The 143420-nt window shown below is 40.8% G+C and overlaps 4 protein-coding genes, 4 long non-coding RNA genes and 3 pseudogenes across 20 annotated transcripts; 3 read left to right on the top strand and 8 right to left on the bottom strand.

Moving 5' to 3' along the window:
* The first annotated feature begins 3312 nt into the window (after window positions 1–3312).
* On the top strand, window positions 3313–4982 carry LOC103704346 (geranylgeranyl pyrophosphate synthase 7, chloroplastic-like). The gene has a single exon (XM_008787596.4). It carries the CDS (start codon window positions 3585–3587, stop codon window positions 4632–4634), a length of 1050 nt encoding a protein of 349 aa, XP_008785818.2. The 5' UTR covers window positions 3313–3584; the 3' UTR covers window positions 4635–4982.
* Window positions 4983–11448: 6466 nt separating this feature from the next.
* Window positions 11449–13937, bottom strand: LOC103704410 (MDIS1-interacting receptor like kinase 1-like). The gene has a single exon (XM_039128989.1). The coding sequence runs from the start codon at window positions 13431–13433 to the stop codon at window positions 12147–12149; it is 1287 nt and encodes a 428-aa protein (XP_038984917.1). The 5' UTR covers window positions 13434–13937; the 3' UTR covers window positions 11449–12146.
* Window positions 13938–34562: 20625 nt separating this feature from the next.
* Window positions 34563–58109, top strand: LOC103704411 (MADS-box transcription factor 23-like). Of its 2 annotated transcripts, XM_039128988.1 has the most exons (9): window positions 34563–34621; window positions 34727–34981; window positions 45716–45791; window positions 54808–54869; window positions 56729–56828; window positions 56916–56957; window positions 57033–57116; window positions 57630–57787; window positions 57869–58109. In XM_039128988.1, the coding sequence occupies exons 2-9, from the start codon at window positions 34800–34802 to the stop codon at window positions 57882–57884; spliced, it is 720 nt and encodes a 239-aa protein (XP_038984916.1). In that variant the 5' UTR covers window positions 34563–34621; window positions 34727–34799; the 3' UTR covers window positions 57885–58109. The 2 variants fall into 2 exon arrangements, with proteins under 2 accessions (XP_038984916.1, XP_017697581.1); XM_017842092.3 differs by lacking the exon at window positions 34563–34621 and having other exon boundaries at window positions 34659–34981.
* Window positions 45957–62384, bottom strand: LOC108511190. Of its 4 annotated transcripts, none has more exons than XR_005512820.1 (5): window positions 61997–62384; window positions 58538–58597; window positions 58116–58187; window positions 47586–54428; window positions 45957–46039 (listed from the first exon to the last, which is right to left on the bottom strand). It is a non-coding gene; the product is annotated as an uncharacterized LOC108511190 (long non-coding RNA). The 4 variants fall into 4 exon arrangements; XR_005512819.1 differs by having other exon boundaries at window positions 58116–58184; XR_001879281.3 differs by having other exon boundaries at window positions 54278–54428; window positions 61997–62372.
* Window positions 62385–65335: 2951 nt separating this feature from the next.
* On the bottom strand, window positions 65336–73312 carry LOC120111586 (annotated as a pseudogene).
* A 5648-nt stretch (window positions 73313–78960) lies between these two features.
* LOC103696533 lies at window positions 78961–89674 on the bottom strand (annotated as a pseudogene).
* A 5877-nt stretch (window positions 89675–95551) lies between these two features.
* LOC103696534 (MADS-box transcription factor 23-like) lies at window positions 95552–121192 on the top strand. The gene is made up of 9 exons (XM_026800934.2): window positions 95552–95694; window positions 95799–96053; window positions 102183–102258; window positions 118080–118141; window positions 119970–120069; window positions 120158–120199; window positions 120275–120358; window positions 120850–121007; window positions 121089–121192. Exons 2-9 carry the CDS (start codon window positions 95872–95874, stop codon window positions 121102–121104), a joined length of 720 nt encoding a protein of 239 aa, XP_026656735.1. The 5' UTR covers window positions 95552–95694; window positions 95799–95871; the 3' UTR covers window positions 121105–121192.
* On the bottom strand, window positions 121065–125709 carry LOC103696530. The gene is made up of 3 exons (XR_602420.4): window positions 125259–125709; window positions 121753–121812; window positions 121065–121404 (listed from the first exon to the last, which is right to left on the bottom strand). It is a non-coding gene; the product is annotated as an uncharacterized LOC103696530 (long non-coding RNA).
* Window positions 125710–128115: 2406 nt separating this feature from the next.
* On the bottom strand, window positions 128116–130128 carry LOC120111584 (annotated as a pseudogene).
* Window positions 130129–136541: 6413 nt separating this feature from the next.
* LOC120111585 lies at window positions 136542–138583 on the bottom strand. The gene is made up of 2 exons (XR_005512818.1): window positions 137088–138583; window positions 136542–137006 (listed from the first exon to the last, which is right to left on the bottom strand). It is a non-coding gene; the product is annotated as an uncharacterized LOC120111585 (long non-coding RNA).
* A 23-nt stretch (window positions 138584–138606) lies between these two features.
* Window positions 138607–141898, bottom strand: LOC113461219. 9 transcript variants are annotated; one of them, XR_005512813.1, is made up of 4 exons: window positions 141538–141898; window positions 140180–140248; window positions 139781–139939; window positions 138607–139650 (listed from the first exon to the last, which is right to left on the bottom strand). It is a non-coding gene; the product is annotated as an uncharacterized LOC113461219 (long non-coding RNA). The 9 variants fall into 9 exon arrangements; XR_003383348.2 differs by having other exon boundaries at window positions 141528–141897; XR_005512814.1 differs by having other exon boundaries at window positions 140180–140233; window positions 141528–141897.
* Window positions 141899–143420: the final 1522 nt, after the last annotated feature.

Genomic DNA, 143420 nt, shown 5'->3' with positions numbered 1-143420 from the left:
GCTTTCATAAACATTGCAGCCATTATGTTGAGTAACTTAGGGCTGTGGTTAGACTGCACCGGTCCTGAATGTGCTCTCCGCGGGCTGCCCCTCCCACCACACCGTTACCTTCTCTCCATCTTCCGCCTCCTCTCCGGTGGTTCCGATGGCCAGCGGCGAGAATGGTGAGTTCTCTACTGGCCGGTGGAACCCTCATCCTTCCTTTACCACAGCCTATGTAACCCGCCCGCTGCTGCTGATGTCCTCACCGATCGGCAAGAATATTATTCCGGCGGCACCCTTGTCAATCCCACGTTTCACGTCTTGACCAAATTCGCATGGAAGTAATATTCAATAAACTTGCTTACCACGGGGCTATCTCTTTAATAGGGATCAGCCCTTAAAATTTGTTTGTTCGTTCGTTTGTCGCCTCCTCGCCAAGGGTGTCAGATGGATCCAGCTTCAACTAACACCAATGGATCACCTATAGATTTGATCCGACACTCAAGCGGACGGGGATTGAGCGCAACTTCACTAAACAAAATCTTTTGTTCCAGCTTCGATCGCTTCACCCTAACCTGCCTAATCCAGGCCTACTCACGTTAAATAAGGATCTGATTTGACTAGACACGACAAGTAAGTAGACAAAATGAGCATTCCTAGTTTCCACATGCTTGCCAAAATTTGAAAATCTGACCTTGCCTACGGGGCTCCTTCCCCAATTCATGGTGGATGAACAGGTCTTCGCTCGCAGGTCCCGACTCAGACCAGTATACTACGGAACCCAGACCTGCTTTCTGTTGATATTTCAAAGTTAGCGGCTTCACGTGGCCATTAATTTCCACCATAATACCAATTATATTTAGTGCCTTTCATGCTAAAATTTCTTCCTGGTCAAAGTGCAGCATGCTGTTGAAGTTTGAACTTTTTCATCCAGCCTACACGCAAGGCAGAAAATTAATATCCATACATTTGTTTTTTGATCTCTGAGTTAGACCAAGACGATGGAGACTTTTACCCTTTCTAAGTTGTCTAGGGAAAATGCTAAACTCACATCAACCATTGAAAGTCAAAACAAGGTAGCATCTGTACTCAGGAGCAATAGGGCAATGTGCCTGGGCGTCAATTCCCCAGATAGTTCCTAAGATACCGGTTGAATTGTGAGCTAGTCAGAAAACCCAGTATTAATTACTTTTATATTTGTGGCTGCCCTTGAGGAGGCAAACATCAATGAAGGGAAGGAGAGGAAGATCTACCTGTTCTTATGTTTCTTTCTTCACTGAGGATTCTACCTAACAATTATCACTGATTTCTCAAGGATCTCGCCTGGATCTTTTCTAGATTATTTTTATGTGCTATTGTGTTCTAATCTCTTACATATTGTTCATGAAAAATTCCATAATATCCCGAGCCAAAAAAATCTCTCACATGCATTGCATTTGTTAAATGCTAGTTGTTTACGCTAAAACAGCTTTTGTAAAGCATAAGAACAGGCCCTAACTTCATCTTACTAGTGGTAAAATTCAAGTGCTTTTTATAGTAAAAACGAGGTGCAGTAGGGGCGAGCTGGGCAAAAGTAACAAGAAAAAAAAAGAAGATATTGCCAGACTCCTATATGGCAGTATGCTCGTAAGACCCCTTTAGTTTTCTGAAGACTTCGCTCGTGGAATTGGGCTCTGCGTGGCCAACTCCAAGGGTTTCTTCATATATATAGAAGAGATTAAAGTAGAATACATGAAGGATAGGGTTCTAATTAAGCACTCATGCAAATGTATATATACATGTAAAAAAGCATCTCCAAAGTATAGTGGGCTTTCAAAATAATGTAGCCGGTACTTTACAATACAATGTTAACTTTTACCAATTCATCATTTAGTTATCCTTCAAATCCTGACCCTTTTTTTTATATAGTATTACCAACTACAAAATTTACCATTCATTTTTAAAATGTTAATATAAAAAAAAAACGTGTCCCTTGCTTTTTGGAAGTATTGGAAGTATTTTGAGTATATTAGAAAAGTATTTGGAGTTTTTTTTGAGAAACCAATATTTTTCTAATTTTGAAAACATGATACTTTATACAAGCATTAAACATGCATCTGAGAAATATTTGATAAATCTCAGTAATTAATGCATATTCAATAAAGACATGACATACAATATTAAATCTATACAGTTCCTAGCTTTTAGTCACATATTAATTCAAATATCATCTTCCTTGCTTCAAAGCATCACATATATGGTGGAGCTGATCAACCTACAGATCGGCTAGCAGGGTGATACTTGAGACACAATTTCAGTCCAACCGATCTTTATGTCCACCTCTTTCTTTTAGACTTGTGGCCATGCGTGATTTCATAAAAGGATGGCGCGCGCCTTACGCATGCTGCACGCGGGCGTCGTCCGCATGCTGCTATGGCTGCGAACTAAAGCCACCAAAAGTGGAGCTCCCTCGGTGGGGCACTTTGAATTTCATCATACAACTTCAAAAATGATTCAGAAGAATGATTAGTTTATCAACAGGACATAAAAACACTTCTCCTTGATATTTATACTAGGCAGGTCCGTTATTTTTGAAAAAAAAATATTTTACCAAAAAGAAAATATATTTTAGATTTTAGTAGCTCTGCGGGAGGTCCTTGGTGCGAGACATGTAGTCAGATTTTTGTTGGAGTTTGACAGTATGTGGTCTTTACTGGTGAAAGCCAAGTATGAGGCTATTCTGGTGGTGGAAAGCATCAGAGCGCGGCGCCACTATTCACCGATATGGAGGAAGATTTGTGCTAGAGCCCCGCGGGTGCTCTCGACGATCACATGGGCCATAGGTGACGGACAGTCTAGGATTGATTTTTTTGAACTAGTGCCTCCGAGATTTTTTTTTTATTATTTTATTATATTTTTTTACTTGGCTTACTGTATCGTGTAAGAGTCATTTTTTATAAATATATATATATATATTTTAGATTTTAGGTGCACCTGATTGTCCTCGTGTGCAATATATATATATTTTTGCTGTTAAAATATCTCCGTATCCCCGATCCCCGTGTTCCAACTAGTCCACGAGCACGTCTTTTTATTTATTTATTTATGATAGAAATGACCTTATTTTGTTGAAGAAACCAGCATATTACATTTATTTATCTTTTGTCTGGTCTAAGTAATCTTGTTGTGCCGATGACCAGGACAGCCATTGGAGGTGTCATTGACCTGATGTCCCTTGTTAAAAAAAAAAATCTTTTTGCCGTAGTCATTTCAAGTAGCCAAGGAACCGTGATATAGACACAGAACAGCAACGTAATGCTAATTAATGACGGAATGGAAATTCCAGCCAAATGGGGCGACGCTGAAATCAAACCACTTGGCTCCAAAAGCCGCCTCAATGGAATAAACACGCCCCATGAAATTCCATTAGAAACGGCATCTTACCTTGCTCCTTTTTTTAAGTCTTTGACCTACCATGTGCTGTCCTATCGCCAATCCCCAAAGGTTACTCTTTATAAGTCCACGTACCTCCCTCCCCATTGCCCAGAACAGCAAACTCAAAACCCCCTCAAAACCCGTTCTCTGATCCCCCTCCTCCCCCAACTCCTCTCTAGATCTCTCTCATGGCCTACGTTGCAGTTAGCTTCCATGGAAGCCCACTTCCAAGGCCCATACTTGGCAGAAAAAGGATTCCGGTGGCGCGCAGGTCTTCCTTGAGGTGCACGATGAACCAGGCGGCAGCCGGATTCAAAGATCTCGAGTCCAAGAACACCGGACTCGGACTGGTAGAGTTCAACTTGAACGAGTACATGATCGCCAAGGCCCGGCGGGTGAACGAGGCCCTGGACCAGGCCGTCTCCCTCCGCCACCCGGTCAAGATCCACGAGTCCATGCGCTACTCCCTCCTCGCCGGCGGCAAGCGCGTCCGCCCCGTCCTCGCCCTCGCCTCCTGCGAGCTCGTGGGCGGCGACGAGGCCGCCGCCATGCCCGTCGCCTGCGCCACCGAGATGATCCATACCATGTCCCTCATCCACGACGACCTCCCCTGCATGGACAACGACGACCTCCGCCGCGGCCAGCCCACCAACCACCGCGCCTTCGGGGAGGACACCGCCATCCTCGCCGGCGACGCCCTCCTCTCCCTCGCCTTCGAGCACGTCGCGGTCCGCACCGCCGGCGTGGCGGCCGAGCGGGTGGTCCGGGCGCTGGCCGAGCTCGGCTCGGCCGTGGGGTCGGACGGGCTGGTGGCCGGCCAGATCGTCGACATCGCCAGCGAGGGGCAGGCGGTGGACCTCAACGACCTGGAATACATCCACATACACAAGACGGCAAGATTGCTGGAGGCGGCGGCGGTGTGTGGAGCGATCGTCGGGGGAGGAGAAGATGGCGAGGTGGAGAGAGTGAGGAGGTATGCCAGATGTGTTGGGCTGCTGTTCCAGGTGGTCGACGATATACTCGACGTGACGAAGACGTCGGACGAGCTCGGGAAGACGGCGGGGAAGGACCTGGCGAGCGACAAGGCCACGTATCCTAAGCTCATGGGACTCGACAAGGCCCGGGAGCTCGCGCGGACGCTGGTGTTAAAGGCCGAGGAGGAGCTGTCGGGGTTCGACGGAGCGAGGGCGGCGCCGCTCCACCATCTAGCGCACTACATCGCCTACCGGCAGAATTAAGCTAACTGGCGAAGTAATCTATGGGTTATGCGTAGTCGGGGAAGACCAGGAATATAATTTGTATGGATATAATTTGATTTTCTTTGATACAACACATACACTGACTGATCCAGAAATGGGCCTCATGCGAATCCCAGCACTCATTAGATGTATGACCCGAGCCTTATACATCCATGTTGCCTATTCTTCACAATTTCTCGGCACTCTTCCTGAGCTCATTGTGCCGTTTCAGTTAGAAAGAAGCAATATCTGATTAAATCCATATTTCCTTCTTGTGATAGTCTTTGCTTCGGTATTTTGTATTTGACAGGTGACCAGTTCATTAGAATTCTGCCCCTCTGGTTTGCACCGCTGTCGCATTTATATCTATATTCTTTCTAGTTTTTGTGTTTATTTATATAACTCAGCATTTATTTCTCAGCGCTCCTTCAACGCATAAGTTGGACTCTGACTAGCGTATACAAACGCGATGCTTGCGGTGCGCCTGTTCTCATTCATTTTTCCAAGCCGTTCGTAAAATGCAATAAAAAATATAATACAATACAATAGATATAAGAATCTAATAAATATAAAAAAATAGATGATAAAATAAAATATAATACAATAGATATAAGAATCTAATTAATTTTAAAATAAAATAAAATTTTAATATTAATATTATGATATACTGTCACCATATTAACTATTACTAATCTATTTATATATATTAATATAGAAAAATATATTATTATAAAATAATAAGAACATGATTCAATTTACATGTAATAAGAAATAAAAAATATTATATTTAGAAGATATTTAAATAATTATTAGTGGTTGTACTTTCATTTTTAAGTAAGATCATAATTATAAAAATATAATAAAAAATTATAAAATATTGATTTAATCTATTAATCTAGTTGTGATATTTTCGTAATCAATGCGCGGTCAACACATGCCCAGCAATTGTCAAGCTGTAATAGGAGGCAATCATAGCATTATTGCTATTTATTCTTAGATGGACAATATATATAGTGGGAAACAAGCTTGATCACTTTCCAATCGTGGCATCCCATTCTTGGAAAATCTCTATGGTTGAAACAACTTCAATTACGTACCTATCATGTCTGGGATTACCTTCCATATATAGGAATCATATAATGACAATATGGAATCACATAATGACAATCCAAGAAAATAATTATAGCCATGATGTGAAGGTAATCAAATTTGTTTCAACCATAGTTATTTACCAAAAATGGGATGCCATATTTGAAAGGCAATCAAGCTTGTTTCCGGCAATATTGTCTTTCTAACAATAAACAGCAATAATGCCATGCCTATGTGTAATATCCAAGTTTTGTAAAGCCTGAAACCGAATTGGGTCAAGTCCATCTGACTGGCCTAGAAGTATCCCCCCCCTCGGGAAAAAAGGGGCCGCATGTGTTCAGCACGTGCGACATGGGAGGCTTTTTCCTTTCGACCTCATCGGAAGGAATCCGACCAAGGGCCGGATTCCAGTACTCCTCGACCGTATTTAGAGCCCTCCGATCCTCTCTTTGATCTCACCAGAGAGCCCGGGTTCCTCGATCGGAGTTGTTGCTGGAATTTCCATTCTTTTTTCTCTTTGATCCCCAGCTGCCTTTTGCAGTGTTGCGACAACCAATGTCGCCGGAAACCATGTTAAGATCTGGTCCCCCTTTAACCATCTTCTCTCTCTTTCTTTTGGATTCTTTGGAGCCTTGATGCCAGTTGGTGATCACCGGATTTTGGGCAAAAAGGGGTGCTTTGCTTTCCATATTTTCGAAAACCGACCCTGTTTTCTTCCGAGTTCGGTTGCCTCCGCCGTCGGCGCTTGTTGCTGGGGCCTTCTTCAGTTCCTTGTAGTGGTTGAAAGCCATGGCCGGAGTCCCTGCCGTTGGGATGCCTCTATTCCATGGGTTAAGGGGGCCGAACCTTTGTTTTAGGAACGTTTTTCATCGTCGGCCGCTGTCCACAGTAGATGGCCGTGGGTCCCTGACCCCAGGCATCACTTGCAGCCACTCCTTTTCTTCCTTCCTTGGTTAGAGAGAGAAGAAAACTTTCTCTTCCCTCTCTCTTCTCAATCTTTTTCTCTCTTGTTTCTCTCTCTGCAAAATTTTTCTCTCTTGACTCATGCTAGACATGTTGATTGATCCAAGTTGACCTATGCCATTGATAACCAAACCTAGACTCTTGATTAAATCGGACTAAGAGTCTCTCTCTTTTCCATTCTTTCTCTCTCTTATTTCTTTCTCCACCTAGACTTTCTCTCTTTACGCTCTCTAAAGTAATTGGATTTAGTAGGGATACTTTACAGTGATTTTGGATTGACCATGATGAATGGCATTGATCCATAGTTGTCGAGTGGTATGTCAGCCCCCACCCTAGTTCCTACCAAATACTGTTAAATTTGTTCACCTCTAATCTCTGTTGAACTATATGTGCTTTAGTTCGAATATGATTTGATGAAATCATCTTGATTGGAACGACCCGGATGTTGGGCACTCCTGCTTGGTCAGCCTTATGAGAGTGCTGAAATTTAGAATTTTTGTTTTTATAATATTACGATGAAATTCTAATGAAAAGTATAATTTTGGAATATTAGGCTTTGAGAAAGATTTTTGGGATTAATTGGACCTATTAGTTGAATTGCATTTGCAAGGTAAGTAATATAACATTTTTTTAGATTTATCGACAAATTATAAATTTTTTTTGAGTCGAATTTTTATTGATTTATGAATTTGATGCATTGTGTTATATGCCTTTTCCTAAAATATTGTATGATTCTTAATTGAACATATTGGTTGTGCTATGAATTATATTTGATTGATTTCGATATCGCATTTTCCGATTTGGAATACTAAACATGTCTTGAGAAATTTTTTTTTGAATTGAAACAGATTTGGACTCGTAGTTGGACTATATTGAGGACCCCGCTAATGGGGCTAATACATTGGCACATGATTTGTCTTAAAAGTTGTGTCCAATATGTTTAGTGACATATCGCCAGCAGACTAGTGGTCTTGAATGATTTTGTTACAAGTTAATGTGCAGCTCACCGTAAGAAAATTAGTCGGTGCTATGACCCTGCCACAAAAAAGATGTGGTCATAGTTCTTGGCGGTCGAGTAGAATCTGATGATTTGAAAAAAATTATTTTATGAACGACATTTGAATGTTTAGAAAAATTGAATTTAACTTAAATAGTGTTTCACTTTTTCTAAATTTATCAGCAATTAAAAAATTATTCATGATGCATAAATTTGATGGATAGTATATTATTACGAAAAATATTATTTTAGAATATTATGATGATATATGATCTTATTATGGATATGATTGATTGATTTTGACACCGCATGATTTTAAAACTGAAAAAAAAACCTAGAACTATTTGAATTTTGACTTGGTTATGTTAAGAACCTCGCCAATGGAGGCTAATATGTTGGCACATGATTTATCTTGAAAGTTGTATCCAAGATGATTAGTGATATACCGCCAGCAGACCAGCGGTCCTGAAAGACTTTGCTGTAAGATGATGTGTAGCTCATCGCAATAAGATTAGTCGGTGTTATGACCCTGCTAGATGATGTGGTTATAACTGAGGATCGATAAGATGAATTAAATTTCTGAAAGAGTTTGAATCCAAGCCTACGGAGTATGTTTAAGCCCATGTAGAGAGGTCGGAGACAATAAACATAATGCGGATGATCTGGGTTAGAAAAACCTAGGGACTATTACATGAAGACTTCTTCACCAAGGTATCTATAAAGGAAAGCATTTTTAACATCCAATTAGCAGATCAATCATCCCTCATAAACTAGAAAAGGGAGTAATGTATGGACATTGACTGGTTTTACCATAGGCTAAAGGTTTCGTTGTAATCAACACCTTTTTCTTGGCTGAAGCATTTGGCCACAAGTCAGGCCTTGTAACAATCAATCGAATCGTAGGATTTGCATTTGATTTTATAGACCCATTTGAGGCCTATTGTATGTCGATGTAGTGAAGGGGGAACAATTCCGAAATGCCATTAGCATTAAAGCATTATACTCTTTAGCCATAGCTTTACGCCAAGTGGCATCTTTATGGGCCTGTGTATATCAACTGGGCTCAACCAAACCAGCATGTGCAATAAAAGCAACAGGATGTTTAATGCTGCACCTAGGAGGTTTTAGTGTGCCATCCGAGTCACAATTGAATAACTGTTGTGAGAGATCGAGCCTTGAATAGTGAATGTGGGCATGTTATGGTCTGGCATCTTGCAGGTGGGCGGAGTGAAAGGGCTTCATGTGCATCTTTGCAGTGTGCAGATTGGTGTCCCCAAATGTTATATGTTGCTGGGCTTGATTAAAAGCCAGCGGCAAAGTTTGAGTTAACAGGAATAGATGGGCCATGCAACTGGGCAACATGGCCCAACTGTACGGTTGTCCTGAATGAATGAGGGATTGCAGAAATTGCCATTAGAATTACGATTTCTATCATCTTGGAATGGGGTTGAGGAGTAGACCAGGTGTTGGGATGGGGGCGGATGGATGGGGATTAAGATGGTGGAAAAAGATGGAAAATTGGATAGAGTTGGATCGGATAAATGAAATAAAGCCAATAAGCCTGCAATGGACGGTGAAGAAAAGCCATTAACTGCGCAAAAATTGGAATGCCCGCTGGCTGCTTGATATGGAAAGTGTTCTTCCTTGAAAATAAATTTCTGGGATAGGTAGGTAGGGCCAGTAGATGGAGATTAGCATTTTTATCCATGATAAAAAGACAGATAGCCAAGAAAAGTATAGGGTGTGGGACGAAAGTCGAGCAACTGAGCATTGTAAGGCGGAGACTGGGATAGCACAATCAAATAATATTGTGGATAAAAAAATAGATAGGTTCTTTTCCAAATAATATTTCCCAATCAAATTTATTTTGAAGCAATCGTGTGTGTGGGTAGCCTATTGATAAGAAAAACACAAGTTTTGAAAGCAACATCACAAAAAAAGAGAGAGGAACATTTGATCCAGCAAGCAAGGCTAAACCCATCACAACTATATGTCGATATTTGCGAAACGTACGTTTCGCTGCCCCATTTTATACGAGAGAAATTTCAGCTATAATCTCTCACCATATTATTTGAAATGCTGTGTTTATATACAAGTTGTCAAAAAAATCAAATCTCAATAACAAGAAAAAGTTATAACAATTACGGAAAAAATCATATAATGACAATATAGAATCATTATAATAGGAAGGTAATTGCAACCATGATAGGAAGGTAAAGTGGCAAACCCAGCCTCAACCATACCCGCATAAAACAATATCCGCGGACGTCCACAAGGAAGGTCCGCATAGAGAAGCCTATGTGGGAAATGGTGTCAACGCATGCGTAAAATTTCTGTGCGGAAGTGAACCCGCATAGAAAGTAAATGCGGACGCAAGTATTTGCATTTGCAACTATCTCACAAAATATTTACGCGAATGTAGATTGCATAGAAATATGCGGGTATTCTCATACGGTACGGATGAACGTACATAATATCTATGCAGAAGTAAATCCGCATACAAAGAACTATGCGGACTATCGTGTTTGAGACTATCAGGTCCGGATGCTTGCCTCGTGCGAGAAATTGAATCTCGGTTCTCTAGAATTAAAGCAATCATCTTGAATTATAAGCAGCATCTGGGAGAGCACATAAATGACCATGGTGGAGCGTCTCAGATGGTTGTGGTTTCAACATCAACATGTAGGCATGCATAAAAGGTAGCAGACTGTAGTTACGTAGCTCATCTTTGAATTAAATTTTTTCGTCATATGTACGTAACATGATAGGAACTAGACCTTTTCTTACAACCTTTTAGAGCAAGAAATAGTCACAGGAAGTGCTGGAACGTTAGAAGAGAATAGATTTTGATTTTTTTTTGGGATAAAAATCGAGATATTAAACAGGCCGTCTTCCTCTCTCAAAGCCAAGTGGCGCAGCCAGCTTAATATCTGTCTGGGGCAAGCGATGTCAGCCCATGGGCTGTGGTTACGTAGTTTGGGCATAGACCATGCAAGATTCAATATATTCATAAAACCACTATTACTATAATTATTAATAATTTGTTACTATTTCGAGGTTTGTTTTTTTGGTTATGATGACTATGATATCATCATTTTGTTACATTTTAGGTTGATTTAACAATTACTTATATGCTAAAATTTACCCAATTTTGTAGGATAGAATAATCTTTTGTCCAGGTAAAGGGCGATTCAATCAGTGGGAGCTGGTCTAGGCAGAGCCAATGTGACAAAGGGTAAGCCAAACTTGGACATAACATAGGCTTGTCATGGGCCTGATTCAGGTTTTGGCTCTAAGACTGGCCTTCCATATGTGATATGGGACACTTATAATAGTTGTGTGATAGACCCCAATACTCATGTTGTCCCCCTTCCTCCCAGGGGCTACTTCCCATCCGTTGTCCTATACTTCACCCAGATCAGAGCCCAGCTCTTGGGCAAAGTGGCAAACCCAGCCTCAACTCGTTAAACCAGGGTTTAGTATAACCAGGGCTTAAAGCGAGGGTTGATGCCCTCAGGAGTCAAACTCTCCCTTATTTAAACTGACAAAGTTGGTAATACTCATACAGAGCTCTTGCTTAAAAGAGAACTTTATTTATAATCTTGAATCTTGACCAACTTTGTTCTGATGCCGCTGGAAGGTTGTTGAAATCGATAATTCCAACTACCAACACCCAATGTTCTCCATCATTGCTGAATTTACCATCACATTTTTGGGAACTCATTACAAACCTGGCAGTGGAGCCCCAGGTTTTCATTACAATGCTAAAGAGAACACATTTTTATCTGTTTCGGAATTACATTTATACTTTTTACACAGTCAAATACAACTTAAAAGAGCCTCGCTGTGATCAATGCCAACTCTCCAGCGGGAGTTTCCAGCAAAATGAGAACGCCGACAAGGCTGGCTTCGGCAATGTCAGGCGAAAGCGAGACAAGAAAACAACTCCGTTGAAACAGCTCGAGTGTTGGGAGCTAGAAGATCTCATGCATTGTTTTCCGAGGGCTTTTCCCACCGCAGGCATGAAGATGTCACTCACTCCGGTTTTGCTACCGGCGGACCAATCATCAACGCTCTCAGACGGCGAACAGAGTATGGCTCCACGAGAGTACTTGCCGACTACGATACTCCTTCATCATAATTATTTCGCGGCACGCAAGACGAAAAAAAAGTCCAATAGATTGATCTGAAAAATATAAGGCAGCATGAATGAGCACGGAAAGGCAGAATTAGGCTTTCTGGTTTCTGCCGCCCACCCTGCTGTGTTGTATTATATACCAATCACCCAATCCCCTTCAATCCAATCCAATCCAATCCAATCCGACCGTTTGCTTACAAAAAAAAAAAAACAAAAAACAAACAAAGCACAAAAAAAGGATCCCAAATTCAAATCGGATCTGAACAAACAAATAACGGAGGAAACTAAAATCAATGTTTTGAATTGATTCTGCTGGTCCCCTCTCTCAGCCGTCGCGGCCGTCGGTCGCGGCGGCGGTGTTGTTGGAGCACTGGTACGGCGGTCGGGACGGCTGGGGGCCGGCGCTGGTGGGGCACCCGGCGGCGGCGGCGGTGGAGGGGAGGGACATGCAGTTGTAGGAGAGGCAGAGAGCGACGGAGTCCGGCAGGGGAAGGGACGGCGCCGGGAAGGAGGTGAGGTAGTTGTGCTGGGCGTAGAGGGTGGTCATGCTCCCCAGGTACACGCTCCTCGCTACCTCCTTCGGCACCGGCCCCGTCAGCCGGTTGTTGTTCAGGTACAGGCTCCCCGCCGCCGCGAGTGCCGCCGGCACTTCCCCAGTTAACATGTTGTGGCTCAGATCCACCACCGACCAGGACGGCGGCGCCTCCCCGCCTGGCGGAGGGACGGCGAGCGGGCCGGAGAGGTTGTTGCGCTGGAGGAGGAGCGAGGATAGGCGGGGCAGAGCGAAGAGCGCCGGGGGGACCGAGCTGGTGAAGGCGTTCATGGAGAGGTCGAGGAAGGCGAGGTCCGGGAGTGGGGCGGCGAAGGCGTCGTCGAGCTTTCCGGACAAAGCGTTGTCGGAGGCGGAGAAGTAGCGGAGTGTGGAAGGGAGCCGGGGGAGGGAGCCGGTGAGTGAGTTGCCACGGAGGTCGAGGTGGAGGAGCTGGGCGGCGGAGATCCCCCTCGGGAGCTCGCCGGAAAGCCCGCCATTGGAGGCGAGGATCAGCACTTTGAGGCTTGGAGAGGAGGGGAGGAGAAGAAGAGTTGGGATTGGGCCCTGGAGCTCGTTGTGGCCGAGGTCGAGGGTGTGGAGGTCGGGGAGGCCGGCGAGGGAGACCGGAATTGGACCGGAAATGAGATTGTTGGAGATGGAGACGAGGCGGAGGCGGCGAAGGCGGATGCCGATATCCCGGGGAATCGGGCCGGAAATGCGGCCGGCATAGACGACGAGGTCGGTGAGGGCGGTGAGGTTGGCGAGGGAGGGAGAGAGGGTGCCGGCGAGGCCGGGGGAGTCGGCGAGGCCGGTGCCGAGAGTGAGGACCGAGACCCGGAGGAATTGGGTGCCCTGCTCGTCGTCAGGGGAGCAAATGACGCCAGCGAAGGTAGCGCAGGGGTCGCCGGCGAAGTCCCAAGTGGAGAAGAAGTTGGAGCCGTGGAGGTCTCGGAGGTCGCTTCTAACGTCAAAGAGCGCAGCCTTGTCTAAGGGACTGAGAGAACGGGTCTGTTGCTGCTCGGATGGATGGCTTAGGAGGAGGAGGAGGAGGAGGAGGAGAGAGGAGGTTGTTGAAGCCATGAGTACTCACTGCTATTTGAGTGAATGGAATGGATATAGCTAAAATGTAGTGAATGAATTATGATAATGGAGTAAGGAGAAGGAAGGAGGGAAACTTTTCCTTCTTTTCCACTACCTGAGGGTGGAATTATGGTCGGCGGAAGCAAAGGGAGGGCTAACTGGCAAAGGAGTCAGAGGAAGGGATGAAAGCGTGCGTGGTGTTTCAAACTCTTAATTTATTGATTCTTTTTCACATTCGTGCGTACAAGCGAGCGGTGAAAGCGGAAACACCAGTGGGACAGACTATAGTTAGGAAGCAGCAAGGAAGGGTGAGGGGATCTGTGAGTCGATAATTTCCGGTCGGTTGGTGGGCTGGGGTTTTAGTTATAGAGTGACTCGGCAGAAGGCTACAAGTACTGTGTTTGGTAGAGGAAGGAGAGGGGATATGAATAAATATTAATCCCTTCTTTTTTTTTCTCATTTAATATTTACAAGCAATAGTTAAGATAACTTTCCGTGGTTGCTGAGTTTCACAGTGCTAGAGAGGGATGGAGAGGAGGAAGGACATGTTACACGTGAAGGTTATTGGAATTTTCAAGGCATCCATAGCTACAAACGGAGAAGTCGGTTGTTTTTGCTTCTAAGAAGTGTTACTGTGACGATCTATTTGTAACAACCCTAAATTAAGATACTTAAATAATAGTTTTCAAATAATCTTTCTAGATGAGATTTTTGATTATTACATTTATAGAAATACCTTTGTGCAGTGGACGAGAATGGCCTGAAAGTTTTTTTTTTTCTCTCTTTCACCACCTGAAGCTTCTTTTATCAATGAAAATTTGGGAGACAAACAGGTGTTGGCTGTTAGTATAATGAGTTGGCTGTAGTACGTACCGTAGAGAGTGTCAACTTCCACATGTCTTCACCCACTCCAGCGCCAGAAGATAAAGCTTCGCAGTTGGGCTCCCTCGTTGCTCCTATTCATAAATTAGGAAGACCTCAATTCACCCTGCCGATTGCACGGACGAGCCACAAGTAAACAGATTGCCGAATACTTAGAAACAGATCCAATTAATTATGCTTTTAAAAAAGAGTATTATGGCTAAGAGCAATTTATGCAGTGGTTCCCATTATGCGCGAGGAGTCTCAATTCTCTAAACATATAACTAGAGGAGATTAGCGCAACTTGTGGATTGGGTGCTAACCATGGGGCTGGTTGATTATGGAGTTGCCAAGTTGGTGATTGTGGACCCGATGAACCATTCATCTGCATATAATGGGCACCCCGAAACATTTTATATGGGTAACAAGATGCTAACACAAAATGGTATGATAATTTTTCTAAATCCTCGCATTGGCCCATGCTTGCTTAAGTTGGGAAAATGACCATTGCAAGTAGAGCTGAAAGCGGATCGGATAATATCTATATGCAACCGTTTTCGTATCTGAATTTATCCAAATATAGATAAAAATTAGAGCATCCGACTAATATCTTTATCTATATCTATATCCATTAAAAAAAATAGATATCCAAATAACTATTCGATCCGTATCCAAATATCCAATTTCATTTATAACTCTATTTAGTGCTCATAAAATTTTAAGAAAAATAAAATTTACCACAGTAGCATGTTGTTAGCTTGATTGATCATCCACTTAATAATATCTTTGACTCTATGGTCATAAAGTTTAATTATCCTATTTATATCTATACTCGTTTAAAACAAATATAGATATAAATTTTTATATTCGAATAATATCCGTATCCTTATCTATATTCGTCAAACAAAATAAATATAGATATGGATATGTTAGTATCCGATCTGTATTCGATTTAATTTCAGCTCTAATTGTAAAATAATCCTCGGTTGGGTTGTTATGGCTTAGCTAAATTGTTGTGTTTCTTACGTAGAAAAACTCTTTGAACCTGAAGCAGCTGAAACACTTAAAAAAACAAGATGAAAGATCAGAGTTGACTCTTAGTAATGCAAAGTTCTGAAGTAAAGGTCCCTGAGATTAAGATTCCTATTGTGTCAAGCATGAATCTCACAGAACTGGATGCAACTCAATCTTACCTGTAATGCAGGAGCAATTTCACCTCAAGAAGAATCAGTTTAAAAATTTGGGACTGGCTCAAAAATAGACCTAGACCCACCGAATACCTGCATAAATTTTAGACGCAGTGTCGGTCGTCTTGGGTTCATATCAAAACGTACCTAAGCCTAAGTTGACCCTCGCTTGCAGACCTAGGCGACCAATCCCAGCTCTCCGCTCATATCGGAAAGCACATGGCATCATGCAAGAGACAGAGGAGGAGGAGGCCAGTCGAACGTTAGCTGATAAATGATGTCCTTTATGGCCGTTTGAAGTCGAGGGTGACGAGCGGTTTCATCATAACTTTTTGGGCTTTTATTTTGGGCTTAGATGTGACAGCAGCATATGAAGTTTCACTGGGCCCACTGCTCTCATTTTCACCCTAGTAAGTGAATGAAGACAACCATTGGTTCTCCCATCACATGCATGCAGTCCCACATGACTGCATGTGGGGTGCAGGCAGGATTCATCATGATGTGGAGGTCATGATGTCCCCCTCGCGTATCCCTTCTGCCCTCCATTAATAGAGCAGGGATAGAGGAGGACCAGAAGATTTCCCTACTCATTCGTAAGGCACCCATCCATCCACGGTGTCCCTTGGCCCAATTGAGGAGATCGCATTTATGCTCCCAGTTGGCACCTTGTCCGTGCCACCGTTTCAATCAGCCCATATCCCTCGAACTTATTGGACATCATCACTGAAAAAAGTGAGACCAAGTGATTCTAAGCTCTTACGACCAATTCCGGTTCGCCAGTTCCACTTTTGACCGTTGAAGCCATCGGCTGCACTAAATCAGTCAAACGCATCCTTAACGTTTCTTCTTTTAATAAAAAGGAGATCCTACCGATATGGTTAATTAAAATCTTGACAAAGTAAAAAGCTAGGTTAAAGAAATTTCTGTAATAAAAAAAAGTTAGGTGTATGATGGAAAAAAAAAAGCTTCATTAACTACAGAGATTGCGAATAACTGGAACAACATATTACACACTCGATTTAGTTTTTCTGAGAAAAATTATGGAATCAAAATTCTAAGCCATATTAAAAAGATAGAAAAGGAAACGAATAGAAGGTTCAAATAAAGAGAAATCAATAAGGTCCAAGAAAGTACCTGAATAACAAAAATGCCAACTATATGACAGATTAGAAAACCTGAAGAAACCATAATAAAATCTACCACAAATAGTGGAACATTTATATAGTTAGAGGAGAGAAACTAGTTTAGGACAGGTGGTGGGATCAATATTTTCACTCGGTAAACATAGACCAGTCAAATTATGAAAATGTGAGTCCTATCTTTTATTTTTTCATGGTAGATGAAGGAGCAAGTCATAGTGCAGTCTGTTGAGAAGTACAAGTAAGCAGGAATTGTATTTGTTTCTAAGGACATGCTTGCTGTGCTAGCCTTCGCAGAAGAACTAGTTGTAAGCAGAAAGAAACTCGCACTTTCCTTCTGAATTTACTGTTCAATGGAAAACAACCTTCAGGAAAAAAAAAAAAAATTTTGCAGCATAACATATGTATTCATTCCAAGGAAGCATTCAGAATGAAGGAGAAGGAAAACCCAAGTACAATTACACTCGCAAATTTTTGAGAATCCATCAGGCAAATTACAGAGAAGAATTTCCAAATGGACTCAAGGAAAATAGATTCCTCAGGTCGCTTATGTCCTTGAGAATTTCAATATACTTTGAATTCCTATTTCATAATTCAACCTCTAAGACTGAATTTATCAAGAATTTCTTAAATGAAAGAAAGAAACATTGCCACCGAAAGTCATGGTTTATTATAGTAATATCAGTGTATTAACAAAACGTCATGGGTGGCGAAACATATTTAATTATCACTATAGAAAGTAGAAACTACGACATAATTTGATCACAGAAATAAATGAAAAAACTCTGCAGACAAATGTAGAAAGTTAACATCAACTTCTAAAATATGCTCCTGCGGACAATTATTGTCCTATCATGCTTACATCAATGAAGATTCCCGAACCGGTTGCAAGAGATCAATTTTGTTTTGAGCAGAACCAGAAGAAGAATCAACTTAGATGAAGCATAATGAATTCCTTCAGTTGATGTGCATTATTACACAAACTAAGATCTTTGGCATTCTTAAATTACAACGACACCTTTTGTTTCATTAGGCGTTACAAAATACACTAAAATCACCTGTACTAACAAAGCATGAAGCAGTTTCATTCTTTTTGTTCCACTACAATATCGAACAAACCTAACAACATAATGATATCATAAAAATAAGCTATATTTGAATTAGTAATAAGAGATACCAGCTAAGTAAGCCCAGTGCTACCTTTTGGAACTTTTACAGGTGGATCTCGGCTGAAAATATATAAAAAGTCACAGGGCCAACATTTTAGACAATGTATGCCAACATGACACTTAACTGGCCAGCATGCATGCTAACTTGATGAAGAATCTGCAGATACATGAATATGTTATTTTACAGTTCAAGTCCTTCTAACAGCTGCAACTCATGCAGGTTAGGTCAGGTTATGCACAGTATTTGCTGTTAGCTTCATAGTCTCTGTTACTTTAATTATGCAGAGAGCTCAAGGCTTCGGAGCAAAGTGTTTCAGTACCACAACTGTCCCATATTTTCTTAAATAGCTAAGTCTCTTTATCATGGAGAAAATTAAATTAGAAGCCCTTTTAGCAAGATATCGATCGCTCACATCCAGCTAAACATCTGTCCAGATGATTCCATCCTAGGCTGATCGATCCATATGTCTCAAACATGCAAATTGAGCTTGCCCCATCATTAAAAAAAGGAAAAACTCCTTGTTTGATGAATTAGACAAGATTTCATGCAAAAAGCAAGATCAAATTGCACCATCAAGTGAAAACCTGAGCACCATTGTTGGCATCAAGATTGATGTGAGGCCAAGTGTATATATTGAAGGAGTCTTGACTACAGAACAGATCCATACAACCCTCAAGAAGCTTACACTTGTAGGCTAAAATGATATCAAATTAAATATGAGAAGATTCTTTTACAAGAAGGTATGGAAGTTTCAAACTTTTTCTTTCCTAAATTTCTTGTGTTTCATCTAGGGACTCTTTGCTGAGAATCATTGCTTGTCCTACTTATGCTAGGATTCTATTCCTAGTTATATTCTAAGTTATTTTTTCTAAAATAGTTTTCTTTTTCTTTAAGTGATTATCAAGTTTTATCATTTAGTCGGTATTAGTTTTTGAATTTGGGTAGGAATCAAACATCCCACCCATATGATACTCTATTTAAAAGGATCTTTGGTATGTCCTTTAGTGTGGTATGAGAAAAGAGAGAGTGTGTGTGTGAGAGTTGTCCTTCTTGGTGAGGAATGAGAGAGAGCCTTTTTTTTTTGTGTGGCTCAATTTTAATAGTAAAATATATTTTTCTCTCCTAATTATTTTTTTCCAGCATCTCTTTTCTATTTTTTGTTTGATGTTTGTCTTAGATCTTGGGTCGCACGGTCGATCTACTCCGCGTAGCATTCCATTCTATATGGTATCAGAGCTATACGCTTGGAGATCTGTTGTTTATGTGTTTGTAGTTGGCATGATTGAAGAGTTCTCAGTAATTCGCTGTGCAGTGGGGCAAGCATGTGCACTCTAATTTGGTGATTCAAGCTACTACCATCTCTAGCATTACAATTAAAAAATTGAACAACACTAATTATGCGTATTGGAAGGCTTGTATCAAATCTTATTTGATCAGGCAAGATTTATGGGAGATGTGAATGAGGCAAATACGGTGAAACCACTAGAAATTCCTGACAATGCAAAAGTGAGGAAAAATATGAGATCAAAGTTGGAAACATTTGTATATTCTCATGACTAATATGGATGAAAAAAATCATCAACACATTCAAGATATAGAGGAGTTGAAAATAGCATATGATATTTTTGCTGCTCTCCACTCGAAGTCTAATAAGGCTTTACTTCAATTTTTAGAGAATGAGATTGGTGCTCTCAAACAAGGTAATTTTGCAATCTCCTAATATTTTCTTAAGAGAAAGAAATTATTTGATGAACTTGGTATGCTTGATACAAATTTTTATTGTGATGAAAATAAACGATGTGGCCTATTAGTTCGTGGTTTGAATAAGGATTATAGTGCTTATATGCTTGCTATTTCTGGATGGGCTTAACAACCTATATTAGTAGAGTTAGAAAATATACTTGTTAATTAAGAAGCACTTAATACTTAGATGCGTAGTTTGACTATATCCCCTCAAAAAGAAGAAGTCTTATTTTTTGGTAGTAAAAATAAAAATAAGAAGTGGAATAACAAATTTAAAAATTTAGAAAAAAGGCTGCCGGAGAATTTGAGAAGGATAAAAATTCTAATTAGAAAAAAAATTACAAATTCAAGAGGAGTTTTCATAAGTGTGGAAAATTTGGTCATAAAATTCAAAATTGTAGGGCGAAGCTCAAATAATCTTATGTGGCATGCTCTACTTCAGAGTATGAGGAAGAGGAAGAAACTAGTAGTTAGGCTCACACCACTACTTTATTGATTCTAGTTGTCTTGATAGTTCGAATGCTATATTGGCTCATGTGAATCATAACAGACTTCAAGATTTGAACCAGAGGAAGCTTGATCAGTTAGACATTGGTTCATGTTTGGAAGACTCAGGGCATAGAAAAATTGATTGGTACAAAAATCAACTAGATCCAAAAAAAATCTAAAGCAAACAGAGCTTGATCAAGTGGATATTATATCAAGTTTTAAAAAAATAATGATTGAAGAAACAATTGATTCTAAAGTTGCTCAAGAAGAGTCAAAGGTTGTTACAATTGATCCGTCCGTAGAGATCCATACCAAGGAATCAAATAATGCAAAAGGGTCTTAAAAATCTAATTAATTTTGAAGTAGTTTTAGGGAGATTTTTAATGGAGTTTTAGTTAGCCATAAGGTTGAAAATCTGATTAATTTTGAAGTAGTTTCAGAGATTAAGCAGAAAGAAAACATGCTTGGTGGAGATAATTGATGTTATATCTTGGTATTCGACAAGATTTTTGGTATATTAATTAATTTTGAAGCTACTCCAAAGTTTAAGTTGTTAGAAGACTCTATGTTTGAGGATTTGATTCTGCATGTAGGAATAAACTATGTACAGATACTTCAAGCTGCTCAAATAGAAGTGATGATCGATGCTCACATTGATTGCAACTGGCAACTTGATGTTCGTTGATGTAAGCTGGACATTCTATGGAATCTCAATATTATGATGTTAGAGTCAATGCTAAGAAAAAGTGTTGCAGAATATCGTCGATTTCGATATATGCATAAAATTGGACGAGCTAGCAAAGGAGTTATCGCTCGAGCTAATGAAGAAGTTTTACAATTTAATTATTGGTTCGACAAGTTATTATATATTGTTATTACTATGGCAATATTAGTAATAGCTGTTGTGGCATTTCACGACATCGACAGGTCCAACGTTGTCAGCATGGACTTCCCAATGAGGGAGAGTATTGATAATCATTGCTTGTTTTACTTATGCTAGAATTCTATTCCTAGTTTTATTCTATTTAATTATTCTTTCTAAAATAGTTATCTTTTTTAGTGATTATCAAGTCTTATCTTTTAGCGGGTATTAGTTTTGAGTTTAAGTAGGAATCAAACATCCTACCCATATCATGTTCTATTTAAGGGATGTTTGGTGTCTCCTTTATTGTGGCATAAGAAAAGAAAGAGAGAGGAAGAGAGTGAGAGTTGTCCTTTTTGGTGAGGAGTGAGAGAGAGCTTTTTTTTTGTGTGGCTCAATTTTTTTGTAATATATATATATTTTTCCTAATTATTTTTCTTTTAGCATCTTTTTTCTGTTTTTGTTTGGTGTTTATTCTGCATCTTAGGCTGACAAAGTCAATCTACTCCATGTAGCATGCTGTTCTATATTCTATCCAAATTTAAACTGTTTGGGTTATAAATTGTATGATGCAGCACCAGTGCGGGGAAGAGAAGAAGAAGGAAGAACAAGAGAGGAAGAAGGAAGAAGAGGTTCTAGAGATACAGGAAGAAGAGAAGGGGAGGAGGAGGAGGAAGAATAAGATCTGGGGAAAAAGAAATTCTTAATCATTCATTAAACCCTAATCATGAAAATAGTTCCCTATATATAGGGCCCAAATACACAACTTGCATAAACCCCCCTTACACAGAAATAAATCCTAATGAACCCACAAATAACACAAATAAGCCCTAAAATGCAAATAAGCCCAGAAATAAAATAAACCACAAATAAACCCTAGAATGCAAATAAGCCCAAAAATAAAATAATAAAATAAATATGCAAATAAACGAGTCTGGCTCAATCCGGGGGCTCAGGATCATCTGGATGAAGGGCTCTGATGTCCCCATCAACTCCTCCCGGGTGAGAAAAACTCGACCCCGTCGAGTACAGGTCTGGCCGGCTGTCGTACTGCTCCAGAAGATCGGGGTCAATGCGCTGCAACTGTGCTTTGGAAATCCACGTCACATCAGACTTTGGTCGACCTTTCCACCGAACAAGGTAACGTTGGTAACCACCGTTCCTGCTTGAAATAACCTGCTCATCCAATATATGTTCTATTTGTTCTCTGCGTGCATGAAATTTGGGAGGTGGTGGCTCAACAGCAGGTAATAGGGCAGGGTATCCAACATAGGCAGGTATATCAATAAAGGGGTCAGAAGGCAGGAATATTATCTTTTTGTATGGGACTAAATCTTCAATATTAAATGTCGCACTAATTCCATAGTCATCAGGAAGATCCACAACATATGCATTCGAACTGGTTTTCTTTAAGATTTTGAACTGTTCTGCACTACAAATTTGCAATTTCTTAAACGTTTCCGAAGAAAGTCGTTCAAACCTAATTCTTATCATGATGTAATCTCTTTCACTTAACTCATTATAACGTCTGTGTAAATCAGCAAAGGATTTATATTTTAAGTTATTAAAGTGACTATAATTGCTGATTTCTCGATGCAATGAATGTGGATGTGATACAATTGATTGTGCAGACTCAAAGACTCTATACTGATGAGACATGAAAAACAGGTCTATGGGTTGCCTAAGTTTGTAATCATGCACTACTTCGAATGGACTCATACCTATGGACTTGTTAACCGAACTATTACATGCAAACTCAACTGTCGGTAACATTAAATTCTAGGTCCTAGCATATGCATTCGGTCTGAGCCTATGATGTAGAAGGTTGGACAGAGATGCTCCGAGAACTAGATCGATTGCGCGTTGGATATCATGCATTGGAGAAAGTGCATCCGGAAGATCATCAGGGAGTGCATCATGAAACTCCTCTAGAAGGGAAACTACTACCGGGGAATGTTCAAGGTTGGACTCCGCATGGGTAACTTTAGCTACAAGTGCCAATTCAGATGATTGGCTCTCAATATCTGTCACTACCTCTTCCACAGTTGTGATGTGAAGTGGCTTGGTTGTACTTAGATCACTAGTCTCCCTTTGGGAATCATTTTGGACAAAGTCTAATTCTGTAGGTTCGTCTTCAAAGTCTTCTTCATAGTCTTCTATATTTGGTTCATAGACTTCTTCGACATATTCGGCCTCTTGGTTCCTAACTTCTGGTTCAGTAATCGGGTAGGTCTTAGTGGAACATTGGGGCGCTATATAGCCGAATTGTTGACACCTAGAGTATTGGGTTTGGTGCCTAGGAGAGTAGGGAAGGACTACAGGTGGTGCGACCAAACCGATTTTAGGTTGGGCTGTAACAGGGGTTGGCGATTTAGGGGTCCTAGAATGTTGCACGAGCTCACGGATCTCTTGTCTGAATTCTTTGTATCCAGCCCGTATGGCAACGATCTGTTCTAAGATAGACCTCAAAATGTCGGAATTCATGGTAGCTACAGGGGTTTTAGGTTGATTGAGATAGTACTCCATATCACTACAGGTTGGCATGCAATGATGACACTGGGTGATGATGTGAAATGCAGTGTCACTAATGAAACCCTAATAACTATGATGTAGGACCAAATTTGATGCAGGACAACCTACTAATGCAATCTATTATGATTTCAGAAATCAGCAAGTCTTCACAATAATAGCTTAAATTTAAATGTTGCTGATTTTTACTTCGGTTATTCAGAATTAAGGATTAAGATTATTCAATTTAAGAAATTAGATTGCAATCAAGTAGTACAGTTGTTCTGATCCTAAATCAATATGATCGAATAATGTTGAGAAACGTCCTGTTACTAGGGTGTGCTAATTTAATGTCAAGATTTAAAGGGTAATAGGACGGGTTCGGAAGTGAGAGGTTCAATGTTCTGAATTATAACAGCAATATAAGTTTTCAAAATGTGACTATCATGCAAGAGAACTAGAACATAATTAAATGAACAAGCCAGAAAAAGTAGAAACCTATCACCTGTGGCGGATGCAGCCAACCAGAATCGTCTGCTCGTGGAGTCTCGGACACGAAGTTGGCGCCGGGCAGAGCTAGCTGGAGTTATGGACCTGCATCTACAGCACAAGGCTTCCGGGGCTGTTGAAATGGGCTGAAGAACAATCTGGTTTGGGCCTGAGATCGGACCTGCAGCCGCTTGGGCTTGGGCCGCGCTCAATTGATGGCGCACGGGCTTGGGCCAGTACAGAAGCAAGAGCGGCTGGGGCCTTGGTTCGTGCGGGAAAGATGGATGGCCAAGGGGGAGAGCAGATGAGGGAGGCGACGGTTGGGATGGCGGCCGAAGTCCGGGAGGTGCTGTGGTGGTGCTCGGGGTGGCGGTGGCGAGGATGGCGTGGGTCCGGTGTCGTTCACGGGAGACGTCCTCGGGTCGCAGTGAAGGCGGACACGGCGGCGGCGGCGGACGAGGCTCGGTGGAGACGGAGCCCGGCGGAGGTGGCGCAACAGAGATGGAGCGGCAGAGAGAAGGCTGCCGCGAAAGATGAGCGGCGGCAGACTCGGCGAGGCGGCGGAAATGGGGTTGGCACGACGGCGGCGAGGAGGAAAGGCGGAGCGGCTGGTGGTGGCGCTTCAGGCGGAGCTCGGCGACGGCGGCGAAGGGGTGGCACGACGGCGGCGAGGAGGAAAGGCGGAGCGGCCAGAGGCAGCGCTGCAGGCGGAGCTCGGCGACGGCAGCGAAGGGGACGGTGGAAACCCTAGGGTTTCCTTTTCGGCAGAACAGAGGTTGGTTTTTTTTTTTTTTTTTTTTTTTGGGGGGAAACACGTGCGGGTCACGGGTTCCGCCTTCTTTTTTTTTTTTTTTTTTTTTTTTTTTTTTTTAGAGACACGTGAGATCACGTGTGTTGTTATAACCTTGGATCCGGTCGGATTCGGTTGTCGGGCGTGAACCGCTCCGATAACCCGTTAGTTCCTCACGTGCAAGGCACGTGTATTTTTTTTTTTTTTTGGAATGGATCCGGGCTAGCAGAGAAACGGGTAACGGGTTTGGATCTTACCCGTTAGGTTTGTTTTCTTCAACCTCCCGATGGTTTCGGGAGAAGGCTCCGATCTTCACGGCGATGGCGGTAGCCGGGGCTCTGGGACCTATGGCGGCGGGCGGGGCCGGTCACGGGCTCCGGCCGGCGGCGCTTCCGGTGACGCGTCGGCAGTCACGGCTGCGGCTCCGTGACCTGCAGCGGGGGATGGCTGGTGTTCCCGGGTTTGCCACGCGTCGGCCGTGGGCGGCGCGGGCGAGCTGGTGGCGCTGCTGACGTTGTGCGCGGGGTGAAGGCGGCCGTGGGCGCGACGGGTGGTGGGATTTGGCTCCTCCGACGGTGGGCTCGGGCCTTCACTGGGCAGCGGCGGTGACTGATGGATCAAGTCAGAGAGACGCGAAGGAGAGTCTGGTGCAGGGGCTGTGGCTCTTTCTTCTCTCTCGGCTGCAGAACTTTTTTTTTTTTTTTTTTTGCTCTGGTGAAGACACAGACCGAGAGAGAGGGGGGGTCGGATGCGGATGGCTGTCGATCTGGGCCTTCACAGACTCGGCAGTGATCCTTTTTTTTTTTTTTTGGTGAGCGGACTGACAGAGGGAAGGGGTCTGTTCTTGTTGTTGATGGTCACCGAGGGAAAGAAAAACTGTTGACGGATCGGGGCTTTGGCAATAGAAGCAAAACCGGTTGCTCTGATACCAAGTTGATGCAGCACCAGTGCGGGGAAGAGAAGAAGAAGGAAGAACAAGAGAGGAAGAAGGAAGAAGAGGTTCTAGAGACACAGGAAGAAGAGAAGGGGAGGAGGAGGAGGAAGAATAAGATCTGGGGAAAAAGAAATTCTTAATCATTCATTAAACCCTAATCATGAAAATAGTTCCCTATATATAGGGCCCAAATACACAACTTGCATAAACCCCCCTTACACAGAAATAAATCCTAATGAACCCACAAATAACACAAATAAGCCCTAAAATGCAAATAAGCCCAGAAATAAAATAAACCACAAATAAACCCTAGAATGCAAATAAGCCCAAAAATAAAATAATAAAATAAATATGCAAATAAACGAGTCTGGCTCAATCCGGGGGCTCAGGATCATCTGGATGAAGGGCTCTGATGTCCCCATCATTGTACCTCAAGGTACAAAAGATAAATCTAATTTCTATACTAAAACTTGTAATCTTCCCTCTTCATTCAGATTTTTTCCGAGAATGGCGGAATTTTTCAGGGTTGCTCCCCAGTTTTGTGGCAGCACCCTCACTTGGTTACAGTTGCTTTAGCCCAGTATTGATCTTAAGAGATAGACATCAGGTTGACAGCTGGTCATAAAATCTGCTGAATTCCACCGAGTCTTGCTCTGCAACTGTCCCAGTTTTGATGTGAGAAGTGCCCCGGCGACACGATAATTATGATTTCATTGATGTGATAGCACAAATGATGTTCCATCAACTAAAAATTTTGGTTGTACTAAATAACAATCTATTGCATGAAGGAATTAAGAATTTTTGAAGTTCAAATATCAGAAAGCTAAAAAGCCAAAAAAGAAATGTATAAATAAGTGCAAAGGAACAACAGAGCAGATATTCTGATGTTGCCAAGGAATTCTTGCGTAGAGTGATAGCATAGAGCATTCAAAATGAAGTGGAATCATAAAGAGACGTAACTATCAACAACAGTAAACACAAAACAGCAAAACAAATCAAAGGATGACATTAAATGACTTTCAAAGTATAGTTTTTTAACATGAAGAAAGCAATATAATTGTGTTACCAGCAATGGAATTATGGAATTCTTCCGGAATCTTTTCAATAAAATCTTTTGTAGAGTTTTTGTGAAGCATTGATCTTCATATTCAGATTATGTTTTTCATTTTCAGTGGCTTCTTTCTCCAATGATGGTAGATGTAATTCCTCATTTTCCCCTTCTATGATATCACCTTGAAACTGACCACACTGAACAATTGAGTTTTTCCCTATTCACAACATACGTATTATTCGATTGCCAACTTCCAAGCATGCTTACGTCGTCAGGTTTATCAGAAATCAGAAAAAGACTGCACGATTCTGAATACTACGTACAAAAATATAGAGATGTTCAGCAGCAATTCTGTTTTGTGATGGCAGACATGTTAGGAAATCAGGTGCTCATCAACTACTAGAAGAAAGAAAAAATTAAGATTCTGATGCCTATGTTCCAAAGAATCTAATGCATATTTTAGATGCCACCATGAATATATTTTTAAATGTGCGAGTAAACATATATAATTAGTTGCACCAAATCCGAAGTACATCAGTATGTTTTGGTGCATATCTGAATTTGATTTGAAAGAAAAAAAAAAAAAATTGGATAGTGCAACAGTGCATACTATATCGAGTATCAACCATTGTGAGGAGCATTAGTCCAGTATGTGAAAAAATGCATCTATGATATAAAATGGCATACACACACACACACACACAGAGCCAAGAATCCTAGTTTCCTCTCCCAATCTTCTTGAAACTCATGATGGGTCACACAGCTGTCGACGACAAAAAGAAATTGTCTAGAAGTTTAGCACCTAAAGAAGAAGCCAACAAGTTGCGTCATTGTCGAGATGCAGACAAAGAGATCATCACAATAAGATGCTTATGCTGCTTATCAAGTTAAAAAAATTATAAGCAGGGTACATTGCATTCCTGTTACACTATAGAAGGGGCCATAGTAATTCATAGGTCAGTATGCTAGTGTCAAATGCAAAAAGCCTCAGATGTTTCCTCAAGCATAGAGGACTACCTCATTTCAATACCCAAACATGAAACTGCATACTATTCTCAACCACTAAGGAAACTACAGAATTTTCAGTACAAATAAGCAATGATAAATCATTAAAGAGTACATGCACAATGATAGTGTGCAATGGCCAGGCGATAAGCTTCAAGACAAACCATGGGAGAATGATATACTCCTGCACCTAAAATAGTATTCAAAGCTACAAGAGAGGTTAAGCATCGCAATCATATGGATTCCACAGAGTATAGTCTAGGAAAACTTCAGTCTAATATTCTTCTAAGCATCAAAAAGGAAGCTAGCTTTGACATCTATTTTTCATGTTGGATGATCAACGAAAGGAGTACTTGAACCTCAGAAAACGTTAGCACCGGGTCATGAACAACCTAAACATGACGACTCAGTGGATACTTGTCTCCCATTGTTGTTAAATGCTGTGAGATTATATATATATATATATATATATATATATATATATATATATATATATATATTGTAACCAAAGTTCTTCATCAGACCTTTATCCAAGAGAACTAATATATAGGTGAAATGAGAGATACTGATGGGTCTTTAGATGATCATCTGTCCTCGTTCTTCCTTTTGAGCAGAACGTATGGCGCCGACGTTCGATGTCTTGGAGAGCAAAGAGAGGCCCAAATATTTTGGTCAAAACCAGACTACATAGAATAAGCAAGCCAAATCTTTAGGTGTTCTTCAAGAAAGATCTTGCGCGAAGCTCCGTATACAGGTTTGCAGCGGGAGTTGCTTTGGAGTTTGAACCAAACGATGAGATTCCGTAAGCATCACCTTCAAAGCAACTACACATTATTAGGTCGCGTGGACCCCCGTTATGGAGGTTTTAGCTCCAGTAGGTCTATTTACCCGAACAATCTTGAGTTGTCCATTGGTGAGGTTGGCATCAAATTTGTATTTATTAGAGGTCTATGACCCCAACCTGCAGCCGGCTTCCTTTAAGCAAATCTGGATTCGGTTGTAAACAATTCCACAAGTCATAAATGGATCAACTCGGTTTAACCCTTTTTTTCAAATAGGTTAGATTCAAGTTTAAAGTTTGGATCTATTTAACTTGACTTGTTTAATTAATAGTTAAGGTACACCGTGAACCAACTTAATTGAGCTGTTTAAGATTTGCTTAACTTGTTTCAAAAACAATTTAACTTATTTAGGACCTGCATAGCCCGTTTAACGTAATTTGACACCGGTTATGCAGCTTAAGGTACCCACATAACAAAATGTCAGGTTCAGGCCTTTATTTTTTACCATTCAATAAATAAATTAGATTTAGGTTGATAGAATTTTAACCTCGATCTAACCCGATGCCAACCCTATTGCTTATAAGTGATTGGATTTGGATCAACATTTGACCCAAGTGTTTTTCTGGTAAAAGAATTGGACCCAAGTGTTTGGGCTGTCTAGGCCGGTCTTTGTAAATCTGTAACTTATTAAAAAAAGTGACTCAGGCTTTTGAATTTTGACACTATCAAAACAATCCACATTGAAAGAGTACAAATTTATTTAATAAATGTTTGTATGATATTGATTATATCCAACGATGCAGTTGAAATAAACTTGACGAAGAATAATCCAGTCAAATTTAAAAATTACCTTATTTTAATTCAAAGAAAATCAGATCTCTCCCTGAGTACAAGCGTGCCCATCTCTAGCTGCCTCTTTCTTGACGTATAGATATCTCTGAACTGATATAAAAATCCCTCTCTCTATGTGGCTTAATATGTTTTCTCGCCGCGATAGTGTTTAATCCTTCTCACCAAACTTTATCTTCTTGAATTATTATCCTTCTCTAAGATGTAAGTTGGGACTGGATACATCGATCTCTCCCCATGCTCATTACACCCGTGCATCAATCCTAAACTGAGCCACCTAAACATCTTTTTCTTTTTTTTTCCTTAATTTGCTATTGGTAAAAGAGATGAGACTTTATTTTCACCCAATGAACAATAAGCCAACAACTGCTATATATTCGAGTTGGGTGACATCTCAAACCCAAGGGCTTGCTGTTCGATAGAAGGATTCTAACTTTGGATATTGCTATAAAAAATTACCATGCTGAGAAAAAGAGAAAAGCAGGAATATATAAATTGTTAAACTAAGATTGAATAGAGGGTATGATGCTTAGGACCAAAACATCCCATGCTGTCCTTGGGAGATGTTTATTGATATGTTATTTTTTGCTATAAACTAATTTTTAGTTCATAAAAAAATTTCAAGTATCTTTTAGCCTTAATTTTTTTCTCTATATTTTTGTTTGGGTTTTCCTAGTTTAAGTGAAGCTATTTTGATAAATATTTAATATATGTATGCATATTTAAATACCTGAGTTTACGTTTGCTTTCCAAATAGAGATTCAGGACTGTTTTTCACCTTTCCAAAGTGTTGTTAAATTAGCACTCAAGATCAAAGCTGAAAAAATGGTTCTCATCCTTATGCTTTTATTTGTATTAATTTTCATATACCTATATTTTTAAATGCACTCATGCACAACCTTTCACCAACTATATTCCAATAATTAAACGAGGGTTCATTTATTTTTCCTTCATATTTCATGATTATATATCACTGGATTTTAGTTGCCGAACATATCTCAAAATATCTAATTTACCTATGAAGCTAATAACCTTTTCATATATACATGCCCACTTTAAAACAAATATGGGTATGACTAAATTTACGACTAATATGGTAATAACTAGCATATACTTCCTTTTAGCATTCATCTAGAGCAAATATAAACATAAAGTTTATTATTGTTGCACTATTTTGTGTTTCTATTTATAGCCGCTAATAAAAATAGACATGTCAATATTCAACCCAAATATAATCTATTTCCAGCTGTTCCTAAAGCCAAGGAAGGTTTGGTGATGTGAGAAATTGATACCTAAAATACTTTTCCTTTAAAGCTAGCGTAGTCTGTTTGACGCTATAAATAGAACCACATCACTTAGTTTTTAAGAAGATCCACAACTTGGTTATTCTTCAGATAGACATGAGAAGTATGAAAGGTTGAGACATGAGTCTTTCGCATACTTAGCACGGATATCCTCATATTTTCTCTTGTTTAGGTTTTGATTGGATCTATTTTAATACTAGATTTTATCCAAAAATACTAGCTTTATGGTATTACTCAAGTCTCTTTTTGTCTAAAAAAGTCAGTATGTAATTGGTCGACAGCTATAGGCAAACATCATGGACAAAAAATTGCAAAAACTGACATAAAAATTTAATATAATAAAGCTAAGTGGATGCTGTGCAACTTTCAAGTGTGAGAGTTTTGGCAACGAATGAAGCCCCATGGCTTCCACGACGACCGTGTAACTTTTTCTGGTACGGGAATCCTGCGTTACCTAGCTTTACTTCTCATGTATCACATTTATTCATGCAAATTGTATCAAAATATTTATGCCATGTCAGCACCATTTGGATGTCACGTCCACGAGAAATTATTGCCTACAGCGTGCACCACGTCGGCCGTGGATGCCACCAATGAGCGAGGCGTATTCGGGTGGGTCCGCCGTTTGGATGGCTCACATGAGGAAAAGCTCCCGGCCTTTGCAGCACCATTCTTTGGTGGACGACAGGCTTGGGTCTCCTACGCGGGTGGGCAGAGCGTTGTCACTTTTTAACAACAAAAACACCTTTCCCCACCAGAAAAATATAACAAAGGCCACCATTCTTCCAGGGCCGAGGTGTTGAATGATACGTCGATGATTGACACTTGGCCAAACTCCTAATTCGGGGCACCAAGCATGCAGTATATATAATTTTATCGGCAACCACTTTGGAATAGAGATCCGAGCTCTTGGCTTTGCCCGAGGGGTCTGAAGGAACTCATTCAGGCGACGAGCCACCTAGTTAGTGACATAAGGAATCGTGCCCACGTGGGATGGGACCAATATCGTACTCCGGATATAATATCTCTCTTAAGAGATTTGGACAGTTCTCAAGCACTTCAAGTTTCGAGGGAACTTGATACGATTATTAGTACAGATGGAGAGCTCTCCACCTGGTTTTTTATGTGCCATGATCTTTTGAACATCCCTAGTGGGAGCCATCTGTCTCAGGGGACAATGTAATACTGTGCTGAGCTCGATGTACGCGTGCGAGGACTGGCCTGGAATGCCGGATCAAGGCTGAGGCCGGAGAGGAAACCTTTGGGGGGGCGAATTTCCTGCTTCTAAGAAGTTGTGCTTCCTGAGGGCAAATACCCGAATTTCTTGCTATCCTCGGGTGATTTGGACAGCAATTTCTTTTCGGAGACAATAAGGATATGTAGTTCCATCGAGAAAGCAGACCGCTTTCAGCACCATCCATAATAATAAGCTTTTGGCCATGTACTACTACTTGTCTAAGGGGAGAGAGAAACAAAATGAAAAGACTTATTTCTCCTGCTTCTCATGTTGGGCCAATCCCAAGCGTTGGCTTTTTCCAGCGTTAATGGTCAAATAATTCCCTAGCGTTGGCTCTCTTATGGCTTATCATTTCTTTCTAAACAAGGCGTATATCATGGCCTGAAGTAGATTCTAATCTCTCTCTCTCTCTCTCTCTCTCTCTCTCTCTCTCTCTCTCTTGAAGGGGAGGCTAAGCCACCCAATGAACACCAATATAATGGAAGGCAGCAAAGATACACTTTACAAGGATTACACCAAATACACTTGCGTGTTTTGGTAATTACCACTTTTGTTTGTTTAACATGCAGCTCTCAAATGCAGCAATTGGACCTTTTAATTTGTTTGACAATTTTCCTCTTATTTTTTTTTCTATTTTTCTTTGACAAGAGAAAGGAGGAGAGATCAAACTCCACCATTACATGTGCTCGAATAAAATTTACACTCGAATAAGGAAGAGGGTTAATTCTTATGTACGAAACTCTCTAGTTGGCTAGAAAAAAATTATTTTATTAAATAGTTTTGTTTAAAAAATATGGCTAGAATGCCATCATCTAAGTTCAAATCTTGAATAAGGTGCAGATTAACTAATTTGAGCCCCATTGGCTAGTTTTTTTAAGAATTTAAATGGATGACTTATTCATTTAAAATAAAGTCCAAATTAATTAAACTAGAACTCTATCCTCTCATAGGTATAATGCGATTATGTGAATCTGTCTTCAAATATTTTCTTAAAATGATCATAGAAACTTCAAAAAACTATGTAAGTATTATTTTTTTCATGTGGATTTCTTTCCATTGCTTAGATGGTGCTAATTTAAGGTAGAACCAGAATATGCTCACAAAATCAACCTCAGAGAAATTCTCTAATAGATCTAAAGATCTACAATTTTTAGACTTAAACCTTCATTATAAGATTTGGGTAGAGATGCTAATAACTTAATATGGTAAAGTAGAACTAATGAATTATAGATTATTCGAAGGTTGAGTAGTTTTACAAGCAAATTTTAGCCTCTTATATTCAAACATGCTCCATTCACCTATGGTAATGGTTGTTATACATATTACTTTCCTAAAGATACCTCGACTACTATACGTGTAGGCACAAAAGAAGAAATCTAATGACAAAATCACTAATGATGCCAACAATGAGAGGGATGAAGCTTTTCCAATATTAACTGCAGGACTTTTAAAAGCCTAACACCATAGAGGAGCCTCCTCCATGTAGTTCTCTAGGAGGCAAATTTGACAAGTTCTGACATTAAGGCTACTGTATTAAGCAGCAACAAGAACACTATATAGAAAAAAATAGAGGTAGGATATGTTGAAAAATAAATTGAAGCAAATTTTAAACCTAGCAATGATTGGGCTAGATAAAATCATTTAAATGCAAACTATCCTATATTAGGGTTTTTTATGCTATAGTAGTTAGCATATAATGCTAGATGTCACCCATACATCAGCTAGAGATTATTAGTCAATATGAAATATGCAATATGATAGCTTTGTGTCGTTGGAACTAATGCCACAATTAATTGTTCTCTCCATTCTTCATCTTTATTCCGTCAAAAATTAAAAACAAAGACAAATCATTGCTATAACAAAATATATGATACATTACCGCTAAAGTTGAAAAAAAAGATGTCTGCCAATGTTATCATATTTATAAACAATTCTTATGGATCATGCTCTTGTCTAGTGTGTGCCAGCTAAGAAGCGCACAATTTATGGGGGATCATCAAATTTCGTACAGCACGCATTCGCACCATGATGTGCATCCATGCTTGCCATAGTTGATTCATCCATCACAAAGCCAAAAGAAAATATTGTCGCTTTTTATAAATAATTCTTATAGATCATATTTTTGTTTAGCATGTGCCAGCTAAGAAATGCACATTTTACGAAAAATCATCAAATTTTTCTTAACATACATCCGTACCACGATGTGCATCCAAACCAGCAGGTGCCATGGTTGGTCCATCCATTGCACACCCCAAATTTGAATGGGGCAGGTTGATGGAAAGGAGGGCAAAATGGTCAACTTGGCATAGGCCCTCGGCAGCTCAATCAAATGATCAATCCCGGACAGGGGCCGACAGCGATATCTCGCCTCACGGAAGTCCGACGGGGATCGTCGGATGTACGGAACAGACTCGTCGTACCACGTGTTGGCGATCCATACAACAGACGGCCGAAAGGGATTTGATTTGAGTAAACCAACGCCGAGCGGTCTACTTGACTGCCCAATCCTCGTACCCCACAGTAATGCAACAAATTGCGTCCGGACCAAAAAAATATAAATTTGTAGAGCCTACGCCACACCCTCTCATCTTTAGGCTTGGTCCAGACGGCATAATTCCGCGTGCACTGAAGGGTGCAAGATTGGGTGTTCTGTGGAATTAGGTGCATCTAGTTCTTTGCAGAAAATGGAAGGCCTCCAGCCATTGCAGACCGGAAACCTCCTGCCCTTATAGACGCGTCCTAAACAGACTGGTGTCCTTAGCGGAGATCCATTTCCGACCACTGTTTGGTAGGTCATCCACTCTATTCCCTTCCTTCCTTCCCAGATCACTATCATCTTAGCTTCTTCCTCTTGTTTCCTTGTTCTCCATCCGGTTTTATTTCCCTTCACAAGCCTTGTGTGCATTCTATTATCAGATCGGTAGAGGATCCACCGAATTATCGGCTGCTGCGAGGGGAAGGGAGAGATGGGGAGAGGGAAGATCGCGATCCGAAGGATTGATAGCTCGACCAGCCGGCAGGTGACCTTCTGCAAGCGGCGAAGCGGTCTGTTAAAGAAGGCCAAGGAGCTCTCCATCCTCTGCGATGCTGAGATCGCCCTTTTCATCTTCTCCAGCACCGGCAGGCTCTATGATTTCGCCAGCTCCAGGTCACTCCCCTCTCTCTCTCTCTCTCCACCTCCCTCTCTCTCTCTCTACAAGACGCTTTCTCTTCGCATCCTATATATATATGCAAAATTTTTTATTATTGCATGGTATATATAACATTTATGTGCAATCTTAGAAGCTCACAAGTTCGGTAGTTTTAATGGTATGGACAAAGAAGAATGAAACAAGGGAAGCTGAACGAGTCCTTTAAAAATTACTTAAAGAAGAAATCCATTTTGAAGGCGAACGAAGGAAGTGGGATATTTTTATTGATCCCCTTTATCCCCCTTCTGGGTTAATTACCATCATTCTCTTCCCTCGCTTGGTTTCTCGGATTTTTCTTCTATCAAGTGTGGTGATAAGGGAAAACATCCCCTCACAGGCGCAGAAGTAATTCTTTAATTGAAAAGTCTTGTGAAGCAATAACGACATTAAAGGTTTGGCGGAGGCTCCCTTCGTTGTTTCATCTTGTTTGTTCTGAAGAAGGTGTGACAGAAGTCTCGTGAGAGACTTGTATTGTAGATTTTAATTTTACGCCTAAGGATGGAAAAGTAATTTTGTGATTGGTTAGTTTGTGCTTCTTTTTTTTTTTTGTGTTCCAAAAGGGGAGAAAAATTAAGGTGGGCTTCTTATAATCTTTGGTAGGGCTTTAGCGGGCTAAGGGATTATTCTGAGCCTGAAGTTGATGACGGCTTCTGAGAGTAACGTATAAGGGATTCAATGAAGCTTATCTTGAATATCAGAATTAAATCATGATGAAGAGCTATAACACTTGGTTCATCAGTCATATGTCTGGTTTATCCTCCATTCCTTGGGACCAGCCGATGGGAGTGCTATGATGTGGCGATGATGATTTTGACAAGAATCAATATCAGTCAAACTCATGAATCAGAAAGAAAGGGATGCAAGAATATATACGCATGCCTGAAAAAATAAAGCATATATAGTTCGCACTGGCTGAGTCGATAATTGAAGATTTTAAGATCATTACGATCGACTCGTCGAACTTGATCAGATTTGGAGCATTTCAAAAGCTTCTTCACACAGTTATCTAGATGGATATATGTTTTAGTAAGTGGTATCATCATAATTTCACTGATATGAAATGTACAAGAGAAAGGGCAGACACATGCTACCACTATTAATTGCTGTGACATCCAGGAGTTTAGTGAGAATATAATCTTGTGCATCAAGATTTTTTAAACTTCATCCCCTTTATTTTCCAACATGATGACCGTTGGTACGTCGTGATCTATATCTAGCCCAACCCCGTAGTGAATCAACATGTTTTCTTGTTGAATAATTGATGATTTGAATCAACATTTATGGTGTAGAACTACCAGTAGATCCTTTCTTAATTTGTAGGAATTTCCTACATCTTGAGTACATGATTGATAGTTCTAATTGGTTGAAGGAATGGCATTGGATGTTCTTTTCATTATATTTACCTTCTTTAACCTTCACATACCTAGGAAATATTAGAATTTCCGACAACTACGTCGAGTTTTAAATTGCTTATATATATATATATATTATTCTCCATCTTTATTCTTTTATGATAACAAAGAAGTTTGGCTCTACACAGGAAAGGAGAGAGTTCTGCAAAAGTACATGTGGCAACTGTATATACCGCTGTCTTTGATGTTACTTGCAGAAGTATAAAGGAAATCAAGCTAAATTTTGAGTTTTGAATGACAATATGTGAATTACATTTCATGCATTGATATGCATATATTACACTGAAGTGCATATATTTTCTAACAAAAAAAAAATATATAGAGCTTGAATTGTTTTAAAATAACTGTGATTGTTTCCATATTTCTTCTTATGGAGACATGAAGTTCAATTATATTATATCTTCATCATCATTGGTGAAAGAAAACAACCATAAAAGATGTGTTGTTTAGAATCAATTAATGTTGATATGTCCAACATATGTCTTCTCTTTCTTATTTGAGTATTTGAGTCTTCGGTCTTTAAGTTGTCTTGCTAGCTTTTCATGTGATTATCCTTATATAACTTACACTTGCCCATTGCATTGTAGTTATAATTTCCTACATTCTACGTGATTCATGTGATTCTTGTTTCCAAACCTTGAAAGTAATATCTAAAGCATACAAGGAGGATAATGAATGGATGGACAAGAAACATACAACATTTGGTTGGAAAAGGATTTTTTTGAATTACTAATACACTTAAGGTCTATTTGGATATTTCCTGCAGGATTAGGCTGAAAATCCTATAATCTGGCCTAGCCAGTACATATCTTCTAAACTATGTGTATGAATTATGTTTAGTATTACAGAGAAATAGGCTTGACCCAACCCATATCAATTACATCTCTTCTAATCTATTTCTGCAGGATGAAAAAAGGCCCGATAATTTCATTTTTTTCTCTTTATGGAATTTGCGTTGGCTTACTTTGAAAAAAATCCTTTAAATATTGTGAATATGGATCTATACTGGCTTGTGTTCTTGTTAATCCTATTGAATTAAACAAGACTTTATACTATATAACATCTCTAGACTTTGAGTCGTAGGACATCTTTGCTGGCGTGTACTCGTTACTTTTCTTTAAATAGGTTGGCTTCTAAAAAATTCATAGTCTAGAGACTTACTAAAAAGTTATAAGGAGGCAAAGAAGCATAGTTTGAGGTACTGAATGAGTAAATAGTCATTTGAGTAGGATGGAATCAACAATTCTTGGTGAAAGAGTACTTCTTTGGAGAAAAAGTGAAAGGTGAATTCCTATCTACTTCATTTGGATAAGGAAGTACAAGATAAATACAAACAACTTAAGAATGAATGTTTCCCATGGATGACAATTATAACTATATGAGGGCAATAGTTTGCACTTGATAAGATTCTTGCTTGGGTATCCATTGTTGTTTAACAAAATAAGTCAAATAATAAAGGAAATAATATTGAACACTTATTTAAGAATGGTTTTGATTATTTACTTAAATTTGCATTTCTACTTTAATGTAATGGCAAAATTCTTATCTTCCAAGAAAATTGGGGATGCTTGGCAAAAGGTTCATAATCGGATGCATATTATATACACCTTAAATTAATGATGTTGCATATATTGTTCATATAATTGGAATAGATGGCCACTAATTTGTTTGCTATATCTTAGTTGCTTTAGTGTCAAACTCTATAATCTGGAAATTTCATGATTTGATGTTTACAATATATTATTGGTATTTTGTAAATTTAAAAGCCAAAATTTAATGGGAAATAAATTTTCAATAGAAGTTTAGCTCTGCATAGGAAAGGAGAAAGTTTCGCAAAAATACATGTGGCAACTGTATATATCGCTATCTTTGATGTTACTTGCAGAAGTATAAAGGAAATCAAGCTAAATTTTGAGTATTGAATGACAACATGTGAATTATGTTTCATGCATTGATATGCATATATTACACCGAAGTGCAGATATTTTCTAACAAAAAATATATAGAGCTTGAATTATTTTAAAATAACTGTGATTTTTTCTATGTTTCTTCTTATGCGGACATGAAGTTCAGTTATATTATATCTTCGTGAAAGAAAACAATCATAAAAGATGTGTTGTTTAGAATCAATGTTGATATGTCCAACATATGTCTTCTCTTTCTTATTTGGGTCTTCTGTCTTTAAGTTGTCTTGCTAGATTTTTACAAGATAACCAGATTTATTTTATTTAGATTACATTTTTTCATGTGATTATCCTTATATAACTCACACTTGCCCATTGTGTTGTAGTTATAATTTCCTACATTTTACGTGATTCATGTGATTCTTATTTCCAAGCCTTGAAAGTAGTATCTAAAGCATGCAAGGAGGATAATGAATGGATGGACAAGAAATATACAACTTTAGGTTGGAAAAGGTTTTTTTTTGAATTACTAATACACTTAAGGTCTATTTGGATATTCCTGCAGAATTAGGCTGAAAATCCTACAAGAATTAGACCTGGTCCGGCCAGCACATATCTTCTAAACTATGTGCAAGTATTATGTTAGTATTATAGAATATGAGGCTTGATCCAACCCATATCAATTACATCTCTTCTAATCCATTTCTGCATGATGGAAAAATGGCCTGGTAATTTCATTTTTTTTTTCTCCTCATGGAATTTGGGTTGGCTTACTCTGAAAAAAATCCTTTGAATACTGTGAATATGGATCTATCCTTGCTTGTGTTCTTGTTAATCCTGTTGAATTAAACAAAATTATCCAAATAAGCCCTTAGGATGGAGTTTATACTATATAACATCTCTAGACTTTGAGTCGTAGGACATCTTTGCTGGCGTGTACTGGTTACTTTTGTTTAAATAGGCTGGCTTCTGAAAATTTATAGTCCAAAGACTTACTAAAAAGTTTATAAGGAGGCAAAGAAGCATAGTTTGAGGTACTGAATAAGTAAATAGTCATTTGAGCAAGATGGAATCAACAATTCTTGGTGAAAGAGTACTCCTTTTGGAGAAAGCGAAAGGTGAATTCCTATCTACTTCATTTGGATAAGGAAGTATAAGATAAATGCAAACAACTTAAGAATGAATGTTTTCCATGGATGACAATTATAAGTATATGAGGGCAATAGTTGGCACTTGATAAGATTCTGGCTTGGGTATCCTTTGATGTTTAACAAAATAAATCAAATAATAAAGGAAATAATATTGAACACTTATTTAAGTATGGTTTTGATTATTTACTTAAATTTGCATTACTAATTTAATGTGCTAAATAAGCAATATGCATGGCAAAATTCTTATCTTCCAAGAAAATTGTGGATGCTTGACAAAAGCTTCACAATCAGATGCATACTATATACACCTTAAATTAATGATGTTGCATATATTGTTCATATAATTAGAATAGATGGCCACTAAATTGTTTGCTATATCTTAGTTGCTTGAGTGTCAAACTCTGTAGTCTGAAAATTTCATGATTTGATGTTTACAATAGATTATTGATATTTTCTAAATTTAAAAGCTAAAATTTAATGGAAAATAACTAACTAATGTTTCTTGCACTCTGTTCTTGGTCATGTAAATGTTTTGCATACTATAGGATTTCATAAAGTACTTCGTGCATGTTCATATAATCAGTTGTCTATATTCTTATATAAAGTTTCTCATTATGAGTTAGGATTAACTTTGCTCTATAAAATCTAAATTCAAGCCATATGACATCGATAATTTGAATATTATGACATTTTCATAAAGTAGTAAAACAAAAATTATGCAATTGGAAAAGGGCAGCGCTTGTATCGTACACCATCTAGATGTTGATGTAAATAGGACATGGATGCTATTTTTTTTTTTTACACTGGCAGTCACACATGTGTAATATATGCTTAAGGAAAAGAATAAAAAAAAATTCAAATTATATTTCTATAAATTATTAAAAATATGTAAATAAAAATATTATTATATTTAAAAGAAATATTAATAGTAGAATATGATTTGAATAAATATTTTTCTATTTATCCAATTACATTTTCAGAAGCAATTCAGAATTAATTTGTCATATTTTTGTTGGACCATTTTTCCAAGTTAGTTTTAAGCTAGTTATACCCAAATCTGATTTGATTCGAAAGAATATCATTATTAGATTGCATTTCAAAAGTAATTCAAAATATTTTTATATTTTTTAACAACTAGAATTAATAAGAGGGAATAAGTTATATATTATATATGAAAAATGATAAACGGAATCAAAATTCTTGATTTCAAAATTGTCATTTTATATAATATGGATAAGATTGATATATCTTTCATTATCCTGTTTGATTTATTTTCTTTTTTGGGAAAAAATACTTGTAGTTGGATCAACTAGGACTGCCACTTTTCTAAGGTTTTGTTTTGGATACCTAATATCCAACCATCCCAGAATAGATTTAACCATGGGCATCTATCCCCTGACCAGCCAACTAGTAAATAAGGTTATTGGGTGTTTGGTTGGCGTTCCCATGATTAGTGGATAAAGCTGTAGAAAAGTGAAAAAATAGATAGAAAGCTATGGATAGTTAGTTCTATTTCACTCCGGTCCCTGAATAAAATTATTTAGGTTAAGTACCTTGAGTCCTCGATTGGATAGAGACATTCACAACTTTTTTGGTGGTGTTTGGCTAGTTAAGCGAATAACTCTCCCTTACCCACCACTAAACCAGTATCTAAATAGCCTAATTGGTTTTGCTCCCCATCCCCACCCCCAACCAACAAGCGGGGATCGGGAATTCAAGTCTCGAGTGATGTTATACCTCAACTTTTCAATCCTAGTTAATTCCTTTTAGAGACTTTGTCCACAGAAAATTTTGGGTTCATGTCCAAGACCTAGGTAACTTTCATGGATGGGACCTGGTCCATCTTAATCTGAAGAAAAGAAAGAAAAAAAAAAACACGAAGCACCAAGTCTATCATTCAAGCTTTGCTTTAACTCCTACGCTACCTAGATTAGAGAACTTTAGTCCAAAATTAGATTCGTAAAAGATTTTGGATCAAAGTCCACTAGTAGCAAAAACATATTTCACCATCTTTGTATTTCTTGTCAGTGTTAAAAAAGAAATGTCTTCCACCATCTTGTCTTCGTCCCTTGCGCAGCCAACATATATTAGCATCAGCTTTTCTTTTCCTCGTTCCCTCTGCTCTGTCATAACATTTCTATCCAGTTTATGAGCTTGCACGCTTCTCATGACCAGTCCATGGACTTAAACAAGTCTTCCACTTTCAAACCAGCCTCTACACTACCTAACCTGATTCTTGGACAGGTAGAATTGGAGAAAATATAGGCCTGATCCATAGCGTCTAGGCTGCATGGTTACTTGTCCTAACCTGATCCAATGGCACCCGTAGAAATGCTTAAGCAACTCAAATAAATCACTCAAAAAGTCACCAAGTTGGTCTGGTGTAATCTCATCGCTCCCTCTGAATTGGTACCATGAAGTGTGCCATTGAATGAAACGAAGTGATTGGTGCAAGACACCTGAGTGACTTTTTTTAAGTGATTTTTTGGAGTTACCGTAGCATTGCTCTTGTACAAGTCTTTCGATGTGAATATGATGGACATGGTGGGATATTGGAGCCAAACTCTTACCAGTAAGTTCAACTCTAGCTTGCTTTCCTCGTCTCAAGATTTGAGTCGGCATAATGTACTGAAACAAGTCGCCAATAGCCTCCCTATTCCATGACCCGAGAATGCCTTTCATTTCAGCTTTTTCAAAAAGATGAAACGAAAGAGGATGAGACAAGATTCACTCAAGGATTGCACGGACAGATCTACTACACATTAAGGCAAACATGGTGATTCCATGTTGGCATTTCGGTTTATTGAAATCTATCGCTTGAGGTATAGCCTGTCCGAGAATCTTTGGATCTCCCAGACATGAAAAAGATGGCATTCCTATAACACTTAGGCTAACAATTTAAGCATGATAATATCGAATCCATCAGTTCGCTGTTATTTTTTGCCTTCCTGATAAGTTCCCTCTCTTTTACCATTATCATCTTCTGGATGCTTTTGAAAGAAAACAACGTACAGTTGAATCTTCAGTCAACAAACCAAGCCTCCATGACATACTATCAAGCTTGTCACTGTTAACTCTTCCTCCATTGGACGGGCATGGCAAACAAACGATAGGCATATCCTTCATCAGAAACCTATTTTAGGTTTTTCCCTTTTTCTAATTATTTCACTTTATATACTTGTCATACTTTTATCTATGCAATAAAATGGGCTGGGTTATAACAAAAAAGAATAAGATTAAATTCAGGTCTATATTACAATCACCCAAAAACCCTTACTAGGAAGCTAATCCACACCTCAAACAATGTTTCTCTTAGAAACGGTCTTGAGCCCCTTAAGAATGCTTAAAACCTAGGAAGGTAGTATGGAAACATATATAAAAATCAAGTTGATGTGTTACCTGAAGGCATTCAAAGTACTTGTGTGGGACCCGTCTCACATTCGTTATTCGTTGAAAAGATTTTGAATAGTTATACAGAACTAAAAAAGCCAAAAAATACTTTTCGGCTAGCCATTTTTGGTGAGGTAGTGGGTTGTTACAAATGGTATTAAAACGAACTCGGCCCATAGCCTATGTGAACTAGGCGATACTGCAACATAGGTTCATGAATGCTGACCATGAGCTGATCGTGGTGGTTGTGATCAGATTTAAATAGATTTGAACGACATTAGGGCTTGAACTGGAGGAGTATGTAATGACTCGTGCGAACGTGTGTTTAGTCTCACATCGGTTATTCACCGAGGAGAACTTGGGTGCTTATACAGACTAAGGAACTCAAAAAATATCTTTCGGCTAGCTATTTTGAGTGAGGTCCTGGGTTGTTACAATATGGTTGCATTACGGGTGTTGAAACCATGACACTATATTTAAACTAAAATATTGTAATACAATTAGTTTATGGGTGGCAATGTGTTGGGTTTGGGTTTGGGTCGGATCAAATATGAGTTGCTGGTCTAAGGATCGTTGATGCAAACTTGATCCATTTTATAATAGGCCGATCAATATCTAATTCATTTATTTTACATGGACACATAATGAACTAAGAGTCCAATTAAAACTTTATTTTCTAGTTATATTTATTGATAAATAAAAGCAAAATAGGGCCAAAAAGAGAACCTATAGTTAGACCAGGGGAGAGAGACTGTGTGTGAGAGCAACAGTTGATGTTTTTGGCTCTCGTAAGTCTTTCTATCATCTAAACCAATTCTAAACTAGCTCATGGTTAATATACTATTGCCACCATTTTAAGGTACTGGATTCCCATAATATATACCCAACTAGATTATTTTTGAGAAAAAGAAAAGAAGAACTACCCCCATTATAATTACCCAGGATCGGTCAATTGGAGATGCACCGCAAGACTGGAACCTAGAAGCACTGACTATGGCCACTAGGATAATCCCTGACTGGACGTATTAAAATCTCTTATCCAAACTGATTTATTTTAGAATGAATAAAAAGGTTGAAGGGCCCGGGCTGAGAATTGTCACATCTTTATTGAACTAGGGCATGCACGTATAGAAAACTTAGAACAATAGAGCATTAAAAGCAATAATTATATTAAATAGAATATAAATATAAAAAAAGATATTGATAATTTGATTGTGAAAAATCAAAGTTCGGGGAAGTTGAGAGACATGGACTGGATGGAGTGGTAGGAGAGCGTATTTTCAAGACATTAAAATTTGAAAATTAATGGAGAGGATGAGTTAAGGTTGGAGATGGAGAACTCACTAACAGTTCTAGTCTGAAATTAATGGAGGATCAGTCATCTTGAAGAGAAAATAATTAGTCTAGCTGACAAGCAGAACGATAAAACTAAAATATATTACTTCAAGTATTTAATAAAATGACATTAGTAATATATTTTGGTTAGTAAATTTGATAGATTGGAACTATTCAATATTTTTTTCTTTTTCTTTTTTTTCCAATGAAATATAGTGCTACCTTGATTAGGAACGCATGAAATTAGTAGAACACTAGAACTGGCATCACCTTTGACGGAAGCTGTGGATCCAGCTTATGGTTGCCCTCTCTAAATTAATATATGATAGAATAATCATTCAAGACAGCTAGTGGACATTTAATCTTCCTGGGATGCCCAAATTCCTAGCCTCCCTAGACATTGATCCAGCTTATAGCTGTGATTTAATTGTAATATAGTATAGATGAGGACAAGAACTTTATTGTTTTAAGCTCTTGATAGAAGATAATTTGTGGGGATAAACTCCCCGTCATCAACATTAATGCAATGCTATTACACCGGGAGAAGCATAGACAAGGACAAAGAAACAAAAGAAAAATCCTCTCATTTACTTGGATCCTGCCCTACACAAGCTTGTGATGCTCCTTGCGTTGATAGGAGTGCATTTTTACATGAAAGAGCATGGTCAAGGATGATTCAGTTTTGACAAAATCTATGGGTTTCTAGCAAGAAACTAAGGGTAAAGCTGTAGAAAAGAAGCGAAGTAATTGCTAACGTTTTGAGAAACTATTGCTAACTTCCTGCTCTATATTTACTGCATGGTATTCTATAAACCTATTGTTGCTAGCCTTAGAATGCAAGCTGAGCTAGAGAGAGTCCTTATGCCCTTGTACATTTGAATATCTAGTACCCTTGCTATGAGATGCAATGAATCCACTAAGCATGTTCAACATTTTATTTAGGCTAATCCAGCTTAATATCTCTGAGTAAAGAAAATACACTATTTTCTGAACCCCATCATCTTTCGAGCAAATAAGTGAAACAAAAATATTTTGGATGGAAACAACTGACGATGCTAAACAATTTGGAACAAAGTCATGAGAGAATCTGAAGAAATTTACACTTGGAAACAAAACTAGTAGAAAGAAATCATGAAGCAATGCCACACAGTTGGGAGAAGCATCGTTAATTCTAGTTCATATTCTAGGTAACAGGGGGGAAACGTTTGATCAATTAGATGTTAGATGGTAGAATAGCAATGGATGGACAAATGCTACATAACAAGACCAGATTGAGACCATGTGCGTGGCGACTTAAATATTTAGGTCGCCACTTTGTATAAGAGGATACAAGAAACTCAAGCTATGTATTACTTATTAGAGAGGCAGCACTCATATTTATTCATGTTCATTATCTTATTTATTTATCAATTTCTGCTCCTATAAGCCATAACATGTATCAACATCTACTCCGATAGTGCAATGAAGAAAAACTAACATAAAGTCCCTCCTCATATCAGCATGAAATCAATAATTGAGCGCTACGACAGGACAAAGGAGGAGCATCATCAGGTTTTAAATGCAACTTCAGTTAAGGTATGTTCATTTCTTATGCAGCATTACCATACAGATGTACAATTTACTAAACTTAAATAAGTTTTGCCATCTCTTCTTGGGTAAAAGTCAACCTTTTTAATTCAAATGTATGGTAACCACAAATTACTGAGTAGGAAAAGAACACCCTTCTTTTTGCTGAACATATGCAAATTACCAAGATGCTGCATACTCTTATTGTACCTTAACATACGAATAATTTGTGACACTTCTTTTCCAGCATAGATTCCCTGTACCAGAAAAGTAGGGAAAAAAATTAGAAACTGCACAGGAATAGATCAGGCATATCCCAGTTCAATTTGAAGTAACATAACTATAAAAGCTTTAAAATGTACAGTAGTACATAGTTGGTAAAAGGTGGATTACCAATAAATGATGGAATACATGTAGAATAAAAGGGGTAGACTCGTTACAAACATATGATTATCGGTGTTAGACATCCGGAAAAGCATAGCATCATAGAAGTGCTAGAGAAAAGTTGGCTGATTAAATTGTTTTGATGACGAGATTCGAAGGTGAATGCATGCCATAGTGACATCAGTGAGGCTAACGAATAAAGTCAGCGGGAAATCATTTACATATGGTTTATGTTGGCTTACAAATACACAGTGAAGGATTAAGATTCATGTGAAAGTGAATAGCGAAAGAAGATAATTTTTGACAAAGGTATTTACGATGGAATCGACAGTGGTGCTGAGGCGTAGATGCTATACTGTGGCAGGCCAGCAATCAGGGGCATCTTAAAATCTGTCGATCAAAAACATTTGCTAGAAGGACTGCAGCAGATACTAGTTGTGGCAGGGCCAATCATGGTCATCCTAGTCTGTCATCACTTGCAAACAAGTGCTAAGAAGTCCTGATTCTTTCTGCTTAGGTGGAGAATCAACTATCTAGATCATCTGCAAATAAAAACATCATGACTGTCTGATGAAAACAAGGAGAAATGCTATATTGGCATTATGGAAGAAGCTTGAGTCGTGGTGACAAGCCTAGTTACTAGAAAGAGGAGTGGAGCAGATTCGGATGCGGGTGTGGGGAAGGCGGGAAGCACTTCTCTTAAAACTTTTTTGATGAGAAAAAAAAAACGGGAGCAGAAACAAGTTTCCACGGAGATTGCGAAGGAAGATTGCAAAGCGGATGCAGCACCCCAAGTAGAAGCGCAGCTGCTGTCGGCTGAATAATGATGATGCTTTGGTGGTTGATGGCAAAAGGATACAAAAGATTACTTAAGTTCAGCTCTATTACGTCGAACAAACTTGAAGAAGAAAATGACACAAGGATGTCTTTCTGGGGTCTTGCACGATTGCTGTGTTATAGAGGAGACATGATATGAATTGTTTCAAACAGAAAGAAAGCCCATAGCGCATGAGATGAATATTGCAAGAATAAGCATGCTAGGTTGGGACGTGGTAAAACAGAGAGAGTCAGAAATGGACACAATCACAGGAAGCTAAATACAGCTGCAATTAGTAATTGTTGTTCTGTTGGCATGGCAAGGACATGCCAAGACTAAAAGGGGCAATATACAATTAGAAAGTGCCGGCTTTCACTAATGGTAATGGGTCCAAAAGAGGATGAGAAGGCCTAAAAACACGGTTCAAAGTCAATAGAATGAATTTAATAAGTATTTGACTGGAGGAAGTAGCCACATATTTATAAGAAGGTTTTGCTACTATAGTTTTTTTATTTATTTTAGAAAAGTCAGAATAGATTGTGGCCATTGGTTTGCAAGGGGTTTTAAAGTGAAATAATAGGCAAATGGTTGGCATCCATTACCCCTTTTCGTTCCTTTTTTTAATCCGGAAACTCATCTTCGTCCCAAAAACCCTCTCGTCCTCTTAGGTTCATTAGTTGCCGGCTCCCATAACAGTCCACTCCGATCCCACCCCAACCACCTCCCCATCTCCCTCCCCTTGCCGAAAACCCCAAACACCACATCGTGGACCTTGATCGCCTCTTGGACTTCCCCTACCGCCGCCACCTCGCCGCCATCGCCAATCGGAATTGCATTGATCTCTGTCGGCGGCGAGCACCCAGAAATCCATGGCCTCCCTATCAGCAAGGACCACCACCAGGTCCACCTCCAGTAGGGCCTTGACGGGGGCACTTGTCAGAAAGCGGGACTCCGATAGGGTGAGGTCGAGGATTTTGGGGGAGCTCTCGAGGTACTTAGCAAGGATCCAGTCGTCCGCGACCCCTTCTCCATTGCAATCGGCATCACTGGCGGCATTCAAAACCGGTCGCCTGCATTGCTGCTATCACCATCCCGAACTGGCACGAGAAAGATAACGGTAATCACTCCATTCGAAAAAAAAAAGAAAAAGCGTTAAGCAAAAAAAAAAGAGATGACGAGGTGTTACACATGTTATATGACAGCCAATGGGGTGGAGCTTAGAAGGGTATGAAGTATATTCTAGGGGTTGACATGATTCTGGAAGGAGACTCAGCGGCGATGGTCGAGTGGATTCGGAATGAGGAGCAGAGGGGCAATGTCTACCCACTGCTCAAAAATATCCACAGGACAGCGAGAGACCGTGACTCATTTTAGATTGCTCATGTGTATCGGAAGGCAAACAGAGCTGCAGACTGGGTTGCCTCCATCGTTGCTCACTATATGGGAGAGGTTCTTTGGATATGTTTTGTCGCCGCCCCTCCACCTTTATGTCATCTTCTTTTCCTCGACTTTGTGGGTTACACTTAATTAAAAAAAAAAAAAAAACATAAATAAGCAAAGCAGCTCTTGAGCTGCTCGTGCTCGACTCGAATTCGAGCTTAATTCATATTTGAGCTCGACTCGATTGGACTATTAACGAGCTTGAGTTGAGCTCGAGGAATTTGAATAGTTTTTCGAATTGAGCTCGAGTAGCAAAATACTCGACTCGAAGGATTGCAATCTTAATCGAATATATATATTTTCAATAATATTATATTTTATTTATAATATACTCTTAATTTAATATTTTAAATATAATATTTAATTTTTTAATCTGATCTAACTCTTAGCTTTTAATTATATTTTTTAATTATGACTAAAGCTCGAACTCGAACTCGAGTATAACTCGGTTGATATTCGAGTCAAGTTGAGTCGATCTCGAGTATTGTTTTTTTTAATCGAATTGAGTTCAGGCTAGGACATTAAAGCTTGATTAATCTCAAGTCGACTTTTGAGCTTGAGTATTTTGAATCGAGTCGAGCCCGAGCCTCCAGCCACTCGACTCAGCTCGGCTCGATTGCACCCGTAAAAAAATAACCAATGAAGATTAAGAATTTATGGTACTTACCATTCATACTTTGGGTTGGGAATTTATGGTACTTACAATTCACACTTTGAGTTGGTGCAACCAGTGGTATCAGGTTAAAGATTGAGCTATCTTGGCAATTTACTTTAGAGTGGATAGCTAGGGTTGCTCAGGTAAAACTAAGAGTATGGAATTTGAGAAGCACCGAAACAAAATCTTTGTAAGAATCAATAGCAAGTATGATTCATAAATCTATCAGAAATGCAGTGTTAATTTTTTGCAATTATGGTTATTGTTGCAAAAATTTTCGTATTCAAGTAGCAAACTGAATTCCAAAAGAGATAGTCTCCTTTAACTGGTATTTTTTGTTTTCTCTTTTCAAAACAAACGCAATCACAAAGATGGCCTCCAAAACCGTCAAAATGGTTTACAAGTAGACGCAGAGCAAGCAAACCATTCATGAACGACTTTGCTAGGCTAGCTAATAAGCTCTACGGATCTTGTTCAACTAAATGAGTTAAGCTTAAACATCATTTAAAACTTAACTCATAAAAAAGCCGAGCCTCAACATTGGGCTTGGAAGTTCGGGCTTGGCTCAAGAACAAGCAAACAGGGCAAGCTTGAGTACAGATTGTTCGAGCTTCAATAGCCTTTCATAAATTAGCTGCATCTGAGCAGCTTAGTACTTGGCTTGTTTGCAGGCCTATTTGTAAGAATACACGCCAAAGCATGGCCAACATGTTTTGTAGAACTGGGAGTAATCATCATGTGTGAATAGACTAATTGCAAAAACTGAGTTAGTACAGAATAGAAATAGGTTAAGTAAGTTTTAACCAGGCTAAATAGGTCTTAAACGGGCTAGATGTGTTAAATAGATTACTTGATCTAACTCGATCAGAATATTAAATGGGTTAAATGGGTCAGATGTCTGAAATCTGAACCCAATTCGAATGTTAAACATGTTAAACAAATTGATCTATTTATGACCCGAACTTATTTAGCCTAAATCCAAATATATTTATGGCAGATCGAATACGGGATGAGTTGACAGGCACGGTCATATTTTGCCAACCTAGAATCGAACCCTTCATCTCTTGTCTAAGAGGTGGGAGGTGGGAGGTGATACCATCCATGCTACCACCTGTTGGTGCATTAAATAAAGATCTCATGTAAATGAATCCTAAACCCAAAATAAATTACCGATTGATTGGTTCATTGAATAGTCCTACCAATGTCATAGGATGCACGCACCGGAAGGGGTCGTTACATTCTCTTGTATTCATTAAAATTAGGTGCATACATCATACATGTCAATTGTCAAATGCTAATTCTTAATATGTTGCAATGCTGAATCAAATTTCATGTATTAAAGCATCATCTATTATGCTTGTGTTGCTGAGGGGTTATCATGATACCATGCTTGTTGAGTACCAGCATGGAAAGGTACCATGTCCTTCAAAAGATCAATGAAAAAGATACTAAAGTGTGCTTTTTTAATTAAATGCTTTTCACAGCTAATCATTTTCGATTGATTTTTGATATTGTTCAAATAAATGTAATAACTAATATATAATTATCCTTCATCATTGTGCTTTGTGTTTCGGGACACTTGTGTCTGTCTATAGAAAATTGTGTTGGAAACATATCTGAGTCAATACTTATCAGGCATTTGTATACTTATGAAGTTTTATGGTTGCAACTTTTAAGACTTGACAAAGAGTTGAACTCTTTCAGTAATGAATTTGACCCTCCATATACGTGTTGGAAGTGACTATTCTTTCCTTTCAATGATTGGCCAAGGATGTAGATATCGAAATAATTTTATAAAATGTTATATTTCTTATATTCTTATAGGTTAATTGGGAGGTTCGAATGACAAACATGTACTAAAGGATCTTAACAAATAATATATTTTTAAAATTTATTTTTAATATTTAAACGAAGAATATTGGATATATATATTTCAGTCAAATATATAATTTATACTATGTATGTTTGCACCTTCTTTTTCTCTCTTGCTATTTTAGACACTTGGATGTACGCTCGAATCCGATTCTCATATTCGTTTCCATGCATCACTTGCTTTACGTTTTTTTTCAAGTAGTTCATCATACAAGCTAATGTTCGAAGCTTAGAACTAAGTACATATTAAAAATTAAGATCATAATTCATGGTGATGGTTGTGGCTGGACATAAATATTTTCATGCATTGATATTATGTTTCAAGTGTTGTATACGTACCATTGATATATAAGAAACTCATGAATTGATGGTGCAACTGCATGTCCATCATACGTACTCCATACATAATTGTCATGGATATGATGCACCATGGTGGACCCCTACTGTTACTAGCAACAAATTTGGTATTCGAGTCAATGTGCTTTTGATATTCATTTTGGCTGGAACATCCCTATTCCTAGATCTTGCATCTGGATTAGTTAGAGGCCTTGATGGATCTAGTGCTTCTCATTGAGGCTAGCAACCTAAATTGTCCATCACTTCCATTCTCCCTATACTCATTCCACTTTCCTTTGACCTAAAACAAAAAAATGACTTTTGGCTAGCATCATGATGATATCATCCAAGATTTCCTGTAGTGATGCTGGGTGCCATACTAGTCAAAAGTCAGATCGGTATGGTATGGTATGATACGGATACTACATACAAAAGCATCCTGAATTGGTGATATTTCAGAGTTTTATTTTTTTATCTTCATTATTTTTTGTTTTTAGTGTTGATTAGAGGTTTGAAAACTTGGAATTGGGGTTTTATTTTTTCTTCATTTTCTATGTTTTTCAAAAAAAATTGTTTTATAGTGGTCCTGGAGCACGATAAGTCATGTGCTTTGTGAGAAGTTTATAAATTAAAAAATAGATAATCTATAAAATTTAGCTTGAAAATGCATATTACTAGTCCATTCTGGAGTATTTGGAGCTTGCAAACATCGAGATCTCCTTCATAATTTGGGCTGGGACTTTGACTCCAACATGGTTGCTGTGCCTACACTTACGTCCGCTAATCGCTCTAACCTGGATAGCTACCCAAATACACATCCTCTGTTGATATTAGGCTGGCCATCCTACCTTAGGGAAGATCGAGGTAACAAACTCGCAAATGGCTGCAAATCCCCCCTCTCAATGCTTTCCCAGACTCCCCACCTCTCCCATGTCCTCACTGTATTCAATCAAGAGGAGAAAGAGTCAGGAAGGCTCTTCCTTGGCTCTCTCCTCTTTTGACTCAATTTTTGACCCAGGACCAGTATGTACTGGTTATAATTTAGCTGAACCTAGCTGAACCAAGCTGAACCAGGTAGCTCCATTTGGTTCGGACCAATTCTACACTTGCCTCAAATCAATAGCAGGAACCATCTTGGTTCCGCTCTGGTTTGATTCTATACGTCCCAAACCTTCTAGTTCGAGATGTTTCTACAGTCATTAAAGTAGTACACTACTGAAAAATCCTAAAAGCAGGTCCTAACATTGAATGCAAAAAAGCTCCCATATGCTTGTTTGCATGATTCATGTCAATATTGGTTTGTATTGATATGACAATTGGGGTACTTGATAAGCAGTCCTTTGTTAGGATGTCATCTTACAATCTGTTCCTGTTGACTGAAAGTTTTATTTCTAGCCCTTGATTTTTCCATGGTCATTTAATGTTTAATCCATGGCCCTTTAAACATAATGGCGTGCAAAATAGTTATAGCCATGCACAGAAATTGGTGGATGCAAAAGAGGTGTTTGTGCATAACATTGTGCGCAAGACCAAACATATAACACTATGCAAGGGCTAAACAAAAAATGGTAGTCAACCAAATGACCTAATATTAAGTAGACTCATGAAAATTATCTTTATCTTCAATTATGACATTTGGGCCTCTTTTTGGACATTGGAGCATTCTCCTAACTTCATTCTAGCATGGAATAGTAGCATGTAAAGACCGTTCACCCACATCTTACCCCCTAGCTTCAAAATTCATCTCTTAATGAATTACAGTGGAATAGGATATCACAGTCTTCAAATATGCTAACCTAACTTGACCCAACCTATTTAATGAATGAACGTTTAAATTTAAATTTTTGATTTATTTAATAAATAAGCCAGTTTCAAGATGATGATAAATTTTTTACCTGATCCACATCTAACACGAGCCATATCCAACCTGACCCACTTGCCACCCATCAAGCAGCACTTATAGTCATTGTAGCCCCCATCTAAAAGTCCTAATTCTACGAGCACAATCTCGATGTGCCCAAAAGCCTAGTTTTCATCATAGGTGAGATAGGTTGGGATTAGGGATGAGGTGGCACTAAGCCTCAAAAGAGCTTTATTTAATGCAGCAAGAAACTTTATGCACAAGACTTGGGAGTATTTGATGGATGGTTACCATTCCATCAGCTAATGAAATATTTTAGATTAGCCATTCTACCATCAAATTTTATATTTGTGAATTGATAAATATATTTCACATTTATTGCGTCTCTTAAAAGTATTAGTCAAAAAGAGGGATAGAATCAAGAGAGGTTATTTACAAAAAAGGGAGTGATTTATAGAGCATGTGACAATTTCAGGCATAGCATTTATACATAGTAGATAAAAAGAATTAGTAGCATTCATTAATTGAAGCAAGTTGATGCTTATGCAAATAAATAAAGCAAAATCTTTCTTATGTATAAAGTAGTCACAAGCATTTTCCTCATTTTCTAATACATCAGCATGCTTAGTGGATCAAGCCAATAAAATTGCCAAACCTTTTTAACAGATATGGATGGTTGAATTTAAGAAATGAATGCATGTGTTTATTAAGACACTTATTGATTGGCATATATCATCCAATCTGTAAAGAACGTTCCTACCAGCAAGGACCATTCAGTCATTTCCAAAAAAGGATCATAAATGTCTCAATACTTGATGCAACACATCACATTTACAAAGTCCAAGCTTGTGAACATATGGCTTGATTCATGAGATTGAACTTGTCTCTACCTAAATAATCATATATAGATGGACTTAAGTCATTGAAATCAAATGATAATACTTATGTCAATAAGTTGTAAAATCATTATTGATGATTTTAATTTTGGCTCTAAATCAATTTTATTATGCAATACTCCACATAATACATATGATAGCTAAAAATTAACAAAGCAAGTAGAAGAGCAGAAAAGAACATCACATCTAAATTAACTTCTCCAAGATTTTCAGCCTCGGCACCGGATAACATACTTAGTAGCTTGCCGTGGTATATGTCGGCATATGATACATTGTTGGAGGCTAGATAGCAGTCGTACCATGTGTCAGGATACTAACATCTCGAGCCCCATTATTGTAATGGTACCTTATCGGGTCAGCATAGTACACCCAATACCAAAATGTACTGGTCCATAGAAAAGAGCTATTAATTTTTTTGTTAACAAATGATTATTAGATTCTAATATATAAGCATGCAAGGGCATGAGACTTTTGACCAGTAAAAAAATATAAATGATGCATAATAATAGATATGTAGAATATTCAAAAGATTGAGAAAGCATCTCATCATAAAATAGCAACTCTAATTTATATACTCCAAAACATTAATAAATTCATTGGAGATTTTCTTCAAAGAACTATGCATTGTTCATACTACATTTGTAAGCTGGCTTGAAGGAATATTTCTCATAAATTTTAGCTTTGCTCTTTTTCTACATTGTTACTACTTACCATTATCTAAAAAGATATTGTATGAACTAAATTATGTTCTTTGTCCTTGCTAGTTTTGGCAATGGGAGGCAGCAAGCTTGAGGCAACAATTGCAGAACTTACAAGAAAATCATCGGTACCATCTCTTAACTTGTTTACATCTAAAGATTGTTCCTACGCCCAACTAGCCATTGGAAATATTCCATTATATGTTATACCACAAAGAAGATTTAACTAAATAACCATATATTTTTGTCGTAAAAAAGGTTTGCGTTATTCAACATGTCTAAAAATTTAAAGCCCGTTCACATATAACAAATCCCCTCATGGTAACATTTTACGAATATTCACTTATTTCCCAGGAATCTAGAGTGTCAAGATCACTATAAGGAAAATAATATATAAACTAGCAAAAACATCAAATTTCTACAATTGATTAGAAATGAACCGTAAAATCATTAGTTCCCTAGCTGCCCATATCCTGAAAGTAAAATATATTTCTTAAGATTAATCATATAAACCAGGATTTTCTTGCTGATACAGCACCTTGTTTTTGCAGTTTACCTTATTGCAATGCATTGACCAAATTATTAATGATGCCATTTGACAAAAGAGCAGGTTACAGAACTTCTAATAGTCTGTCAATAATTAGATAGCATAAAACTAACGCCAGTGCATCTAAAGACTAGGTCTCTCACTTTAATACCTAGCCAGGCTTGGGAAGAAAAAATGTCAAATTTTAATAGGCTTGGCCCAAAGCCTAACTAAAAATGAATATAGTTTAAGCTCAAGACCCGGCCCATGATCAACTCTAGTCACGGGTTAACCCGACCCAATTATAGCATTAATCACAAGCTTCGCATCACATTTTCAAATCTCAATACTGGACCCCATATCGAAATATTATCGGTATGGTTAGATCAGTACGGTACATCCGTGCATCAACAAATTGTATGATATTGGAGTTAGCACAAAATTGTACCATGTAACTACATAGGGGCATATCAAGCATTTGAACCGTACCAATATTGTTAGGAAATTCATACTATACACAACTAGTGTTAGTCAATACTCAAAATCGTTACGCCCCATGCCAACTAGTGTTAGTCAATACTCAAAATCGTTGCAGAGTGGGAAGGTTGGGGGAAGCGGCAAGAAATCAAAGTGAGAGAGAGAGGGGATGATGAAAAGACTGCTAAGGGAATGCAAGATGGCCATAAAAGAGATGGGAGTAAGAGAAGCATGATAGAATAAAGAAGAAATAAGATATCAAAGCTTGAGGGTTTTGCATATTTTAATATCATGTGGCCAGTGGCTAGCCATTGGACTAGAACAAATTTAGCAGTTTTGATGGTTTTTAAACAACTAAAAATGAGAAATCCCAATCCTACCATGAAACTGACCTATATACATGTATGGGTAAAACAAAGATTTGCTATACAAGTGCAAACTGCCCCATACTGGACCCCATACTGGATGTATCATATTGTATTCGTATCAGATTGACGCTTAGTACTAGAAGTGTATCGAGTATCAGTACAGCGGATCAACACCCATACCGTGTGTACCAATATTGTACCAACATGGTACCGGTACATGCTCTGATACTAATATTGCAGACCTTAGTGTGAAACATGTTTTAGAACAATAGCATCATTTATTATCTTAGCCACGAAACCATTAAACTTCTACCTTAGCTAAAAAAAAACAAAATAAGTGCCTAGACTATGCATAATTATAGTTACTATAGACAAACTAACTAGTCCGGCGGTCATACAAGTAAACAAAATTTTTATAATTTTTCATAATAGATCTTTAGCCTACATTTGCTCAATGCCATCAAACTAGCTCTTATGCTATTTCGAAATCCATTTGAAAGTCCACAAAAAAAAAGAATAAATCATACTGGTGAACAAGGGCGCAACAATGTTGATTATTACACTATTAAATAAATTGAAGATATAGCATATTCAAAATTTTAATCAATGGTTGCAGGCACTTGATGGGAGAAGAGTTGTCTGGCTTAAGTGTCAAAGATCTACAAAATCTAGAGAACCAGCTTGAAATGAGTCTACGTTCTGTCCGAAAGAAAAAGGTTTTAAGAACCTTTCCCTCACCAAATGTTGTTCATTAATCCTTATCCACTCTTCCCTATTTGATGTGTTTCTTTTCTCTGTTGTAGGAACAAATTCTGACCAATGAAATTCAAGAATTGAACCGAAAGGTTTATTAATGAATAATAGTTATTAAATCATTTTTTAATGTTAACAAGTGCCTAAATTTCCAGAATTTGTTACAGGGTCACCTCATTCACAATGAAAACATTGAACTCTACAAGCAGGTAAACCTCACACATCAAGAAAACATGGAGTTACGTGAGAAGGTATTGAGTTTGAGACAAAAGATATCTACTTTGCTCTATAATCCAACCTCCAAAGTAGAGCACTCATGAAACTTATAATCTCCATGTTTCCACAACTTATAATCTCCATAAATCCACAGCCACATGCTTCGCATATGCCATGCTCTATATAAAATATGTACTGATTTGGTATAAAACTAGATTAATTCAATCACAAGATTTTTAGTGCTAGCCTATGTTGGTTTGGTCACCATACCGAGCCAATATCAACACTAGCACTAGGTGAAAACAAGACCCATTGGATCCTTTTTCAATACTTTTGTTTTGACATGTTTAGAAAAGGAGTTTTTGATTTTTAAGTCCTTTCTTAATATTTTTTTTGTTCTGGCACATGACATGTGGATCAACAAAGCATGTAATATGCTAGCCACTAGCCAGCACGCCCCAGGCGAATGACATTTAAGATCCTGTTCAATCCTTGAAAAAATAATAGATTATTATTATAACATGCTATGCATGGAATTTGCATCGCAGGTGTGTGCAACAAATGAGTTAAATGGAGGAGCTAGTAAGGATACAATTATTCCATATGGTCTTACTATGACTGAGAACTCAAATGCACCGATTCATCTTGAGTTATGCCAACCTCAACAGCAAACGGATGGGACGCAAGCAAGGGTTCTGAAGCTAGGGTAATTATTTTGAAATATCAAACCTTTACATATTTTCAATATTGATTACTTTGATTTGAACATAATCAATGCTTGCAACAGATTTCAACTGCATTAAGAAGATGACAAGTGATCAATATGCATCATCTTTAGAGACCATCAGCCTAGTTGCCAAGGCTTCTATGGCTTGTTATCAGCAATAACATCAATGTATGAGCAAGAGAGAGAACAATATTCAGCAGTCGCTTATGTGTGGTGTGACATGATCCAAAGAACAGTTACTTTGTAAAGCAAACTTCCAACTAGGACTAATAATAATATGACAGATATGTCTGTTTAAGAACATTACTTGCATATGTAGAGACATGTCTCCTCATAGCATCCGAGTAGTTGCTGATGACAGCTACAGGAAACTCACCTACTAAATTAAAGTTACAAGGGGTTAACAGAAACTGAAGTGGGAAAAAAACTGCACAAAGCATGACTCACTATCTTCTGACTACTGCTCAGTAACTAGCAGCAAAAGATATATAAAAATGTGACAGATTTGTTCCCCAAAAACCACTGTAGAATGGTAATGACAGCATGTAGCTTAAGCTAGCTTACTAAACTAGAATGAACCAACTATTTTGAGTTTTACATAGGAACACTGCAACACTATAAATTGTGTGCTAGCACATAATTGGACAAGGGAAGTTTGCCTACAAAGAAATAACAAAGAGGCAAGGCAGATCCCATTCTATTAACTATATAATGGATAAAAATACGGACCTGATCTTTCAAGCAACATGAAAGCGTCAGTAACATGCATTCAGATCCATTCAGCCACACCTATAACCATCATAATTCTCTTTAGAAATGTAAAGGAAAAGCAATAAAAATGTGCAATCGAAATTCACTTTTACAAAGACAAATTTAAGAACTGAAAGACTATTTGATTCATGAGCAAAGATAGGACATACTTTAAACTGAAACCTCCTTCTTGCAGGTATTTGTCTTAAAAAAAACATGGTCTTTCATATACACATAGTTCACATAGATCCAAGAGATATAATCGAAAGCGGTAAACGGATACAAATTCCTTCTATGGGCAGTTCTCTTTATTTGTAAACAGTTACTGTCACTTCCATAAACAGCTGAAAGAGTATGCTGAATAATATATTGACTATAGGATTAAACAGTGACTGAATCAAGATACAAAATCATGAATATTAACTGCAAACTCAGATTATAGAGAAGACAAAAGCTATAACATATCGAATGAGGAGAGAATTCCTATATTTTTAAAAGTAGCAGGCTTGAGGCAATGAAATATTTTTAAAAAAAAAATCTTGATCTACCTCTAGATCTGAAAGTACTTGATCTTCTTGCCTCAAGGTTTATGGAAGTCTCATAACTCCAGTACTGAATGAGGATAAAAAATCAAAAGGAAATGCCAACAGCAGATTCAAATCGAGGTGCAATGACATCTTTAGAATGTGGTAACCCAAGGAAGAAGTCTTTGCAACATGTTGAACAGTTGACAACCCTATATTCCCAAAGGTGACAATCATAACTTGAAGAGTTCAAGGTGAAAACCAAGTCTTCTACATGCTAGTAAGGATGATTAAACAAAATAGGTTGCTGATGATAAAATAATGTCTTCTCTTTTTTCATCAAGAAGTATAAAGATCTCATGATATGCAAAGTCGTTCCAATGAAAGCAACACATGAGAAACATTGAGGTTGCTAAACATTAATCTTGATCTTAGCCACGATGTCATGAACCAATTCTTTTACTCCTTTAAACATAAAGAACGAAGGATCATTCTTAAACCATTTAAAGAGTATGCTACTGAAAATGCCTTAAGGACAACAATTTAGATTCAAGAAACCTTTTTTCGATAGAAGGGTCTGTAGGCAATGAGCTACACAATGGGGGCAGCCCTCTCCAAAATACTCCTAACCCCCAAAATACTTAGGATGGCAACAAGCCGGGTATGAGTTGGGTAGGCCATTACCCATACCCACCCTACACTTGCCTCAGGGCGAGGTGCGGCGGAACTAGGTGAGTAGAGTGAGACAAGAGTGGATCAGGTAAAACTACAAAAATCATTTTTTTTTTTTTGCATACAATTTTTTTTTTTTTTGCCTCAACGAGGGAATTTGTGAAGAGTTATATATATACGGGTGGGGTTTACCATTGTCCATACCCATTCTAGATCCGCTGTAGGTTAGATTGGGTTGGGTCGGGTATTCGATTGGACAAAGTAAATTGCCGTCCCATACAAAACCCTGATGAAGGCAGTATTCCATCCCAAGTTACTTGATCCAACGGCCAAGAACACTACCAACTTGATAAGCTAAGCAAGCACATTCAAATTCAAAAAAAGCACGGACTATCACTAAAAAAATTCAAACCACATCTAGTATGCTTTAGGAAAGCAAAAGTATTTTTTTTTTGAACTTTTTTCCAAGAAAATCAAAGGCGAGTTGTTCTCATATTGCAAAGTCTAGCATATGATGCATCCAAGATTCTTAGATCAAAAGGTTCAGATTAATACACACACACACACATATATACAAAATTGAAAGGTTCAAATTTTATATATACCACCAACACACAGAGGCTTTTCTAAAAAATAAACATCCAAACATCAAATTTTTGCTCTTAAATTCATTGAAAGCATCTTTGTTGGGATCTATAAATGTCAACTCTATGACTGTAGTCAAAATCAAAGGTTTGCAAGCTAAAAAGTGACCATAAGTTTAAGGTATAGCTTATGAATAAAATGGTCCAAATTTAGGTTTATTCTCATTAGGCATACGTTATTTTTAAACTCATTATTATTTTAAAATCCTTTTAGTAGATTTACAGTTCTTATAAAGAAGCATTTAGGTTTTACTAATATATGAAGACAGAATATGTAGTTACACTTTGTACTGCACAGGACATTCATTACTAGAATTCTATTTGCAGAAACCATCATAAGAAGTTATCAGAAAGCATGTTGCTTCAAACACAATATAAAACAACTCCATTTGACGGATGTTCCAAAACAATGGCTGCATTATCAACAAAAAGCAAGAAAAAATGAAAACTTGGTATAAAGCAACCAGGAGAGCCCCAATATCAAGTTGCATATTCTGTGTTCCAAGATAGTAATGCAACCTCAGCAACCATCCTATGGATTGTATTGAATAACTTGCAACATTTGCGTCAAAGTTGAGAATCTAAACATGCAGATACATACATACATACTATGGATTGCATTGAATAACATGCAACATTTGTGTCAAAGCTGAGAATCTAGACATGCATATACACATTAGTATGCCATTAGATATCATTATAAAAATTGGTAAACAAAGATATGGATTCTTGCATAAATTAAGATCTGACATGATATAACACTTCAGATGCATGAAATCCTAGTAGTGACATCTGCATCCACTAAGCTGGAGACAACCTGTTATGAAAAATGTAGGGATTTCAATCTTAAGAGTGTAGAACTTATAGAACAAAAACCAAAAAAAAAAAGAGGGTACCTTGATGCTATCAGGAAATACTCAAACCTCAGATAGGGGAACTCAAACATTCTACAAATGCATGTAACAACCACAAGAAATAAGTGCTACTGGAGTGACAATAAATGCAGAAGTTTCATCCAGTGGAGTGACAAGAACACATGTCCCGCAGTTAACAACCGAAAAAAACATTTCCCCTATCACATCTCCAAAGGTGAGGCAGCCTTGAAGCATGTGCAGGGAAGAATCAATGATAAAAGACAAGTAAATCATCGAGAGTATTAAATTAACAACAGCCTTGAATTATACTAGCACATCTTGAACTGACAAAAGGCGCCTATCATGCATGCAGGATCTTTATTCTTTATACGTCATGGAACTTGCAATTAAACTGCTACAAATCTTGTGACGCGGTTAGCAGTTCTAAGAGTAAAATTGTCGCACGGAGACTAAGAGCTAAAAACAACAAACATTGTACAATATCAAGGCATATCAGATTTCCTTTGTTTTGCTACCAGATCCAGTTAACTCGGTCGTCATCTTATCAGGCCGGTCTTATTTTAAAGATATGACAAAACTTTAGCCAAATCTTTTTCTTTTTTATTTATTTTTCCCTTTCTACAGTATTTCTACAGTACTAAGCCATGACGAAAGAGAAAAACATAATAGATTCGAGATTAATGATTCAAGAAAATTAGGGTTCTAGGGTTCTCAAGGAAAGACCTTTCTCTACCTCAAAATCCGCACGTCCCAAACCACCTGCACGCAACTGCCTCTCTCTCTTTCCTCTGACATTTTCTTTTCGCCTTCCGTCCCCTTCGCTTCTTATTCCATCAACCGTTCGGTGCTCGAGATCGAGATATACGAACGTCCGGATGCACGTTGGAGTCGTCTGCACCCGTTCGATGTTTCTAGGCGTCGATCTCCGCCATCGAACCCCCCCCCCCCCCCCCCCAACACACACACACACCGGGCGGAGACGGGCGGCGGAGATCGGCGGAGCCAACAATCGCGACCGCCATAGGGTGATGGGGCGGGGAAGAAACGAGGAGTCCGAGGAGGAGAGATTTCCAGACGACGGGGATGGAAGTTCCAGAGAAATCTTGTGTTCTTTTAAAGCGAGCCGTTTGGGGGTAAGCGTAGGTCCCACGCACAGATAAAGGCGGTAATATATTTACTGACTTTAAATCGGGGCGATTGGGGATCCGGTATCAAAGTGGGTGTCATAACGGCGATGCAGCGCCGGATGTCTCTTTTTTCGTCTTTCCCGGAGGGCTGGGATCATGGGCCGGGCCCGGGCCCGGGCCTATATTACATTCATCTTGACGATGATTTTAGCCCAGACTTATTTAAATTTAATACTTTTTTTGTGTGCAAGCCAACCGACGGTCAACTCTAGTTGGGGTGATAAGAAGTCAGGATAATGTGGCTTGTCGGATAAGGAAGCCTACTCCTACCAAACTAAATCCTCAAATATCAGTCCGAGGTATCATCCCACATCCTGATGGACATAATCTCCGGCATAGTTGGCCATCGAAATGCGAAAGCCTATTCCTAAATGAACTTATACGCATGATTGGGAATTAGCATTAAATGGCCATCGAAATCAAGAATGGAAAATAAAAATTTTGGATGATAAAAATTGAATATCAATGTTGATCTATCTAGAGGATAGACCTCAACCATCCCCACAGATAATGAGTTTAGCTTAAGATTGAGCTTGACTTGATGACAAACTTGACTGGACTTTGTTTGATTAGGAAATGAGCCGAGTTCAAGTATCGCTTTAGGCTCAACTTGTAAACAAGCGGAACTCAAAATTCTTTTGACCTTCAAAATTAAGTAGAATACCAATTCAACTTGATAACAAGTTCATTCGATCAAGAAAGGAGCCAAGCTTGAACAATAAATTTAAAAAAGTTTACCTTTAGCTCGGATCTCTCTCTCATATAGTAAGTGAACCTTTATGTTGAGAAAAATATGAACGAACATTGAACATCGATTTGCACCCTGCTGAAGGTAAACCAATTTCCAATGTTACCCAATCGGAAAAAAAGAAAACAAAATTCTAATTTATCTTCTTTCTTAGCTTTATGCCTATTTGTCGAGCAATGCAGAACGTTAGAATAGAGCTCTCAACAAAGGCTGGAAGGGCTACAAGTTCACCCTCATCAAATCTAATCACCAATTGCTATTACCATTTACCAAACTCGGCCAACTTAAAGGCAATACCTTGACAGCAACCAGATGCCCTCGCCCTTGCTATTGTTATCTCCGTCCCCTTCCCCATATTAAGGCCACCAGAGCCAGCTTAAAGTCATTCATTCACTAAGGGCTGGATTGGACCTCCTCAATAAGGCCACAGCCAATATTAGCCTCGGAGCACGGCTTTCCATTGTTATTTCTATCTACATCTGGTCCTCTAATCATCAAAACCACACTATTTCTCATCCGATGGAATCTATATGTAAACTAATATCTTATAACATGCGGACTACGCGTATACAAATAGTGGAAGGATCCTACCACTTTAATTTTGACTTGTTTTTCTGTCGAGCACAACACGAGCCTTATGAAGGGCAAGGAGAGGAACATAGGAGATGGGGGAGTCAATAAAGAGTCAGCGGGAACTAAGAAGAGTTTTTGTGCTGTTAAATTATGGCATAAATGATGCATATGGCCGTGAACATAGAGATGCAGAGCTTCATGAGAGTGCACCTCAGGCCAAAGTTTGTAGCGTAAAATGGATATTATTTTCTGTTATATCAATATCAAGGCGACTTCTGTCACAAATGAAATGGCTCAACAAATATATGTAACTTTTGCAGTACGCTTGCAGCTGCCGCCATCTGGCCACAGGGAAAAAATAATTGGAATAATAAAACAAATAAGTAGATGCTGGATTAAACAATCTCCTGGACCTTCCCTCTGTGTCCCTTAATTTCCGATGGTTTTTCGGCTGCTAACGTCGAATGACTCCCAAGAAACCGGGTCGGCGTAAGCAGGAGAAAAGACAGAGAGAGACTTGGGCGCACCAGGCGGCGGAGTCGACCTTGTCGTTGGCTGAGGTGAAGCATGATGCAACAAGAGATCTTGCTTCAGCTAGCTTATCTTTGGATTCCATTCATCAGCTTATGAGCGAATGCGCTGGACGCACTAATGTGGCTTTAAGAGATGGCATCATTCATTCAGGAATTGGGTTGCGAGGGACTTCACATGTGCTTTTTGCCTACTTGCATCTATTCCATCATATTAGCATGGCTTTCTTAGCCCGTTCTCTTTTTTTTTTCTTTTTTTTTTCTTTCTTTTTTTTTTCGGGTTCTTCATGCTGTTCTGTATAAATACACCCAATAAAATTAAAAAATACAAGCTCGCGGAGTGTCCGTGACAGTTCCTCTTTTCTGACCACAGAATGTACCCTGAGTGATAAGCCGTGTAGGCAGCCACCAAGTCGGCCGTCCCGTTAGCCTCTCTAAATGCATGCTTGGCCTGGAAGATCACCTCATCCCGTGCCATCATCCATATATCCCGGATCAAGAGGTGGTCTGTGCTCTCGCCCCTCGGATCCTCTTGCATCTACCTGATCACCGTGGCCGAATCGCTCTCCAAGATAACCGAACTGGCTTGCAGCACCTGCCGCGCATGCCGAAGACCCGCCTAGGCAACTCGTAACTCTGCCTCGGAAACCGATATGTCAAACAACTGGCAGCCGCCCGCTACTACCACTTTGGAGTGCGGGTTCCGTCGAAATTGATCTTGAGAAAACTCGGAGATGGAAGCTCTTAGGTGAAAAATATCATATGAGAAGTTGCCAAAATAGAGAGGGAATACCGTCCTTGTTCAAGGAACAGAAATACATACAGCCTCTAGATTCCCAACAAGTACGGCCTATATAGCCACCTAAAACGTATGTCTACCATGCGACATTATAATTTTTTTTATTAGGTTTGAAAGTTTAAAGAAATCGTTCGCTCAGCAATGATCAATCGCCGATAGTAAAGCTAAATTTTATACTTATCACGCCATCACTGACAGATACATAGCGAGTACTAAAGACCAGAGCAAGGGAGCGACACGAAAAAGTGACTCCAAATATCAAACGCCCCCACCGAGGACCGACCATCAGAAGCTAACGAGATAAAACAGAAAGGAACCTCAGTTAACTGTAGTCACTACACGATCCATGATCTCTGCCACGACCTCCTTGGATTCCTTCATCAGCTCAATACTCTTCCGAAGTCGTTCCCGCTTCGCTGCAGTTGCTGGAGATTCTTCAAGCATCCTCTCCAAGCTGGTCACTCGTGGCCCCACCAGATCGCCTACAATTTCCTTCTCCATTTGTCTCTCCACCAAGCAATTTACGCTGTATATGATGTGCAGGGCCAGGGTGTCCACAAGCCGAAGCACCACGATCTTCCAATACGCTAGGATCCTCATTCTCATGTCGAACGCCTGCTCCGCCATGGCCGCGTACTGTCTCAGATGCCCAACTTCTACTACTCCAAGACCTTTCAATTCAATGCTGCTTGCTCCAAAGTAATTCTCGATGGTTACTATGAAGTCATCGCGACCGTCCATCAGCTCACTCCATTTTTTCATGTAGTCCGGACTGGAAGTGTAATCGGCTACCATTTCCATCTCGATGGTCTCTCTCATAAAATGGCAAGACTGGTTTCTCAAATTCCCTACGAGATTTTGTGCTGCCCTTCGAACCAAATGTTGAATCTGGGGATAATTCTCGGAGTGGTGCAGCAGCACCCTGATTACAACTTCCTCAATGTAGGCCCAAACCTTACGAACAAACTCACCGTGAGCGTGAGATATACCCCTCACCTTCCTCCTGAGGAGGGCGAGGAAAGCGTGTCGAGGTAGGAAATTGGGGAGTCCATTAATCCCCTTAGCCTCCTCCAGAACAGCAATCTCTTCCATCAGAAATCTTTCATCGGCGCTCGGGCAATCGGAGGGCAGCTCCTCTGAGAATTCGGTGAGCATCTCGGCCATCCGAGCAGTGGCATGCATGCTGGCATCATCTGGGAACTCATCAAACTCCCCTCTGATGAGCAGTCTCCTCAGGGACTCCTTCGACCTGCTCAGCATGTGGAGCAAAACCCTCATGGCATCCGCTATGCTGCGGAGATTCTCGGGCATTTCATCGAGCTCCGAGATGTGCTGGCTGAGCTTCTCGTTGATCTTCTTCACTATGTCGGGCAGGCTCTTTGCAATGCTGGCTGCCTGGATCTGCATCAGCCTCTGAGCCAGAACAGGGATCCCCACGATGGACTTGTCGATCCTCGAAAGATGTTAGAATAAATGGCTCATATTAAGTGGTATTCTTATTTGAGTGGTACACTGGTATTCTAACGGAGCGGAGCGAAGCGACGGGATATATTTATCTTTGGGATAATTATGTAATATTTTATTTTACCAGAGATGCTGATAGGGATTGGGACTCTAGGGTTAGGGTTTAGCTATAAATATCTTGTAACCCTTGTTATTTGGTGACAGAAGAAAAGTTACGGCCGTTTCGCTCCCGTGGACGTAGGCACATTGCCGAACCACGTAAATCCCTGTGTTCAATTTCTTCTTCCTCTTCCTCTCTCAATTCTGTGCATTGTTCTGTTCGCCGTTTGGATCCTGTATTTCCCGCAACAATTGGTATCAGAGCCTCAGGTGATATTTCCTGCGGCCGTGGGCAGTGTTCTTCCCGTGGGGAGATTAGAGGCGTCTTCTCCCAAGCCGAGAAAACGCAAAGAAATTTTCCTCCCGTGGGTGGTCTTTTCCGTGCCAGGTTGGTTTCACAAGAGGGGTTGCTTCTTGAAGGCAGCGAAGAAGAGGTCCTTTTTTTTTTTTTTTTTTTTTTTTTTTTGTGGTAAAAACGGCTACTCATATCATATAGATCGGACGTGAGTACAGCCCTCCAAATCACGGGAAAGCAAAAAATACAACTGTGAAGGGACGTCTGCATCAGACGTCCACAAAAAGACACCTGAGTGCCGAGCGACAAAGGAGGCGACCCAGTCTGCTGCCCGGTTCGCCTCCCTAAACACATGTGCTGCATGGAAGTCAACCATCATCTGAGCCACCCTACGGGACTCTCGGATGAGGGGATGGCCATCCCCAAACCGATCCACACCCCGAATCAAATCAATCACCACCGCTGAATCACCCTCGAGGTACACCCGCTCGGCCCCGGATATCTGCCTCGCATAGGAGCTCCTTTCGTAGGAGGCTTCACGTAGGGGAAGGGGCTCTGGTGTTTTCTCTTCCCAAGTGCTTCACGTGGAGGGAATTTTTTGTTTTGGGGTTTGTGTGTTCTCTTCCCAAAACGAGAAGAAGAACAGAGGAAGGAGCGTGAGGGAAGGAACGACGGCCGTGGGTGCTGTTTCTCTTCTCACAGAGATTTTTGGGCGTTGTCTTCGTCCAAACCAAAATCCCCATCACCGGCGGCTTCCAAGGCAAGAAGAGGAGAGGAGATCCCCCCGGCCGGCCGGACGCGAGAGAGAAGGAGAGGCCGCGCGTTCCGCCGCAACGCCTCCCGTGCTCCCCTGATTTTCTCACCGGCTTCCGCGTGGAAAAGAAAAAAAAAAAAAAAAAACTCCCTGTTGCAGTCCACGAGCGAGGAAGAAAAGCCCCCGTGCGCCCGTGTCTGCCAGCGTCCTCCCGTTGCACCACTGCCCGCGCCGCCGTGCACCCGCACCCGTGCCCGTGACTGCGCCGCCTCCGCCGCGCACGTTTACATCCGGAAGAGAAGGAGTCTTTCCCGTGCGCACGTTCTGACCTAGGAGAAGAGGGGCGTTTCTGGTATTTTTTATTTTCAACGGATCCTATTTTTCTCTATTTTATTTTGCAAAAAAATAAGATTGTAGGGATGTCTTCTGCAAAGTTCAATGTGATAAAGTTCGATGGAACTGGAAATTTCGGGCTATGGCAGAGGAGGGTGAAGGATCTGTTAGTATCACAGGGTATGGTGAAGGCCCTGTATGGAAAGAAACCAGATGACATGGGTAATGCAGAGTGGAAGGAATTGGAGGCTAAGGCTGTTTCAAATATACGACTTTGTCTGGCTGATGATGTGATGTATCATGTCATGGACGAGGAATCGCCGGCGGCAATTTGGTCAAAGTTGGAGAGTCGGTACATGTCCAAGTCGTTGACGAACAAGCTCTATCTTAAGCAGAAACTGTACGGTCTTAAGATGACAGAGGGTGCTGATTTAAGCCAACATATCAACGTGTTCAATCAGATTATCAGTGATCTGCAGCGAGTTGATGTGAAGTTCGAAGACGAAGACAAAGCGTTGATGTTATTGCATTCTTTACCCGCTTCTCCTACGTACGAAAATTTGGTTACAACTCTGACGTGGGGAAAGGAGACCCTAGAGTTAGAGGACGTCATTGGAGCCTTGTTAGGTTTTCATCAGAGGAAGAAAGCCAGTGCTGAGAGTTCTCAGGGAGAAGGTTTAGTGGTGAAGGGTAACCAGGAGCGTGGAAGAAGCAACACAAGGAATGGATCAAATCGCAGTAAATCCCGGTCTAAAACCAGAAAAAAGAAGAGCATAACGTGCTACAAGTGTGGAAAACAGGGTCACATAAAGCAAAATTGTCCTGAGAAAAAGAAGGGTAAAGATGATGACATATCTGAAGGGTCCAAGTCTGCAAATATAGTGAAAGAAGACATAGAGAGCAGTGACGGTGATATACTTTCAGTTTCATCCAGTTCAGATCATCTCGCGGATTCTTGGATTCTAGATTCAGCATGTTCCTATTACATGACGCCCAATAAAGATTGGTTTGATACCTACAGGTTAGTTAATTCTGGTTCTGTTTTGATGGGTAATAATGCATCTTGCAAAGTCATTGGAATAGGGAATATCAGAATTACTATGTTTGATGGTGTGGTTAGAACGTTGTGTGATGTTAGACATGTTCCAGATTTGAGAAAGAATCTAATTTCATTGGGTACCTTAGACTCTAACGGGTTTTGTTACAAGTCTCAAGGTGGAGTAATGAAGGTTAGTAGAGGTGCTATGACAGTGATGAAGGGGCAGAAAGTAGCAGGGAACATCTACAGGTTGATAGGGACTACTGTTGTAGGTGGAGTTGCTGCTGCAGAATCTGAGTCTGATAATACAGTCTTGTGGCATATGCGTTTGGGTCATATGAGTGAACGTGGTATGCTGGAACTGCATAAAAGAAATTTCCTGAAGGGTGTTAAAACTTGCAAACTGGATTTCTGCAAGTATTGTGTTCTTGGAAAACAGAACAAGGTTCAATTCAGGACTGCCACGCACAAGACAGAGGGTATTCTTGACTATATTCATACAGATGTTTGGGGACCAGTCAGAGTAGCATCACGGGGTGGACATACATATTTCGTAACTTTTATTGATGATTTCTCGAGAAAGGTCTGGGTGTACTTCATGCAGCACAAGTCAGAAACGTTTGCCAAGTTCAAGTTGTGGAAAGCTGAAGTAGAGAATCAGACAGGGAGAAAGATCAAATGCCTCAGGTCAGACAATGGGACTGAGTACACAGATTCAAAGTTCATTGAGTTTTGTGAGCAGCATGGGATTAAGAGACACTTCACAGTACGCAAGACACCTCAGCAGAACGGTGTGGCGGAAAGGACGAACAGGACTATAGCTGAAAGAGCATGGTGTCTCAGGTTAAATGCAGGGCTTGCAAAGAACTTCTGGGCAGAGGCAGTGAATATGGCATGCTTCTTGATTAACAGGTCACCTAGGGCAGCACTAGATGGTAAGGTTGCAGAGGAGGTATGGACAGGTAATGAGGTAGACTACTCAAGTTTGAGAGTATTTGGATGTCCTGCCTATGTGCATATTTCTAGTGAGGAGAGGTCAAAGCTAGACCCGAAGTCTAGACAGTGTATCTTTCTGGGGTATCAGAAAGGGGTGAAAGGGTACAAGCTTTGGGATTCGAAGGCAAACAAGGTGGTGATCAGCAGAGATGTGGTTTTTGATGAGAAAGCCATATTGAAAAGTACTCAAGAAGAAGAGAAGCAGATGCCAGAAAGTTGCAGCAGCAATAAGCAAGTGGTGCAGGTGGAGTTAGAGAGTTCTGTCAAGGAGAATAATGTTCAGGATACAGAGACTTCTACCTCAGCCGATCAAGAGCAACATAATATAACCACAGACAGACCCAAGCGTACTATCAAGCCACCAACTAGGTATGGTTTTGAAGATTTGGTTTCCTATACATTAATCACTAGCAGTGGAGATCCTACTACTTTTCAGGAGGCAGTACACAGCCAGGAGAAGAGTAAATGGATGGGTGCTATGATGGAGGAGATGGAATCTTTGAATAAAAATCAGACATGGAAGTTGGTGGAGCTTCCAAAGGGGAAGAGAGCGATAGGATGCAAGTGGGTGTTCAAGAAAAAGGAAGCAGTATCAGAAAAAGAAGGGGAAAAGTTCAAGGCACGTCTGGTAGCAAAGGGATACTCACAGAGAGCTGGGATTGATTATGATGAGATTTTCTCTCCAGTGGTCAGACACACTTCCATCAGGGTAGTGTTGGCATTGGTAGCACATTACAATATGGAGTTAGAGCAGATGGATGTAAAGACAGCTTTTCTTCATGGTGAGTTGGAGGAGCAGATTTACATGCAGCAGCCAGAAGGGTTTTCAGAACCTGGACAGGAGCACTTAGTCTGTAAATTGAGGAAGTCACTTTATGGGCTAAAGCAGTCTCCGAGGCAGTGGTACAAGCGTTTTGACTCCTACATGATTCGGATTGGCTACAGAAGATGTGAGTATGACTGTTGTGTTTATGTGAGGAGCCTTGATGATGGTTCTTTTATTTTTCTGTTACTGTATGTGGATGATATGCTGATTGCTGCGAAGAGTATAAATGAAGTCAACAAGTTGAAGATTTTGTTGAGTAGAGAGTTTGATATGAAAGATTTGGGCACGGCCAAGAAGATTCTTGGGATGGAGATTCGCAGGAACAGAGATTCCAGGAAATTATGGTTATCTCAGGATAGTTATATACAAAAGGTGTTGGAGAGGTTCAGCATGGGTAATGCGAAGCCAGTGAGCACACCTTTAGCGAATCATTTCAGATTGTCTACCTCACAGTGCCCAAAGACAGAAAAAGAAATTGAAGACATGTCAAAGGTTCCATATGCTAGTGCAGTGGGGTGTCTGATGTATGCTATGGTTTGTACTAGGCCGGATTTGGCGCATGCAGTTAGTGCAGTGAGCAAGTTTATGGCGAATCCAGGGAGACAGCATTGGGATGCAGTCAAGTGGATTTTCAGATACTTGAGGAGTACTACAGACCATGGTATCATGTTTGTCAGACAGCAAGATGATCCTTCAGTCGTGGGGTATGTTGATGCAGATTATGCAGGGGACTTGGATGACAGGAGGTCGACTACAGGCTATGTATTTACTCTTGCACGAGGGCCTATCAGTTGGAGGTCCATGGTACAGTCTCTAGTTGCACTATCTACGACTGAGTCAGAGTATATGGCAGTGGCTGAGGCTGCCAAGGAAGCATTGTGGTTAACGGGATTAGTCAAGGAGCTGGGTGTTCAGCAAGGTAGAGTTCAGTTGCATTGTGACAGTCAGAGTGCGATCTATTTGGCGAAGAATCAGGTGTATCATGCGAGAACCAAGCACATAGATGTGAGGTATCACAAGATCAGGGAGTTGGTTTCTTCCGGTGATATATTGCTTGAAAAAATTCACACTTCTGAAAATGCAGCAGACATGTTGACAAAACCCGTTACTGCAGACAAGTTCAAGCATTGCTTGGACTTGGTTAACATCTCTAGGTGCTAGAGAGGATGTGTTCCAACCTATCAGCGTCAGGTGGTGTCCCAGGTTATTTTTTTCTCCTAAGGGGTGAATATTCGCCAAGGTGGAGATTGTTAGAATAAGTGGCTCATATTAAGTGGTATTCTTATTTGAGTTGTACACTGGTATTCTAACGGAGCGGAGCGAAGCGACGGGATATATTTATCTTTGGGATAATTATGTAATATTTTATTTTACCAGGGATGCTGATAGGGATTGGGACTCTAGGATTAGGGTTTAGCTATAAATATCTTGTAACCCTTGTTATTTGGTGACAGAAGAAAAGTTACGGCCGTTTCGCTCCCGTGGACGTAGGCACATTGCCGAACCACGTAAATCCCTGTGTTCAATTTCTTCTTCCTCTTCCTCTCTCAATTCTGTGCATTGTTCTGTTCACCGTTTGGATCCTGTATTTCCCGCAACAAAAGAAGAGGGTGCCTCTTGAACAGGTTCCTCTCCTCGGCTCGGGCCTGCTCGTAGGACTCGTCACCGATGCGGTTGCGGACGCACACGTACCCGAGGCCTATGTTGACATCGTCGGCGGTCACCTTCTCGAGCAATCCCTAGGGGGCCTTGTCGACTTTGGTGACGACGGCCAGGGTCCGCTCGCCGGTCCGGTCGACGCTCTGCGACATCCGGATCGATTCGCAGGTCGGGAAGTCCACGGTGGCCGACAAAACATTCAGAATGATGCTTGCTTTGGGGGCGATGTACTCCATGATTATGTTCGATATCTGCTCGTAGATGTTGTCGGGCTGCCCATGGACGGGGACGCGGGTGATTCCGGGCAAGTCCACCATAGTGAGGTCGGGCACGCCTCTCTTCCTGACGACAAGAGTGAGCGGCGTGTTGGATATGCCTTTGCCATTGCCGGCAATATCGTCGGTGGCTGAATTGATGGCGTCGGCGATGCCGTCTTCCGAGATGGGGATGGCCTTGTCTTTGTACTCGAGCTGCAGCTGAGGCCGGGAAAGGGAAGGATCGTGTTGGAGGCGCATGATGAGAGGGACCCGGGTGCAGATGCCCTGGCCACGAGGGAGGCTGATGCCGGCGAGAGACTCGAGGACGCTGGATTTGCCGCTGGATTGGTCGCCGACGACGACGATGGTCGGGAGCTCTATGCCCTCCTGCATCACCTTGAGCTGGCGAAGGCGGTCGACGGCGTCGAGGATGGGACGGATGTGGTCGTTGAAGGAAGAGGCGAGGGCAGTCGAGTTCATGTCTTCAACTTTGACCACATCTCCTGCTATTTTGGTACAGCTGGCCATCTCTTGTTACGGAGGGAACGCAGGACGAGAGGGAGAGTAGTCAAGACTGTGAAGGGAATAGTCAGGAGCCTGATCTCTCCGTTGCAGACTTGTAGCCGGTTGGACGGGGAATGGTTGCATACCTATATATTGGGGACTAATATTTTGCACGAGGGTCGCACGTGCCCTGGTTATAGTGAAAGTGTGATGATTCTATTCCACCATTTTGTCTGAAATAAATTATATTAATAATAACTCTTTAATTAGTTTTTTCATTCATTTTTTTTAGACTTATAATTTATTTTTTTTTGGCTTTGGTTTGGAATCAAATATTTCTCGTGGCGTACAATATTCCTTAATTTTATCGAGTGGGCTAGCGTTGCCATGGGAAAGGAACTTTGAAAAGAGAGAATAAAATAAAAAAAGGTAGAGGATGGAATCGTAAATGGGGCAGCTTTGCGAAAGAAATTCGAAAAACGAATGAGAAGGATGCCCTCGTAACCGAAAAGCAACTTTTTAGACATTACTTTATTCGTGTGTTCCTGCCAACTTGCAGACGAAGCATAATGGTAAGCCAACGAGGAAGGTACCGGGGACCAGAACTACTAAAACTACCGGGGCCAGTTTTAGGCAGAGTGGCCAGGGAATAAACTTTAAAAGCCAGATCTGTTCGGGCGAGGCCCAAGTAATTAATAGTGATCGAGGCAGATGCAACTCATATGAGTAATTGAATCTTTTCCCAAGCATCGTGTCAGATGAGCATCAGGAAATACACTATATACTTTCTCTTTTTTTTTTTTTTTTTTTTTTTTGGCTGAAAACGGGTATTTCATACAATACGTGTATGAATACATCCAAGAAAATCAAAATAAAGCAACTCGCGGAGCGCATGTGGCAGCTCCTCCTCCCCTGACCAAAGGGTGTACCCTGAGTGATGGGCCGCATGGGCCGCCACCCAGTCGGCTGCCCCATTGGCCTCTCTAAATACATGCTGAGCCTGAAAGGCTCTCACATCTCTCATCATACTCCCTATGTCGCGGATCAAGGGGTGGTCTGTACCATCACCCGTCGACCCCCTCCGAATCCATCCGATAACCGTGGTGGAGTCGCCCTCCAAAATGATCGACCTGGCCCGCAGGATCATCCTCGCATGGCGCACACCCGCCCAGGCTGCGCGAAGCTCTGCCTCTGGAACCGACGTGTTGAACAGCTGACAGCCACCTGCTGCAACTACCCTGGAGTGCGGGCCTCGTATAATAAAGCCAGCACCACCCCGCATGCCGCTGTCCAACACCGACCCGTCAAAATTAACCTTGAGGAAACTCGGGGGTGGGGGCTCCCAGGTGAAAAACACCATCTGGTGGGCTGCCGAAGCAGAGGGGGGGCCCCAGGTATCCCGAGCTATCAAAGGTCTATCTGAAGAGGTGGTGGGTACAAACTCAGAAGCCTGAACACGAGCAAGCTCGGCAGCAAACCTCGGTGACACCCTGCGCTCGCCGAGAGTACGAGCGTTTCTTGCCAGCCAGATCTGGTGCGCTGTGCAAGTCGCTCTAATGGCCTCCTGACACGTCCACGAACTAGGTAGCCCCTGCCGTATCATATGAAGAAACTGTGGCCTGTCACTCCGGGCCTCCTGCGGGATCCCGGCCCACTGCCATGTCAATCTCGCCCATATACACTGAAAGAGCACGTGGTCTACCGACTCCACAGCCCCACACGTCCCACACTCTGCAGGGATCCCCCAACCACGCCTGCTCAGCGCTGCTCTCGTCGGAAGGCGATCCCAGAACACCTTCCATAAGAAGAGTGCTAACCGCGGGTGGAGACCATGCCTCCAGATCCATGTACAATCCGGCCCCCTCTCCTGCTCTGACTGGAGGACATGGGAGAGGTCGCCTAGCCTGACTCTGGCCTGGCTCGATGTGCCCCATACCTTGACATCCCGCCCCCCACATCATGGTAACGGAAGGGACCGGATCCTCGCTACGAGGTGTACCCCAAATAGCTGTCGAAGTCTAGCATCATCCCACTCTGCTCCACCTCCTGCCAAAAGGTCACTGACCCGTAGTCCCTCTACTGCCTCTACATCAACCATGGTCGGCCAACTCCTCAATGGCAAGGTGTCCACCCATGGCTCACTGGTCACATCAATGCTCCGTCCGTCGCCGATCAGCCACCTGGTGCTCGATAATGCAGTCGGTAGGTGCCTCCCAATCTCACGCCACATGAAAGAGACTCGGCGGCCCCTCCATGCCCCCTTTAGGCCCCCTCGGCCATATCGGGCTACCATCACCTGACTCCAAAGGCTCTGTGGCTCAAGTAGGAACCGTACTGCATGCCGAGCGATGAGAGCCTCGCGCCTCTCCATCAGAGACTGCACCCCGAGACCACCCTCACTGATAGGGCGGCAAACCTGCTCCCAAGCCACCAAATGCACTCCATGGCCCCCACCGTGTGAGCCCCACAAGAAACTCCGAAGAAGACGCTCAATCCTCAACAGGGGCGTCTTAGGCATAACAGTGTTGGCCATGAGATACAAAGGTATGGATCCCAACACTGATCTAATCAAAGTCAATCTCCCCATCATGGATAGGGAAGATGCTCTCCATCCCTCAAGCCTGCTCTGTACCCGTTGCACCAGGCCCGAGCACTCTGCCACTCGCGGCCGCCGGCCACTGATGGAAACTCCCAGGTAAGTCAGCGTCCCCTCCTGCTCAGATATCTGCAGAATCCCCCGGATCTCCTGACAAACTCTGGACTTCGTACTGGGACTGAAAGTAATAGCTGACTTCCGGAAGTTCACTCTCTGGCCAGACGCCATGCAATAGTCCGTCACCACCCTGCGAAGAACCCGTGCCTCAGCCACTCGTGCCCTGGTCAAAAGAAGGCAATCATCAGCAAAAAATAAATGGGAAAGGGGTCGGGCACCCGGTGCCGGACTATACGGCACCAGCTCCCGGCTAGCACAAACTCTCTGCAAAGCTCGTGACAAAATGTCAGCACAAATGATAAACAAGTAAGGGGATAAAGGGCATCCCTGCCGTAGCCCCAATGTGGACTCAAAGAACAGTGAGGGCGTGCCGTTGACCAAGAGAGAGAACTGTGGTCCCCGTACACACCCCATGACCCATCCAATCCACTGTCTGTGAAAACCGTATGCCTCCAGCGCCTGCTCAAGAAAACTCCACCTGACCCTATCATAGGCCCTCTCCATGTCCAGCTTGATGGCTATCAAGCTGCGCCGCTTCGATGCTCTCTGAAGGTCCCACATCATCTCCTGAGCCAACAGAACATTGTGTGAGATATTTCTACCTGCTACAAATGCCCCCTGCTCTTGGCTAATGATGCCTGGCAAAAGGGGCTTCATCCTGCCCACCATTATTCTTGCCACAACCTTATATAAAGTCGTACACAAACTAATGGGCCTGAAATAGCTGGGCTCAACCGCATCCGAACGCTTCGGTATAAGCGTAACGAAAGTGGCCTTCCAGTCCTTAGGCATAGCAGCCCGGGAAAAGAAACACTGGATAGCCTCCACCACACCTCGGCGGATAATGCTCCAGTACTGTCGAAAGAAAAAAGGTGGGAAACCATCGGGCCCTGGGGCCTTGTCTGCTGCCAGCGCCCAAACTGCCTCCTGCACCTCCTGTGCCAACACCGGTCGGATCAGGGATGCCCTCTCGACATCACCAATACCCGTCTCCACCCTCAAAGGGCGGTAACCGTCACTGACCTCCTCATCCTCCGTCCATCTGGCACGGAAAAAGTCAAGTAAGGTCTGTCGGACCGCCTGCTCGCCCTCCACCCGGTGGCCCGACTCATCTCGTAAAGAGAGAATCATGCTCCGCTGCCTCCGAATAATCGTCGACCGATGGAAGAAACTGGTGTTGCGATCGCCCTCACTCACCCACTGCACACGGGATTTCTGACGCCAGAAGATCTCATGCTGCCGTAGTAGGGAGTGGTGAGTCGCTAGCAATCCCCGGAGGTTGGACATATCGTCCTCCGAGAGCACACCCCTCAGGTCTTCTTTCCTCTGCAGCTCCGCAATCGAGGACTCTACCCCTTCCACACGTCGGAATATGTCGCCCACAACCACACGATTCCAACGGCGGAGACGCCTCTTAGTCAACTCCAGTCGGCGCGATACCTGCTGCATAGCATCGCCACGCACCGGAGTACGCCACGCATCACGAACTACGTCCCACGACTGGGGGTACGATAGCCAAACCTTCTCAAAGCGGAAGGGGCTATGGTGGGTATGTGCCGATGACGTGGATAGAAGCAAGGGGCAGTGGTCTGAAGCAATCCGGGGCAAATGCCTGACCCGGGAAGTAGGGAAACGGAGGATCCAATCAGGAGATGCAAAGGCCCTATCTAAACGCTCCCAGACTCTAGCGCTACCTGACTGGTTATTGCACCAGGTAAACTTTTGTCCGAAAAAACCTAGGTCTACCAGGCCGTTCCGCAATATAAAATCGCGAAACTCCCTCCTATCCATCCTATCTGTAAAGGCGGCACCCCCCCGCTTCTCATCCTCACCCTGAATACAATTAAAATCACCAACCATCACTATCGGGATATCCTGGGTGGCAAGGTTGGTGACCTCCTGCCAGAGGACTCTCCGAGCCCTGTAATCCGTACTCGCGTACACACCACACAGTACCCACGGAGCCGCTCCCGGTTCTGATACTATCATGACTACTTGTTGGGGGCAATTGTGGAAGACATCAACTGTCATCACTCCTCGCCTCCAGAGGACCAAAATGCCCCCCGACAGCCCCCGAGAGTCAACTGCGTAGGTCTCCCAATCCCTCTCCAAACGTCGCCTCAAACGTCCAAGTCCCTCACCGGATAATCGAGTTTCGCATAGGAAACAGATCTCCGGACAGTGGACCTGTACTAATCGCTTAAAGGATGACATGAAAGACGGCTTGGCCGCCCCCCTGCAATTCCAAGCTAGAATCATCATGGGTCACAGTCCACATAGTCGGCCTCTGACCCATCCTCCCCTAGGGTCACAGGGACGGCCACCGGCTCAACGCCCTGGCCGCCCCCCTCCTCCTCCCCCCGTGCGCAGAGAGAGCAACACTCATGACTGCTGCCCTAACACGCTGCATAACAGTGGGTAAATCCGTACCCAGCAGTAGTGGCTCGGCCTCCGCGGAAGGGGCGGATTGACCCCCCGCCTCGTATCCGCCTGAGGCCACATCCACTGGCTGACCCAAGTCTGAAGGCAGAGGCCCGAAACGGAAGACTGGAGTCGTCTTGCCGCCGGCCTGCTGGTCTGGCGCAGTCTGGCCCCCACCCCCATGTCAGACTGAGAGCGATCGCCCAACAGAAACTGGGCCTCCGGGCCCGCCCCGAGGAGCACCCGCGGATCTCCCGTGCCCTGGGCGTGTGGGCCCTGGGCCCATGGGCCGCCCTCAGCCCTCTCAGCCAGGGCTGCCTGGCCCATCAGGTCCCACGCCCGCTCCCCCAATGCTGGGGAAGCCCGCAGGCCCGGGGCTGAACGTGCACGCGGCGTGCCCCGCGCTGCGGGCGCGCCTCTGGTCGCACCCGCCGGCCCGCGACCCCGGCGCCCCGTCCTCTGTGCCCGGGCGCGTTGGGCCGGCACCAGATCAGCCCGTTGGCCCACCGCATGATGCGCGTGGGCCGGCGGGCCCATCATTCCCGGGCCCCGTTGCAGGCCCTGGGCCGCTATCGGCCTGGGCCGCTATCGGCCTGGGCCTCTTCTGTGACTGGGCCCGGGCCGCAGCTGATCCACCAGTCCCCGGATCAGCCCGCGGCAGGGCGAGCTCAGAACTCAGCCCCGAGTCAAGACTCGGTGCCGAGTCTGCCGGCTCGAGCAGGTCGTCCCCGAGCCAGTCGGCCGGGTCGACCTGAGGAAAAGCGGGAGGAGGAGCCAAAAGAAGCCCATCCCCCTCCGCCGCCGGTGGCGACCGGCGATGCGCCACCTTGGCTGGCTTTTGCCAGCCCTCCGTGTCCGCCGGGGACACCGGAGCAGTCGGCGCAAGCTGCTGGTTCGCCGGAGAGGGCGGTGGTCTCGAGGATGACCCAGCCCCAGGATCGGGTCCGGTCATCACCCCCGGCCGCGGCAGCAAATCCCCCCGTGGGATCTTCTGCCGCGTAGCCACCATCCAGGGGCCGTAGACTGGCCCCTGGGCCTCCTCACCGCCACCCGGGGGCGGTGGATCCGCCTTTCCCCCCATCTCCGTTGCCACCGGGGGTGCCTCCCTGTGTGCGCTGGACTCCGCCGGAAAACGGCACGCCGCTTCCACGTGCCCCATCCGCCCACAGCGAGGACAGATGATCGGGACGTTCTCGAAGACGAAGGGCTGCCACCGCACCTTCGTCTTCCCCTGTATCAGGACGCCGGGCCGCAACGGTTCAGTGGTGTCGATCGCCACTTTTACTCGGGCGAAACCCATCGCCGCCTGCTGCTCGGTGACCCCGTCCACCGCCACCGGCTGGCCCGCCCGCGCCGCTATGTGAAGTATGGTCGAGGTCGACCAGTACTCCGGGGGCAACCGCGGCAACCGGAGCCACACCAAAGCCCTTTTCACCGTGTCGTCTCCAGGCTCGAAATCAGGGACCCACGGGCTCATGGCGAGGAGTTGCCCCGCCACCACCCACGGCCCCTCACTGAGAGCCCGATCCCGGTCCTCCGTCGACCGGAATCTCAAAGCCAGGAAGTCGTCCGCAAGCGGGACGGCCACCACTTCCTTGAGCTTAGTGCGGGCGGCCACATCCTTGGCCACCCATTCCGCCGGAATCCGGCGGCCAAAACTGCGGGCGATCAACGCCCGGCCCTCCCACACCTGCCGAGCCGCCTCAATCGGCTCCTCCGGAGGCCGCAAGACGTCCGGGAAGCGGCGGCTCAGGCGGTCCACTTCGTCGGCCGTGGGCCAATGGGTAACCCACGGCCCTGGCCTCGACCAGGCCGCAGGACGACCCCCCCGAACCCGATTGCTTACCGTTGCCTCTCGCCTCCTTCGCCTCCGTCGTGGCCGGCTGCTTCCCCTTCCGATCCATGCTTCGGCCGTCCACCTGCAAACAGAGGTCAACAAAAGCTCCTTCATAAAAGCTCCATGTCAATACTTCCATGTTTTGACCAGAATGGATGGCACTCATCTTTGCTGAGCAGCACTTTTACTATCAGGAAATTATTCAGAAATGCAAGAGGAAACCAACATTAGACTATGCACACCAATATTTTATAAAAAAAGATCTGATGATTTAACAACTTAAGATTGTACCTTTTCATAATTAGATACCATGTAATTATCATCTTGTTGCACAAATTATGTTATGATATAATTTATCCTGCATTTTTGTTAAGCATGCACAATAAGAACTCATCCTTCAGGAAGAAACCAGAACACTAAAAGATATTAGAATAACATACCATATATCTCAAACCGCAGCATGCAGTAAATATTATCAAAACATCAACACCTGAAGAAGTTCTAAATATTAGAAAACTTAGAAACTACACCACTAATAATGCCATATGTAAGAATAAGATATACCTCAACACTCGAATAGCTAGAAGAGCAAAAAAGATGCCATCATGGTCTGCTATGCCGATACCAAAAATCGTATCCGGTTGCCCAGCGGTACGAGTCGGTACGGGCCTGCGCAGCACTGTGTCGGCCTGTACCAACTCAGGAGACCGTGGAAGAGAAGAAAAGAGAGAGCGAACTGAGGAGGGAGGGAGAGGGAGAGAGGCCAACGGAGGCTGGCAGAGGTTAGCGCTGGTGTAGGTGCTGAAGGTTGCAGCTGGACCCCTATTTCATTCGAAACAGGAGTTTGGCCACTAAAAAATTTTGCGAGTTTTAAGTGAAGTCGGCAAACCGCGGCCTTTGCTGCCTGCACCAGCGTCGGCCTCTCTCCCTCTTCCTCTCCCTCTCTTCCCCGCTCGCTCTCTCTCTCTTTTCTTTCCTTCTCCTTCTCCGGTGATGACATTTCGATTTCTTTGTCGAAACTGTCCCGGTCCGCCGCCGGTACGGCTCGGGACGCCCCGAACAGGGCGGTTCGGGATGGTTCCGCCGACCTTGGATGCCATCGTTCTCCATATTCTTCTAGAGGCCACAAATGTCCATGAAGGAAATACCCGATCCATCTTGAATCAAGATACGCCATACTATACTAAACAGAATGGTACAGGACATACCATACCTTACTGGTTCACTACCAGTAGTAGGGGGGACGTACCGATACTTGGTACATTTAACTAGCTTCCGTATCGGACATACCAATCTTGTAACTGGGTGGCACAAGTACAGAGCTCGATACCGAGATGGTGTACCTTATCTTGTATTAAAGAAATTTAATGAGATCCTTTTCAAAGATTGCTTCATCAGATCAATTATTAAAAAATAGAAGATGGTAAAAATTCAATTAGTGTGGAGACATCAAAGAGGAAACCCCTCTCAAGAACAGTAGTTGAAACTTGAAACGTTACAGAGGAAACATGAAAGATAGGCAAAGATGATAACAAAGCATAGGCTAGAGAGAAAAAAAATCAAAGCCATTAGAGCAAGTTGTCATGAAATTAGCTCATAGCTTTAGTTCCCTTTATCCATTCTCAAAATTCTAGCAAGAAAATTTAAATGCCCTGTAAGATGCAACCAAGATAACTAATAAAGCTAGGTGCTTTTACAGGTCCCAGTTAAGATGCCATGTGATCACAAATGGAGCAACAAAAAAAAGTTAATTCTTAAAAGAAACTCAAGTGTCTGTTACTCTCAAATGCAACTCAGAAAGTCCAATCCGTAATGACCAAAACAACTTCCGCATGTTATTGCATCAACTGAACAAACCATATAGATTCTTATCTGGTCATAGCTTTCCAGCCATCTTGGACTTTCCTACAAGAAAATATTTTTGCCATTTATATTTAGATGAAATGAATTAGATGACTACTATAAGGTTAACAACTTCAGTTACCTCCGTTCATCATGTATCAAGATGTTAACTGCTTGGAATCTATTTTTCAAAATTTACATGTATTGGCAGTATCTCCATCTCAGCCCCATATCAAGCCACATATCAAAGATCCATGATTCTAAGAATTTTGAATTTTGAATTTTGAATTTTGAATTTTGAATTCTGAATTTCAAATAGAATAAATTTAGGATTGATCCTAAGGATTTATTTATTATTTCTTTCTATCTTTGTATCATCCTAGTTGTAATCTCTCGTATATTCTCAACTATAAATATACATGATGACTACCTCATGAGGTAGGTAAAATAAATCTCTATAATATTTTCTTTTCCATATATTCTTTTTTCTTACGTGGAATCAGAGCCTTCAATCTTTGCTATCTCTATAGCATCCTCCTCCAACTCCATGCCTACACCTACTACTCTATCTTCAGTTGCTGTTCAACTTAACAGGGATAATTTGATTACCTGGAAGGCATGTATCCAATCTCTCTTAGCAACCAACCGACTATGGGATCTTGTAGATAGCATGACCTCGCCTCCACCTCCAACGACCGTCAGGACTTCAGAAGATGGAAGAATAGATAAACATGGACTGGTTTTTTTCTATCGGATTTCTTTTAACTGGTTTTTGTTCATCAGTAAAGAGGTCAATTAATTCCCAGAAAGTGAGCATTTTAGTTTCGCTAATAAGCAAGAAAGAGGGCAAAATAGGGATGTACGGCACATCAATGATGAGTAGTAAATTTAATTATATAAAGAAAACTCAGGATGTAGCACATAGATTCCAGAAATTAGTTGAAGTGGTGATCTGGAGATGCAAAATGAATCCATGGTACAAATGATGGCTGATTAGCAGATATGAAGGTTAGGTTTTGCAGAAGGCAGAGTTTTCAATACTGAATAGCTAGGAGTATATAAAATGTTATCAAATTATGACTAATTCACACAGTTTCATCATACTTGAGACTTGTACCATAGACCTGTTTGTTGATTCAACTTAATATGGAAACTACTTGCGAGGCTCATCTCGTGGGGTGCAGCCTAAGTAGAAAGCACCTAGATACAAGCATGAGCACGTTTATTAAGTAAGACTGGAGATATAAAATTTTGGCAGTAAGAATTATGAGTGGAGTTTGTTTTCTTTTCTTAGAACAATGACAGAAAAACTTCGTCAAAAAATGGAGGTGACGAGGGGATTTGAACTCAGTTCCTTGGCACCAGTCTTAAAGATTCATCAAGGGCACTAGTTAATATGAGCCAAAGTACGGACTGTCTTTTTTTTTGTTGGGAACCCGCCCATGCCGCAGAACATTAAAAAAAAATTCAGATGCAACGGAAGTGGCATGCGCGGGATCGACGTTCATCTCATGAACGTTGTTCAAAAACTATTCGTAGTTAGATTAGGATTAAAACTTTTAATAGCATTAGGAAGATCAGATCTTCACCTTGTGCGGGTAGATGATCACCACAAACTGAAGTTCGTGGTTTTGGAAGAAGGTTCGCTTGAAGCCGCACACGCGTCCGGCTTCTACGGGTATCCACACGAAGCAGAAAACCAATCAAAGCTCTCTTGTCTCCTCAAGGTGCTAGCTCCCTTGCAGAGACAACTCTTGATGGCTGAAATCCTTCATTTGAATCAACCTTTGATTTCCTCTAGTATGTGTGACCCCATAGGTTCTATTCTGACTGGTAGTGAGATATATTGCGATCTCTATCACAATATCATTGAAAACTCCTTTCAATGGGTTGGAATAGTTCCAACTCAACTCATCAGGATTTATCGATCATCAAGATATTTCCTGTGAGTCTCACTATCCACCAGTGACACCTAGCAACATGTAGTGGCTACCCAGCAGAATAAAATGATGAACCTCTAGGTGCAGTTATCGTATGATACAATCCTTCTATCGTAAATCTCTACAGGACGGAGGTCATGGACAATTCGTCAAACCCCATCATTTGTCATATGTCAAGATTCATTTGACTTAAGTTCGAGAGTAAAAAACTCTTTCTCCACTGTGTATACTGCCCTGGCTGAAGCCTTACGAACTCAGTCTTATAAAATCATATAGGATCTCTCCTTATCTACCAAGGTTGATAGATTCCATATAGGTGCATACCCTACTCCTACAGTGAACCTATTGCAGCCAATCTACACTGCATGAACCCGTATGTCTAGAGACCATGTATACGTGCAGTCAAACTACAATAACCTTACTGTGAGTAGCCGAAGCACCGCAGGTCAAAGGACAAGTCACACTACTGCAACATCAAGCAAGTCACTGACGAGTGGATAGACATCCAAGTGACTTTTTGTCTTGGTCACGCTCAGTACCCTTGTTCTTTAACAAACACCTGCACTATTACTTCAGTGTCGCCACACCGTGGACTCGAGTCTCGTCCATCCACAAGGAAAGCAATGTGTGCACTGATCTCATCGGATCGATCACCGTCCTCGTGATGATCCATCGATCAGGAGCATTTAGAAATTAATCACCAATGATACATGGCTCAAATTCTTAACTCTTAAGAATATGCATCATCATCTTATTAATTCTTGGACAATTCATAGACACATAAACAATATGAATGAAAAAGATGCCTTTTATTTATTCAATAATAAATAGTTAAGTAAAAAATTATATCCTAGAATTAACAATGTGTCAGCTAGATTGGCTTCTAGGGCATACATCTAATACTTTTGTGATTTAGTGAAAAAATGAATTCAAATAAACTTTTTGAGAGGATTTGGGTAGTACAAAGTAGTTTTCAATTGCAAATTCTAGCCATCCTCAGAGCATTGTCTACATTGCAATCTGAGCTTCACATTGCACGCTCTCTATACGTTGGGCCAATTGTATCTGATTATAGTGTCCAGGTGCAGTTTTTCAGATGCCAGCTCAACAGACTTTCAATCCTTTTTCTTTATTCTTCTTTTGATAAAAATTCTTTATTTGTTCTGTGCATACTAGGTAACAATATACCGCGAGGAAAACGATTCAGAGATATTGAGTTTCAGCATACATCCATGAGATCTTCTTCCGATCAATCCCTGCGGTTCCAGCAGCCCGACGAGCCCCAGCAGCACGAGTCCCATTCTCAGTACGAGTTTCATACTCAGCATGAGTCTCAGTTTGAGCACGTGTCACCTGCTGATTGTCCAGACATGGATGACGTGCATATTCAGGGTAATTTGATTTATATTTTATATATTAATAATTCTTACAATCTATTCTATCATATAGCATGTATCAAGATAACTAGCTTGCCAATATACTTTTTGTTGTAGATGGATAATAATGGGAGGGAGCCTGGTAAGGTGGAGTTTTATAAGATAACTCACACCCACCGAGATGGCAGTTTTGTTCGGAAGGAGTCAAGAGATATAGTTGTATGTATTCATCTTTGAACCTTTCAACGATATTATTATTAGTTCTATTATTGGCATACATTAATTTGACTTTTTCTTTTGAGAGATATAGGATAGGGCAACAACTCTTATTTCAGAGCGCGTTGGAGAATCATCATCATTCGACGCGATCAGTCATGTCGAATCTCAGGTGCTCGCTGAATTATTGGGCCTAGAGCGTTATGGTCGAGTGAGGGATTATGGCGTTGGAGTTACTCCTACTCAGTTGTCTGCAGTAAGCATGTATACAAGAAATACTGGAGAAGATAGTAGCAATGCCAAAGTTAGTAGACTTCAGACAACAATTGAAGATATGAAGGATCGCCATCAGGCAGAGTTAGCGGAGCTGAAGCAAAACCAACAAACTTTGCAGTCTCAGCTTGAACATATTTCATCTATATTACAGCGATTTCTCCCTCCTCAGGTAAATAACTATATGTATTTGATGACTTTACATAATTATTATTTTGCATGAGTTAATGATTTTCATATTTTTAACTTTTAAATTTTTTTTTTTTTGTAGATTCCTGATACTCCAACAGCTCGTAGAGATGATGATGGGGCTGAATCCGGTCCTTGATATTTTTTAAACTGTTATCTAAGGAGTTTTATATGTATTTTTCTTATATTTTTCAAAATACATTGTAATTCTAAACTTATTATGTAAATTTAATCTTATATGACAATATGAATATTTCGAATGATTTGAATGTTTGTCTTGGTGCAAATGTAATACAGGTTCATATTGCTATAATATGTTTCTTAATATGCATTTGTTTTTCTTTTTTTTAAAAAAAAATCCACTCCCGATGCTTTAAAGCATCGTTAAAAACCCCATTTGGCACGGGCTGGCACGCCATCGCCGACGCTTTCAAAGTGTCGATAAAAACAGGCTTTAGGCGACGCTCTCTAAGCATCGGTAAAAATCCAGCCTGCACCCCCGGTAAAGCACTCAGGTATCGCCGACGCTTTTGCGACGCTTTCCGTTGCGTCGGCTGGGTTTTTTCCGACGCTAATTAGCGTCGGTAAAGGCTATAAAAAACGCCAGGAAAAACTTTTTTTCTTGTAGTGTAGTGTTGTAACCTAGCTCAGAAACAAAGTAGAGGATTAGCGGCAGCAACACTAGCTCCCATTAGAAGCCATTCCTTGTTTGATCTTTTTACAAGATACTGCAAGCTTTCAAGGGAGGGTAACTTTAAACCTAGCTAGGAGAGAACTCCTTGAACACTAATTGTGTTTATAGCATGACTAAAAGATAGGCAGCTCAATAAACTTATATGGTAGTAATGGGACTCGTGCGACATGAATATACGTACGTGCATGGACTGCTTCATGCACATTCATTTGGTGCCCATCAGACCAAGCCAGGCCTAGACTTCTAAACCAAAATAAGTTTTAGCCTGCACTTGAATTTATCAAAACTACTTGAATCAGGCCAGACATACGAAAAGAAGAAAAATAAATAATAAATAAATTAATAAACCAAAAGTGTATTTAGAAAAAAAATGCCTTAAAAATCCTAGCTGCTGTCATCGATCCCTCTCCTTTTTCATTCCATTAACTTTTATTTTTTCAAAAGAAAAAACAAACAAATAAACTGTGGCAAAACACCACTCAAAGGATCCTGGTTAGGTTGGCTCCCATCCTGAACCGGGCCAGCTTTACTGCCCATGCAGAGTGCCAATGGACAGTAGACTGATTTTTGTTTGGAAAGTAACCACTGGGCGATTGGTTCATATAATACAATTAATGGAAACATAACCTTTTCTGAGTTTCAACGCGCAGACCAGGGATGTACTGCTCTTTACTGTATGATGTTATAGTGTGATTAGGTCCAAATAATAGAGTTAATCAGTAATCATCAAAGAAAATTGTTACCAACAGCAAGATTAAGCTTTTTCTTACTATTAAATGACTGATCACAGGCACAAAAAGAAAGCCCAAGCAAGGCAGTGAATCCGAACAAAACAACCTGTGACAGGCATATGTCAAAACAAAACAAGACCAAAAAGCTTGATCACCATAAGCGTCTATACGATCCATAATCTTCGCAACAACTTCCTTGGCTTCCTTCAGCAGCTCGATACTTTTCCCGAGTCGTTCGCGCTTCCCGGCAGTCGATGGAGATTCCTCCAGCATCCTTTCCAAACCGGACATCCGTGGCCCCGCCAGCTCATCAACAAGTTCCATTTCCATCACCTTCACCAAGCAATTCACGCTGCATGAGATATGAAGGATAAGAAGGGCCAGGTTATTCAGCACTCGAGGCACCACGCTCCTCCAATATGCGGTGATCCTCATCCTCATGTCAAACGCCTGCTCGGCCATGGCCCCGTACTGCCAGAGATGGCAGACTTCCACCTCTCCGAAACCTTCCAGTGACAACTTAGTTGGCTTTGTATGGTCCTCGATGGCATTCATGAATTTATCATGGTTGTTCATCAGCATAGTCCATGTCTCCATGTAATCTGAATTCGAAGTATAGTCGGCGACCATCTCCATCTCAATGATGGATCTCTTTCATCTCCTGGAAAGATCGGTTCCTCATCTTCTCAACCAGATTCTCTGCTGCCCTTCTAGTCAAAGACTGAAGCTGGGGATAGTTCTCAGAGTGGTGCAGCAGCACCCTAACCACAACATCTTCAATGTAAGCCCACATCTCCCCAAAAAACTCACTTGGAATCTGAGAAATCTCCTTCACCTTCCTCCTGAGAAGAGTGAAGAAAGCAGAGGAAGGCAGGAAATTTGGAAGTCCATCAATTCCCTTAGCCTCTTCCAGAACGGCAATCTCCTCCATCAGAAACCTTTCATCAGCACTCGGGCACTCGAAAGGACCTAGTTCCTAGAGGTAACATGCATGCCCATATCATCAGGGAATTCATCATCAAACTCCTCTCTAATGAGTATTTTCCTCAGAGACTCCTTCGCCATGCTTATCATGTGCATGAATGTCCTCATAGCATGAGCCATGCTCGAGAGATTACGTGGCATCTGCTTGAGCTCCAAAGCATTCCGACTAAGCTTCTCATTGATCTTTTTCACTATATCAGGCAGACATTTTGCAATGCTAGCTGCCTGGATCTCCATCAGCCTCTCAGCCAGAACAGGGATTCCCACAATGGACTTGTCGATCCTCGAAAGAAGAGGATGCGTTTCAAAGAGCCTCTTCTCCACATCTCGGGCTTGCTCATAGGATTCATCACCAACGCGGTTGCGGACGCAGACGTATCCGAGCCCTATGTTGACATCATCGGTGGCCACCTTCTCAAGCAATTCCTCGGGAGCCTTGTCAGCTTCCGTGACGACGGCCAAGGTCCTCTCTCCGGTCCGGTCCACTAGCTGCGACATTCGGATCGACTCGCAAGTCGGGAAGTCAACCGTAGCCGTCAAAACGTTGACGATGATGCTGTCCTTTGGAGTGATATACTCCATTATGATTTTCGATATCTGCTCGTAGATGTTGGCCGGCTGTCCATGGACCGGGACACGGGTGATCCCGGGCAAGTCCACCATGGTGAGGTCAGGGACACCTCTCTTCTTCACCACGAGAGTGACGGGCGTGTCGGAGATTCCCTTGCCATTGCCGGCAATCTCGTCGGTGGCTGAACTGATGGCGTTAGAGATGCCGGCCTCAGATGTGGGGATGACCTTGTCTTTGTACTCGAGCTGCAGTTGAGGCTTGGAAAGGGAAGGGTGGCCTTGGAGGCGCATAATAAGGGGGACGCGGGTGCAGATGCCCTGTCCGCGGGGGAGATTGATGCCGGCGAGGGACTCAAGGACGCTAGATTTGCCGCTCGACTGATCCCCGACGACGACGATGCTGGGGAGCTCGATGCCCTCCTGCATCACCTTGAGGTGGCGCAGGCGGTCGATGGTGTCGAGGAGGGGACGGATGCGGCTGTCGTAGGAGGCGGCTAGGGCGGTCGTGTTCTCAGCCTCAGCTTTCGCGATCCCTTCCTTTCTGTCGCCCATTTTGGTCAACAAAGGAAGGATTCTTTTCTCTTTTTTTTCGAGGAAAAGTCAGAGAGAAAGGCGAGTGAGGATCGAGCAGGGAGATGACTCCGTATTGGTTATGGTGTACTCTCTGAAAGGGTTATACGGCTGCATTTATAGGGTGATGAGAGGGAGTTGGACGTTGGAGGGGAAACTGAGGGGTCTGGAATCTAGTCCGGCTTCTAATTAACTTTGCCCGCATTAATTAATCTTTGGGATGGTTAATCTTATTTTGATGTCATGTGTGGGCAAAGCATGCGCTGGCGGCGTGACAAGCTCGTCTGTTGCACTATTCAATAAGAACGCCCTATCCCTTTGAGCTTCCCAAGTGCGTAGGATATGATGCAACAAGAAATTAAGATGAAAATTTAAGACATCAGCGCGAGTGCACGATACGGCGCACTCACCATTGGAATTTGGAACAGGCAACGTGACACATTTTTCTATATTAGAGAAAATATTCTAAAACAAAGTCTAGGAGGGGAAATCTGAGAAATCGGCATCCCCGGGTTTTTTTATAAAACACGACATTTTTCATCTTCCGAAACTTTCGATATGAAAAAATAATTTTAAACTGCTTTTCACATAATAAAGTCAGATGTCCCTTTTTCTCATGTGGATAGATTTTGATCCAAATAGCCGTTCACCTTTTACTCGTTTTCTCCGTTTAATCGATTCATGGCGTTAGGTTGGGGTAGGAGAGCTTGGTATATGCGAACTTCCAATGGACGTCAAAGATCACACAGTCGCGAAGATGCCGCAATCCCTGTCGTCCATTTTCATCAAAAAGGAGGACTGGTTGCAGGAGATTGGCGCCATCATTTGCGATAGCGGTGCAGCAGAGCCTCAAAAGAAGGGACTCCACTTGCCATTGTGATGAAAACTCAATTGGCTATTCCCCTATGATCGGACGACTCCAATTGTGAAGACCCATGCGAGTGTGTTTTTAGTTCCGCATCAGTTATTCGCTGGATAGATCTTGAGTACTTATACAAGATCAAGAAATCCAAATAATAGTTTCTAACTAATCATTTTAGGTGAGGTTCTGAATTATAACAAATAGTATCAGAACGGGCCCGGCACATAACCTATGTGGGTTAGGGAACACTGCAGTACAGATCCATTGGAGCTGACCATGGGCTGATTATGGTATTTGTGATTAGATTTGAATGGATTTGAACTCTTAGCCTGATGAGGACATCAAGGCTTAAATGGAGAAAGTTTGTGAGGATCCATGCAGGCATATGTTTAGTTCCACATCGATTATTCGTTGGATATATCTTGGATACTTGTACAGAATTAAGAAAACCAAATAATACTTTTTGACTATCCATTTTGGATGAAGTCTTGAGTTGTGACACCAATCATCACAACAAAATCTTCAAAACAATACTTGAATGACGAGGACGAAGTCAAAGCAAGAGGAGAGTCAAAAAATGGGAACGAAAATGACAATAGTAACGGTGACGCAATCAATTCAATCCCAGTCATCTAATTTTTCGGTGAGGTCAAGCAACCTGCAGCTATCTCTGTGTTGGGGGGGGGGGGGGGGATGAACAAGATATATTATTACATAAAAAGTTATGAAAAAAAAAAACTTTATTAGTTTATTATATCAAAAGGCTGTGAACAAAAAAAAAAAGAAGAAGGAAAGTTCGTATTATCGATTTCTCCCCGTTCTCTCCCCCAGATAGGAATTTTTAAAGAATGAAATCTGTCACCATCCATTCTCTCGCGATGAGTGCATCAAGTGGTGCACCTGCGTAATAGCACCAAGTTTGGTATCCCGGAATTATGGACCTTTGAAAACTGAGGAGAAAATTTTCTTTGGAAACTGAACATAAGTTTTTCTTATTCAAATTTAAGTATAAGTGAGATTTAAAATGGCTCATTCAAAAATTTCTAAAATCTATTTGCTGATAGTCTAAAAATGATGAAGAATGAGACATAAAAGATGCATTATTCATGACTTTCTCTTGGTAAAAGATGTTATGCATGCTCTAGCTTTGGGTCCCAGCAACTTCAGAACTCTTAACTCCTAATTGGAGCCGTCGAAGAAGAAAACGACTCTCACATGGAGTCTTCCACGTTTGGTCACTCTATGGGCTAGGCCTCAGATCGATCAATCGAGTGGATTGGGCCCAAACTAGGCCTTCACAATATAACTGAACTTTAGTTGCCGAACATTGCCCAAAATATCACTAGCTGGAGGTGTTACTTGAGTCCCTTTCACAATATGTGATTGGTTGACAGCTATAGGCAAATATTATGGAGAAAAAATTGCAATAACTGACCTAATGATAAAGCTACGTGGATGACGCGCAACTTTCTAGTGTGAAAGTTTTGGCAAACGAATGAAACCCCATGGCTTCCACAACAACCGTGTCACTTTTTCTGGTACGAGAATCCTACGTTACCTAGCTTTTATCTCATGCATCGCATTTAGTCATTGCATCAAAATATTTATGCCATGTCAGCACCATTTGGAAGTGGGGAAGGGAACGGCGCACGAAATCGGTATTTAGAAATACCCGCAGGAAGTACACTTGATTGCCAAGCCATGCCCATGCGGTGGACGACAATCCAAGATATGCTGCCCCTTTGGATGACACGTCCACGAGAAATTATTGCCTACAGCGTGCACCACGTCGGCCGTGCACGCCACCAATGAGCGAGGCGTATTCGGGTGGGTCTGGTGCATGCAGTGCACGCTTAATTTTTCCAGGTCTGGTGCATGCGACACCAAGCATGTAGTATAATTTTATCAGCAGCCCATTGGAATAGAGATCCGAGCTCTTGGCTTTGCCCGAGGGGTCGGAGAAGGAACTCATTCAGGCGACGAGTAACCTAGTTAGTGACATAAGGAATCGTGCCCACGTGGGATGGTACCAATATCGTACTCAGGATATAATATCTCTCTCTAAGAGACTTGGACAGCTCTCAAGCACTTCAAGTTTCGAGGGAACTTGATACGATTATTAGTACAAACGGAGCGCTCTTCACCTGGTTTTTTATGTGCCATGATCTTTTAAAGATCCCCAGTGGGAGCCATCTGTCTGATGGGACCATATAACACTGTGTTGAGCACGATGTACGCGTGCGAGGACTGCCCTGGAATGCCGGATGGAGGGGATATCCACGTTGCTCAAGGCTGAGGCCGGAGCGGAAACCTTTGGAGGGCCGAATTTCCTACTTCTTCGAAGGAGTTGTGCTTCCGGAGGGCAAATACCCGAATTTCTTGCTATCCCCGGGTGATTTGGACAGCAATTTCTTTTCGGAGACAATAAGGATATGTAGTTCCATCGAGAAAGCAGACCACTTTCCAGCACCATCCATAATAATAAGCTTTTGGCCATACACTACTATTTTTCTAAGGGGAGAGAGAAACAAAATGAAAAGACTTATTTCCCCGGCTTCTCATGTTGGGCCAATCCCAAGCGTTGGCTTTTCCCAGCGTTAATGGTCAAATAATTCCCTAACCTTGGCTCTCTTATCATTTCTTTCCAAACAAGGCGTGTATGGTGGCCTGAAGTAGATTCTGATCTCTCTCTCCCTCTATCTCTCTTTTCTTTTGAAGGGGAGGCTAAGCCACCCAATGAACACCAATATAATGGAAGGCAACAAAGATGCACTTTACAAGGATTACACCAGATACACTTGGGTGTTTTGGTAATTATCATTTTTTGTTTGTTTAACATGCAGTTCTCAAATGCAACAATTGGACCTTTTAAATTTGTTTGACAATTTTTCTCTTATTTTTTTTTCTATTTTTCTTTGATAAAAGAAATGAGGAGAGATCGAACTCCACCATTATATGTGCTCGAATAAAATTTGTGCTCGAATAAAGTTCTCTGAGCATCAACTGTGACCAGTTGCAATAAGGAAGAGGGCTAATTCTTATGTGCGAAACTCTCTAATTGCCCAAACAAAAAGTTATTTTATTAAATAGTTTTGTTTTAAAAAATATGGCTGGAACGCTATCGTCTAAATTCAAATCTAGAATAAGGTGCAGATTGACTAATCTGAGCCCCATTGGCTACTTATTTTTAGAATTTAAATGGATGACTTATTCATTTAAAATAAAGTTCAAAGTAATAAAACTAGAACTCTATCCTCTCATAAGTATAATGCGATTATGTGAATCTATCTTCAAATATTTTCTTAAAATGATAAAATTATAATTTTACTAAATCTTTTTTGTGTATATGTATAGCTAGTTGGAGATCATATCGTATCATACTCAACCATAGAAACTCCAAAAAACTATTTAACTATTATTTTTTTCGTGTGTATTTCTTTCTATTGCTTAGGTGGTACTAATTTGAGGTAGAACCAGAACATGCTCACAAAATCAATCTCAGGGAAATTTTCTAATAGAAGATCTAAAGATCTACAATTTTCAGACTTATTATGAGATATGGGTAGAGATGCTAATAACTTAATACGGTAAAGTAGAACTAATGAATTATGGATTATTTGAAGGTTGAGTAGTTTTTAAAGCAAATTTTAGCCTCTTATATTCAATCATGCTCCATTAACCTTTGGTAATGGTTGTTACACATATTACTTTCCTAAAGATATCTTGATTACTATACGTGTAGGCACCAAATAAGGAATCTAATAACAAAATCACTAATAATTCCAAAAATGAGAGAGATGAAGCTTTTCCAATATTAACTCCTTGGTCTTTTAAAAGGTCAACACCAAAGAGGAGCCTCCTCCATGTAGTTCTCTAAGAGCCAAATTTGACAAGTTCTAGCATTAAGGCTACTGTATTAAGCAACAACAAGAACACCATATAGAAAAAAATAGAGGTAGGATATGTTGAACAATAATTTGAAGAAAATTTTAAATCTAGAATTGATTAGGCTAGATCAAAATCATTTAAATGCAAACTAGCCTATATTAGGATTTTTTATGCCATAGTAGCTAGCATATAATGCTAGATTTTGACCATACATCAGCTAGAGATTATTAGTCAATATGAAATATGCAATATAATAACTGTCTCGGTGGAACTAATGCCACAATTAGCTTTTCTCTCCATTCTTCATCTTTATTCCTTCAAAAGTTAAAAACAAAGACAAATCATAGCTATAACAAAATATATGGTACATTAAGCAGAAAAAAGAGATGTCTGCTGATGTTATCATCTTTATAAACAATTTTTATGTATCATGTTCTTGTCTAGTGTGTGCCAGCTAAGAAGCGCACAATTTACGAGAGATCATCATATTTTCTACCACATGCATTCGCGCTATGATGTGCATCCATGCTTGCGATGGTTGATCTATCCATCACAAAGCCAAGAGAAAAGATTGTCGCTCTTTATAAACAATTCTTATAGATCATACTCTTGTTTAACGTGTGCCAGGTAAGAAATGCACATTTTACGAGATATCATCAAATTTTTCGTAGCACATATTCGTACCACCATGTGTATCCAAGCTGGCAAGTGTCATGGTTGGTCCATCCATCCCACCCACGCCCTAAATTTGAGTAGGGCAGGATGATGGAAAGGAGGGCAAAATGGTCAAGTTGGCAGAGGCCGTCGGCAGCTCAATCAAATGATCAATCCCGGAGAGGGGCCGACAGCGGTCCGATGGGGATCGTCGGACGTACGGAATCCACTCTGTCGCACCACGTGTTGGCGATCCATACAACAGACGGCCGAAAGGGATTTGATTTGAGCAAACCAACGCCGAGCGGTCTACTTGACTGCCCAATCCTCGTACCCCACAGTAATGCAACAAAAAGCGTCCGGACCAAAAAAAATATAAATTTGTAGAGCCTACGCTACACCCTCTCATCTTTAGGCTTGGTCCAGCGCGTGCACTGAAAGGGTGCAAGATTGGGTGTTCTGTGGAATTAGGCGCATCTAGTTCTTTGCAGAAAATGGAAGGCCTCCAGCCATTGCAGACCGGAAACCTCCTGCCCATATAGACGCGTCCTAAACAGACTGGTGTCCTTAGCGGAGATCCATTTCCGACCACTGTTTGGTAGGTATTCCACTCTATTCCCTTCCTTCCTTCCCAGATCACTATCATCTTGGCTTTTCCTCTTGTTTCCTTGTTCTCCACCTGATTTTCTTTCCCTTCGCAAGCCTTGTGTGCATTCTATTATCAGATCGGTAGAGGATCCACCGAATTATCGGCCGCTGCGAGGGGAAGGGAGAGATGGGGAGAGGGAAGATCGCGATCCGAAGGATTGATAGCTCGACCAGCCGGCAGGTGACCTTCTGCAAGCGGCGAAGCGGTCTGTTAAAGAAGGCCAAGGAGCTCTCCATCCTCTGCGATGCTGAGATCGCCCTTTTCATCTTCTCCAGCACCGGCAGGCTCTATGATTTCGCCAGCTCCAGGTCACTCCCCTCTCTCTCTCTCTCTCTCTCTCCACCTCCCTCTCTCTCTTTCTCTACAAGACGCTTTCTCTTCGCATCCTATATATGCAAAATTTTCTATTATTGCATGGTATGACATATATGTGCAATCTTAGAAGTTCACAAGTTCGGTAGTTTTAATGGTATGGACAAGAAGAATGAAACAAGGGAAGCTGAACGAGTCATTTAATAATTACTTAAAGTAGAAATCCATTTTGAAGGCGAACGAAGGAAGTGGGATATTTTTATTTATCCCCTTTATCCCCCTTCTGGGTTAATTACCATCATGCTCTTCCCTCGCTTGGTTTCTCGGATTTTTCTTCTATCAAGTGTGGTGATAAGGAATAACATCCCCTCACAGGCGCAGAAGTAATTCTTTAATTGAAAAGTCTTGCGAAGAAATAACGACATTAAAGGTTTGGCGGAGGCTCCCTTCGTTGTTTCATCTTGTTTTTTCTGAAGAAGGTGTGACAGAAGTCTTGTGAGAGACTTGTATTGTAGATTTTAATTTTACACCTAAGGATGGAAAAGTAATTTTGTGATTGGTTAGTTTGTGTTTTTTTTTTTTTTTTGGTTCCAAAAGGGGAGAAAAATTAAGGTGGGCTTCTTATAATCTTTGGTAGGGCTATAGCGGGCTAAGAGATTATTCTGAACCTGAAGTTGATGACGGCTTCTGAGAGTACCGTATAAGGGATTCAATGAAGCTTATCTTGAATATCAGAAATAAATCATGATTAAGAGCTATAACACTTGGTTCATCAGTCAAATGTCTGGTTTATCCTCCATTCCCTTGGACCAGCCGATGGGAGTGCTATGATGTGGCGATGATGATTTTGACAAGAATCAATATCAGTCAAACTCATGAATCAGAAAGAAAGGGATGCAAGAATATATACGCATGCCTGAAAAAATAAAGCATATATAGTTCGCACTGGCTGAGTCAATAATTGAAGATTTTAAGACCATTACCATCGACTCGTCGAACTTGATCAGATTTGGAGCATTTCAAAAGCTTCTTCACACAATTATCTAAATGGATATATGTTTTAGTAAGTGGTATCATCATAATTTCACTGAAATGAAAATTACAAGAGAAAGGGCAGACACATGCTACCACTATTAATTGCTGTGACATTCAGGAGTTCAGTGAGAATATAATCTTGTGCATCAAGATTTTTTAAACTTCATCCCCTTTATTTTCCAACATGATGACCGTTGGTACGTTGTGATTTATATCTAGCCCAACCCCGTAGTGAATCAACATGTTTTGTTGTTGAATAATTGATGATTTGAATCAACATTTATGGTGTAGAACTACCAGTAGATCCTTTCTTAATTTGTAGGAATTTCCTCCAGCTTGAATACTTGATTGATAGTTCTAATTGGTTGAAGGAATGGCATTGGACGTTCTTTTCATTATATTTACCTTCTTAAACCATCACATACCTAGGAAATATTAGAATTTCCGACAAGTACGTCGAATTTTAAATTGCTTATATATATATATATATATATATATATATATATATATATATATATATATATATATATATATATATTATTCTCCATCTTTATTCTTTTATGATAACAAAGAAGTTTGGCTCTACACAGGAAATGAGAGAGTTCTGCAAAAATACATGTGGCAACTGTATATACCGCTGTCTTTGATGTTACTTGCAGAAGTATAAAGGAAATCAAGCTAAATTTTGAGTATTGAATAACAACATGTGAATTACATTTCATGCATTGATATGCATATATTACACTAAAGTGCAGATATTTCCTAACAAAAAATATATAAAGCTTGAATTGTTTTAAAATAACTGTGACTGTTTCCATGTTTCTTCTTATGTAGACATGAAGTTCAATTATATTATATCTTCATCATCATTGGTGAAAGAAAACAATCATAAAAGATGTGTTGTTGAGAATCAATATTGATATGGCCAACATATGTCTTCTCTTTCTTATTTGAGTCTTCCATCTTTAAGTTGTCTTGCTAGATTTTTACAAGATAACCAGATTTATTTTGTTTAGATTACATTTTTTCATGTGATTATCCTTATATAACTCACACTTGCCCATTGTGTTGTAGTTATAATTTCCTACATTTTACGTGATTCATTTGATTCTTGTTTCCAAGCCTTGAAAGTAGTATCTAAAGCATGCAAGGAGGATGATGAATGGATGGACAAGAAACATACAACATTAGGTTGGAAAAGGTTTTTTTTTGAATTACTAATATACTTAGGGTCTATTTGGATATTTCTGCAGAATTAGGATGAAAATCCTACAAGAATCAGACCTAGTTCGGCCAGCACATATCTTCTAAACTATGTGCACATATTATGTTTTGTATTATAGAATATGAGGCTTGACCCAACCCATATCAATTACATCTCTTCTAATCCATTTCTGCATGATGGAAAAAAGGCCTGGTAATTTCATTTTTTTCTCCTTATGGAATTTGGGTTGGCTTACTCTGAAAAAAATCCTTTGAATACCGTGAATATGGATCTATCCTGGCTTGTGTTCTTGTTAATCCTATTGAATTAAACAAAATTATCCAAATAAGCCCTTAGAATGGAGTTTATACTATATAACATCTCTAGACTTTGAGTCGTAGGACATCTTTGCTGCCGTGTACTGGTTACTTTTGTTTAAATAGGATGGCTTCTGAAAAATTCATAGTCCAAAGACTTACTAAAAAGTTTATATGGAGGCAAAGAAGCATAGTTTGAGGTACTGAATGAGTAAATAGTCATTTGAGTAGGATGGAATCAACAATTCTTGGTGAAAGAGTACTCCTTTTGGAGAAAAAGCGAAAGGTGAATTGCTATCTACTTCATTTGGATAAGGAAGTACAAGATAAATGCAAACAATTTAAGAATGAATGTTTTCCATAGATGACAATTATAACTATATGAGGGCAATAGTTGGCACTTGATAAGATTCTAGCTTGGGTATCTTTTGATGTTTAACAAAATAAATCAAATAATAAAGGAAATAATATTGAACACTTATTTAAGTATGGTTTTGATTATTTACTTAAATTTGCATTACTAATTTAATGTGCTAAATAAGCAATATGCATGGCAAAATTCTTATCTTCCAAGAAACTTGTGGATGCTTGACAAAAGCTTCATAATCAGATGCATGCTATATAGACCTTAAATTAATGATGTTGCATATATTGTTCATATAATTAGAATAGATGGCCACTAAATTGTTTGCTATATCTTAGTTGCTTGAGTGCCAAACTCTATAATCTAAAGATTTCATGATTTGATGTTTACAATAGATTATTGGTATTTTCTAAATTTAAAAGCTAAAATTTAATGGGAAATAAATAACTAATGTTTCTTGCACTCTCTTCTTGGTCATGTAAATGTTTTCCATACTATAGGATTTCATAAAGTACTTCTTGCATGTTCATATAATCAGCTGTCCATATTCTTATATAAAGTTTCTCATTATGAGCTAGGATTAGCTTTGCTCCATAAAATCTAAATTCAAGCCATATGACATCGATAATTTGAATATTATGACATTTTCATAAAGTAGTATAACAAAAATTATGCAATTGGAAATGGGCAGCGCTTGTATCGTACACCATCTAGATGTTGATGTAAATAGGACAAGGATGCTAATTTTTTTTTTTTTTACACTGGCAGTCACACATGTAATATATGCTTAAGGAAAAGAATAAAATAAAATTTCAAATAATATTGTCTATAAATTATTAAAAATATGTAAATAAAAATATTATTATATTTAAAAGAAATATTAATAGTAGTATATGATTTGAATATATATTTTTCTATTTATCAAATTACATTTCCAGAAGCAATTCAGAATTAATTTGTCATACCATTTTTCCAAGTTAGTTTTAAGCTAGTTATACCCAAATCTGATTTGATTTGAAAGAATATCATTATTAGATTGCATTTCAAAAGTAATTCAAAATATTTTTATATTTTTTAACAACTAGAATTAATAAGAGGGAATAAGTTATATATTATAGAACAAGAAAGAGAGCATGTTGGGTATGAAAAATGATAAACGGAATCAAAATTCTTGATTTCGAAATTGTCATTTATATAATATGGATAAGATTGTTATATTATTTATTATCCTGTTTGATTTATTTTCTTTTTTAGGAAAAAATACTTGTAGTTGGTTCAACTAGGACTGCCACTTTTCTAAGGTTTTGTTTTGGATACCTAATATCTAACCATCCGTGAATAGATTTAACCATGGGCATCCAGCCCCTGACCAGCTAACTTGCAAATAAGGTTATCGGGTGTTTGGTTGGTGTTTCCATGATTAGTAGTAAGCTATAGAAAAGTGAAGAAATAGATAGAAAACTATGGATAGTTAGCTTTATTTCTCTCCGGCCCCTAAATAAAATTATTTAGGTTAAGTACCTTGAGTCTTCGGTTGGATGGAGACATTCCCAACTTTTTTGGTGGTGCTTGGCTAGTTAAGCAAATAACTCTCCCTTACCGACCACTAAACCAATATCTAAATAGCCTAATTGGTTTTGCTCCCCATCCCCACCCCCAACCAACAAGCGGGGATCGGGAATTCAAGTCTTGAGTGATGTTATACCTCAAGTTTTCAATCCTGGTTAATTCCTTTTAGAGATTTTATCCACTGAAAATTTTGGGTTCATGTCCTAGACCTAGGTAAGTTTTATGGATGGGACCTGGTCCATCTTAATCTGAAGAAAAGAGAAAAAAAACACGAAGCACCAAGTCTATCACTCAAGCTTTGCTTTAACTCCTACTCTACCTAGATTAGAGAACTTTAGTCCAAAATTAGATCCGTAAAAGATTTTGGATCAAAGTCCACTTGTAGCAAAAACATATCTCACCCATCTTTGTATTTCTTGTCAGTGTTAAAAAAGAAATGTCTTCCACCATCTTGTCTTCGTCCCTTGCGCAGCCAACATATATTAGCATCAGCTTTTCTTTTCCTCGTTCCCTCTGCTCTGTCATAACATTTCTATCCAGTTTATGAGCTTGCACGCTTCTCATGACCAGTCCATGGACCTAAACAAGTCTTCCAATTTCAAACCAGCCTCTACTCTACCTAACCTGATTGTTGGACAGGTAGAATTGGAGAAAATTTAGGCCTGATCCATAGCGTCTAGGCTGCATGGTTGCTTGTCCTAACGTGATCCAATAGCACCCGTAGAAATGCTTAAGCAACTCAAATAAATCACTCAAAAAGTCGCCAAGTTGGTCTGGTGTAATCTCATCGCTCCCTCTGAATTGGTACCATGAAGTGTGCCATTGAATGAAACGAAGTGCTTGGTGTAAGACACCTGAGTGACTTTTTTTAAGTGATTTTTTGGAGTTGCCGTAGCATTGCTCTCGTACAAGTCTTTCGATGTGAATATGATGGACATGGTGGGATATTGGAGCCAAACTCTTACCAGTAAGTTCAACTCTAGCTTGCTTTCCTCGTCTCAAGATTTGAGTCGGCATAATGTGCTGAAACAAGTCGCCAATAGCCTCCCTATTCCATGACCCGAGAATGCCTTTCATTTCAGCTTTTTCAAAAAGATGAAAAGAAAGAGGATAAGACAAGATTCACTCAAGGATTGCATGGACCCCATCATCTTTCGAGCAAATAAGTGAAACAAAAATATTTTGGATGTAAACAACTGACAATGCTAAACAATTTGATACTAAGTCATGAGAGAATCTGAAGAAATTTACACTGAGAAACGAAACTAATAAAGAAATCATGAAGCAACGCCGCACAGTTGGGAGAAGCATTGTCAATTCTAGTTCATATTCTAGGTGTACAGGGGGAGACGTTTAACCAGTTAGATGTTAGATGGTAGAATAGCAATGGACAAATGCTACATAACAAGACCAGATTGAGACCATGTGTGTGCCTACTTAAATATTTAGGTCCCCGCTTTGTATAAGAGGATACAAGAAACTTAAGCTGTGTGTTAGAGAGGCAGCACTCATATTTATTCATGTTCATTATCTCATTTGATTATCAATTCCTGCTCCTATAAGCCACAAAATGTATCAACATCTACTCTGATAGTGCAACGAAGAAAAACTAACATAAAGTCCCTCATCATATCAGCATGAAATCAACAATTGAGCGCTACAACAGGACAAAGGAGGAGCACCATCAGGTTTTAAATGCAACTTCAGTTGAGGTATGTTCATTTCTTATGCAACATTACTATACAGATGTATAATTTACTAAACTTAAATAAGTTTTGCCATCTCTTCTTGGGTAAAAGTCAACCTTTTTAATGCAAATGTATGGCATTCACAAATTACTGAGTAGGAAAAGAACATCCTTCTTTTTGTAAACATATGCAAATTACCAAGATGCTGCAGAACGTACTCTTAAATTATGTACCTTAACATGCGAATAATTTGTGACACTTGTTTTGCAGCATATATTCCATGTACCAGAGAAGTAGGGGAAAAAAAAGGAAACTGCAAAAGAATAGATCAGGCATATCCCAGTTCAAGTTGAAGTAACATAACTATAAAAGCTTTAAAATGTATAGTAGTACATAGTTGGTAAAAGGTGGATTACCAATAAATGATGGAATATAAATAGAATAAAATGGGTAGGCTCGTTACAAATATATGATTATCGGTGTTAGACATCCGGAAAAGCATAGCATCATAGAAGTGCTGGAGAAAAGTTGGCTGATTAAATTTTTTTGATGACGAGATTCGAAGGTGAATGCATGCCAAACTGACATCAGTAAGGCTAACGAATAAAGTCAGCGGGAAAGGATTTACATATGGTTTATGTTGGCTTACAAATGCACACTGAAGGATTAAGATTCATGTGAAAGTGAATAACCAAATAAGATAACTTTTGATAAAGGTATTTACGATGGAATCGACAGTGGTGCTGAGGGGTAGATGCTATACTGTGGCAGGCCAACAATCAGGGTCAGCTTAAAATCTGTCAACCATAAAATTTTGCTAGGACTGCAGCAGATACTAGTTGTGGCTCGAGCCCGAGTATTTTGAATTGGGTCGAGCTCGAGCCACTTGACTCGGCTCGGCTCGATTGCACCCGTAAAAAAAAAAAAAAACCAATGAACCTTAAGAATTTATGATATTTTCAATAAATACTTTGGGTTGGTGCAACCGGTGATATCAGGTTAAAGATTGAGCTATCTTGGCAATTTACTTTATAGTGGATAGCTAGGGTTGCTGAAGTAAAACTATATATATATATATATATATATAAAGAGTATGGAATTTGAGAAGCACCAAAACAAAATCCTTCTAAGAGTCAATAGTGAGTATGATTCATATATCAATCAGAAATGCAGTGATAAATGTTTGCCATTCTGGTTATTGTTGCAAAAATTTTCATATTCAAGTAGCATACTGAATTCCAAAAGAGATAATGTCCTTTAACTGCTATTTTTCGTTTTCTTTTTTAAAAACAAACGCAATCACAAAGATAGCCTCCAAAACCGTCAAAATGGTTTACAAGTAGACGCATGAACGAGTTTGCTACGCTAGCTAATAAGCTCTGTGGAACGTGTTCAACTAAATGAGCTAAGCTTAACATCATTTAAAGCTTAACTCATAAAACAGCCGAGCCTCAACATTGGGCTTGGAAGTTCGAGCTTGGCTCAAGAACAAGCAAACAGTACAAGCTTGAGTACTGTCATTTTACAATCTGTTCCTGTTGACTGAAAGTTTTATTTCTGGCCCTTGATTTTTCAATGGTCATTTAATGTTTAATCCCTGGCCCTGTGCACTTAAACATAATGGTGTGCTAAATAGTTATAGCTTCATTTCTAGCATGGAATAGTAGCATGTAAAGACCATTCACCCACATCCTACCCCCTAGCTTCAAAATTCATCTCCCAATGAATTGCGGTGGAATAGGATATCATCGTCTTCAAATATGCTCGTGTCAATCACTGCAGTATCATCAGCTTTCATGCATTTGATTGCTTTCTTGTCCTTCTCTCATGATCTTTTGGATTTGAGCCTTCTTTACCACAAGATTTCAACATGATTTCGTAAATATACAGATTTTCTATAGATTCTTGAGCTGTTTTATTCCCTTCAAGAGGGCAAAATTTGATGTAAACCTTCACTCAACTAAGGATAGAAGCGGCCCAATATATTTGGAGGCCTAAGGCCCGTTTTGTCTTTGAGGCCTTCCCTATAGTGGGCCAGCCTAAGGCGAACTCACAGGAAGCCTTTTTCCTTTTCATTTTGTCTTTAAACCCTTTCCTGCGGTGGGCCTTCTTTGGGCCGAGCCTTAGACGACCGCCTCACTCGCCTAAGAGTTGGGCCGGCCTTGCAGTAGAGAGTCAGCTTCTTGTCATCCTCTCTTGCATATTCTTGTTCATGTTTGGTTGGTATCCCACTAAAAATCAAGAGTGATCTTTAGTCTGCTAGCAATACAAAAATAGGTGTTATCTTAATTATTATAAGTATTTTATCCTTCCGAGTTCCATAGTTAACCTAGAAGAATTTGACCGTCACAATGTCACACCACACTTCTTCAAGGTGACCTTTACACTTAAGTTATAAATTATTAAAAAAAAAATCTTGCTCACTTGAACAACAGTGCCATCCAACTAATACATTTACAATAAAGCATAGAATGATCTTGTCACACCTCGAATACAGAGCATAATAGACACCGCATATTCGTATAGCAGACCATACAAGCATGCAAGGTTACAGATCATATCAAAGTAATAATAATTTCTGAAAATTTATTCAATCAAATACTTATCCAAGTAGTTCTTACAATAGTTCCAAAGTGACATAAGTCAACAATTGCTAACTACTAACATAAATCAAGTAAAATATTTTAAGTAGACTGACTAAAACTCCAATGATTGAAAGTATCTTCAAAAGATCTAGCGCACTTCCCCAAGTCCTGAGCAATTATGCATTCAGATATGAAAAATAGAGAAACCATAATGATGAGCTACACTAGCACAGTAAGCAACATAATATCTCAAAGTGGAATCAAAGCATATCAAATAATTAATTGAAAGTACAAAATATTGACTGAAAAATAAATCATTTCTCGAATAATGAATATCTCTTTTTAAAGTATACTATAGTTTTCACAAGAAATACCAGAAACCAAATATCGAGCTATGGTCATGTAACCCAGTGGCATGGATCAGAATGCACAAAGTGCCAAAAACCACTAATTATTAACCACTGGTGGCACGGTGTCTCAAATACCACTATTCTAGTCACCGATGGTGCTGACAGGGCCAGATCAGATCATAGCTGTGCTGAGAATACATACTTATAAAACAGATTTTTTATGACTTATCCGGTCACATTTTTCATATTTCACAATATAGTCCATAATATATTTTAAAATAATCATAACATTAACATGCCTGACCTGTTTAACTAAGTATAAAACAGATATCATAATTATAATTTAATCAACTAATTATTGTTTTACCAAAAATTTTGAAAAATATATTTTGAATCATTAGGTTACTTATATTTTCTCGCTTCAAAAATTTCACTTCAATTAGACAGGTCAGGTGCACCCGTTTTAATATAATTAAAATATTATAAATTTCATCATCATTCTAGAAGTCAAACGAAGTTAAAATTAAACACCATTGGAGAATAGCCTCATGCCCCCAAATCAAGTCGGTCAAATGACAGTGCCCAACTGCCCAGGTCGGCCTGAGCAAGGAGGATTCAATAAGTCCGATGAAAATCGAAAGTGGCCAAATCTAACTAGGGTTGAAGTAATAAGGCAGTCTACCACCCCAGTACCAAGACAGTTTAGAGTCTCCAAACTAGGTCAGCTTAGATCTAAGCAACAAAAAAAGCAGGGCTTACACTAGGATCCTTGTGTCTGTCTAGAGAGACAAAAGAGAGAGGAGAGGGAATCTTGACTCGAGTTCAGTTAGGGCTCTGGATTTTATCCGTCGATAGCATGGGCCATTCAGGATCATCAATATATCTGGTCCACGAGTCAAGTAAAGAAAAATATTTTTCTCTTTTTTTAATTAATTACAATAGGAGAAAATGGGAAGAAAAATAGAAGAAATAAGAAGAAGAAGAATGCCGAGGAAGAAGAGAGGGAAGAGAAGGAAGAGACTGAGGAAGAAGGTCCAACAACAGCCAAGCCTAGGTGGTCGGCAATTGGGCCTGGATGGTTGATGGCTAGCCATCAATAGCAGGCGACGACCGACAAGGAGGAGAAACCGAGAACGTTCTCGGTTTAGCACGAAACAGAGAAAGAAAAATCGGGCTTGGTTTGGCTAAGGAAGGATAGATTAACAGAGGAAAGGGAGCTCACCGGTGTCGATGGAGGTGGTGGATCTCAACCGAAGGTAGCCTATCCGGTAGCTAGCAACGATTACACTCGATACAAGGAAAAAATAGGGCATATGGAGAGGTGGAGTTCGGTTGGGGTAGCACATCGGCCGCCGGAGAAGCATAAGAAATAGGGGATAAAGCTCGGCAGAACTCAAAGATGGTGATGTGTCATGAGGATGATAGTGTTATTTTGATGATTAACAAGCAATAATCAAGAGTATATTACAAGTTAATTCGATACTTCATTTATAAGTCTGTTACTCTCAGTATATTTGTATAAATGCATTTCATTGTTTATTTGGATGAATCTAACCTTGAGTTGCAGCAAAGTGTGGATTGAGTCGACCCCAAGGTTGATTGGGTCGACCCCGGCACATCAAGAAAGCATTTGGCACACTTTTGCAAAAATGGCACAGATGAACAGTAAGTTGGGTCGACCCAAGGAAAGCATGAGTCGACCCAAACCTCAAGCCTCTCAAAGACTTAGGAAAATGGTTCTCTGGAAATACTGAGAGGGTCGACCCAAGATGAAGTTGAGTCGACCCAAGCTTGAGTCGACCCAAACAGTGAGAGGGTCGACCCAAAGACAATGACAGAATACATGACAGAAAAGGTTCTCTGGAAATCCTGAGAGGGTCGACCCAAGTAAAAGTTGAGTCGACCCAACTGAACCTTGAGTCGACCCAAAGAAATGTTGGGTCGACCCAAGTAAAGGAAGGCTGAAATGCAAGGTTCTGTGGTTCTGAGAGGGCCGACCCAAGAAAAGTTTGAGCTGACCCAAATCTGATGAACAGTGGTTTGGGTCGACCCAATTCTTGGGTCGACCCAAGCACGGGCAGAAGTATAACGGCTAGTTGTGCAGAAGTGCTTTTTGGACTCCCAACGGCTATAAACGGCTAGTTTCTTCAATCCAACGGTCAGGAAGGTCTATTTGGAGGTTGGAGAAGTATTTAAGAGGGGGTATTCATCAGAGGAAGTAAGTTTTGAAAAATACATCAAGTGCATTCAAGAGAGAACCCTAGCAAGGCAAGCTTCATCCAAGAGCTTCATTCAAGAGTCAAAAGAAAGTGGTTGAGCAGATTCCAAGAGTCATTAAGAGCTCCTTCCACCCTTGAAGAGTGAAGATCCTTGACAAAGAAGAGAGAAGTCACATCAAGCGATAACTATTCTCTAAACTCTTCTTTGTAGATTATATTGTTATATTTGCTCATCTAGGAGCTTAAATCTTCTTACTTTGTTTATTAAACTACTTGTAAAGGTTGGTTGGTTAGCCCGCAAAACCAACGGAATAGGTTGATTGGTGAACCCGGAAAACCAATTGTAAAGGTTCGTTGGTGAGCCCGTAAAACCAACATAGGTTTGTTGGTGAGCCCGTAAAACCAACATAGGTTTTTGGTGAACCCGGAAAACCAAAGTGTAAAGGTTTTTGGATTGTGAGCCCGGAAAACAATCCAACTGTAATCCGCGGGATTATAGTGAATTCCCAAGGGATCGCTTGGGGAGTGGACGTAGGTGCTAAGGAGAGCACCGAACCACTATACTTCTTGTTGTTTGTATTGTGATTTGTTTAATTCCACTAACTCATCATTTAAAATAAGTAAGATAGTTAAAATTAAGAGAAACCAATTCACCCCCCCCCCCCTCTTGGCTTGTCACCTTGGGCAACATGTCAGTTGCTAGAGGCAAGAGAGGAGAGATGGGGGCTCAGTAGACGATCAATCGAAAAGGTAAGTAGAGATTTATAGAGAAGGCTTCCGAAGAGAAGCTCGATCAAACAGCTAGCGGCCGTTCTACCTCCCCACAGAGTCGGCCATGACTCTACGGCCTTATCTTTCTGAAGAAGACAAAGCAAAAGATCGCTATTGCAATTCTCTGTTCTAATTCTTCCTTCGGCATTAAACTGAAGTCACTTGGGCCTGCCGACTTCAGTCCAATATGGCCAATTCTGGGAATAATCTCACAGATCTTCAATCTCCAGGTCAAGCTTCTTAACTGACTCACTAGATGTGAACTTTCTAGTACATTGATCATTAATATATAACTTATATTGGAGTCAAAGTCCCAGCCCAAATTATGAAGGAAATCTCGATGTTTGCAAGCTGCAAATACTCAACAATGGACTAGTAATATGCACTTCAAGCTAAATTTTATGGATTATCTATTTTTTAATTTATAAACGTTTCGCAAAGCACATGACTCATGGTGCTCCAGGACCACTATAAAACAAAATTTTTGAAAAACATAGCAAATGAAGAAAAAATAAAACCCCAATTCCAAGTTTTCAAACCTCTAATCAACACTAAAAACCCAAAAGTAATTAAGATAAAAAAAACCAAACCCTGAAATATCACCAATTCAGTATGCTTTTGCATGCCGTGTCTGTATATCATCATGATGCTAGCCAAAAGTCATTTTTTTGTTTTAGGTCAAAGGAAAGTGGAATGGAGTATAGGGAGCAAGGAAGTGATAGACAATTTAGGTTGCCAGCCTAAAGATAGGCGCTAGATCCATCAAGGCCTCTAACTAATGCAGATGCAAGATCTAGGAATAGGGATGTCCCAGCCAAAATCAATATCAAGAGCCCATTGACTCGAATACCAAATTTGTTGCTAGTAACGGTAGGGGTCCACCATAGTGCATCATATCCATAACAATTATATATGGACTACGGATGATGGACATGCAGTTGCACCATCAATACATGAGTTCAACGGTACGTATACAACACTTCCAACATATTATCAATGTATGAAAATATTTATGTCCAGCCACAACCATCACCATGAATTATGTTCTTAATTTTTAATATGTACTTAGTTCTAAGCTTCTAACATTAGCTTGCATGATAAACTACTTGAAAAAAACATAAATCCAGCAATGCATGGACACGAATCTGAGAATTGGATTCGAATGTATATCCAAGTGTCTAAAATGGCAAGAGAGAAAAAAAAAGGTCAAACATACGTAGTATATATTATATATTTGACTGAAATATATATCTCCAATATTTTTTGTTTAAATATCAAAAATAAACATTAAAAATATATTGTTCGTTAAGATTCTTTAGTACATGTTTGTCATTCAAACCTCCCAATAACCTATAAGAATATAAGAAAGATAACATTTTATAAAATTATTTCGATATCTACATCCTTTGCCAATCAATGAAAAGAAAGAATGCTCACTTCCAACACAAACATGGAGGGTCAAATTCATTATTGGAAGAGTTCGACTCTTTGTCGAGCCTTAAAAGTTGTAACCATAAAACTTCATAAGTATCCAAATGCCTGGTAAGTATTGACTCAGATACGTTTCCAACACAATTTTCTAGAGCCAGACACAAGTGTCCAACGAACACAAAGCACAAGGATGAAAGATAATTATATATTAGTTATTACTTTTGTTTGAACAATAGCAAAAATCAATTGAAAATGGTTAGCTGTGAAGAGCATTAAATAAAAAAGCACACTTTAGTATGTTATTCATTGATCTTTTGAAGGACATGGAACCTTTCCATGCTGGTACCCAACAAGCATGGTATCATGATAGCCCCTCAACAACACAAGCATAATAGATCTTTAATACATGAAATTTGATTCAGCAATGCAACATATCAAGAATTATCATTTGACAATTGACATGTATGATGTATGCACCTAATTTTAAGAAATGAATACAAGAGAATGTAGTGACCCTTTCCATCGTACAACATTGGTAGCAATGAACCAATCAATCGGTAATTTATTTTGGGTTTAGGATTCATTTACATAAGATCTTTATTTAATGCACCATCGAGTGTTAGCATGGATAGTATCACCTCTCACCTCTTAGACAAGAGATCAAGGGTTCGATTCTAGGGCTGGCAAAATGTGACCTAACTTATCAATTCAACCCATGTTCGACCTGCCATAAGCAAGTTTGGATTTGGGCTAAATAAGTTCGGATCGTAAATAGGCCGACTTGTTTAACATGATCAACATTCGAATTGGGTTCAAGTTTCAGACATCTGACCCATTTAACCCATTTAATATTCTGATCGAGTTAGATCAAGTAAACTGTTTAACCCATCTAGCCCGTTTAAGACCTATTTAGCCTATTTAAAACCTGCTTAACCTATTTCTATTTTGTTTAACCCAGCCTGCTTAACTAGTTTAACCCATTTAAATCGATTTAACCCGTTAAAAAATCCACTTAACTTGTTTAACCCATTCATCCTGACTTGACACATTTGATAAACGAATCATGCAGATCAAATTAGGTTACCTGTTTAATAAATAGATCAAGCTCAAATATGAATTTTTGACTTATTTAATAAATAAGTCGGTTTCGAGATGATGAATTTTTGACCCATCCATATTTGAGACGAGCCATATCCAACCTGATCCGATTGCCACCCTTATTCGATTCTGCGCAGCATTTATGCTCATTGTAGCCCCCATCTATCTAAAAGTCCTAATTCTGCAAGCACAATCTCAATATGCCCACAAGCCTAGTTTCCATCATAGGTGGGATAGGTTGGGATTAGGGATGAAGTGGCACCAAGCCTTAAAATATCTTTATTTAATGCAGCAAGAAACTTTATACGCCCGACTCAGGGAGTATTTGATGGATAGTTACCATTCCATCAGCCAATGAAATATTTTAGATTAGACATTCCACCATCAAATTTTATATTTGTGAATTGATAAATATATTTCACATTTATTGCGTCTCTTTGAAGTATTAGTCAAAAAGAGGGAGTATAAATTTCAGGCATAGCATTTATACATAGTAGAGAAGTAGAATTAGTAGCATTCATTAATTGAAGCAAGTTGATGCTTATGCATATAAAAAAAGCAAAATCTTTCTTATGTATAAAGTAGTCACAAGCATTTTCCTCATTTTCTAATACATCAGCATGCTAAATGGATCAAGCCAATAAAATTGCCAAACCTTTCTAACAAATATGGATGGTTGAATTTAAGAAATGAATGCATGTGTTTATTAAGACACTTATTTATTGGCATATATGATCCAATCTGTCAAGAACGTTCCTACCAGCAAGGACCATTCAGTCATTTCCAAAAAAGGATCATAAATGTCTCAATACTTGATGCAACACATCACATTTACAAAGTCCAAGCTTCTGAACATATGGCTTGATTCATGAGATTGAACTTGTCCCTACCTAAATAATCATATATAGATGGACTTAAGTCATTGAAATCAAATGACAATACTTATGTCAATAAGTTGTAAAATCATTATTGATGATTTGAAATATGGCTCTAATTCAATTGTATTATGCAATACTCCACATACTAACATATGATAGCTAAAATTTAACAAAGAAAGTAGAAGAACAGCAAATAACATCACATCTAAATTAACTTCTCCAAGAATTTCAGCCTCGACACCGGATACCATACTAGTAGCTTGCCGCGGTATATGTGAGTTCATTGCAATACATCCCTATATTGGCACATGATACATTTTTGGAGGCGAGATAGCAGTTGTGCTATGTGTCAGGACACTACCAATATCAAAATGTATTGGTCTATAGAAAAGAGCTATTAATTTGTTGTTAACAAATGATTATTAGATTCAAATATATAAGCATGCAAGGACACGAGACTTTTGACCAGTAAAGAAATATAAATGATGCATAATAATAGACATATAGAATATTCAAAAGATGGAGAAAGCATCTCATCATAAAACATCATCTGGCTCTAGACGCAACGACAGACAACATGCGACGGCTAGGGTTTGCTAGGGCAAAGATTGAGATCGATGCCCTAAAACCCCTGCAGCCCGAAATCTACCTTCAGGGCGCCATGGAGAAGATATGGTAGGATTTCACTTATGAAAACCTGCCTGGGCTTTGCTACTCCTGCGGCTGCATCGGCCACGGCAAGGGTAGGTGCGAAACCCCACCCAAGATACCGGCCGAGGGGAAGATCGGAAGCGTGGAAGCCATGGTGGAGGAAGGCCCACTGGGGCCGGCAGCGGCAGGCCCCGACCAAGACCTGTAGCCGGCCTTTGGCCCCTGGATGACAATCAATCGGATCTGGACACCGAGGCCGGCGGGCATGGTGACGGGGAAGAACAAGACTGCCGAGGTGGAGATTGAGTCAACCCGAGGTGCACCAGTCGACAACCGGGGGCCCAACTCACCAAGGTTCAGCTTGAGAGTGGGTGAGCAGGCGGCGGAGCTACGCGAATAGAGGAAGGCCACAAAGATCGCTTGGGGGAAAGCGCCGGCGGTGGCTAACAATGGCAGCGACTCGGGCATCCCAGGTGAGGTAAGCTACTTTGACCCGGTGTTCAATTCTGAATCGGGGCCGATCCAACTCGGCGAGAAGGATGATGGGCCTTCGGAAGCCCCAACGAGCCCAATTAAGGCATCCCAGATCTCCTTAAACCAGGGTGAGGCCTCCAGCAAGCCTGGGCCATCCAAACGAGACCGAAGCCCACTGAGAGCTCGAGGGAAGAATGGGCTTACGGGCTCGAAGGACCGGAGGGAACCCGAAAGTGGGGTCACGAGCTCGTTGGACAGTGGCTCTTCATCCGAGACCCAAATGGTGGAGGCGGTCCGAGCTGTCTCCGTCATAGGCCACAGCCGTCCCCAGTGAGTACCCAGTTGCCGGGAGCTCCCTCTTCTCCCCCTTCCTCACTGCCAGAGATCGAGAGCCAGCTAACCGTGACACGGGGCCATGAGAAACCGATGCGCTCCAATGTCACAGCTGCTGAAGATGGGGAACCGGCGGTTAGTGGTTGCAAGCCAAGGGATGCAACCCCCATTGTGAGTGCAGCTAAGGCGGGCGGCAGGCCAGGCCGAGCTCGACGTGGGACTGAGGTCGTGGCAGCGGAGGAACGGGGACAAGTGCCAGGTGCCAGAGATCCGGCCGGACAGGAATCAGGTGCCCCAACAGGTCTATTGCGGCGACATTAGAGAGCCCAAATGAGGAAAGAAGGGGGGCGGCAGAACCCTAGGTAGAATGGGGGGCGGCTATCTGGAGAGGGTTCACGGGCGGGCTTGCAGGAAGGGGGCAAGGTGACTCTCAGACCGGGAAGGGAAGAGGATGGGGTGCCATGCCGAATTCCCATCGCTGAGGCCCATGAACGCATGGTGGCCAAACTGAAACAGGCTATCCAAGACTGGGAAGATGATTCAAGTTCAGGGGTATCCAAGCCAGGGGAGGGCGGTAGCTTCCTCTCAACTCCACAGATATAAAGATTTTATTATGGAATTGCCGGGGTGCAGGAAACCATCCTTCAACCCGGTTTTTCGGAGATTAGTTCACCTGCACGATCCATCTATCTGTGTGCTCTTGGAAACCAGACTTTTAGGAAGGAGCTTACAACAAGCAAGAAGGAGGCTGCCCCGATCATGGGGATTCTATGTAATCGAATCTTGGGGGTTGTCTGGTGGTATTATTGTTATATGAAGTTGGACAATTACAAAATTGATGTTTTCAATGAATGCAATCAGAATATGGTGATGGTTATATCCGATGATAGTGGGCAGCCATGGGTCCTTTCAGCTGTCTATGCAAGTACAAACTTCCGAGAGAGGAGATGGTTGTGGGATGAGGTGAGTTGTCTGATCCAACAAGGATACCCTACAGTTGTGGCCGATGACTTTAACTGCGTAGACAGCCCCCTAAAAAAGAGGGGTTAAACCATTTACTCACAAGCTGGAAGTGAGGAAGTTTCAGGACTTTATATTGAGAAACGGACTGGTGGACTTGGGATTTTCGGGGTAATGTTTCGATATGGGTCCAATATCGAGGCAACAATAGACTGGGCCAAGCTAGGGTATGGGAGCAGATTGACCGGGTCATACCATACTAGGGTTTATATGGTGCAACAATAGACTGGGTCAAGCTAGGGTATGGGAGCGAATTGATCGGATCTTTGCTACAGTGGGATGGGTTCAGAATTGGATTCAAGATTAGCCATCTACCACGTATTGCGTCGGATCATTGCCCTATGCTAGTATGTACCTCCCCCTCTATTCAGATTAGTGGCCCATTTCATTTTGAGAAGTTTTGGCTGTCTTACCCTCGTCCTTGGAAGGTGGTGAGGGAGGCTTGGCAGGTGCCGGTGCGAAGGGATGCCATGTATCGGGTCACCCGCAAGATAGAGATACCAAACAACGGCTGAGGAAATGGAACAGGGTTGAGGTGGGGGACATTTTCAGGAAGATTGAAGCGACTGAAGTATCTATTGAAGCCATTCAGGTTAGAGAGAACCTGAGAGGGGGCTTGACTGACGATGAGCAGGGAAAACTTCAGGCCCAGCTTGCCATGCATCATCCCCTTCTGCGGCAATAGGAGACCTTGTGGAGACAAAAGCCGAAAATTCAGTGGATCTTAGAGGGTGACCACAATACAAGATTTTTTCACCAAGCCACCATCATCCGCAGGCAGAGGAATAGAGTCCACAACATCAGGGAGAGCAGTAGCCAGATGACCGATGATCCAAGATTGATTAGGGGAATTTTGGAGGGTTTTTTAAGATCGAGGTGGATAGAGCAGACTTGCGACAGGGGGCCACCCACCCAGCCTACCCCAGTTAGGAGAATCACTGATGTGGAGAATATGGAGCTGATCAGGCCAGTATCAGTAGCAGAGATTCAGGAGAACCTTTGGTCCCTAGCTGAGAACAAGGCTCCAGGCCTGAATGGATTCTCCCCCATCTTCTTCAGGAGGTATTGGCACATAGTTAGGTCGAATGTGACCAAGGCCATCCTACAGTGCTTCAGGTTGGCCAGGATACCTAGTGAGTGGAAACGAACTTTCATCACCCTAATTCCAAAGAGGTAGAATGCCACTGAGCTTAGTCATTACCAACCAATTAGCCTGTGCACCACCCTCTATAAGATAGTTGCTAAGATTCTAGTGAGGAGAGTTAGAGGGGTACTGGCTGAACTAATTAGCCCTGAGCAGGATGCTTTCATTGGGGCGCAGAGCATTTCTGATAATGTATTGATAGCTCAGGAGTTTATATGTGATCTCAGGCGTGCTCCAGGTAGACGGGGTCTGATAGGTATCAAGTTGGATATGGAGAGAGCATATGATAGAATGATTGACAGTTCCTGACACAGTCCTTAGAGCTCTTTGACTTTTATCAGCAGTGGATTAGATGGGTGTTGAGCTGTATCCTGGCACCTTCCTTTTCCATTTTAGTGAATGGCATGCCCACGCACTTCTTCGAGTCTTCAGTGCGCCTGCAGCAAGGCTGCTTGCTATCGCTCCTGTTGTTCATCCTCGGCTCGGACGCCCTATCCAGAGCTCTATGCAGTGCCTCTGAGGCCCGGGTGGTGAAGCCCTGCCGGCCAATGATAGGTACATTCTAGATTTCTCATTTATTGTTTGCTGGTGATTGTCTACTGATGGCGAGGGCGAGTACAAGGTCGACACAGGCACTTTGCAGGGTCATTGAGGAGTATTGCAGGGCATTTGGTCAGTGGGTGAACCTGGCCAAATCGGCAATATGCTTCAGTTCGAAGATTGAGCAGTAGGCGAAAGATGCCATCTCAGCGATCTTAGGGATTGGCGAGTATGAGGGAACCTTGCGATATCTCGAGGTTCCCATCACTGGCCGGCGGTTGCGCAGAGAAGACTGTATGGAGGTAGAGTTGAGCTTCAGTGGTTGGAGGGGTGGCAAGCGAGCACTTTGTCCATGATGGGCCAGGTCACCCTAGTCAGGTCTGTACTGAGCTCCATACCTATATACCTGCTCTCAAATACTATGGTTCCCATTACCATGCTGAGGTCATTGGAGCAATTGATACAGAGCTTTGTTTGGGGTGGGCGAGCTCGGGAAGGAGGCACCCACTTGCTCGTGTCGGAGGTTCTTTGTCAGCCGACGAGCAGTGAAGGACCGAGTATACACTCCCTCGTTACCAGGCTGGAGACACCGGCGACCAAGCATGTGGCCAAATACCTTTTGGTGCCAGATGGACTGTGGAGCTGATTGATGAGAGCCAAGTATGGGGAGCAGGTCGACAAAGATGTATTCAGACCTGGACGACAATGTTCCTACATCTAGAGGGAGATGTGTGCGCGGGCCCCACTTGTGATCCCATGGATCCATCGGGCAATTGGGGACGGTCGTTGCATTGATGTAGTGGAGGATAGATGGCTCACAGGATTGTCGTTAGCCAGATGACCTACCTTCTTTGACCTAGTAGCACTGGCTAGGAGCAAAGTGAGTGATCTCCTCACTCCAAGGGAGAGCAGATGAGATGCTGACCAGATTCACAGCATCTTCGATGATGCTCTAGCAGAGAGAGTGCTGGCTACATCACTACCAGCCGTGGGGACGGCAAGCAAGAGGATTTGGAGCATGTCAGGGAGGGCTAGAGTCACAGCTAGTGAACTTCAGGCTCTAATGGACTCGAGGCCTGCTCGCAGTGTGGAGAGGCGTTGGATCTGGCGGCTACGGATCCACCCATGGGTGGCCCTTTTTCTGTGGAGAGTGGTTTGGGGCATCCTACCGACCAGAGAGATCCTGGCTAGGAGAAAAGTTTGGATCTCCACTGATTGTGAGAGTTGCCCGGGAGAGGAGACCATCAGCCATGTACTGTTCACATGTCCGCGGGCGCTGCAGGTTTGGAGCCTTGTCCTGACCCACCGACACACCTTCACTTCCACAAAGACATTCCTGAGACAGTTGAGGGATTCAGGGCGGAGACCTGGATGGGCACAAAGGGCAGTTGTATTGGCTTACGTGGCATACCACATATGGTTGGACAGAAATACAAGAATATTCGAGGGCAGAAAATTCTATCCGAGGTCAGTGGTGAATAGAGCATTTGGACATGCAGCTGAGCTAGCGAGTGTAGCTGCTGAGACTTCACCTAGGGAGGACAGGAACGTCTGGAGCCCCCATTTGGCTCTTGCAACGACCAGGCATGCGACGGTACCTATGGTATCCTGTAAGCCTCCACCCTCTAGCTTCCTCAAGGTGAACTTTGACGTTAGCATTTCAGTAAGTGGCAGTAGGTATGACGTGGGCTTTGTTATCAGAGATCACGACCTCCGGATGATTGCGGCAGGGAGGCAGCGCATATTTGACGAGTCGATCCCAGTAGTAGAGCTGCCCACGGCGTGGGAGGGCCTCGTTCATGCTAGAGTGCACCTAGAAGCTCGACGGATACTTTTGGAGAGCAATTCGGCTGTACTGATTGACTGGATCAGGAGTAGATGCACAAGGCCAAATCTACATCCTTTTGCCCATGATATATGCCACCTTTTGGAGGGGCTCGACTCTTTTGGGGTCACACATGTATTTCAAGAGATGAACAATGCGGCTGACTGGGTCGCCTCCTTTACAACGCATCACACTGAAGATTTTGTATGGGAGGGCACTACCCCCATTCCGCAGAGCCTAGCCCGCATTTTGTACTGTTTGCTCGAGGCATACTCGATAGTGAGACGCCGGTTTACCAAAAAAATAAAAAAAAAATAATACATCAACTCTAATTTATACTCCAAAACATTAATAAATTCATTGGAGATTTTCTTCAAAGAATTATGCATTGTTCATACCACATTTGTATGCTGGCTTGAAGGAATATTTCTTGTAAATTTTAGCTTTTGCTCTTTTTCTACATTGTTACTTACCATTATCTAAAAAGATATCGTAAGAACTAAATTATGTTCTTTGTTCTTACTAGTTTTTGCAATGGGAGGCAGCAAGCTTGAGGCAACAATTGCAGAACTTACAAGAAAATCACCGGTACCATCTCTTAACCTGGTTTACCTCTAAAGATTGTTCGTACGCCCAACTAGCCATTGGAAATATTCCATTATATGTTATACCACAAAGAAGATTTAACTAAATAACCATATATTTTTGTCGTAAAAAAGGTTTGCGTTATTCAACATGTCTAAAAATTTCAAGCCCGTTCACATATAACAAATCCCCTCATGGTAACATTTTACGAATATTCACTTATTTACCAGGAATCTAGAGTGTCAAGATCACCATAAGAAAAATAATATATAAACTAGCAAAAACATCAAATTTCTACAATTGATTAGAAATGAACTATAAAATCATTAGTTCCCTAGCTGCCCATATCCTGAAAGTAAAACGTATTTCTTAAGATTAATCATATAAACTAGGATTTTGCAGTTTACCTTATTGCAATGCATTGACCAAATCATTAATGATGCCATTTGACAAAAGAGCAGGTTACAGAACTTCTAATAGTCTGTCAATAATTAGACAACATAAAACTAACACCAGTGCATCTAAAGACTTGGTCTCTCAATTTAATACCTGGTCAGGCTTAAGCACAAAAAATGTCAAATTTTAATAGGCTCGACCCAAAGCCCGACTAAAAATAAATATAGTTTAAGCTCAAGGCCCGACCCATGATCATCTCTAGTCATGGGTTAATCCGACCCAATTATAGCATTAATCACAAGCTTCGCACCACATTTTTAAGTCTCGATATTGGACCCCATATCGAAACGTTACCGTTATGGTTAGATCAGAATGGTACGTCCATGCATCAACACATTATATGATATTGGAGTTAGCACAAAATTGTAGCACGTAACGGTATAGGAGCATATCGAGTATTTGTATTGTACTAATATTGTTAGAAAATTCATAATATACGCCCCACACCAACCAGTGTTAGTCAATACTCAAAATCGTTGCAGAGTGGGAAGGATGGGGGAAGCGACAAGAAATCAAAGTGAGAGAGAGAGGGGATGATGAAAAGACTGCTAAGGCAATGCAGGATGGCCATGAAAGAGATGGGAGTAAGAGAAGCATGATACAATAAAGAAGAACTAAGAAATCAAAGCTTGAGAGTTTTGTATATTTTAATATCTTGTGGCCAGTGGCTAGCCATTGGACTAGAACAAATTTAGTAGTTTTGATGGTTTTTAAACAACTAAAATGGGGAAATCCCAATCCTACCATGAAACTGACCTATACATGCTAATAGGTGACAAGACATGTAAACATGTATGGGTCAAACAAAGATTCACCATACAAGTGAATACTACCTCGTATTGGACCTGTACTGTATCATATTATATCTATATCGAACTGATATTTAGTACTGAAAGCGTATCGAGTATCAGTACACCGGATCAACCCCCATACTGTGTTTACCAACATCGTACCAACAAGGTACCAATATATGCTCTGATACTAATATTGCAGATCTTGCTGTCAAACATGTTTTAGAACAATAGCATCATTTATTATCTTAGCCACGAAACCATTAAACTTCTACCTTAGCTCATAAAAAAAAAAACAAAATAAGTGCCTAGACTATGCATAATTATAGTTACTATAAACATAAACTAACTAGTCCTGCGGCCATACAAGTAAATCAGGTTTTTATAATTTTTCATAATAGATCTTTAGCCTACATTTGCTCAATGCCATCAAACTAGCTCTTACACTATTCTGAAAGCCATTTGAAAGTCCACAAAAAAAAGAATAAATCATACTGGTGAACAAGGGCGCAACAATGTAGATTATTACACTATTAAATAAATTGAAGATATAGCATATTCAAAATTTTAATCAATGGTTGCAGGCAAATGATGGGAGAAGAATTGTCACGCTTAAGTGTCAAAGATCTACAAAATCTAGAGAACCAGCTTGAAATGAGTCTACGTTCTGTCCGAAAGAAAAAGGTTTTAAGAACTTTTCCCTCACAAAATGTTGTTCATAAATTCTTATCCACCTATTCTCTATTTGATGTGTTTCTTTTCTCTGTTGTAGGAACAAATTCTGACCAATGAAATTCAAGAATTGAACCGAAAGGTTTATTAATGAATAATAGTTATTAAATTATTTTTTAATGTTAACAAGTGCCTAAATTTCCAGAATTTGTTCCAGGGTCACCTCATTCACAATGAAAACATTGAACTCTACAAGCAGGTAAACCTCACATATCAAGAAAACATGGAGTTACGTGAGAAGGTATTGAGTTTGAGACACAAGATATCTACTTTGCTCTATAATCCAAACTCCAAAGTAGAGCACTCATGAAGCTTATAATCTCCATGTTTCCACAGCCACATGCTTCGCATATGCCATGCTCTATATAAAATATGTATCGATTTGGTATAAAATTAGATTAATGCAATCACAAGATTTTTAGTGCTAGACTATGTTGGTTTGGTCACCATGCCGAGCCAACATCAACGCTAGCACTACATGAAAACAAGACCCATTGAATCCTTTTTTAATACTTTTGCTTTGACATGTTTAGAAAAGGAGTTTTTGATTTTTAAGTCCTTTCTTAATATATTTTTTTGTTCTGGCACATGACATGTGGATCAACACAGCATGTAATATGCTAGCCACTAGCCAGCACGCCCCAGACCAATGACATTTAAGATCCTGTTCAATCCTTGAAAAAAAAAAAAGATTATTATTATAACATGCTATGCATGGAATTTGCATTGCAGGTGTGTGCAACAAATGAGTTAATTGGAGGAGCTAGTAAGGATACAATTATTCCATATGGTCTTACTCTGACTGAGAACTCAAATGTATCGATTCATCTCGAGTTATGCCAACCTCAACAGCAAACGGATGGGACACAAGCAAGGGCTCTGAAGCTAGGGTAATTATTTTGAAATATCAAACCTTTACATATTTTCAATATTTATTACTTTGATTTGAACATAATCAATGCTTGCAACAGATTTCAAATGCATTAAGAAGATGACAGTGATCAGTATGCATCATCTTTAGAGACCATCGACCTAGTTGCCAAGGCTTCTATGGCTTGTTATCAGCAATAACATCAATGTATGAGCAAGAGAGAACAATATTCAGCAATCGCTTATATGTGGTGTGACATGATCCAAGGAACTGTTACTTTGTAAAGCAAACTTCCAACTAGGACGAATAATAATATGACCGGTATGTCGGTTTGAGAACATTACTTGCATATGTGGAGACATGTCTTCTCATAGTATCTGAATAGTTGCTGATGACAGCTACACGAAACTCACCTACTAAATTAAAGTTACAAGGGGTTAACAGCAACTGAAGTGGAAAAAAACTGCACAAAGCATGACTCACTATCTTCTGACTACTGCTCAGTAACTAGCAGCAAGAGGTATATAAAAATGTGGCAGATTTGTTCCCCAAAAACTACTGTAGAATGGTAATGACAGCATGTAGCTTAAGCTAGCTTACTAAACTAGAATGAAGCAACTATTTTGAGTTTTACATAGGAACACTGCAACACTATAAATTGTGTGCAAGCACAACTGGACAAGGGAAGTTTGCCTACAAAGAAATAACAAAGAGGCAAGGCAGATCCCATTCTACTAACTATATAATGGATAAAAAATACAGACCTGATCTTTCAAGCAACATGAAAGCGTCAGTAACATGCATTCAGATCCATTCAGCCACACCTATATCCATCATAATTCTCTTTAGAAATGTAAAGGAAAAGCAATAAAAATGTGCAACCAAAATTCACTTTTACAAAGACAAATTTAAGAACTGATAGACTATTTGATTCATGAGCAAAGATAGGACATACTTTAAACTGAAACCTCCTTCTTGCAGGTATTTGTCTTAAAAAGACATGGTCTTCCATATACACATAGTTCACATAGATGCAAGAGATATAATCGAAAGCAGTAAACAGATACACATTCCTTCTATGGGCAGTTCTCTTTATTTGTAAACAGTTGCTGTCGCCTCCATAAATGGCTGAAAGAGTATGCTGAATAATATATTGACTATAGGATTAAACAGTGACTGAATCAAGATACAAAATCATGAATATTAACTGCAAACTCAGACTATAGAGAAGACAAAAGCTATAACATATCAAATGAGGAGAGAATTCCTATATTTTTAAAAGTAGCAGGCTTGAGGCAATGAAATATTTAAAAAAAAAAATCTTGATCTACTTCTAGATCTGAAAGTACTTGATCTTCTTGCCTCAAGGTTTATGGAAGTCTCATAACTCCAGTACTGAATGAGGATAAAAAATCAAAAGGAAATGCCAACAGCAGATTCAAATCGAGGTGCAATGACATCTTTAGAATGTGGTAGCCCAAGGAAGAAGTCTTTGCACCATGTTGAACAGTTGAGAACCCTATATTCCCAAAGGTGACAATCATAACTTGAAGAGTTCAAGGTGAAAACCAAGTCTTCTACGTGCTAGTAAGGATGATTAAACAGAATAGATTCCTAATGATAAAATAATGTCTTCTCTTTTTTCATCAAGAAGTATAAAGATCTCATGATATGCAAAGTCATTCCAATGAAAGCAACACATGAGAAAGATTGAGGTTGCCAAACATTAATGTTGATCTTAGCCACGATGTCATGAACCAATTCTTTTACTCCTTTAAACATAAAGAATGAAGGATCATTCTTAAATCATTTAAAGAATATGCTACTGAAAATGCCTTAAGGACAACAATTTAGATTCAAGAAACCTTTTTTCGATAGAAGGACCTGTAGGCAATGAGCTACACAATGGAGGTAGCCCTCTCCAAAATACTCCTACCCCCAAAACACTTAGGATGGCAACAAGCCGGGTATGAGTTGGGTAGGCCATTACCCATACCCACCCTGCACTTGCCTCGGGGCAAGGTGAGGCAGGACTAGGTGAGTAGAGTGAGACGAGAGTGGGTTGGATAGATCGGATCAGGTAAAACTACAAAAATCATTTTTTTTTGCCTCGGGAAGGGGATTTGTGAACAGTTATACATATCCGGGTGGGGTTTATCATTGTCCATACCCATCCTAGATCCTAGTATCCGATGGGACAAAGTAAATTGCTGCCCCATACAAAACCCTGATGAAGGCAATATTCTATCCCAAGTTACTTGATCCAACGGCCAAGAATACTACCAACTTGATAAGCTAGGCAAGCACATTCAGATTCAAGAAAATTTGGAAGCAGGGACTATCACTAAAAAGATTCAAACCACATCTAGTATGATTTAGGAAAGAAAAAGTATTTTTTTTACTTTTTTCCAAGAAAATCAAAGGTGAGTTATTTTCATTTTGCAAAGTCTAGCATATGATGCATCCAAGATTCTTAGATCAAAAGGTTCAGAATAATATATATATATATATATATATATATATATATATATATATATATATGTATATATATACGCACACACGCACGCACATATATATACAAAATTGAATGGTTCAAATTTTATATATACCACCAACATACAGAGGCTTTTCTGGAAAATAAACACCCTCTTAAATTCATTGAAAGCATCTTTGTTGGGATCTATAAACATCAACTCTATGACTTTAGTCAAAATCAAAGGTTTGCAAGCTAAAAAGTGACCATAAGTTTAAGGTATAGCTTATGAATAAAGTGGCCCAAATTTAGGTTTATTCTCATTAGGCATATGTTATTTTTAAACTCTTATTATTTTAAAATCCTTTTAGTAGATTGACAGTTCTTATGAAGGAGCATTTAGGTTTCACTAATATATGAAGACAGAATATGCAGTTATACTTTGTACTGCACCGAACATTCATTACTAGAATTCTATTTGCAGAAACCATCATAAGAAGTCAAACATTTATCAGAAAGCATATTGCTTCAAACACAATATAAGGCAACTCCATTTGATGGATGTTGGGAAACGATGGCTGCATCATCAACAAAAAGCAAGAGAAAATGAAAACTTGGTATAAAGCAACCAGGGGAGCCCCAAATATCAAGCTGCATATTTTGTGTTCCAAGCTAGTAATGCAACCTCAGCAACTATCCTATGGATTGTATTGAATAACTTGCAACATTTGCGTCAAAGCTGAGAATCTAAACATGCAGATACATACATACATACTTACATACTACGGATTGTATCGAATAACATGCAACATTTGCGTCTAATCTGAGAATCTAGACATGCATACACACATTAGTATGCCATTAGATATCATTATAAAAATTGGTCAACATAGATATGGATTCTTGCATAAATTAAGATCCGACATGATATATCACTTCAGATGCATGAAATCCTATTAGTGACATCTGCATCCACTAAACTGGAGACCACCTGTTATGAAAAATGTAGCGACTTCAATCTTAAGAGTGTGGAACTTATAGAACAAGAACCAAAAAAAAGAGGGTACCCTGATGCTATCAGGAAATACTCAAACCTCAGATAGGGGAACTCAAACATTCTGCAAATGCATGTAACAACCACAAGAGATAAATGCTACTGAAGTAAACACAAAAGAAAAATGCAGAAGTTTCTCTCAGCCATGAAAGAGGCACTCCTTTATTCATCCACTGGAGTGATAAGAACACATGTCCGGCAGTTAACAACCGAAAAAAACATTTCCTCTATCACATCTCCAAAGGTGAGGCAGCCTTGAAGCATGTGCAGGGAAGCACCAATGACCAAAGACAAGTAAATCATCAAGAGTATCAAATTAACAACAGCCTAGAATTATACTGGCACATCTTGAACTGACAAAAAACGCCTATCATGCATGCAGGATCTTTATTCTTTATACGTCATGGAACTTTCAATTAAACTGCTACAAATCTTGTGACGCGTTTAGCAGTTCTAAGAGTAAAATTGTCGCACGGAGACTAAGAGCTAAAAACAACAAACATTGTACAATATCAAGGCATATCAGATTTCCTTTCTTTTGCTACCAGATCCAGTTAACTCTGTCGTCATCTTATCAGGCCGGTCTTATTTTAAAGATATGACAAAACTTTAGCCAAATCTTTTTATTTTTTATTTATTTTTCCCTTTCTACAGTACTAAGCCATGACGAAAGAGAAACGCATTATAGATTCGAGATTAAGGATTCAAGAAAAATAGGGTTCTAGGGTTCTCAAAGGAAAGACCTTTCTCAACCTCAAAACCCGCACGTCCCAAACCACCTGCACGCAACTGTCTCTCTCTCTTTCCTGTGACATTTTCTTTTCGCCTTCCGTCCCTTCGCTTCTTTATCCATCAACCGTTCGGTGCTCGAGAGCGAGATATACGAACGTACGGGTGCACGTTGGAGTCGTCTGTACCCGTTCGACGTTTCTTGGAGTCGAGCTCCGCCAGCGAACCCCGACGGGAGGCGGAGATCGGCGGAGTCCGAGGAGGAGAGATTTCCAGACGACGGGGACGAAAGATCCAGAGAAACCTTCAATTCTTTAAAGCGAGCCGTTTGGGGGTAAGCGTACGTCCCACGCACAGATAAAGGCAGCAATATATTACTGACTTTAAATAGGGGCGATTGGGGATCCGAGACCACTTCCTCAAAGAAGCGCGGAAAGAGCCCACAGGGAGGGTATCATAGCAGCGATGCAGTGCCGGATGTCTCCTTTTTTTCCCCTTTTTTTTTCCGGAGGGTTGGGATCGTGGGCCGGGCCTCGGGCCTAAAAGGATTTTGGCCCAGAGGTCTTGAAAATTACATGATGCCCATGCCCAACCCACCATCAGCTCTAGTTAGGGTAACAAGAAGTAAGGATAACGTGGTTGTGAGATAAGGAAGCCTACACCTATCGGCAAACTCAATCCTCAAATATCAGTCCCAGGTATCATCCCACACCCTTATGATGATGATCTGCAGCATAGTTGGCAAGCCAATCAGCACAACTATTTCCTTTACAGTAGGTAGGGAAACCCTAATAGAGCCATCCAGTTCTATTTTTAATTATTGTTGTTTTTTAAGGATAGCTGCCCAGTGATTTCACTAAAAGGTGAAATCAGAAGATTACAAAGTAGGAAGATTAAGAGAAAACAAGGAAAATCAGGAAAAAAAAAAAAAAGGTGGTAGCAAAATAAGCAAGGAATCTGAGTTACAATTTGTAGATGTAGACACCCAAAGCAATAGTCGAGTGGATCAGTTGTTAAAGATTTCCAAGATGGCATAGATTAAGGCGTGGGCTTCTTGCTTCATATTTTAGAAGATTCGGTTGTTTCTCTCTATCCGCAGCATCCAGAGACTTATAAAAGCAGTCGTCCTCATTACGACAATTTGGTGGGAAGAAATTGAGGCTTTTTTTTTATTGTTCTCCTTACAGTTTTGGAGAAGGGACAGCTGAGGAAAATGTGATTGTGTCTCTCACTCGTCGCAGAGAACGCAAAAACCTAGCATGGGCTAACCTTGTTTTGCAACAGTGTATAAAGCAAGAAGTTTCTCTCGCATAGCAAGCTATATAGAGGTAATATTTTACATTTGGTCTTCATGCATAACTAGTCCTATTTTTCTTTTTCCTTCAAATTTTATTTATTCTGTACAAATTAATGCATGTTACATACGAATGCCTATTCCTAAATGCACTTATACGCATGAATGGGAATTAGCATTAAATGGCCATCGAAATCAAGAATGGAAAATAAAAATTTTGGACGATACAAATTGAATATCAATGTCGATCTATCTAGAGGATAGACCTCAACCATCCCCACAGGTAATGAGTTTAGCCTAAGATTGAGCTTGACTTGATGACAAATTCGACTGAACTTTGTTTGATTAGGAAATGAGCCGAGTTCAAGTATCGCTTTAGGCCAACTTGTAAACGAGCGGAAATCAAAATTCTTTTGACCTTCAAAATTAAATAGAAAATCAAGTCAACTTGATAACAAGTTCATTCAATCAAGAAAGGAGCCAAGCTTGGACAATAAATTTAAAAAAGTTTAGCTTTAGCTCGAATCTCTCTGTCATATAATAACTGAACCTTTATGTTGAGATAGATATGAATGAACATTGAGCATCAATTGGCACCCTGCACCCTGTTAAATTATGGCATAAATGATGCATATGGCCGTGAAAACATAGAGTGCACCTCAGGCCAAAGTTTGTAGCGTAAAATGGATATTATTTTCTGTTATATCAATATCAAGGCGACTTCTGTCACAAATGAAATGGCTCAACAAATATATGTAACTTTTGCAGTACGCTTGCAGCAGCTGCCATCTGGCCACAGGGAAAAAATAATTGGAATAATAAAACAAATAAGTAGATGCTGGATTAAACAATGTCCGGGACCTTCCCTCTATGCCCCTTAATTTCCGATGGTTTTTCTGCTGCTAACGTCGAGTGAATCCCAAGAAACCGGGTCGGCGTAAGCAGGAGAAAAGACAGAGAGAGACTTGGGCGCAACAGGCGGCGGAGTCGACCTTTTCGTTGGCTGAGGTGAAGCATGATGCAGCAAGATATCTTGCTTCAGCTAGCTTACCTTTGGATTCCATTCATCAGCTTATGAGCGAATGCGCTGGACGCAGTAATAAGGCTTTAAGAGATGGCATCTTTTATCCAGGAATTGGGTTGCGAGGGACTTCACATATGCTTTTTGCCTACTTGCATCTATTCATTCATATTTGCATGGCTTCGCCCGTCCTTGTTTAGAGAAGGTGATGTAGGCGTCCACTCCAAATTTTTTACCCACAGTCTCAGTCCTTCACCTTATTTGAAGGATTGGCCAAAGAATTAAAGGCTAACCGAGACGTCCGCTCCAAATCTTCTACTCATGATCTCAGTTGCACCTAATTTGAAGAATCTGGCCAAAAAAAAAAAAGGCCAACTATTGACACTTTTTTTTTATGAGGTTTGAAAGTTTAAAGAATGTAGTAAGTATTTTATATTTTACTAATTAAACACAGATACAAAGCAAGTATTAAAGACCCGAGCAAGGGAAAGACACGAAAAAGTGACTCCAAATATCAAACGTCCCCACCAAGTACCGTCCATCAGAAGCAAACAAGATCAAAAAAAAAGAACCTCAGTTAACTGTAGTCACTACACGATCCATGATCTCTGTCACGACCTCCTTGGATTCCTTCATCAGCTCAATACTCTTCCGGAGTCGTTCACGCTTCGCTGCAGTTGCTGGAGATTCGTCAAGCATCCTCTCCAAGCCAGTCATTCGTGGCCCCACCAGATCGCCTACAATTTCCTTCTCCATTTCTCTCTCCACCAAGCAATGTACCCTGTATATGATGTGCAGGGCCAGGGTATCCACAAGCCGAAGCACCACGATCTTCCAATACGCTAGGATCCTCATTCTCATGTCAAACGCCTGCTCCGCCATGGCCGCGTACTGTCTCAGATGCCCAACTTCGACTACTCCAAGACCTTTCAATTCAATGCTGTTTGGCCCATAGTAATTCTCGATGGCTGCTATGAAGCCATCGCGACCGTCCATCAGCTCAGTCCATTTTTTCATGTAGTCTGGAGAGGAAGTGTAGTCGGCTACCATTTCCATCTCGATGGCCTCGCTCATAAAATGGCAAGACTGGTTTCTCATATTCCCTGCCAGATTCTGTGCTGCCCTTCGAACCATAGGTTGAATCTGGGGATAGTTCTCGGAGTGGTGCAGCAGCACCCTGATCACAACCTCCTCAATGTAGGCCCAAACCTTCCGAACAAACTCACCGGGAGCGTGAGATATATCCCTCACCTTCCTCCTGAGGAGGTTGAGGAAAGCGTGCCGAGGTAGGAAATTGGGGAGTCCATTAATCCCCTTAGCCTCCTCCAGAACAGCAATCTCTTCCATCAGAAATCTTTCGTCGGCGCTCGGGCAATCGGAGGGCAGCTCCTTAAAGAATTTGGCGAGCATCTCGGCCATCCGAGCAGTGGCATGCATGCTGGCATCATCGGGGAAGTCATCAAACTCCCCTCTGATGAGCAGTCTTCTCAGGGACTCCTTCGACGTGCTTAACATGTGGAGCAAAACCCTCGTGGCATCCCCTATGCTGTGGAGATTCTCGGGCATTTCATCGAGCTCCGAGATGTGCTGGCTGAGCTTCTCGTTGATCTTCTTCACTATGTCGGGCAGGCTCTTTGCAATGGTGGCCGCCTGGATATGCATCAGCCTCTGAGCCAGAACAGAGATCCCCACGATGGACTTGTCGATCCTCGAAAGAAGAGGGTGACTCTCGAACAGGTTCCTCTCCTCGGCTCGGGCCTCCTCGTAGGACTCGTCACCGATGCGGTTGCGGACGCACACGTACCCGAGGCCTATGTTGACATCGTCGGCGGTCACCTTCTCGAGCAATCCCTCGGGGGCCTTGTCAACTTTGGTGACGACGGCCAGGGTCCGCTCGCCGGTCCGGTCGACGCTCTGCGACATCCGGATCGATTCGCAGGTCGGGAAGTCCACGGTGGCCGACAAAACATTCAGAATGATGCTTGCTTTGGGGGCGATGTACTCCATGATTATGTTCGATATCTGCTCGTAGATGTTGTCGGGCTGCCCATGGACGGGGACGCGTGATTCCGGGCAAGTCCACCATAGTGAGGTCGGGCACGCCTCTCTTCCTGACGACAAGAGTGAGCGGTGTGTTGGATATGCCTTTGCCTTTGCCGGCAATATCGTCGGTGGCTGAAATGATGGCGTCGGCGATGCCGTCTTCCGAGGTGGGGATGGCCTTGTCTTTGTACTCGAGCTGCAGCTGAGGCTGGGAAAGGGAAGGATCGTCTTGGAGGCGCATGATGAGAGGGACCCGGGTGCAGATGCCCTGGCCACGAGGGAGGCTGATGCCGGCGAGAGACTCGAGGACGCTGGATTTGCCGCTGGATTGGTCGCCAACGACGACGATGGTCGGGAGCTCTATGCCCTCCTGCATCACATTGAGCTGGCGAAGGCGGTCGACGGCGTCGAGGATGGGGCGGATGTGGTCGTTGAAGGAAGAGGCGAGGGCAGTCGAGCTCTTGGCTTCAGCTTCGACCATATCTACCGCTATTTTCGTAGAATTGGCCATCTCCTGTTTCAGAGTGAACGCAGGACGAGAGGGAGAGTAGTCAAGGCTGTGAAGGGAATAGTCAGGAGTCTGTTCTCTCTAATGCAGACTAGTAGCCGGTTGCATGGGGAATGGGGGGATGGGCGATGGTTGGATATACATATACATGTAGGTGACTACTATTTTGCACGAGGGTTACACGTGGCCTGGTTATTGTGAAAGAGTGATGAAAAAAGCAGACTAGCGTTGCCACGGTAAAGGAATTTTAAAAAGAGAGAAGCGAAATAAAGAAAAGTTAGAGGATGGAATCGTAAATGGGTTTGCTTTACGCAAGAAATTTGGAAAACGAAACAGAAGGATGCCCTCGTACCCGAAAAAGTATAGAAAGAAAGAGACCGCTGATTCAGGTCTCCACGGAAAGAAGAAGACAGCCAACTTGGGAGGCAAGGAAGAGATAGCTGAAGCTCTGCGGGAGGTAGGGCCGGTAGCTGAAGGTGATAGGTCTGACTTAGAGGTCGTTGAAAAAATTATTCGCTAAAAATTACTATATTTTTAATTTATAAAAAAATAATTTATTAAAATAAATTTAGATAATTAAAAAGAGCTTGTCTGGATCGAGAATGTGATATACACTACCCTAAGAATGTGTTTCGCCCCTTACGTACGGGTTTACAGCGATCTCGTCCCCAAGGTACAACAATCCGGCTCAGCCTGATCCATCTCTAACGAGGACGATTACTCAGGAGATTTGATCCGATCGACTCCTTCATATATCCCCAAAAAAAAAAGAAGAAAAAAAATAGAAACCAAAAAGTTAAAGAGTAGAAATAATTCTTTATGTGGAAAAACTCTTGAAAGATAGAGTCACAGTGAAAAAGAGAGAGATTGGATTGGATTAGAATTAATCCCAGAAGAATTTATTTAGAAGACCGAAAAGATGTGATGGTATTGAAGACACGTAATGTTTGAAAAATACCGTATCTTTCCGAAAGCCAACGTTTTCTTCCGAAGAGTCACAGCTCTTCTGAAAGAGGCGTGTCATAAAAGAATATTTAAAAATATTTAAAACAACTAAAGGTTAAGGGATAAAAGAAATTAATTTTTTTTAATTAAAAATCCAACCATCTTCCACAAAAGAATTAATTTTTTTGAAAATCATATAGTAAAATATCTAGGCAACTTATACTGTGCAACAGGTGAGTAGTCCCATGAACTTGAACCTCAATTAGTGTTGATAGCATCTACCTGAAAGAACCATAGCAGATTAGACCTTTAATTAAGTCCTTTGATTCAGACTTCTGTTTATCACATACACAGTATGGATCAATTGGGTCTTTATGCGATTAGCACCATTAAAAGGCCTTGCGCTTGGTACCTTGATTTTTCAAAAAAAGTTTATTAGAATTAGCTGAAACCTCGAGTCACGGCCTGTACACCATTTCTCACATAGGTAAGTCTTCTAAAGGTATTTGTGACCTAATACTCTATAAATTTTCTATCTTGGACTTATTAATAGTATAACTCAATCTTTCCAATACAATTTTGTCACTGATAAGAGCACTCATCATCGGGATTGGAGGAGATATACTCTGAAAAATGTGCTCTGACACGATTACTCAATCAGCTTCATTTCTACCACATTGAACCTCCTTCATGAAATCTCCAATCATAGAGATTGGGTATCTATTGTCGATGACCAAATAGTGGGCTTAAGCCCCATCTCCCTTGATGAATTTATGACTTCACTCTTAGATAAACCTTTGGTTAAATGATCTGCCAAGTATTTTCCAGACTTGACAAATTCCAAGAAAATAACTGTTGTGGTTCAAATTTGGCCCGAGGGTGACCACGCTGGAGGAGTTGGGGGAGTTGCTGATCGAGGCGGAGAAAGGACGCCACCTCTCATGCGTCGGCGTACCTGCATAAAGTCTTACCAGTGTTTTCGGTGAAGGACCTCCGATGCTTAAGTTAGCGTGGAGTATTTGTCGGCCAAAAGTCCTTTGTGCATTACTTGAGGAGGCTATATCCCCGAGGAGGTGCCTAGGTAATAGAAGTATGGCCTGCCCTCATCATGGGAGGATATGGCGTTGGCTAGATGGCGCGCAGACAAGCCTTGCTTGAGGCACACGAATTGAGTTGTCCCTGCGCACGGTATAGGGCTAGCATGCGCTGCAGGACATAGCCCTTGTCAACAGGCATAGCTGGGACAGCAAAGTGTAGTCCTTTGTTGACGTGTCTTGGAGTGGCCGTCAAGCGAAGCATAGCGCGGTGAGGTTGCTACAGGGCATGGCCGTGGCATGTACTAGGCAAGATTAGCTCGACCTTTGGCGGGGGCCAAAGTCGGCCTTGCCTGCTTGGCAGGGTGCTGAGGTCGTGCCGACATGGGAGGCCACAACAAATATTCGATGAGGTCGGCTCAGTAGGCGTTGAGGTTGGACCGACTTGGGGGCCATAATATGTTTGACGAGGTCGGCTTGGCGGGCCCTAAGATCGGCTTAGCCTCTTTGACTTTGAGGTCTGAACAGCAGAACGCCCCGAGCTCGGGCCGAAGCGCGTCATCATATAGGGCGCCCTGAACTTGGCCGAGGCGCATCATCATTCTAGACTCCAGAGGCGCCTGCTCCAGGTCGTAACAGTGAAGAGATCTGACCGAGATCGGCTTGGCCTTCGGTCAGGTTCGAGATAGAACCGACTCTCAGTGGGTCTGAGGTCTAGCCTGGTTGGTGTTGAAGCCTACATGGCCGAAACGGGATGGTCCCCTATCTTGAGCATGACGATCCATTTTGTCCCCCATCTATAATATTACTCTTTTTGAGTTGTCTTACGAATTTATGACGAATCCAGATATGCTAATTCATCTTTTAGTTCATAAGGTTTTGAGTTAGATTTTAGGTTTTGAAATAAATGCAATAAAGATCAATAATATCAATAAAATTAAATAACTACATTAAGAAATATAACAACTAATGTAATTTTGTAATTTCTGCATATCTTTCAAAGCCAATATATATTTTGAATATATACATATTTTTTAAAACAACAGTAATTTCTACACAATTTTTAAAAGTACAAAAGTTTTCTGCATCGATTTTCAAAATGTAGAAAATTCTGCACAAAAATTAAACATGGCAGAAAATAGATTACATAGAATTTAATGCCGTAGAAAATCTGCACGGATTTTAAATCTGTAATAATTTTCTACATGAATTCTACATAAAATTTCTGCACATACTATAAAGTTGCAAAAAATATTTACAAATATTTTAAATCTACAGAAAATTCTGTATAGTTTTTAAAGTTGCAAAATATCTATTTGCACAATTTTTTAGAGCAATATAAAATTCTATAAGAACTGATTTTTGTAAAAAGAAAGAAAAAAAATTATAGCTTTCTAATTCTATATAATTAAAAGTAAATTTAGCCGTATGCAATTGAATTAAAGCCATACAACTTTAACATGACAGAGAATCTTATGTAATTTCAAATACTTTCTACGTAATTCAATAGATAATCAAACACACAAGAAAACACTTCTGCATGGGTGCATGAAGAATTCTAAGAGCAAGCTAGATCAAATATTATGTCATTCTTGATATTTAAAAAGCAAAGTCATTTATGAATCATCTGAAATCTGAAGTAGCAATTGATATAGACCATCAGAAATACCAAACATCCCAAAGAATAATGCTGTGATTCTAATCATTCAAAACATAATAGCATCACTTTGAGAAGGTAAGGTGATATTATTTATGCAATCAACTGTGTGCATCCCTATATTGTCATGTTTTTAGACGGTCGAAAAAATTATTGCCTAAAAATTGCTATATCATTATTTTATAAAAAAATAATTCACTGAAATAAACTCAAAAAATTGAAAAAAACTTGTCCGGATCGAGATATGTAATATAAAGTCCTAAGAATATAATACAGATTTACAATGATCTCATCCCCCAAATACAACCACCCAGCTTAGTTTGATCCTCCTCTAACGAGAACAAATACTGGAAAGGCTTGATCCGACCGACTCCTTCAAATGCTCATTAAATAAATAAAATAAAATAAAATAAAATAAAAAATAAAAAGTTAAAGAGTGAAAAAAACTTTCGAAAGAGAGAATACTAATGGCATGAATACTAATGGCATGAATTGAATTATAAAAGACCGAAGAGATGTAATAGTTCCAAAAATATGTAATATTTCAAAAATACCATATCTTTTAAAAAACCAATATTCTCTTCCAAAAAGTCACAACCCTTCCAAAAAAAAACAAACATCTCACAAAAAATATTTTAAAATATTTAAAACAACTAAAAATAAAAATAAAAAAAATATTTTTTTAAAATTAAATCTTCAATAAAAACATGTCCACTTGAGGAATGCGGCCAATAACGACCATTGAATCCTATACACTCATTTATCAAATGTGCATCTCAATGCCCCACCACAGAAATCAGCAACATTTTAGACATCAATTTATTCGTAGGTTCCTGCTGACTTGCAGACGAAGCATAATGGCAAGCCAACCAGGTAGGTACCGGGGACCAGAACTTCTAAAACCACTCCGAGAAATTAACTTGCCAAACCATGATGATAGATGAATAACAGTAGAGAGACAATTAGCACTACATGAAAATTTTGAAATAGCAACACATATGAACATGTATACTAAAAGTTTTCGTAGTAAAATGGGCAGAGTAAATGGATCCAAAAAGAAAAAGATTTGCTCGGCTAGCGAAGACCCATGAAAACATGTAGACAACAACAACAGAATTCTGTATATACATGTAATAACAATAGCAAAAGTTCTCTGCAAGAACTTATGCATTGCAAAACTTCATTTTCATCAACAACCAAATTTGTCCCAAGATACAGAAAAAGGAATGCAACTCTTGCAAGTTGAAAGGGATTCTGCAACTTTTTTAATCATATATATCACATATCGACAAATCACAGAGTAACAAACTGCAAGGCATGTGAAAGAGATACCATCATACTCCATAATCTCTGCTTGGAGGTAAACTTGATCATGAGATTTGAAAACTGCCACTAATCGTGCCTCCGAAAAGAATATCATAAACAAAAATACAAACTGCCAGCAAAGAAAAAGAGAGACTATCCTCCATAATCCATAGAGATCGCCAAATACATGCACAAATCCCATATCCATCTTCACTGGGCAAAATCAGCACTGCCAAGAAATTGCTCCAATAGCTTAGCTACTATAAAAGAAAAGATGATCAAAATTCAAGTGTGAGAACAACAAATAGGAAATCTCCTCTCACGAGCATCAGCTGTGACTTTGCAGAGTGGCAAAAAAATCAAATATTGAATGAAAGTCTTTTTGTGTTTCTGATGTGATGTATTGAATGAAAATCAGATCAAGATGACAGTGAAAATGACTATGATCATCAAAAGAATATCAACAACAGATCATAGATTCAAATCTTGCAGAACCATCCTAAGACAATGAAATCACTGCAATTAGGTTTCAATACCACATGACAGGGCCCAACCCCCTCACTGGACCATCTGATGTTCTGATGCAGCTTGGACCCTTGGGCCATATTTTGAGATACGTGAAAGTGTAGTCCATAGCTTTTATGCTCACGTGTATCAAACATCATCACACTTCACATTGTGTCAAACTGTTAGATGATCCGATGAGCATTGGACTCGAACCACTTCCCTGCTAAGAAAGCAAGATAATACCTCTCTACCACAATATCTATAGATTCCACCCCAACTTGAACCAAAAGAATCCAAAGAAGCTCTGCCAAAATTTGCTCCAACAGATCAACCATTATATAGTAAGAAAGATGACCAAAAAATAAATAAGTTCAAACACATCAATAAAGAAACACACTGCTAAAAGAGACCCTGCAAAAAGATTGCTCTAATCATGGTCTACTATATGGGTACTAGGGACCGGACCGGTTGCCCGGCGGCATGGTTCGGTACGGGCCCGCACCGTGCCGTGTCGGGCCTATACTGAAACAGTAAAGGAGGCGGGAGAGAGAGCGAATAGCAGAGAGTAAAAGGAAGAAGAGGAAAAACGGAGGGAAGCCGGCGCATGGTAGCGAAGGCCGGCTCTCGGAAAACAGGCGGAGGCCGCGACCGTTCCCCTATTTTGTTTGAAACAAGGACCCGGCCGCTAAAAAATTTCAAAACTTTTAAGTGGAGTCGGCAAACGAAATAGGGGAACGACTGCGGCCTCCGTCTGCTGCCCGAGAGCTGGCCCTCCATCGGTCTCCCTCTCCCTCCCCCGCAAGCTCTTTTTTCTTCTCTTTCCTTCTCCTTCTCCCCCTCCAGCAATGGGTTTCGTTTCCGTTGCCGGAACTGTTCCAGTCCGCCGTTGGGTCAGCTCGATACAACCGGAACGTCCGGTTCCGCTGACCCTGGCTCCAACAAATCCGTTACTAAAAAAGACAAGATAAAAATTCAACATATGTAGACCTCAAATAAGAAATCCCCCTTTCAACAACCACAGTTGCAACTCTACAAAGAAGAAAAAAAACATTTCTATCATGCCAAAAACAAGAAAGACAAATCAAGATGATGGTGAAAAGGACTTAGATAATCAAAAGAATATCTGCGAGAGAATATCCTAGAAGGAAAGATCAAAAGACATGAGAACTACTTGTGCTGCAAATTAGCTCATAGCTTAAAGAGCCTCTATCCATTTTATAAGTCCCTGCAAGAAAATTCAAATGCCATGTGACTACAAGCGAAAACCAAAAAAACAAAAGGTCAATTCTCACAGGACAAGAAACTTAATTGTCTGCCTGAAGTTCATCCTAGAAAACCCAATACAAAGTGACCAAACAAGTTCCGCATGTAATTGCTTCAACGGAACCAAGCATATAAATACTTTCAAAGGTTGTACATTTAGTTCTCTCTAGCCATCTTAGAGTATCCTACGAGACAAAAATTAATGTCATTTACATTTCAATGAAATGAATTAGATGATTCGTACAATATTTAATAATTTCAATTACCTATATCTTGTAGCAAGATGTTAGCTGCTTCAACCTATTAGAATTTATATGAATCATGATTACAAGAAAGTAACCAAGCTAAAAGTAAATAGAGTCTAAAACACAAAAAGTATCATGGTAAGACTCCAATCGCCAACTAAGATTGTAAAGAAGGAGCTCTCCTTAAAGGTTGAACTTTGCTGTGACCTGCAAGCAAGCATCATTAATATTTGGAAGAATATGAAAGGCAAAGCAGCAAAGTCATCAGTAGCCTAACATGCAGAAATAGTCATGTTCTAGAAAGAAATTCGATTAGCATCATCAGATTTGGATCATAAAAGCTAGATATACTACAAAATTACATAGACTACTTTACCAGAATTAGGTCTTTGGCGACAAAAAAGTTTCAAGAACTACAAACTTTAAAGGCTACATGTAATAGAGACTAAAGTCAAACAAAATGAACTAGTTACCAAAGACAAAGCTGTAAATTGAAAACTTTACTTCCCAGTGGCAGAGGTTGCGAGGGGGTGACTAGAATAGAGTACTAAAAAGTTACTTCAAAGCAATTTGGTTCATTTGTATAGACATAACCTCTCGAAGAGAAGTAACATAAGTATGTGAAACCATACATTGTTACTGAGACTAATCAGGTGTCAGAAACCGGCAAAAAAACTCCAAAGTCACCTTTGCACCTGCTACAGAAGTGATTGTGAAGATCAAGGGTAATGGTAAAGATGAAATCCAAGACCTCTAGCAAATAAAGCAAGGAATTTTTTTTCCTCTTTGAAAGAGCGAATCCTTTGGAAAGGTAAACCACACATGGCATCAGCCAATCAAGAGTGTTTTTTTTAACAAGAGAAAGAGAGTGCCCAATGAAAAAGGAAACCATATCTACCTAGACTAAGATATTAGTCCAATGATATCGAGAAAAAGTGTGTACAATGAGACTCAGTATCAAGAAAATATTGAAATAAGTGGAGCCGAAATGGAAGAGTTTCCGTTATAATATATTAAGATATCTTTGTCAGTCCAAAAAAGACTACTTCTATAAACTCCTTTCTGGATACAGATCATGCCACTAAAGTATGAAAAATTGGATCTCCAATACAAGACGGTGTAGTTGGCTAGTGCTTTTTCTAGAAATTATTTAGCCGTGAAGCAAGTACAGCATAGATGATAAGGCACCCGTAATTTAGGTATTAGCTTTCCAACAGTACCTCCATCTTAATTTAAGATAGGTTCTGCTTAGGTGTTAAGAAAAGGAAAAAAAGAAACAAATGCAAAAATAGACCTTGAAATCCATTAATTCATTTAATCTTACATAATAACTGATAATCCCAAATTTTAGGAGGCAAAGAGCGAGCGGTTACAGACTAACTTGTTAAGTACAAGATTCCTACCAGATTTTTAAAGGGGCGAAAACAGATCATGGCAAATTTTAGAGATGCAAGGGTGGGTAGACCAAATGCTGCCACAATCCAGACCAGATTTTTTTTTTCTTTTGGGGGGGGGGGGGGGGGGTGGGGGGGGGGGGGGGGGGTGGGGGGGGAGTTAACAACATTATCCACTGACATCAATTGCAAAAAGAATCATCTAAAAGAGTAAGCAAATCACACAGTGAAGTAGGGAAACAGCTGACCAACAATATCATGGCATCATCTAATTTACCATCAGTCAGGTTGTTTGAAAATGTATAATCTATCTCGAACCTGATATAATGCAACTTCCCTGACTGCCAAGAAAGCAAAAATATCAGTACCATCATAATCTATAATACCTGCGGACCATAAACATATTCATAAAAAACTCCACGTCAAATATCTTATTAAAAGATCAACATAAAAGGTCAACCATTAAAATTGAGGCGACAATTTAAAATCCAACATATGCAAACAAATCAAGGAAACACAAACTCAAGGCATCAGTAGCTACTCAACAGAGAAAACAAGGGTGTCTAACTATCTAAATACAGTAAAAAAGGGGTCAACATAATAGTAAAATTATTTATAATAATATGCTAAGTAAAATAACTTTGATCATTAACAGAATATCTGAGAGTGACTGGATGAATAAATGCAGGATAGTCCAGTAACCAAACCATCCAGTGATACATTAGTACGGGACATTCCGATGAGGCACCATCCCAAGTATTGGGACTGACTGGGATGGTGGCGCATCCTATTCCATGGAAAAACTTGTAATGGCCCCAAGCCATGAGATATTGACACATATTAAAGAGCCCTAGAAAGGACAAAGGAATTTTTAAGATAAGTATGACATATAACCAACTCAAAAAATAAAAGATGCAGTGCATTTCTTGCAATCTAAACTATAGATTTCAGTGCCTCTAGCCATCTTAAGAGAATCCCAATAATCACGGCCATGTCACAAACTCAAACCAAATGAGCAGAAAGGTTCTTACAAGATCATAGCTTCAATTCTCCATATACTTCTAGAAGATCATAGCATTTTAAGTCCTTTCTTAATATTTTTTTGTTCTGGCGCATGACATGTGGATCAACACAGCATGTAATATGCTAGCCACTAGCCAGCACGCCCCAGGGCAATGACATTTAAGATCCTGTTCAATCCATGAAAAAAATGGATTATTATTATAACATGCTATGCATGGAATTTGCATTGCAGGTGCATGCAACAAATGAGTTAAATGGAGGAGCTAGTAAGGAGACAATTTTTCCATATGGGTTTACTATGACTGAGAACTCAAATGTACCGATTCATCTCGAGTTATGCCAACCTCAACAGCAAACGGATGGGACACAAGCAAGGGTAATTATTTTCAAATATCAAACCTTTACAATATTTATTACTTTGATTTGAACATAATCAATGCTTGCAACAGATTTCAACTGCATTAAGAAGATGACAAGTGATCAATATGCATCATCTTTAGAGACCATCAGCCTAGTTGCCAAGGCTTCTATGGTTTGTTATCAGCAATAACATCAATGTATGAGCAAGAGAAAGAACAATATTCAGCAGTCGCTTATACGTGGTGTGACATGATCCAAAGAACAGTTACTTTGTAAAGCAAACTTCCAACTATGACTAATAATAATATGACAGGTATGTCTGTTTAAGAACCTTACTTGCATATGTGGAGACATGTCTTCTCATAGCATCCGAGTAGTTGCTGATGACAACTACAGGAAAATCACCTACTAAGTTAAAGTTACAAGGGGTTAACAGCAACTGAAGTGGAAAAAAACTCCACAAAGCATGACTCACTATCTTCTGACTACGGCTCAGTAACTAGCAGCAAGAGGTATATAAAAATGTGACAGATTTGTTCCCCCAAATATCAAGTTGCATATTTTGTGTTCCAAGATAGTAATGCAACCTCAGCAACTATCCTATGGATTGTATTGAATAACTTGCAACTTTTGCATCAAAGCTGAGAATCTAAACATGCAGATACATACTATGGATTGTATTGAATAACTTGCAACATTTGCGTCAAAGCTGAGAATCTAGACATGCATACACACATTAGTATGCCATTAGATATCATTATAAAAATTGGTAAACAAAGATATGGATCCTTGCAAAAATAAAGATCTGACATGATATAACACTTCAGATGCATGAAATCCTAGTAGTAACATCTGCATCCACTAAGCTGGAAACAACCTGTTATGAAAAATGTAGTGACTTCAATCTTAAGAGTGTGGAACTTATAGAACAAAAACCCAAAAAAATTAAGAGGGTACCTTGATGCTATCAGGAAATACTCAAACCTCAGATAGGGGAACTCAAACATTCTACAAATGCATGTAACAACCACAAGAAATAAGTGCTACTGGAGGAAACACAAAAGAAAAATGCAGAAGTTTTTCTCAGCCATGAAAGAGGCACTTCTTTATTCTTCCAGTGGAGTGACAAGAACACATGTCCGGCAGTTAACAACCGAAAAAAACATTTCCCCTCACACCTCCAAAGGTGAGGCAGCCTTGAACTTGAAGCATGTGCAGGGAAGCACCAATGACCAATGATAAAAGACAAGCAAATCATGGAGAGTATTAAATTAACAACAGCCTTGAATTATACTGGCACATCTTGAACTGACAAAAGGCGCCTATCATGCATGCAGGATCTCTATTCTTTATACGTCATCGAACATGTTAAACAGCAGTAAAAAACTGAATTCTTCCGGTATCTACTCAAGGAAGCTCTTTCAATTAAACTGCTACAAATCTTGTGACGCGGTGAGCAGTTCTAAGAGTAAAATTGTCGCACGGAGACTAAGAGCTAAAAACAACAAACATTGTACAATATCAAGGCATATCAGATTTCCTTTCTTTTGCTACCAGATCCAGTTAACTCTGTCGTCATCTTAACAGGCCAGTCTTTTTTTAAAGATATGATAAAACTTTAGACAAATCTTCGAGATTTAAGGATTCAAGAAAAATAGGGATCTAGGGTTCTCAAAGGAAAGACCTTTCTCTACCTCAAAATCCGCACGTCTCAAACCACCTGCACGTAACTGCCTCTCTCTCTCTTTCCTCTGACAATTTCTTTTCGCCTTCCGTCCCTTCGCTTCTTTATCCATCAACCGTTCGGTGCTCGAGAGCGAGATATACGAACGTACGGATGCACGTTGGAGTCGTCTGCACCCGTTCGACGTTTCTTTGGGCGAGCTCCGCCATCGAACCCCCACCCGGGCCGAGACGGGCGGCGGAGATCGGCGGAGACAGCAATCGCGACCGCCGTTGGGTGATGATGGGGCGGGGAAGAAACGAGGAGTCCGAAGAGAATAGATTTGCAGACGACGGGGACGGGGGATCGAAAGAAATCTTCAATTCTTTTAAAGCGATCCGTTTGGGGGTAAGCGTAGGTCCCACGCGCAGATACTGGCGGCAAAATATTTATTGACGTTAAATAGGGGCCATTGGGGATCCGGAGGGTTAGGATCGTGGGCCGGACCTCGGGCTTACGTTACATTTATTTTTAATAAAATTTGATTGATATTTTTTTATGCCCAAGCCCAATCTACAATGGGCTAAAATTAGAATAATAACAAGTAAGAAAAATATGATTGTCAGATAAAAAAAGCTTACTCCTATCGGCAAACTAAATTCTCAAATATTAGTCCCCAAGTATTATCCCGCATCCTGACGGTCATGATTTGCAGCATAGTTGGCAAGCCAACCAGCACAACTATTTCCTTCACAGTAGGTAGAGAAAACCTAATAGAGTCATACATAGCCCACTCTGTTTTTAATTTTTTTTTTTTTTGTATGACACAGCTGCCCAGTGATTTCATTAAGAAGGTGAAATCAGAAGATTACAAAGCAGGAAGATTAAGAGAATACAAAGAAAATCAGAAGGAAAAAAAAAGGAAAAAGGTGGTAGCAAAATAAGCATGGAATCTGAGTTACAATTTGTAGATGCAGGCACCCAAAGTAATAGTCGAGTGGATCCGTTGTTAAAGATTTCTAAGATGGTAGAGATTAAGGCGTTGGCATGTTGCTTCATATTTTAGAAGATTCGGTTGTTTCTCTCTACCAACATTGTTGGGGGAATAAGATTTTTCCCCCCAAGTGACACGAATGCCCCCAAGAAGCCGCACAATCGCCGACCCTGAACAGCCAAAGTCGGCGTCCGACCTCGAAACGCCCGACCTCAAGACATCCGACCTCGAGACCTCCGACCTAGGAAAATCCTGATGCTCAAGGTCTACCCTTGTCAGCCACCTACTACGGCCGTACTCCTCCGAGGTCCAACTGAGGACCATATCCTGCCGCTGCTTCAGCATTTATTGCGCATGGCTACTGTAAACCTCCAGCTCACTCAACAATCAATGCGGATCTCCGGCTTACTCCACAATTAATGCGGATCTCCGGCCTACTCTGCAATTAATGCGGATCTCCGGCTTACTCCACATTTAATGCGTATGGCTCCTGTCATCTACGGACTCTCAGCTCTCCACGGCAAGTTAGCCCAGCAGAGTCTGGTCAACCATGATAAGTCTCTGATCTTGGCCATACCTCCGACACCAATGCAATGATTCGCCTGATAGCGTACCGGTTCGGGTCGTACGACGCCCTCACTGCCGACATCAGCACAATGATTCGCCTGACAGTGCGCCGACCTGAGCCACATGCCGAGCCGTACTATGGCCTCGCCCTGTTACATCACAGGTAAACCGACCCCCACCTATAAAAGGGAGCCTTGGCTTCTCAGGAGGGGGTTGGGAAATTCCGTGCCCTACAAACACTGTTTATCTCCTCTCTACACACTTTGCCCCCTCCCTGACTTGAGCGTCGGAGGGCCGGCGCCGGAAAACCCGGCCACCGGCTTGCCTGCAGGCACCCCAGACGGTGGATGCCG

Source organism: Phoenix dactylifera, chromosome 8, assembly GCF_009389715.1.
Source record: "Phoenix dactylifera cultivar Barhee BC4 chromosome 8, palm_55x_up_171113_PBpolish2nd_filt_p, whole genome shotgun sequence".
Lineage (NCBI taxonomy): Eukaryota > Viridiplantae > Streptophyta > Magnoliopsida > Arecales > Arecaceae > Phoenix > Phoenix dactylifera.
This window is presented reverse-complemented; position numbering and strand designations above follow the sequence as displayed.

Bases quoted from the DNA above. Each gene is read 5' to 3' on its own strand.
- LOC103704346 (XM_008787596.4), top strand. From the start codon at position 3,585: ATGGCCTACGTTGCAGTTAGCTTCCATGGAAGCCCACTTCCAAGGCCC.
- LOC103704410 (XM_039128989.1), bottom strand. From the start codon at position 13,433: ATGGCTTCAACAACCTCCTCTCTCCTCCTCCTCCTCCTCCTCCTCCTA.
- LOC103704411 (XM_039128988.1), top strand. From the start codon at position 34,800: ATGGGGAGAGGGAAGATCGCGATCCGAAGGATTGATAGCTCGACCAGC. The intron at 56,829-56,915 runs GTTTTAAGAACC...TCTCTGTTGTAG, and splicing joins GTTCTGTCCGAAAGAAAAAG to GAACAAATTCTGACCAATGA. The intron at 56,958-57,032 runs GTTTATTAATGA...AATTTGTTACAG, and splicing joins TTCAAGAATTGAACCGAAAG to GGTCACCTCATTCACAATGA.
- LOC103696534 (XM_026800934.2), top strand. From the start codon at position 95,872: ATGGGGAGAGGGAAGATCGCGATCCGAAGGATTGATAGCTCGACCAGC. The intron at 96,054-102,182 runs GTCACTCCCCTC...TCATCATATCAG, and splicing joins TATGATTTCGCCAGCTCCAG to CATGAAATCAACAATTGAGC. The intron at 102,259-118,079 runs GTATGTTCATTT...TGTTCTTACTAG, and splicing joins TAAATGCAACTTCAGTTGAG to TTTTTGCAATGGGAGGCAGC.